Below are 144,179 nucleotides of genomic sequence, written 5' to 3'. Positions count from 1 at the left end.
TTCTGCTCTATCATGTGCCTGGAGCTTTTTGCAGGAAAAGGATGTCCGCTTGTTGCTCTGTAATATGGAAGGAATTTATCTTCTGCACTATCTATCATCTGCTGTCTTGGGAACTGACTTGCTGAGGAGGAATTTGGCTTCTCCTGGGGTCTCTAGACGGTACTCACAGTTAACTTCACAGGGTATGCTTCTTCCTGGAATACTGGAGGTGGCTGCTTGCTTCTTTTAGCTGAGGCTGTAGGGCTCAGGCTGGGGATGATGATCAATTGTCTCAGCCGAGACAAGATCCTGGCTTTGGATCCCTATATCTGGGAGCTCCTACAAGCACAGCCTTCCCCTAGCAGGGGTGGCTGGCACACTAACTATAACTTCCTTCTCTTCCCATGAGGCAGGATGTGGGCGCAGCCCATTTCTGCTCACAGAAGGGGGAGCTGAACTGGAATGTACTATTCCAGTTCAGAAACACTCAACTGGCTAAGTCCCTGCTAACACATTGCTGCCACCTGCTTGTGAACATAGAAATTACAGCAATATATATGAAACAAGGATTACAATACACATTTGTGAGAATATTATGTAAAATTACATTAGATGACACTTAAGATACTGTAGATACACTTAACAGGTTGTAGCAGGGTAAAAGAGTTTCGTAACACAACTCTGGGGTGTTACAAATGCTTCCAAGGATTTTCTGTCCGTGCCTCCGCACCTCACAAAAGTTGTGCATGCACTACTTTTTTTGTGGTGCGGACTGTCGGATGCGGATCGTGGACCCCATTCAAGTGATATGTAAAAAGGAGAAGATACGTGTAAGAGTATGGCCACACAGCCAGGTTTTCTGATGCAGTTTTGGAAGCCAAAATTAGGAGTGGATCATAAAAGTTGAGAAAGTATAAAGAACAGGTTGGACTAAAAGCTGACATGTTACCTTCATTCTCCGGGTCAGTACGATTACAGTGGTACCCCATTTTTATAGTTTTTCTTGTAATTTAATGCTTAAAAAAATAAAAACTTTTGAAACAATTATTTTTTCTTTGCCTCCCCATGTTCCGACCCCTTAACTTTGTTTTAAAACCCATCTTTTTTTTATTGTGACGTCTGCCTATATACAGAATGTTTCCATTGTACAACCATGTATACCAAGTATAGCGACATATGTCCATTAGTCACAATCAGAGATATTTTCCAACTTATATCCCACCCTACCCTCATCCTAACTCCCCCCTACCCTTTCCCAACCCCACCCCTTCTCATTCTCACTCAGTTGCAAGCGTCCATCCCTATCTTCTCTGTCCCACACCTAAGTAGCTCTCAGAGTACGAGTAGCCAGAGTGCTATTGGTTATCCATGGCAACCATAATTTGTCAAATTTAGACGCCACTCCCCTCTTCTGGAATACCGCCTTTTCTTGTATGAGTGTAGAGTTCACCTTCCTCACAAACTCAACTGTTATTGGTGGAGATGTTTGTATCTTGTGGTATGCAATGAGCTTCCTAGCAACATACAGTAATCTTCTCACAGCCACTTTCTTGTGTTCTGTCCAATGCAGATCCTCCACCAAACCTAGTATAAATATTTTAGGGTCTTTCCACAGGGTCACTTGATAACAGTCAGAGGTAACACTGAATCCCAGTAAGAGATAAGTATTCAACATTGCCAAAGCATGTGTATCATCCCTCACCACACCTAGGGCAGCAATAGTCCGACCAAACACCTATCTTACATTAAAATATTGGTGTCTTGTACACTCGGTGTATGATATAGAATTGTGACAGCTTGGCACCTTCGCACAGAGACATTTTGGGGACAGCTTCCAGAATATCCGACTATTCAGCCTCCATTATCCCTCCTACCTCCTGCTCCCATTTTGTCATTCTGGATAACGGGTGTTTCATGAGAAACCTATCTAAAAGTAGTCGATATACCAACAAAATCATTTCTGGGTTTACTGCACCTGGGCTCAACAAATTGAGGAAGGCATCCTCCGAGCATCTCACAGGGGTACTTCTGTGCATGGTGTCAAAAGTGTGCCTAAATTGCAAATACTGATAGAAGCATCTATGAGGCAGATGGAATTTTTCCTGCAACTTAGGCCTCATGCACACGACAGTATTTTTTCACTGTCCGCAAAACGGGGTTCCGTTGGTCCGTGATCCGTGACCGTTTTTTCATCCGTGGGTCTTCCTTGATTTTTGGAGGATCCACGGACATGAAAAAAAAGTAGTTTTGGTGTCCGCCTGGCCGTGCGGAGCCAAACGGATCCGTCCTGAATTACAATGCAAGTCAATGGGGACGGATCCGTTTGACGTTGACACAATATGGTGCAATTGCAAACGGATCCGTCCCCCATTGACTTTCAATGTAAAGTCAGGAGTCCCTTTTATACCATCGGATCGGAGTTTTCTCCAATCCGATGGTATATTTTAACTTGAAGCGTCCCCATCACCATGGGAACGCCTCTATGTTAGAATATACTGTCGGATATGAGTTACATCGTGAAAACTCATATTCGACAGTATATTGTAACACAGAGGCGTTCCCATGGTGATGGGGACGCTTATAGTTAGAATATACTACAAACTGTGTACATGACTGCCCCCTGCTGCCTGGCAGCACCCGATCTCTTACAGGGGGCCGTGATCCGCACAATTAACCCCTTAGGTGCCGCACCTGAAGGGGTTAATTGTGCTTATCATAGCCCCCTGTAAGAGATCATGGCTGCCAGGCAGCAGGGGGCAGACCCCCCCCCTCCCCAGTTTGAATATCATTGGTGGCCAGTGCGGCCCACCCTCCCTCCCTCTATTGTAATAGTAACATTGGTGGCCAGTGTGCGGCCTCCCCCGGCCCCCCCCCCCCCCCTCTATTGTAATAATAACATTGGTGGCGCGGTGTGCGGCCTCCCCCGGCCCCCCCTCCCTCTATTGTAATAATAACATTGGTGGCCAGTGTGCGGCCTCCCCCGGCCCCCCCTCCCTCCCTCTATTGTAATAAGAACATTGGTGGCAATGTGCGGCCTCCCCCGCCCTCCCGATCATTGGTGGCAGCGGAGTTCCGATCGGAGTCCCAGTTTAATCGCTGGGGCTCCGATCGGTAACCATGGCAACCAGGACGCTACTGCAGTCCTGGTTGCCATGGTTACTTAGCAATAGTAGAAGCATCATACTTACCTGCTGGCTGCTGCGATGTCTGTGTCCGGCCGGGAGCTCCTCCTACTGGTAAGTGACAGGTCTGTGCGGCGCATTGCTAAATTAACTGTCACTTACCAGTAGGAGGACCTCCCGGCCGGACACAGACATCGCAGCAGCCAGCAGGTAAGTATGATGCTTCTACTATTGCTAAGTAACCATGGCAACCAGGACTGCAGTAGCATCCTGGTTGCCATGGTTACCGATCGGAGCCCCAGCGATTAAACTGGGACTCCGATCGGAACTCCGCTGCCACCAATGATCGGGGGGGGGGGGGAGAGGGGAGGCCGCACACTGGCCACCAATGTTATTAATGCAATAGAGAGAGGGGGGGGGGGCGGGGGAGGCCGCACACTGCCACGAATGTTCTAATTACAATAGAGGGAGGGAGGGGGGGCCGGGGGAGGCCGCACACTGCCACGAATGTTCTTATTACAATAAAGGGAGGGAGGGGGGGCCGGGGGGGCGCACACTGTGCCACCAATGTTATTATTACAATAGAGGGAGGGAGGGGGGGGGCCGCACTGGCCACCAATGAAATTTAAACTGGTGAGGGAGGGGGGTCTGCCCCCTGCTCCCTGGCAGCCATGATCTCTTACAGGGGGCTATGATAGGCACAATTAACCCCTTCAGGTGCAGCACCTGAGGGGTTAATTGTATGGATCACAGCCCCCTGTAAGAGATCGGGTGCTGCCAGGCAGCAGGGGGCAGTCATGTACACAGTTCGTTGTATATTCTAACTAGAAGCGTCCCCATCACTATGGGAACGCCTCTGTGTTAGAATATACTGTCGGATCTGAGTTTTCACGAAGTGAAAACTCAGCTCTGAAAAAGCTTTTATGCAGACGGATCTTCGGATCCGTCTGTATGAAAGTAACCGACGGCCACGGATCACGAACACGGATGCCAATCTTGTGTGCATCCGTGTTCTTTCACGGACCCATTGATTTGAATGGGTCCTTGAACCGTTGTCCGTCAAAAAAATAGGACAGGTCATATTTTTTTGACGGACAGGATACACGGATCACGGAGGCGGATGACAAACGGTGCATTTTCTGAGTTTTCAACGGACCCATTGAAAGTCAATGGGTCCGCAGAAAATCACGGAAAACGGCACAACGGCCACGGGTGCACACAACGGTCGTGTGCATGAGGCCTTACTGAAAGCTTTAAGGACATTATTCTCCAATACGTAACCCAGTCTAGTTATTCCACTTTTCTCCCATGCCTCAAATCTCTCCAGTACCTTAAATTCTGGGAGCTTATCATTCTTCCATAAAGGAGAGAAAATAGTATACATTGATATATCTCGAAGCTGTCGTATTTTTCCCCATACCTTACCCAACAACTCAACAATTGCAGGACTTTCAACTACAGTAACTCCCCCCCCCCCCCTTCCAGCCACGCCACTAGATCCTTGCATCCCAAGATATGACATAGTATCTGAGTGGAAACATCCTGTCTACTGGGGTTGTTCCAATATTGCATATGTATATGTTGACTTTGTGCTGCCAAATAATAAATCCATAGGTTTGGCAGGGCTACACCCCCTCCGTCTTGTTATACTGCAAAGTTTCCAGTTTAATTCTGGCTTGTCGCTTTTTTCACAGTCTCTGAAGATATCTTGTAATCCCCCAATTTGCTCTCACTTGGGCCGAGGGTCTACAGGGAGTGCAGAATTATTAGGCAAGTTGTATTTTTGAGGAATAATTTTATTATTGAACAACAACCATGTTCTCAATGAACCCAAAAAACTCATTAATATCAAAGCTGAATATTTTTGGAAGTAGTTTTTAGTTTGTTTTTAGTTTTAGCTATTTTAGGGGGATATCTGTGTGTGCAGGTGACTATTACTGTGCATAATTATTAGGCAACTTAACAAAAAACAAATATATACCCATTTCAATTATTTATTTTTACCAGTAACACCAATATAACATCTCAACATTCACAAATATACATTTCTGACATTCAAAAACAAAACAAAAACAAATCAGTGACCAATATAGCCACCTTTCTTTGCAAGGACACTCAAAAGCCTGCCATCCATGGATTCTGTCAGTGTTTTGATCTGTTCACCATCAACATTGCGTGCAGCAGCAACCACAGCCTCCCAGACACTGTTCAGAGAGGTGGACTGTTTTCCCTCCTTGTAAATCTCACATTTGATGATGGACCACAGGTTCTCAATGGGGTTCAGATCAGGTGAACAAGGAGGCCATGTCATTAGATTTTCTTCTTTTATACCCTTTCTTGCCAGCCACGCTGTGGAGTACTTGGACGCGTGTGATGGAGCATTGTCCTGCATGAAAATCATGTTTTTCTTGAAGGATGCAGACTTCTTCCTGTACCACTGCTTGAAGAAGGTGTCTTCCAGAAACTGGCAGTAGGACTGGGAGTTGAGCTTGACTCAATCCTCAACCCGAAAAGGCCCCACAAGCTCATCTTTGATGATACCAGCCCAAACCAGTACTCCACCTCCACCTTGCTGGCGTCTGAGTCGGACTGGAGCTCTCTGCCCTTTACCAATCCAGCCACGGGCCCATCCATCTGGCCCATCAAGACTCTCTCTCATTTCATCAGTCCATAAAACCTTAGAAAAATCAGTCTTGAGATATTTCTTGGCCCAGTCTTGACGTTTCAGCTTGTGTGTCTTGTTCAGTGGTGGTCGTCTTTCAGCCTTTCTTACCTTGGCCATGTCTCTGAGTATTGCACACCTTGTGCTTTTGGGCACTCCAGTGATGTTGCAGCTCTGAAATATGGCCAAACTGGTGGCAAGTGGCATCTTGGCAGCTGCACGCTTGACTTTTCTCAGTTCATGGACAGTTATTTTGCGCCTTGGTTTTTCCACACGCTTCTTGCGACCCTGTTGACTATTTTGAATGAAACGCTTGATTGTTCGATGATCACGCTTCAGAAGCTTTGCAATTTTAAGAGTGCTGCATCCCTCTGCAAGATTTTTGACTTTTCTGAGCCTGTCAAGTCCTTCTTTTGACCCATTTTGCCAAAGGAAAGGAAGTTGCCTAATAATTATGCACACCTGATATAGGGTGTTGATGTCATTAGACCACACCCCTTCTCATTACAGAGATGCACATCACCTAATATGCTTAATTGGTAGTAGGCTTTCGAGCCTATACAGCTTGGAGTAAGACAACATGCATAAAGAGGATGATGTGGTCAAAATACTCATTTGCCTAATAATTCTGCACTCCCTGTAGAATAGAGAATCTTTATCCAGTATACAAAGCGGTCTCCAAAGCCAAAATACCCCATCACTTGCCACAAGTACCTCCACTACACACCAATAAACACCTTGGCGGCGTCTAGTGATAAGATTGTCCTGTCCCCCACATTATCCAACTGTACTTGCAAACTCATAAATACCCGTCTAATATTTATGGAGGTAGAGTTGTCGGGCATGAAGCCCGTTTGGTCTTCATGGATAATTGACAGGATCACTCTAGCGAATCTATTGGTGAGTATTTTGGCCAGGATCTTGATATAAGTGGTTAGGAGAGAAATATGGCTCTTTCATACTTGCGTTCTTTTCTTCCGGCATAGAGTTCCGTCGTCGGGGCTCTATGCCAGAAGAATCCTGATCAGTTTTATCCTAATGCTTTCTGAATGGAGTGAAATCCGTTCAGGATGCATCAGGATGTCTTCAGTTCCGGAACGGAACGTTTTTTGGCCGGAGAAAATACTGCAGCATGCTGCGCTTTTTGCTCCGGCCACAAATCCTGCAGACCTGCCGCAAGGCCGGATCCGGAATTAATGCCCATTGAAAGGCATTGATCCGGATCCGGCCTTAAGCTAAACGTCGTTTCGGCGCATTGCCGGATCCGACGTTTAGCTTTTTCTGAATAGTTACCATGGCTGCCGGGACGCTAAAGTCCTGGCAGCCATGGTAAAGTGTAGCGGGGAGCAGCATACTTACCATCCGTGCGGCTCCCGGGGCGCTCCAGAGTGACGTCAGGGCGCCCCAAGCGCATGCATCACGTGATCACATGGCACGTCATCCATGCGCATGGGGCGCTCTGACGTCATTCGGGAGCGCCCCGGGAGCCGCACGGGCTGTAAGTATACTGCTCCCCCGCTCCCCGCTCCCACTATGGCAACCAGGACTTTAATAGAGTCCTGGCTGCCATAGTAACACTGAAAGCATTATGAAGACGGATCCGTCTTCAAATGCTTTCAGTACACTTGCGTTTTTCCGGATCCGGCGTGTAATTCCGGCAAGTGGAGTACACGCCGGATCCGGACAACGCAAGTGTGAAAGAGGCCTTAGGCCTATAGGAATCTACTAACTGAGTGTTTTTCCCTGGCTTAGGGAGAACCACTATCAGTGCCTCCTGCATTGAGGATGGCAAAGAGCCGGTCCAGAGAATAGTTAAATACATCCAGGAGATGTGAGGATAAAGAATCCCTATATGATTTGTAGATCTCTATGGGCAACCCATCTAACCCTGGAGCCTTCTCATTAGCCATCCCTTATATTGCCAATTCTACCTCTTCAATAGTAATAGGAACATCCAGCAAATCTCTGCTTTCCATCGATTGAGTAGGAAGCAAAAAAAAAAACTGATATCACCGCCTCAGAGGGGTAAACTTTAGAGGTGTATAGTGTGGAGTAGAAATCTGCCAGTACTGTCAAGACTCTGTCCAGAGCGAGGTATAAAGTTCAATTCCTGCTGCGCCCTTACCACCATAGCAAGCATATGTCCCGCCCGTTCTCCCTCTTCAATGTGTGGTTGCCTATAGAACTGCTGCTTTCTGTTTGCCATTTCAAGTAAATGATCATTCCAGTCATCTTGAGCCACCTTCAATCTTCCTCCATTATCAGACAAGGGGAGTTGAACAAAGGCCTCTTCTGCCTCACACAATCACTGTTGTAGTGCCCTATCTTTCTCTCTGGACTTCAACTTTACTTTATGTATGGCGCTTCCATACACCCCTCTGAGATATGCCTTCATGGCATCCCACACCATATGGGGTGAGGCAGTTCCCTTGTTGGTTTGGAAAAACTCTACCAATCCCTCCCTAATTCTATCCTCTCCCTGCACCACCTTTATCCACAAAGAATGCAGCCGCCATATTGACAGACCACAAGGCCCCTGCTCTCCCACCGTCAATCTCAAGCTCATAGGAGTATGATCCGACAGGGACCTAGGTAAGTATTCCATAGTCCTCACCGTAGGTAGGAAGCGCTGATTGGACAAGGCAAGGTTGATATGGGACAAGGAAAAATATGTAGAGAAACAACAGGAGTACTAGCGTTTGTCACCATGTTTAGCTCTCCAGACATTAAACCCACTTCAGCTACCAAGCGTCCAAATGAGGTGAGCCCCGACGCCGACCCTACTGCTGCTACCCCTTGTCTGTCCAAGGAGGTACTAATTACTGGCCTTGCGGTTCGCCCAGGGGTCGTTTTGCGGCAAACTTTGTACGTTCGCGATTTGCCGAACATGAGAACATATGGCGATGTCCGCCGGTGCCATATTCTTTTGCATTGCACCGAACTTTGACCCATGGCACAACCATCAGGTGGCACAGGACAGCCAATTGAGATGTTTCAGCACATGGATACACACCCACCCTATATAAGAACCTGATCTGGCAGCCATTTTACATTCTGTGTTTTGCCAGTGTAGGGAGAGGTTGCTTTGTGGAGCAGGGACAGGCTGTTAGGGACATCAAACGCTAGCTAATAGGGCCACAAAAGTCCTTTTGAGGACTGGTATAAGTGTGCTATTGATAGACGTGATATACTGAGGGGTGTGATACCTTCTTCCACAAAATACTGATTGAGGGCTGCGATAAACCTGTTTCCCCAAAATAAACAGGGTGGTGTGATATAACTGTTGTGGCAATAAAAATTATTAAGGAGTGTGATATACCTGCTTCCACAAAATACTGATTAAAGGGAGTCTGTCAGCAGATTTACCCCTTTTTAACAGTTGCCATACCGCTGTAGCCGCAAAACAGATGATTAACACAGTACCTTTATATGCTTTGGTGGACTTTTAAATATGCCAAAAATGAACTTTGATGAGGGCTCGCAAGTGCCCAGGGCGGAGTCCACCGGGTTGGAGCCCAGGCAGCTCTGCCTCTTCGGCTCTTATCCCCGCCCAGCCTCCTCCTCTGCTCGCCTATCTGTTGTCTCTCCCCCTCAGCGAGATCCCGCGCCTATGCGATAACTTCCTTGGCCGGGGCATGCGCACTGCCATGCCCATTGCTGACACGGCATCGCAGTAGCTTATGCGCATGCCCCGGCCAAGGAAGTCATCGCGTCGGCGCGGGATCTCGCTGAGGGGGAGAGACAACAGATAGGCGAGCAGAGGAGGAGGCTGGGCGGGGATAAGAGCCGAAGAGGCAGAGCTGCCTGGGCTCCAACCCGGTGGACTCCGCCCTGGGCACTTTTGTAGCCCTCATCAAAGTTCGTTTTTGGCATATTTAAAAGTCCACCAAAGCATATAAAGGTACTGTGTTAATCATCTGTTTTGCGGCTACAGCGGTATGGCAACTGTTAAAAAGGGGTAAATCTGCTGACAGACTCCCTTTAAGGGGTTTGATATAACTGTTTCCACCAAATATTGGTTCAGGCCTGCGAGAAACCTGCTTCCACAAAATACTGATTAAGGGGTTCGATATACCTGTTTCCACCAAATATTAATTGAGGCCTGTGAGATACCTGCTTCTACAAAATACTGATTAAGCGGTTCAATATACATGTTTCCACATAATACTGATTGAGGGCTGCGATATACCTGCTTCCACAAAATAATGATTAAGGGGTTCGATATACCTGTTTCCACCAAATATTGATTGAGGGCTGCAATATACCTGCTTCCGCAAAATACTGATTAAGGGGTTCGATATACCTGTTTCCACCAAATATTGATTGAGGCCTGCGATATACCTGTTTCCACAAAATACTGATTAAGGCAGGCATGTCCAAACTGCGGCCCTCCAGCTGTTGAAAAACTACAACTCCCAGCATGCCTGGATAGCTTACAGCTATTAGGGCATGCTGGGAGTTGTAGTTTTGCAACAGCTGGAGGGCTGCAGTTTGGACATGCCTGGATTAAGGGGTTTGATATACCTGTTTCCACAAAATACTGATTGAGGGGTGTGATATACCTGCTTCTACAAAATACTGATTAAGGGGTTCTATATACCTGCTTCCACAAAATACTGATTGAGGGCTGCGATATACCTGCTTCCACAAAATACTGATTAAGGGGTTTGGTATACCTGTTTCCACGAAATATTGATTGAGGCCTGCAATATACCTGCTTCCACAAAATTCTAATTAAAGGGTTTAATATACCTGCTTCCACAAAATACTGATTGAGGGCTGCAATATACCTGCTTCTACAAAATACTGATCAACGGGTTCGATACACCCGTTTCCACCAAATATTGATTGAGGCCTACGATATACTTGCTTCCACAAAAAAACGGATTAAGGGGTTCGATAGACCTGTTTCCACCGATTATTGATTGAGGCCTGCGATATACCTGCTTCCACAAAATACTGAATAAGGGGTTTGATATACCTGTTTCCACCAAATATTTATTGAGGCCTGCAAGATACCTGCTTCCACAAAATACTGAATAAGGGGTTCGATATACCTGTTTCCACCAAATATTCATTGAGGCCTGCGAGATACCTGCTTCCACAAAATACTGATTAAGGGGTTCGATATACCTCTTTCCACCAAATATTGATTGAGGCCTGCGATATACCTGCTTCCACAAATACTGCTCTTCTCTAGGGTCTTAGCACAGAGTCATTTTGAAAATGACAGGCAGACCGTTCCACAGGGTTGGTAGGGGTCGGGCAGGTGCTCCAGGCTGGAGCCTAAGTGGGAAGTTGGAGAAGTCGTGTGCGATTACTTCAAAGGGCGCACCAGAGTTAGTTGAGTGTGTAACAGGTGTGGGGATCCGCTCTGGTAGGCAGTGGTAGCGAGTGCAGTATAGAGGCAACACAGAATGGTCTTGGTGTAAAACACGATGCTTTGTTTATTCACACGGTGCATACAAGTGAAAGACGGTGCAGTTCATAGGGAGGGTGGTCACACACAACAGCAAAATAATAATTCAAACACAGCAAGTCCCTGCTGCAGGCTACTTGAGGCCTGTTTCAGTCACATAAAGCAAAGTCTATTTAAAGCCAGGAGTAATGTCACCTTTTTCTCCTTGGTGAAGTAAGTCCATGGGTCTTGCTTCTAGCCACAGGACACGGATCCCTCCTGGGTTCAGCTGCAGGATCCTGCACAGTCCTCCACAGGCCTCAGCACACAGCCCAGCTCACCTCTACTTCTCACTCTCACAGCCAGAGAACACAGAAGCTTCACATTACACACCACACCCTTGTTGCTGGTCAGGTTTTAACCCTTCCCTGCAAAACCTGGCCTGGACCGTGGGGAGACAGGCACCCGCCCGCATATCTGCCTGCTCCCAATAAGAGCCGGCCCGGATCCGCTGTGTTAACAGCATAACCGCTGCAATATACACTTTTCTGGCTCTTACTCCACCGGTGCCAGGACCCCCGGTGGCACGTACCTGCCGTCTATTACCACCCCAGGTACTCTCCTACATATCCCCCCCCCTTTGTTCAACCCTGAAGGGTTGCACACCCTGTTCAATCCTGAGGGGTTGGACACATGTACAACAGTGTACCCGGGAAAGGGCATCGGCATTCCCCTGTAAGCGGCCTGCCCTGTGTTCGACACTGAACTTAAAATTCTGGAGGGACAAGAACCATCTGGTGACCCGGGCACTCCCCTCCTTGGCCCGGCTCATCCACTGGAGAGGGGAATGGTCGGTCACCAGACGGAACCTTCTCCCTAACAGATAGTACCTAAGGGACTCGAGGGCCCACTTAATGGCCAGGCATTCTCTCTCTACCACACTGTACCTGGTTTCCGCTGGGGTGAGTTTGCGACTCAGGAAGACAACAGGGTGTTCCTCCCCACTGATTTCCTGAGAGAGTACTGCCCCTAGGCCCACTCCAGAGGCGTCCGTCTGAACGACAAATTCCCGTGTGAAGTCGGGTGTCACCAAAACCGGGGACCCACACAGAGCCGACTTCAAACGGGAGAATGCCTCCTCCGCCTGCTCATCCCAGCGGACCATCACCGTCTTCCTCCCCTTTAAAAGTCTTGTCAATGGGGCCGCTACTGTGGCAAAGTTGGGGATAAAGCGCATGTAATATCCTATCATCCCTAGGAACGAACGTACTTGCTTGGTGGTAAGAGGTCTGGGCCAGCTCTTGATCGCCTCAACCTTGTCTACCTGGGGTTTGACAACTCCCCGCCCAATCACGTATCCCAGGTACCGGACCTCCTCGAACCCGAGCGAACACTTTTTTGGGTTGGCCGTCAGTCCAGCTTTTCTAAGTGAATCGATTACGGCCTGTACCTTGGGCAGGTGACTCTCCCAGTCCTGGCTAAACACGATGATGTCGTCCAGATATGCCGAAGCATATGGACGATGGGGCCGTAGGATGACGTCCATCAATCGCTGGAAGGTGGCTGGAGCACCATGTAGGCCAAAGGGCAAAACTTGGTACTGAAATAACCCCTCGGGGGTGACAAAGGCAGTCTTCTCCTTTGCCGCCTCCGTGAGAGGCACCTGCCAATATCCTTTTGTGAGGTCGAGGACCGAGAAATAGCGAGCTTTCCCTAGCCGTTCTATGAGCTCGTCTACCCGGGGCATGGGGTAGGCATCGAATTTCGACACTTCGTTGAGCTTTCTAAAGTCATTGCAGAAGCGCAGAGTACCGTCAGGTTTTGGGATGAGGACTATGGGGCTGGCCCACTCGCTCCTTGACTCCTCAATCACCCCTAACCTCAACATGGACCTTACTTCTTCTGAAATGGCCTGTCGCCGGGCCTCCGGTACACGATACGGCTTTAACCGTACCCTGACGTGGGGCTCGGTGACGATGTCATGTCGGACTACCGAAGTTCGACCAGGAAGCTCAGAGAATACGTCCCTATTTCGACTCACCAACTCTTTGGCTTCCTGAGCTTGTTTAGTCGACAGACCACCCGCTATCTTTACTGCGGAGGTGCCCTCCCGGACCTTGGGTGGAGCTGGGATCTTCCCCGCAGACAAGACAGTGCTTGGGCTGTCCCCAATGAGACACTCCCTATCTCTCCACGATTTCAGTAAATTTACATGATATACCTGTTCTGGCTTCCGCCGGCCTGGCTGGGATATCTTGTAATTCACTGACCCTACCTTCTCTTTCACCTCGTAGGGACCTTGCCACCGTGCCAAAAACTTACTGTCAATGGTGGGGACTAGCACCAGTACCCGGTCACCCGGGTTAAATGTCCGGACCTGGGCACTCCGGTTGTATACCCGGCTCTGTGCCAGTTGGGCGGCTTCCATGTGTTCCCGGACGATTGGTAGGACTGTCTCTATACGGTCCTGCATCTTTTCTATATGCTCTATAATACTCTTGTGGGGGGTGGGCTGTTGCTCCCACGCCTCTTTTGCGATGTCCAGCAACCCTCTTGGCCGTCGACCGTATAATAGCTCGAAGGGCGAGAATCCCGTAGATGCCTGGGGCACTTCTCGCACTGCGAACAATACGTACGGCAGCAACAGGTCCCAATCCTTTCCGTCTTTGGCTACGGTTCTTTTAAGCATAGGTTTTTAGGGTTTTGTTAAAGCGTTCCACTAGTCCGTCGGTCTGAGGATGGTATACGGACGTGTGCAACCTTTTAACCCCTAAAAGCTTGCAGAGCTCCCTCGTCACCTTAGACATGAAGGGCGTCCCCTGGTCGGTCAGGATCTCTTTTGGAATCCCCACCCTTGCGAACATACCCATGAGTTCTTTAGCTATGAGCTTAGCAGAAGTATGACGTAGTGGGATCGCTTCAGGATATCTGGTGGCATAGTCTAAGACCACCAAGATATGCTGGTGCCCTCTGGCCGACTTGTTTATGGGGCCTACCAGATCCATCCCTATTCTTTCGAAGGGGACCTCGATGATGGGCATGGGTACTAGGGGACTGCGATAGTGGGGCTGGGGGCTCGTCATCTGACACACTGGACAGGATTGGCAAAACCTTTTGACCTCCTCATAAACCCCGGGCCAATAGAACCTTTGCAGAATCCGCTCTTGGGTTTTTTTTTACGCCCAAATGTCCTCCCAGCACGTGGGAGTGGGCCAAGTCCAGTACCACACGGCGGTATGGCTGGGGTACCACCAGCTGCTCCACTACCTCGTGCTGCACTTTGTCCACCCTATACAGCAGGTCCTGGTTAAAAGCCAGATGGGGAAACACAGAGTCGGCCCCTGGGTGCTGAGCCACCCCATTTACCACTGTCACCCCTTCCCTCGCCCGTAATAATGTCGGATCCTGGAGCTGGGCGGTCCCGAACGTGTCACGGGATACCTCCAGGTCCGGGATGGTCGGGGTTTCCACGGATTCGCCTGCCAACACCTCTAGGGGAAACCTATCGGGATGACACTCTACGGGTGATGTGGTGACCCCTACAGCTGGTATCCCTGCATCGGGATCCTCGGGCACTGGGCCCGATTGTCGTCTGTCCCTAAGGGAAGGCATATTGCTCATCCACAGAGTCCAGAACAAAGGAAAATCCCTTCCCAGTATGGCGGCATAAGGGATTTGGCGTCCCACTCCGACGACATGCTGCACCTCTTTGCCCAACACGGACATGGTAACCCTGGCAGTGGGGTACTCCCGGCGGTCCCCATGGATACAGACAATGGACAGGGTTTGCTTCTCTGGGAGTGTCTCAGACACTAAGGACTCATGCACTAGGGTCACCAGGCTCCCAGAGTCCAGCAAAGCATTAATCAGATGCCCATCGACCAAGACTTGGCACAGAGGTGGCATATCGGTGGTCGGCCTGGCATCCGCGGTACATACAGGCCGGGCAAAGAAAGAGGACCGGCGAGCGAACCCGCAGTCCATGGGTTCAGGTGTTTGAGGACAGTTCGCTGCCCTATGTCCCAGGCCGTGGCAGTGCCAACATTGAATCCCCGTGGTCCCTCTCCGGTCTCTCTTCCCTGGAGTAGGACTAGCCTTCCCCCCCCTTTGTGGTTGGGTCCCTTTTTCCGGATCCCTAGCCTGAGAGGGAGCCCGACGGGATTCCTGCGCCTGCGTTGAGTCCCGCACCAAGTCCTGGGTTGCCACATACCTCTCGACAAGGCTTACTAACTGATCCAGGTTGCCGGGGTCTCCCTGACCAACCCAGCGCTGTATGGCCCTTGGCAGTGTGCGCACCAAACGATCAACCACCACCCGTTCCACCATCTGCGAGGGGCTCAATGTCTCAGGCTGCAGCCATTTTCTTACCAGGTGTAACAGGTCATAGGCCTGGGACCGAGCAGGCCGGGACTCGGAGAAGGCCCACCGGTAGACTCGATGTGCACGCACATAGGTATTAACCCCAAGACGAGCCAACACCTCCCCCTTCAGCCTCTTATAGCTTTTGGCTTCCTCCTGACTGAGGTCGAAGTAGGCCTTTTGTGCGTCTCCCACTAAAAATGGCGCCACTACTTCGGCCCACTGTTCTGCCGGTAACCTTTTCTGTTCCGCAGTGCGTTCGAAGACCATCAGGAACGCCTCGATATCCTCTTCGGGGCCCATCTTTCTTAACGCTGAGCGCACCTTATCCCGGGCAGCAGGTAGGATTGCGGTCCCCCCCGGGACGGCTTGTTGTTGTAACACCCGCATGGACTCCTGCATAGTCGCCAGTTGCTGGGCCAGTAGACTATTCAACTGCCGCTGGTCTCTCAGGGCTTCCTCATGTCTCCGAGTAGCCTCCTAATTACTTTGCACCAAGTGTCTAATAGCCTCCTCCATCTTGTCTGGAGCCACAAAACTTGCTGGCTTAATATATGACATACAGTCCAAACAGCACCATTTTCAGCCTCACTGCCGTTTGCCCGCTGAAGCCACCAATTGTGGGGATCCGCTCTGGTAGGCAGTGGTAGCGAGTGCAGTATAGAGGCAACACAGAATGGTCTTGGTGTAAAACACGATGCTTTGTTTATTCACACGGTGCATACAAGTGAAAGACGGTGCAGTTCATAGGGAGGGTGGTCACACACAACAGCAAAATAATAATTCAAACACAGCAAGTCCCTGCTGCAGGCTACTTGAGGCCTGTTTCAGTCACATAAAGCAAAGTCTATTTAAAGCCAGGAGTAATGTCACCTTTTTCTCCTTGGTGAAGTAAGTCCATGGGTCTTGCTTCTAGCCACAGGACACGGATCCCTCCTGGGTTCAGCTGCAGGATCCTGCACAGTCCTCCACAGGCCTCAGCACACAGCCCAGCTCACCTCTACTTCTCACTCTCACAGCCAGAGAACACAGAAGCTTCACATTACACACCACACCCTTGTTGCTGGTCAGGTTTTAACCCTTCCCTGCAAAACCTGGCCTGGACCGTGGGGAGACAGGCACCCGCCCGCATATCTGCCTGCTCCCAATAAGAGCCGGCCCGGATCCGCTGTGTTAACAGCATAACCGCTGCAATATGCACTTTTCTGGCTCTTACTCCACCGGTGCCAGGACCCCCGGTGGCACGTACCTGCCGTCTATTACCACCCCAGGTACTCTCCTACACAGGGTTCCGAAGGCGCACTCGGTCTCCCATCAGCCGCAGACCTGCTGCTTAGCTTCGGGAGCGAGGATCTGTGTTTGACCTCGTTCCCAGCACGGCTTTGCTAGCTGGGAGGCTCCCTGCTCCTAGGTCTGCCTTGAGTGCCGAGCTGATCACTCGGTGCTTGACTGGTCGGTCTGTCGGTCATGTGACGCTGGCCACGTCATATGACCCTCACTCCCTACTATAAATACAGGCAGCCTGCTGGCCACAGGTTGCCTGTTAATTTAGGTTCCTGGCAGTTGTTGGATACCTGTGTACTTACCTGATCCTGTTCCCTGACGATCCTTTGCCTGCTCCTCCTGTACTGCGCATCCTTCCTGGTATATTGACCTCGGCTTCCACCTGACTATTCTTTGTGGACTCCTTTGGTACTTCTCGACTCTCCTGGTATTTATGACCCCGGCTTCTCCTGACCTTTCTTTGCTTATCCCTCTGTACTGCGTTGCCCTCTTGGTTTTGACCCAGTCCGTTCACTATCCGTTATTTGTCTTGTCTGTCCTTCCCGCACATATTCTAAGTTAGGGACTGCCGTCCAGTTGTCCCCTGTCATCAGGACTCGTGAGGCAAGTAGGCAGGGCCAGGGGTGAGGGTGGAGCGCAGTGGTCCCTATCCTCCCCCCTGTGTGTGTGTACATGACTGTTACAGAGTGGCTCACTCACCTGTCACGACCATGTTTATGGCCGTGACTCCTTGGGAGCCGCATACAGTTGCCCGCGGTTTGGGTTGTAGTGTCAACCGCAGCTGGAGGCATATGTTGTTGGCCTCAAGTGCGGTTGCCGCGGACAACAGCTATGTGTGCGGTCCCCTTGGAGTTGTGTGCGTGTTTGTAAGCACTTTTGTATGTCTGTGTGCACTTTGTTTATGTTTGGTGTGCACTGACATCTTCCCTTCACTGTGGCTGTCCGTGGCAACGTTTGGTTGTATGGTGTACATGTGGTGGCAGTGTCCCGGCCTTCGGGCTGACTCCCAGGACACGGTTGCCACCCATGTCGTTGCCTGCGGTAACAACCACAGTGTGTTTGTTGTATTTGGACACGGTTCCTTTAAGTTGGTGTTTTCCCTTTTTCTGTGGTGCTGGAAGGGTTAACTCTCTTCCCAGTGTGTGTGATGTCACTGGGTGTGTCTGACCGGTGGGTGTGGCCACTTAGGCCTATATAGCTTCTGTCTTTGGCATGGCTCAGGAGGTTGCTTCAGCCATGCTTTGCTGTAGCAGCCTCCTGTGATTTCTATCTCCTTGTAAGGGCCACCCTTCCGGTCATATGTTGTTATTGCGTGATTTGTTGTTGATGTCCTGTGTCTTTGCTTTTTGTGCAGCTATGGATGTCCTGGTCCCTGTGTGTCTTCATGTGTGTGCTGTTTACCTTTGTTTGTGAGGACAGCGTTTGCACGGGTTCCAGTCAGCTAGGCTGAGACAGGTATGTGTGGAACTGTTAGGGTTCACCTGTCTTATCCGTAGTCCTGTTTATGTACCCCCATCTTCATGCTGCTTGGCCAGTGAGACTCCTGCTCCTCCGTTCCTAGGAGGAGTGGGTTGTCTTACCCTCCGTCCGGTCCCTGGGCTAAGGAGCAGGGTAAGTCAGGGCTCCGAGGTTCCTGCGCATGGGTCCTCCTACCATCAAGGTCGGCCCATGCAGGTAGGAGACAGGGTCAGCGTTAGGGAGGCAACAGGAGGTGACCTGCTCCCTAATTCTGTGTTCCTGGCGAGTAGCGACTGGACATCTTCCGTCAGCGCACGGCTGAGGATTTCCCCCATCCTCAGCCGTGACATCACCCTTCCGCTTCTGCACCCTCCTCATCCTCTGTATCTGCACCCTCCTCACTCTCTGCTGTGTGCACCCCCAAATACACCACCACCACCATAGCCCCTCCACTCGAATCAGAGGAATTATTTTCCCATCCATTCCCAGACCTTACCGATGCGCAGCCATTCTTGACATTGAATGAGGAAGAGGAGGTAGCAACGGCCACCACCCAGCAGTCTGACGACAGTACCCAGATCAGCCCAAGGAGGGAGGTCCCCGCTTTTGCTGTCTACTCAGAGATCTCAAATGTCAGTGGTGGTGAAGGTGACGATGATGACGTGTCGATGGATGTCACATGGGTGCCCACAAGAGAGGAAGAGGAGGGAGAGACGGAGCAGCAGAGAGGGAGGAGAAGGAGAAGCAGGCACAGGCTCGCAGGGCACAGGAGGCAAAAAGCAGACTGCGAATTTATCTGGAGCAAGCCATCCACCATGCACGGTCACTTCTGGTGCTTCCAGGACGCCGGCACATGGCTCCTCAGTGTGGGCTTTTTTTAATGTGTCAGCTGCTGACAATGTTGCCATCTGCAGCCTGTGCTGTCAACGCATAAGTCGCGGTAAGCCCAACACTCACCTAGGGACGACCACCTTTAAAAGGCACCTGGCCTCCTATTACAGAGCCCAGTGGGAGCAACGCCGTCAGGACCCATAAAGCCACACTCCCGGCGCTCCACGTCCTGCCTTTTCTCCTCTCTTCTCTTGTCCTCCACTCCACCTTCCACCGTGCCGTCATCGCGTTCATCTGCCAAAAGGCAGGCTTCCGTGGCCCAAATGTTCGAGCTTAAAAAGTTGATGACGCCGGATAATCCTCTTGCCCAACGGATGACCGCTGGCTTGTCGGAACTGCCAGCCGGCCAACTAATGCCATATAAACTGGTGGACTTGGAAGCCTTTGGAAAATGTGTGGCCATTGGCACACCACAGTGTAAGGTCCACGGAAGGAAATATTTCTCCCAGAAGGGCATTCAAGAGCTATATGGCCACGTTCAGCGGCAAGTGAATATATCTCTGGTACAGTGTCGGTGCCATGATACATCTGACCACAGACACGTGGTCTAGCATACACGGACAGGGAAGGTACATAACTTTTACCGCCCACTGGGTGAATCTTCTGCCGGCCGTCAAGCATGTAACCCATGGCTCCCGTGTGGATTTGGTGTTACCACCAAGAATTGCATGCAGACCTGCCTCTTCTTCTCCTCCTCCTGCTCCATCCTTCATCTCCTCCTCGGCTGACTCCTCCTTTTCCACTGCTACCGCCTCTTCCGCTGCGCCCCCCAAGCTCCCCAGAACCTATTCAACGTCCCAGGCTAGACGTTGCCATGCTGTGCTGTGGTTGTTGTGCCTGGAAGCCAAGAGCCACATAGGTCCTGCACTGCTTTCATCTCTGCGGTCACAGACTGATCAGTGGCTAACCCCGCTCAATTTGACAGTTGGTAAAGTGGTGTGCAACAATGATGCAAATCTGCTAAGCGCGCTGAAATAGGGAAAAATGACACACGTGCTGTGCATGGCACACGTCCTGAACTTAGTCGTTCAGTGATTCGTTGCCAAATACCCTGGGGTCCAGGATGTCTTGCGGCAGGCCAGAAAAATCTCTGGCCATTTTAGAAGATCTTACATGGCCATGGCTCGCCTTGCTAACGTTCAGTGGCGACACCACTTGCCCGTCAGACGTCTGATTTGTGACAGCCCAACGCGCTCAAACTCCACCTTGTATATGCTGCATAAGCTGCTCCAGCAGCAACGTGCTGTTAACGACTACCTGTACGAACTCTGCAGCAGGACAGGTTCTGGGCAGCTTGGTTTCTTTTCACCGCACCAGTGGCTGCTCATGCGCGACGCATGTAGACTTTTGCAGCCATTTGATGAGATCACCAAACTGATCAGTCGCAGCTAGGGCGCCATTAGTGACATCGTACCTTACGCCTTCTTTCTGGAGCGTGTATTTCGTCGTGTCATTGATTAAGCCGTCGAGGAGCAGGAGTTGGAAGATGAGGAAGTCGCAATGCTGAAAAAATTCATCCATAACCTGTCCCCTCCCTACATCTCTGAGCTACTATCCCGATACATCCCCACACGCACTCTCCGTTCCTAACAAGACCTCCTTCTCTCCTCTTATCACCTCTTCCCAAAGATTTCTCCCGTGCATCCCCCATACTCTGGAACTCGCTAACCCAACATTTTAGACTCTCACCTACAGTGGAATCAATACAAATATTCAAAAAAACAGTTATAGCAATATACTGAATATTATAGCAATATACTGAATATACACATATAGACTGCAAGTTAGCTAATATAGTGCTATAGTATTTTTTGTCTCTTCTGAAGTTCAGATTTTGAAAAAATTTACACTATAAAAAAAAAAATACCATAGCACAATATTAGCTAAATTACAGTCTATATGTGTATTTCACGAATATTCGCTATATTGCTATAACTTAGTTTTTTAGAATATTCGTCATATTCAAAAATTTAGAATATGACGAATATTTTAAAAAACAAAGTTATAGCAATAAAGCGAATATTCGTTATTTAGAATATTCGTCTTTTTTTGAAAATCTGTACGGTCGTTCGCATACTCCTCCCCATCACCATGGGAACGCCTGTGGGTTAGAATATACCATCGGATCTGAGTTTTCACTATCTCAGGGAAAACTCAGATCCGATTGTATTTTCTAACCCACAGGCGTTCCCATGGTGACGGGGACACTTGTCGGGGAGGAGTATGTAAACGACCATACTGATTGGAAAAAAATATGCGAATATTCTAAATAACGAATATATTCCCTATATTGGTATATATTAGTTTTTTTTAGAATATTTGTCATTTTATTTTCCATATGAAAACATGATTCCTTCCTGTTTAAGTTGCTTGTGGGCCAATGACTCATTGACCCACAAGAAAGAAGCAGGGAGGAATCATGTTTTCAGATATATAGATATATAGCTCATTTGACCATTTTGTAAGGTAAGCTGGGGTTCTTTTGTTCTGATTGGCCAGCATGGAGTTATAAATGATAGAAGTAATATAGTGAGTAATTTCTCATACCAGGAATAATTGCCCCTTAATATTTTGTTCTGTGTCAATTTCTTGCAAGCTAATAAGATCTCTATCCTTTCTAGGAAGTTATTTGTTATAGATGTTAAGGATTTAGGTTGTGGTTTCCCTTCAATATAGGTCATATCTTCTAAAATTGCGGACAGCGTCTGGCCTTTGAATTTATGCCAAATTGGGTTGTTTAATAGAGGGGCATGCGATGTATGGGATCAGCTGCGCCGGTAGTAGCAGAGAGGGAGTGTTAAAACATTTTGGTCTCTTATCACGTCTCTCATTACTTTCAGTGTCCCTTTTATCAGGGGGTTGTTGGGTGTCTCCGGAGATCCCAGACCGCACAGACCATCCAGTTGTTCAGGTGTAATAGATAGCAGCTCTAACTCAATGCCTAATGTCTGATTAAGCCTAGTATTTAGCTGAAGCCAGGGGCGTAGCTAGAAATGGCTGGGTCCCATAGCAAAACATTTTTATGGGCCCCCCCTCCCGAATCTCTGCCCCTAAATACCTCTTGGTCCTCCCACCCCTTCCAGAGCTCCCACCCAAACACCCCTCCAGGACCTCCCACCCCAACATCCCCACACCCCTCCTAGACCTAGCACCCCCACACCCATCTTAAATCTCCCGTGTATCAGCACTAGATATATACCCCTTACTCTCCCTAATACCCAAACTACACAAAATACATCCCTACCTTCTGACTAATACACATACACACCCCACGATATGTACTTTCACCTTCTTGTGTTACAGACCCCAGTGCAATTTAACAATCTTCTTTAATACACAGACATTTAGATTCATACATTTTACACTGGCACAAATGTACTAACCACCTGTTAGCTATCTTCAGAAGTAAACAGCTCAGGAACGGCTCCGGTAAATAAGGTTACAAGCTGCTGGGGACTACACCCCGGTCATGAGGAGCGAGTGGGAGACACCGCCGGCCGTGCTGAGGGGAAACAGGAGCAGACAGTGACAGTGACAGTGACAGTGACTGTCGAGATGTGGAACTGAGCGGAACGGCGACCACTGTGAAACAACAGGAAGGATGGAAGGAGACTGAGCAAGGTGAAGATAGGTGGCTGTGTCTTCGCCATCAACCACACTATTAAATAATGCAGCTGCCGGATAGTATCCTGGCTAAATATCATACATGGGCTTCGGACACACCGCTACAGTCCCCACTCCCCAGCCAGAGTCAGACAGAGCCAGCCCTCACCTCAGCCACTTGAACCGTACGTCTGCGCGCCAGCCGCCCACACTTCAGCAGCGCGCACCTTCGCTGTACGCACCGAGTCTGCCTCCTCCACTTCCGGCCAGTAGGACTAGTCAGAACTGCCGCCCAGACTGCAGGACCACTCCCTCCCTGCCTCCGGCTGCCCCCTATCGCACCTCCACTCGCCACATGAAAAAAAAAAAAATCCTCAGCCGGCGGCCCGGGCCCCCAGTGGCGTAGGGCCCCATAGCCATTGCTATGGCTGCTATGGCGATCCCTACGCCACTGGCTGAAGCAATCTTTTGAGATGCACTGCCCTGTAGTATGTTAGGAGATCAGGGAGACCAAATCCACCATGTTCCCTCATCATTATCAGTCTATGGATCTCGGAGGAATTCAACACGTAGGACAACCACGTGTAATTGAATTTCCTCATACCAGTCCACACATATCCGCCACCACCCAGAACAAAGAAAGTTCCTTGTCTTATGTATATACAGCAGCATAAAAGGCCTAATTTTTGGGGCCTCTACTCCAGTGGACTACAATAAAATTTGTATCCAGTGACCGCCTAATGTACCTCCAGCCACATAATCATAAGTTTTTTTCTGTCAGGTTAATGCCTACTTTTTGGGGCCTGTACTGGCCTACAGTAAAAATTTTAGTAGCCAGTGACTGCCTAATGTACCTCCACAAGTTCTTTTCTGTCAGGTGAATGCCAAATTTTTATGGCCTGTACTCCAGTGGCCTACAGTAAAATATTTATCCAGTGACTGCCTAATATACAGTACTTCCAGTCACATCATCACAAGTTATTTTCTGTCAGGTGAATGCCTAATTTTTGGGGTCTGTACTGGCCCACAGTAACATTTTTAGCCAGTGACCGCCTAATGTACCCCCAGCTACATAATCACAAGTCCTTCTCTGTCAGGTGAATGCCTAATTTATGGGGCCTGTACTTCAATGGCTTACAGAATTTTTTTTATCCATTTACCGCCTAATGTATCTCCAGCCACATAATCACAAGTTCTTTTCTGTCAGGTGAATGCCTCATTTTTGGGGCCTGTACTCCCGTGGCCTACATTTTTTTTTTTCTAGGCTCCAGCAGTGCACATTTTTGAGAGTTTCCCTTTAACCTCTTCAGGACACAGGGCGTACCTTTACGCAGGGCTGGGACAAGGTCCACCACCAACAGAGGCTGAGCTGCCCAAGTGCGCCCCCCCATCTACCCCACCAGACATTTAGATGTTATTTATTCCTGCAGCTCTAATGCTCTGATGATCACTGATCAGTAGATGACTCAAGTTAAGCCCCCCCCCTGCCATTTAGATATGTATGTTTGTTATTAATCATCGAGTGGATCTCCAGCCTGCCAGCGGCGATCGTTCGCTGGCAGGCTGGAGATGTGATTTTTTTTTAACCCCTAACAGGTATATTAGACGCTGTTTTGATAACAGCGTCTAATATACCTGCTACCTGGTCCTCTGATGGTCCCTTTTGCTTGGATCGACCACCAGAGGACACAGGTAGCTGTGTAAAGTACCACCAAACACCTCTACACTACACCCCCCCCTGTCACTTATTAACCCTTTATAAACCACTGATCACCCCATACAGACTCCCTGATCACTCCCCTGTAATTGATCACCCCCCTGTCATTGATCACCCCCCTGTAAGGCTCCATTCAGACGTCCGTATGATTTTTACGGATCCACGGATACATGGATCAGATCCGCAAAACGCATACGGACGTCTGAATGGAGCCTTACAGGGGGGTGATCAATGACAAGGGGGTGATCACCCATATAGACTTCCTGATCACCCCCTGTCATTGATCACCCCCCTGTCATTGATCACCCCCCTGTAAGGCTCCATTCAGACGTCCGTATGATTTTTTCGGATCCACGGATACATGGATCGGATCCGCAAAACACATACGGACGTCTGAATGGAGCCTTACAGGGGGGTGATCAATGACAAGGGGGTGATCACCCATATAGACTTCCTGATCACCCCCCTGTCATTGATCACCCCCTGTAAGGCTCCATTCAGACGTCCGTATGATTTTTACGGATCCACGAATCCACAGATACATGGATCGGATCCGCAAAACCCATACGGACGTCTGAATGGAGCCTTACAGGGGGGTGATCAATGACAAGGGGGTGATCACCCATATAGACTTCCTGATCACCCCCTGTAAGGCTCCATTCAGACATTTTTTTTTGGCACAAGTTAGCGGAAATAGTTTTTTTTTTTTTGTTTGGTTTTTCTTACAAAGTCTCATATTCCACTAACTTGTGTCAAAAAATAAAATCTCACATGAACTCACCATACCCCTCACGGAATCCAAATGCGTAACATTTTTTAGACATTTATATTCCAGACTTCTTCTCACGCTTTAGGGCCCCTAAAATGCCAGGGCAATATAAATACCCCACATGTGACCCCATTTCGGAAAGAAGACACCCCAAGGTATTCCGTGAGGGGCATATTGAGTCCATGAAAGATTGACATTTTTGTCCCAAGTTAGCGGAAAGTGAGACTTTGTGAGAAAAAAAATAAAAAAAATCAATTTCCGCTAACTTATGCCCAAAATTTTTTTTTAGATGAACTCGCCATGCCCCTCATTGAATACCTTGGGGTGTCTTCTTTCCAAAGTTGGGTCACATGTGGGGTATTTATACTGCCCTGGCTTTTTAGGGGCCCTAAAGCGTAAGAAGAAGTCTGGGATCCAAATGTCTAAAAATGCCCTCCTAATAGGAATTTGGGCCGCTTTGCACATCTAGTCTGCAAAAAAGTGTCACACATGTGGTATCGCCGTACTCAGGAGAAGTTGGGGAATGTGTTTTGGGGTGTCATTTTACATATACCCATGCTGGGTGAGATAAATATCTTGGTCAAATGCCAACTTTGTATAAAAAAATGGGAAAAGTTGTCTTTTGCCGAGATATTTCTCTCACCCAGCATGGGTATATGTAAAATGACACCCCAAAACACATTCCCCAACTTCTCCCGAGTACGGCGATACCAGATGTGTGACACTTTTTTGCAGCCTAGGTGGGCAAAGGGGCACACATTCCAAAGTGCACCTTTCGGATTTCGCAGGCCATTTTTTACAGATTTTGATTGCAAACTACTTCTCACACATATGGGCCCCTAAATTGCCAGCTCAGTATAACTACCCCACAAGTGACCCCATTTTGGAAAGAAGACACCCCAAGGTATTTTGTGATGGGCATAGTGAGTTCATGGAAGTTTTTATTTTGTCACAAGTTAGTGGAATATGAGACTTTGTAAGAAAAAAAATCATAATTTTCCGCTAACTTGTGACAAAAAAATAAAAAGTTCTATGAACTCACTATGCCCATCAGTGAATACCTTAGGGTGTCTACTTTCCGAAATGGGGTCATTTGTGGGGTGTTTGTACTGTCTGGGCATTGTAGAACCTCAGGAAACATGACAGGTGCTCAGAAAGTCAGAGCTGCTTCAAAAAGCGGAAATTCACATTTTTGTACCATAGTTTGTAAATGCTATAACTTTTACCCAAACCATTATTTTTTTTTACCCAAACATTTTTTTTTATCAAAGACATGTAGAACAATAAATTTAGCGAAAAATTTATATATGGATGTCGTTTTTTTTTTGCAAAATTTTACAACTGAAAGTTAAATTTCGATTAATAACAAAAAAAGTAAAAATGTCAGCAGCAATGAAATACCACCAAATGAAAGCTCTATTAGTGAGAAGAAAAGGAGGTAAAATTCATTTGGGTGGTAAGTTGCATGACCGAGCAATAAACGGTGAAAGTAGTGTAGTGCAGAAGTGTAAAAAGTGGCCTGGTCATTAAGGGGGTTTCAGCTAGCGGGGTTGAAGTGGATAAACATATATAACATATATAACTCTATATCACATGATCTAATCCCTCAGACCGTAAAAAAAAAAAAAAAAAACTGTGCTAAATAAACCATTTGTTACCTTACATCACAAAAAGTACAAAAGCAATCGATCAAAAAGGTGTTTGCCCACCAAAATAGTACCAATCTAACCGTCACCTCATCCCACAAAAAATGAGCCCCTACCTGAGACAATCGCCCAAAAAATAAAAAAACTATGGCTCAGAATATGGAGACACTAAAACATCATTTTTTTTGTTTTAAAAAGCTGTTATTGTGTAAAACTTACATAAATAGAAAAAAAGTATACATAGTCGATATCGCCGCGTCCGTATCGACCGGCTCTATAAAAATATCACATGACCTAACCCGTCAGATGAACGCCGTAAAAAATAAAAAATAAAAACTGTGCTAAATAAACCATTTTTTGTCACCTTACATCACAAAAAGTGTAATAGCAAGCGATCAAAAAGTCACACGCACCCCAAAATAGTGCCAATAAAACCGTCATCTCATCCCGCAAAAATCATACCCTACCCAAAGTAATCGCCCAAACACTGAAAAAATTATGGCTCTCAGACTATGGAAACACTAAAACATGATTTTTTTGCTTCAAAAATGAAATCATTGTATAAAACTTACATAAATAAATAAAAAGTATACATATTAGGTATCGCCGCGTCTGTGACAACCTGGTCTATAAAAATACCACATGAGCTAACCTGTCAGATGAATGTTGTAAATAGAAAAATAAAAACAGTGTCAAAACAGCTATTTCTTGTTATCTTGCCTTACAAAAAGTGTAATATAGAGCAACTAAAAATCATGTGTACCCTAAACTAGTACCAAAAAAACTTCCACCCTATTCCGTAGTTTCTAAAATGGGGTCACTTTTTTGGAGTTTCTACTCTAGGGGCGCATCAGGGGGGCTTCAAATGGGACATGGTGTGAAAAAAAACAGCCCAGCAAAATCTGCCTTCAAAAAACCATATAGAATTCCTTTTCTTCTGCGCCCTGCTGTGTGCCTGTACAGCAATTTACAACCACATATGCGGTGTTTCTGTAAACTACAGAATCAGGGCCATAAATATTGAGTTTTGTTTGGCTGTTAACCCTTGCTTTGTTACTAGAAAAAATGGATTAAAATGGAAAATTTGCCCAAAAATTTAAATTCTGAAATTTCATCTCCATTTGCCAATAACTCTTATGGAACACCTAAAGAATTAACGACGTTTGTAAAATCAGTTTTGAATACCTTGAGGGGTGTGGTTTCTTAGATGGGGTCACTTTTATGGAGTTTCTACTCTAGGGGTGCATCAGGGGGGCTTCAAATGGGACATGGTGTCAAAAAAAACTGTCCAGCAAAATCTGCCTTCCAAAAACCGTATGGCATTCCTTTCCTCCTGCGCCCTGCCGTGTGCCCGTACAGTAGTTTACGACCACATATGGGGTGTTTCTGTAAACTACAGAATCAGGGCCATAAATATTGAGTTTTCTTTGGCTGTTAACCCTTGCTTTGTAAAATTAAAAAAATAAAATAAAATGGAAAATCTGCCAAAAAAGTGAAATTTTGAAATTGTATCTCTATTTTCCATTAATTCTTGTGGAACACCTAAAGGGTTAACGGCATTTGTAAAATCAGTTTTGAATACCTTGAGGGGTGTAGTTTCTTAGATGGGGTCACTTTTATGGAGTTTCTACTCTAGGGGTGCATCAGGGGGGCTTCAAATGGGACATGGTGCCAAAAAAAGGCCATCCAAATCTGCCTTTCAGAAACCATACGGTGTTCCTTTCCTTCTGCGCCCTGCCGTTTGGTCATACAGCAGTTTATGACCACATATGGGGTGTTTCTGTAAACTGCAGAATCAGGGTAATAAATATAAAGTTTTGTTTGGCTGTTAACCCTTGCATTGTTACTGGAAAAAATAATTAAAATCTAAAATTTGCCCAAAAATAGCTAATTTGGTACCTTTCTTATTTTATTTTTTTGATCATCTTCATCTGAGGGGTTAGGTCATGGTGTATTTTTATAGAGCAGATTCTTACGGACGCGGTGATACCTAATATGTCTTTTTTTATTTTTTTTATTTACGTTTTACATTATATTATCCTTTTATAAACCCCCAAAAACATTTTAGTATCTCCATAGTCATTTTTTTGTTTTGTTTTTAACCGATTATCTTAGGTAGGGGCTCATTTTATGCTGGATGAGAGGATGGTTTTATTGGTACTATTTTGGGGGGGCATATGACTTTTTGATCGCTTGCTATTACACTTTTTGTGATGTAAGGTGATAAAAAAAAATACCTAATATGTCTACTTTTTTTATTTTAGTTTTACAAAATAATATTTTTGAAAAATATTTTTTTTGTTTTAGTGTCTCAAGTCTGAGAATCATAGTTTTTTTTTATTGTCAGAGGCTAAATGGAATTACAATTGAGGAAGGGAATTATAAATGTAGTACTCCATGGAAGTGTGGTACCTGAAGCAACCAATAATGCAGAGGCCCGGATGATCGGGGCACATGTCACACTGAGTGGTGGTATCCTTTCGTATACCCCTCCTGTGACACACTCTGCACCTTTTTTGGGTCCGTCCCTTCTTTCCAGTATGGGGGACCACACCTGGAAAGTGTTGGCCAGGGACGATCCAGGCGCCTCCAGTTCCTGAGGTACTCCGGCCTGCTCTTTCCTGGTCAGAAAAGATCAGGGCCTTGAGGACTGCCTCATAGAACTGGAGGAATTTCCCTGTGTTGCCAGCTCTCCGGGACAGCACAAAAGAGTTGTACAAGGCAACCTGTACCAAGTAGACCGCAACTTTTTTGTACCATGCCTGGGTTTTGCGCATGGCGTTATATGGATTGAGGACTTGATCAGAGAGATCAACTCCTCCCATATACCGATTGTAGTCGACGATACAGAACCGATCCGTTTGTATTATCTTGATATGTAGATTAGCTTTCTGAGCAGATCTCAGTGTGGTGAAGCTACAGGGAGTGCAGAATTATTAGGCAAATTAGTATTTTGACCACATCATCCTCTTTATGCATGTTGTCTTACTCCAAGCTGTATAGGCTCGAAAGCCTACTACCAATTAAGCATATTAGGTGATGTGCATCTCTGTAATGAGAAGGGGTGTGGTCTAATGACATCAACACCCTATATCAGGTGTGCATAATTATTAGGCAACTTCCTTTCCTTTGGCAAAATGGGTCAAAAGAAGGACTTGACAGGCTCAGAAAAGTCAAAAATCTTGCAGAGGGATGCAGCACTCTTAAAATTGCAAAGCTTCTGAAGCGTGATCATCGAACAATCAAGCGTTTCATTCAAAATAGTCAACAGGGTCGCAAGAAGCGTGTGGAAAAACCAAGGCGCAAAATAACTGTCCATGAACTGAGAAAAGTCAACATCACTGGAGTGCCCAAAAGCACAAGGTGTGCAATACTCAGAGACATGGCCAAGGTAAGAAAGGCTGAAAGACGACCACCACTGAACAAGACACACAAGCTGAAACGTCAAGACTGGGCCAAGAAATATCTCAAGACTGATTTTTCTAAGGTTTTATGGACTGATGAAATGAGAGTGAGTCTTGATCGGCCAGATGGATGGGCCCGTGGCTGGATTGGTAAAGGGCAGAGAGCTCCAGTCCGACTCAGACGCCAGCAAGGTGGAGGTGGAGTACTGGTTTGGGCTGGTATCATCAAAGATGAGCTTGTGGGGACTTTTCGGGTTGAGGATGGAGTCAAGCTCAACTTCCAGTCCTTCTGCCAGTTTCTGGAAGACACCTTCTTCAAGCAGTGGTACAGGAAGAAGTCTGCATCCTTCAAGAAAAACATGATTTTCATGCAGGACAATGCTCCATCACACGCGTCCAAGTACTCCACAGCGTGGCTGGCAAGAAAGGGTATAAAAGAAGAAAATCTAATGACATGGCCTCCTTGTTCACCTGATCTGAACCCCATTGAGAACCTGTGGTCCATCATCAAATGTGAGATTTACAAGGAGGGAAAACAGTCCACCTCTCTGAACAGTGTCTGGGAGGCTGTGGTTGCTGCTGCACGCAATGTTGATGGTGAACAGATCAAAACACTGACAGAATCCATGGATGGCAGGCTTTTGAGTGTCCTTGCAAAGAAAGGTGGCTATATTGGTCACTGATTTGTTTTTGTTTTGTTTTTGAATGTCAGAAATGTATATTTGTGAATGTTGAGATGTTATATTGGTTTCACTGGTAAAAATAAATAATTGAAATGGGTATATATTTGTTTTTTGTTAAGTTGCCTAATAATTATGCACAGTAATAGTCACCTGCACACACAGATATCCCCCTAAAATAGCTAAAACTAAAAACAAACTAAAAACTACTTCCAAAAATATTCAGCTTTGATATTAATGAGTTTTTTGGGTTCATTGAGAACATGGTTGTTGTTCAATAATAAAATGAATCCTCAAAAATACAACTTGCCTAATAATTCTGCACTCCCTGTATAGTACATGGTGTATATGATATTTAAATGCTAGCACACAGCTCTGCCCACAGCCTGCTGTTTAGCTGTTAAAGGGGATATTAATTATTGATATTTAGGGTAATCTCAATAATTAATATTCATAAATAGGTGAAAGTCGTCTAATAATGCCTATTTATACCTTAAAATAAAAGTTAGGCTACATTCACACTCGCGTTTTGTGCGGATCGGTCATAGACGGATCCGTTCAGATAATGCAACTGTCTGCATCCGTTCAGAACGGATCCGTTTGTATTATCTTTAACATAGTCAAGACAGATCCGTTTTGAACACCATTGAAAGTCAATGGAGGACGGATCCGTTTTCTATTGTGACAGATTGTGTTAGTGAAAACGGATCCGTCCCCATTGACTTACATTGTGTGCCAGGACGGATCCGTTTGGCTCAGTTTCATCAGACGGACACCAAAATGCTGCAAGCAGCGTTTTGGTGTCCGTCTCCAAGGCGGAATGGAGACTGATCTGATTCAAACTGACGCATTCTGAGCGGATTGTTTTCCATTCAGAATGCATTAGAATGCAAACTGATCCGCTTTTGGACCGCTTGTGAGAGCCCTGAACGGATCTCACAAATAGAGATGTCCCGAACTATTCGCCGGCGAACATTTCCTGGCGAACATCGCTTGTTCGCCGCGGCGGGCGAACATATGCGATGTTCGGTCCGCCCCCTATACGTCATCATTGAGCAAACTTTGACCCTGTACCTCACAGTCAGCAGACACATTCCAGCCAATCAGCAGCATACCCTCCCTCCCAGACCCTCCCACCTCCTATCAAAAAGCAAGGACAACATCTGTCTTAGATTCATTCGGAAACTGCAGTGTTAGTGAGAGCAGGGAGAGTGCAGCTGCTGCTGATTTATTAGAGAAATCATTAGCTCGGCCAGTGTATTCAGTGTCCACTCCAGTCCTGAAAGACTCATCTGCTCTGCTGTAAGGACAGCGTCCTGACAGCACCCCAAAATGCCCTTTTTAGGGCTAGTACATCAGTCTATTCTTTTTTTTTTTTCTCTGTAATATAATTGCAGTTGCCTGCCAGCGTGTGTGTCAGGCCCACAGCGTGTACTGTGCCCACTACTGCCAGTGCCCACCACTGATATCTGGTGTCACAGTAGCTTGCATTTAAAACAGTAAAACAATTTTTTCACTGTAATATAATTGCAGTTGCCTGCCAGCGTGTGTGTCAGGCCCACAGCGTGTACTGTGCCCACTACTGCTAGTGCCCACCACTCATAGCTGGTGTCACAGTAGCTTGCACGCATAGTACCACTAATCGGAAAAAAAATGACAGGCAGAGGCAGGCCACCCCGCAGGTGCCGTCGTGGTCGTAGTGCTGTGATTTCCTTTGGCCCTAGAATAATGCCCAGTGTTCAGAGGCCACGTACCCTGAACTTGAAAAGTTCTGAGACCATAGTTGACTGGCTAACACAGGACACCCAATCTTCTACAGCTTCCGCTCGGAACCTTGACGCACCATCCTCCTCCAGCTCAGCTTCGGGCACCTCTCAAGTTACCACTCGCTCGCCTGCCGCTACCACCAACACTAGCACCACAGCTGCTTCACTTGATCTGTCAGAGGAGTTATTTACACATCATTTGGAAGAAATGAGTGATGCGCAACCATTATTGCCAGAGGATGTAGATAACAGGGATATGTCTCAGTCAGGCAGTATTACACACATGGACGTACGGTGTGATGATGATGTACCCGCTGCTGCTTCCTTTGCTGAGTTGTCAGATACAAGTGAAGAGGTTGATGATGACGATGTGTCCGTGGATGTCACGTGGGTGCCCACTCGAAGAGAAGAAGAACAGGGGGAAAGTTCAGATGGGGAGACAGAGAGGAGGAGGAGACGAGTTGGAAGCAGGGGGAGGTCGTCGCAAGTAGCTAGTGGCACAGTCACATAGCATGTAACGGCACCCGGGGTCAGCCAGACAGCACGCCAATCAACGCATGCGGTTGCCACCACCAGAATTTTTTTTCACAAAAGGCAATCCCCAACCTGTACTCTATTGTGTAAAAGGAAGTCATGGCATGTCTGGCACACAGTGTTGGGGCAAGGGTCCATCTGACCACTGATACCTGGTCTGCAAAGCACGGTCAGGGCAGGTATATCACGTACACTGCGCTTTGGGTAAACCTGCTGACGGCTGCCAAGCATGGAATGCGTGGCTCTGCAGAGCAGTTGGTGACACCACCACGACTTGCAGGCAGGCCTGCTGCCTCCTCCTCTACTTCTCCTACTCCATCCTGTTCGCTAACCTCCTCGGCTGAGTCCTCTTCTGCTGCTGCGTCTTGCTCCACCCTCATCAACTGCAACCCCCCAGCTCCCCAGGGGCTATTCAGCATCCCGGATACGACAGTGTCACGCCGTCTTGGGGTTGCCTGAAAGCACAGAGTCACACTGGACCAGCACTCCTGTCCGCCCTGAACGCACAGGTGGATCAGTGGCTGACTCCACACCAACTGGAGATTGGCAAAGTGGTGTGTGACAACGGAAGCAATTTGTTGGCGGCATTGAATTTGGGCAAGTTGACACATGTGGCGTGCATGGCACATGTGTTGAATCTGATCGTACAACGCTTTGTGCATAAGTACCCAGGCTTACAGGACGTCCTCAAGCAGGCCAGGAAGGCGTGTGGCCATTTCAGGCGTTCCTACACGGCCATGGCGCACTTTTACGATATTCAGAGGCGAAACAACATGCCAGTGAGGCGCTTGATTTGCGACAGCCCGACACGTTGGAATTCAACACTCCTAATGTTCGACCGCCTGCTCCAACAAGAAAAGCCGTCAACGAGTATTTGCATGACCAGGGTGCTAGGACCGCCTCTGCAGAGTTGGGTATTTTTTTGCCACATTACTGGACACTCATGCGCAATGCCTGTAGGCTCATGCGTCCTTTTGAGGAGGTGAAAAACCTAGTCAGTCGCACCGAAGGCACCATTAGCGACATCATCCCATTTGTTTTCTTCCTGGAGCGTGCCCTGCGAAGAGTGCTGGATCAGGCCGTAGATGAGAGTGAAGAGGAAGAGTTGTGGTCACCATCACCACCAGAAACAGCCTTATCAGCATCGCTTGTTGGACCTGCGGCAACGCTGGAAGAGGAGTCTGAGGAAGAGGAGTCAGAGGAGGAATGTGGCTTTGAGGAGGAGGAAGACCAACCACAGCAGGCATCCCAGGGTGCTCGTTGTCACCTATCTGGTACCCGTGGTGTTGTACATGGCTGGGGGGGAAGAACAGACCTTCAATGAGATCAGTGAGGACGAGGAACGGGACATGATAAGCTCGGCATCCAACCTTGTGCAAATGGGGTCTTTCATGCTGTCATGCCTGTTAGGGACCCTCGTATAAAAAGGCTGAAGGAGAACGACCTGTACTGGGTGGCCACGCTACTAGACGCCCAGTATAAGCAGAAAGTGCCTGAAATGTTACCGAATTACCGGAAGTCGTAAAGGATGCAGCAGTTCCAAAACAAGTTAAAAAGTATGCTTTACCCAGCGTATAAGGGGGATGTCACAGCACAACGGGAATCTAACAGGGGAAGAGGTGAAATTAATCCTCCTCCTACCACAACCACGCCGGCAAGGACAGGACGCTTTACAGACGTATTGTTGATGGAGGACATGCGGGGCTTTTTAAGTCCTACGCATCGCAAAAGCCCTTCGGGGTCCACCCTCAGAGAACGACTCGACCGACAGGTAGCAGACTACCTCGCCTTAACTGCAGATATTGACACTCTGAGGAGCGATGAACCCCTTGACTACTGAGTGTGCAGGCTTGACCTGTGGCCTGAGCTATCTCAATTTGCGATAGAACTTCTGGCCTGCCCCGCTTCAAGTGTCCTGTCAGAAAGGACCTTCAGTGCAGCAGGAGGTATTGTCACTGAGAAGAGAAGTCGCCTAGGTCAAAAAAAGTCTAGATTACCTCACCTTTATAAAGATGAATGAGGCATTAACCCGAAGGGACTCACAGTGGGGGATGCATTTGACTAAAACATGACTTGCATGACTTCTCCGCCACCAACTAGGGTTCAAGCCGCAATGTTTTAGTGCACTTTCTGCCTGGAAAACATCAGCGGCTGCAACAATACCACATTTTTCAGGCATGTGTACATGCCTAATTTTTCTGACCTTTGTTTCTGCACTGTGGCGGCAAAAACAAAACAAAAAGGCACATACATGTGTCAATTCCCCTTTGTGATCGTTACCTTGTTGTGGTGAAGGGGCTTGCGTATCACAATAAAGTGATCACCTCTATGAGTGTGTTGTCAATGGCAATGTTGGCACACCCCAGATGATAAGGTCGTTGCTTCATTGTGAACAGACCAAAAGCGATCGGCAGGATAATTTTGCATAGAAAAAACATTAATTTTCTTTGTGATAATCTAAGGTGATCATTAAAGCCTACTAGGCCAACAATGGGACCACATTGCAGAATCATTGTTTTCTGGGTCACTTAACTGTCACTGAACTACTTCAGCACAACCATAGGCTTTAAAAAACCGCCATCGCCTGCAATCTCCCAAACGTGCGCACGAGCACAGTCATCACTACACCAAGATTGACGCATAGAGGAATAAAATGTATGTCTCTTTGCGGTTGTCTAAACTCTATTCGATACACGTCCCCTGATAGGGGACGTAACAGGGATTAAACTGATAGTAATAGTACTACTTAACATACCACTCATATAGGGTGGCACAGTACATTGCACGGCGCACTTGCAGTGCCCCAAATTGGAAGTAAGAGGACCAACCAAGCATCTTTTTCCATCTCCCGGTTCCTAAAATCTATTCCATACACTGGCCCCTGATAGGGGACGTAACAGGGATTAAACTAATAGGAATAGTACTACTTAACATACCACTCATATAGGGTAGCACAGTACATTGCACGGCGCACACGCAGTGCCCCAAATTGGAAGTAAGAGGACCGACCAAGCATCTTTTTCCATCTACCGATTCCTAAAATCTATTCCATACACCACACCAGCCCCTGATAGGGGACAAAACAGAGATTAAACTGGTAAGAACAGATTTTTTGAATTTAACAAAAAGAGGACAGCCTCTGTGGAGCAGGGTATTTTTTTGCCGCGTTACTGAACGCTCATGCACAATGGCTGTAGGCTCATGCGTCCTTTTCCGGAGGTGACATACCTGGTCAGTCAAACCCAAGGCAACATCATCGACCTCATCCCATATGCGTTTTTTCTGAAGCGTGCCCTGCGAAGAGTGCTGGATCAGGCCGTAGATGAGCATGAAGAGGAAGAGTTGTGGTCACCATCACCACCAAAAGCAGCCTTATCGTCGTACGTGATGTTTTAAAGCACGTTATTCTAAACAATTTAGGAATGTTAGGTGATTTATGCCCTTTATGGATTAAAACCCGACTCTGCGTCAACTACGTAATTTTCCATGGGAGTTTTGCCATGGATCCCCCTCCGGCATGCCACAGTCTAGGTGTTAGTCCCCTTGAAACAACTTTTCCATCACTATTGTGGCCAGAAAGAGTCCCTGTGGGTTTTAAAATTCGCCTGCCTATTGAAGTCTATGGCGGTTCGCCCGATTCGCGAACATTTGCGAAAATTCGCGTTTGCCGTTCGCGAACGGAAAATTTTATGTTCGCGACATCTCTACTCACAAACAGAAAGTCAAAATGCGAGTGTGAAAGTAGCTTAACTCTGTTGCCCTTACACTTTGCTATTATGGTGGATACTATAAAATACTATACACTGTGTTATGAACAATAAAAGTAATTTATTACACACAAAAATACATCTACAGTCTACTCTTACGCTATATCTATATATATATATATATATTTATATATATCAATGGTTATAAATATATATACATATAGATGCACACACCGCAATATAATAATAACACTATAATATACCTAAACTGCGCTATGCACAGTACAATCCACAATACACAATTCCTCCCCAAATCTACCTAAATAATACACTTACATGGACACGTATATTTAGCAGCACCCACCCACCCACCTGGCTCTATACTGTCCCTACGGATGGTGGCACTGCAAGGGTTAAGCACAATAGCGGCCGTGCAGCAGTAAAGGGATTACTGCTGTAGGGGTGCAGGGAGCAGTGAAGGAGTTAATTCCTGGGGTAAATAAGCAGGGGTAATTAAGGCAGAGTACTAAGGTTCAGGGACTCTGCAGGACAGGGCTCTCCTGGGCAGGATCAGGATCAGCCCAGAAAGGGGTTAACAGGGTTCAAGGGTTAATCCAAGAAAGGGTTAACACCTGGTATGGCAGGGGTGCAGGGGGTATTTCAGGAAAGCAGGTGGGGTGTTTCAGAGTTTAATGTTGGTGGTTCAGGGGTTAGATACTCAGCCAAACCAGGATTCTACCTTTAGCGCTGCCTGCGCTCTTCCTCCTGGGGCTGCTCTGGGTTCTGCCTCCACCTGCTGAGCGCTGCATGTGCTCTTCCTTCTGGTTGATCTTCTGAATCAGGCTGTGGGGGTTAACTCCCGTCTGAACGCATCGCTGCCTGCGCTCTCTTCTTATGGGGAGGGTGTCCGAGATTCTGCCTCCTGGAGCGCATTGCCGCCGGGGTATTTAATCCCCACGGCACTTGCTCCTGTCCTCCCGCGCTGCAGCCAAGTCCACGTGGGCTGGCGCGGTGATATGACGTCACCGCACCAGCCCGCGCGTCCTGGCACGCACTTCCAGGTGGGGGAGGATTTGAATCTGTCCTATACCATGAGATCATCATGACTTTGGAGATTGTGAATTTGTTTCCTTCTGACAACAATTAGGGAGTTTTGTGCATATATTTTTATGTTCATTTCCCAGACCCAAATTTCATAATATTGTATCTATGCTATTTCTTTATAAAATTCCTCTTTAACGTACATCTTCTTTCTGGCAGTGCCCTTACCTTGCGCTTTCATTTTGTGGCAATTTGCCTGCAGTTACCTCTTGCGATTTCAGCTGATCCTGAAACCAGGACTTGAGGGAGGGGTATCTTTGTAGCATGACCCCTATAACAATATACACACACAGAATGTATACAACATACAATATAAGGCTACATTCAGACGACCATGGTCTGCAAAAAACGGGCACCAGCCCTGTGAACTCCATGCTGCGGTGCGGACCCACTGACTTGAATGAGTCTGTGATCTGCAAGATACGGCAAAAGATAGGACATGTAGGAAAGATGCACAGTGGGGGGAGAATAGGGGCACTTTGGAGGCCATGCCAGGGCCAGAACTCCAGCCCCGCCAAAATTGGAGGTGGAAAAGTAGATGAAAACTATGCCAACCAGGGGCTGGTGGAGTTTCACAGACAGGCGCACAGACTGCTATATACTGTATGCGCCTAATTTATGAAGAGGCACATACAGCGCAGGGGAGACAACTAGGACAAGCGTAAAAAGTTGTCTTAGTAAATGCCCCCCAATGTGCCACAAGATGTCTAGTTGCAACACAATGTGCCACAGTACTTCATACTATTAGGCCCCTTGCAAACAAGCGTGTCCGGATTAGGTTCAGATGCATTGCGAGTAGGTACGCAATTGCAGTCAGTTTAGACTGCGATTGCATTCCAATGTTCAGTTTTGCACGCGCGTGATAAAAAACTGACTGTTATACCCAAACCCAAACCCGGACTTCTTCACTGAAGTTCGGGTTTGGGATCGGTGTTCTGTATATTTTATTATTTTCTATTATAACATGGTTATAATGGAAAAAATATAGCATTCTTTAATTCAGAATGCTAACTAAAAGGTCCATTGTGGGGTTAAAAATAAAAAATAACTCACCTCATCCACTTGATCGCGCAGCCGGGCTCGTCTTCTTTCTTCTTCTTGCAGGACCTGGCTGGAAAAGGACCTTCGATGACATCATTCCGCTCACCACGTGGTGAGCGCGGTGACGTCAGCGTAGGTCCTACTGAATGAAGATAGAAGGTTTTTATATTCATTCAGCAGGACCTGCGCTGACGTCACCAAAGGTCCTTTTCCAGCCAGGTCCTGCAAGAAGAAGAAGAAAGAAGACGAGCCCGGCTGCGTGTTTAAGTGGATGAGGGGAGTTACATATATTTTTTTTTCACCCCACAATGGACCTTTTACTTAGCATTCTGAATTAAAGAATGCTATTTTCCATCATAACCATGTTTTAATAGAAAATAATAAAGGTGCCGGGTAACTCATCCCTCGTCTCATTAGCAACCATGCGTGAAAATCATGCATCCCCATTAAATTCTATGGGGCCTGCGTTGCATGAAAAATGCAGAACATAGAGCATGCTGCGATTTTCACACAACGCACAAGCGATGCGTGAAAATCAGCGCTCATCTGAACAGCCTCATTGAAGTGAATGGGTCCGGATGCAGGCGCAATGCGTTCACCTAACGAATTGCAACTGCTTGGAATTCTCTCCCATGTAAAAGAGGCCTTAGGCCCTGATCATGCCTTTACTCCAAAATTCTTACAACACTCACTTCAGTTTTAAAGTATGGGTGGAAAAGAGGAAGTGGTTAGCTATGTTAATGAGTTTCACTTTATCACTGAGATTTTTTTTTAAAGTCGCAAAAAAGGCAGTAATCTCACTCCAGTTTTGAGGGTGGAGTAGGAAAACTGAAGTAGCTTTTCTAGTCAAAAGTATTAGGTTTAAAGAGGACCTTTCACCTAAAAAAAAAAATTAAACTAAGACCATAGCTTAACTTACATGCCCCCATGAAGTCTTGATCGTTTTTTCTTTTTTCAAACTGTGCCCCCGTTTGTCCGCTATGCCCTCCGGAATAATTCCCGCCGTCTATGCTAATGAGCCAGCCTCAAATGGGCTGGCTTTAAAAGTTCTCTCGGTCGTGCCTTCCATCTTCTCCCTGGCACGGAGCGCATCCAATCAGCGCGCTCCGCTCTTAGCCGGATAGACGAAATCGCTCCAGTTCTCTGAAGTCTCGCGAAAACTGGAGCGTCTTCTCCCTGGCTAAGAGCGGAGCGCGCTGATTGGATGCGCTCCGTGCCAGGGAGAAGATAGAAGGCACGCCGAGGAGAACTTTTAAAGCCAGCCCATTTGAGGCTGGCTCATTAGCATAGACGGCGGGAATTATTCCGGAGGGCATAGCGGACAAACGGGGGCACAGTTTGAAAAAAGAAAAAACGATCAAGACTTCATGGGGGCATGTAAGTTAAGCTATGGTCTTAGTTTAATTTTTTTTTTTAGGTGAAAGGTCCTCTTTAAGGCTATAACAAATGTATTAAACAATATGTGATATTTGATAAATGTGGCTTAAAGTACTCCAACGCAGACTCAATCAAAACTGACTTAAAATATTCCCCTTAGGAAAAATTCCCCCCAAGATGTGCCAAAATCTGTCTAAGGCTACATGCACATGACTGTGCCGTGTTTTGCCAACCGCAAATTGCAGATCCGCAAAACACAGATGCCGCCTGTGTGCATTACGCAATTTGTGGACGCCCATAATAGAAATGCCTATTCTGCTCCGCAATACAGACAAGAATAGGACATGTTCTATTTTTTTGTGGGGCCACGGAATGGAGCAGCGGATGCAGACAACACAGCCTGTAGTACTTACTACAATCTTCCGTAGCAGGCAGGAGGCCGGGCGGGCGGCAGCATAACCCACTATGTCACACGCCTGCTCCTCCCACTTTAGAAAATGAAGCAGGCGCGTGACCTAGTGAGTTTCCCTGCCGCCCACCCAAGGCCTCCTGCCTGCTACGGAAGATTGTAGTAAGTATTACAGGCTGTATTGCACATGATTTCTATAGTTTAATATTGCCTACAGGTTAGATATAGATTACTACAGTGAGCGGGGCCCGGTATAATAGAATACAGTGACTGCACCAGCCCCCGCTGCCATTACAAAACCAGATGCCGACCCCCTCCCCCTGTATTCGGGGTCATTTACTACAAAGGGACACTGTTATGGGGGGAATCTGTGGATGAAACATAGCATAAGATGCTATATATGTGTCATCCACAGATCCCCCCATAGCAGTGTCATGCGTGCCATCCACAGATGCCCCCATAACAGTGCCATCCACAGATGCCCCCATAACAGTGCCATCCACAGATGCCCCCATAACAGTACCATCTACAGATCCCTGCCATAACAGTGTCATCCACAGAGGCCCCCATAACAGTGCCATCCACAGATCCCCATAACAGTGCCATCCACAGATCCCCATAACAGTGTCATCCACAGACCCCCATAACAGTGTCATCCACAGACCCCCATAACAGTGTCATCCACAGACCCCCATAACAGTGCCATCCACAGATGCCCCCATAACAGTGCCATCCACAGATCCCCCAGAACAGTGTCAGCCACAGACCCCCAGAACAGTGTCAGCCACAGACCCCCAGAACAGTGTCAGCCACAGACCCCCATAACAGTGTGTCATCCACAGATCCCCCATAATAGTGTCATCCACAGACCACCATTAGTTCAAAACCCACAAAAAGCACACCTTTTGGTTCAAAATAAATTTTTTCTTATTTTCCTCCTTAAAAACCTGGGTGTGTCTTATGGGGTGAAAAATACGGTACATTAATATAGCAGCCCTACGGTATAGTGATTGTATACTATGCACACATATAGATAGAATCCATCATAATATACTGTACACACAAAAACACTGTATACAACACAAATAATATACTGTGCATACAAAAAGATTGTATGCACACTCATATAAAGAATCTGCACAGCAAACTATACAACACTACACACAACAGCTCTGTAAACATACTGTAACTGTAATATACCATGCACACTCTAATATAAATTGTATACAAAATAACGTTCTGCATATACTGACACCCATATAATATACTAGTGACAACATAATATACTATGTACACATATAGAAATTATACAGCATTATACATTATACAGTCATAGAGATCATTTACAATGTAATATTTGCATACAAGTTCAGTAATATATGATTTGTAGACACATGTATTATCCTAATATACTACAAAGTACACAAGCTTTTATATATATATATATATATATATATATATATATATATATATATTGCCCACATGTACAGACATTTATCTTGCATTTCCATCCCCTTTATAGGTATCAGTATGTACTACTCTATATTCTTTCCTTGTGCTATTTTGGGTTCTACATCCTGCACTGAAGTTGTAAAGTTGACATAATATACTGCAGACAAGTGCAATAATACTATATAACATACTTTGTAGACACATATATACATTCTAATATACTACAACGTACACTAGCATCTATTGCACACATTTACAGGCATTTAGCATATTTATTCTCCCTCTTTGTAGGTATCAATATGCACCACTGTGTATTCTTTCCTTGTTCTAGTTTGTGCTGTATTCAAAGTGCTAAATTGTGCAAGGAAGTATAATATAGTTTACTGCACACCTGGAATTGACCTTCAAGTAATGTTAGGATGAACTGATATACAGTAGGAAAATCTGAATAATGCAGCAGATAACTGTATGGCAGATATGCTCAGATCTCACACAAGTGCTGTGTGATCCTAGCAGCAGCTGATCACTGTAGTCCCCTCCCTCAGCAAAGGAATGGCAGCAGCACCCAGCTGACACTGCCAGGAAGGCAGTCCCTCCTAGTAATGAGCTGCTATGGCACAAGGGTTATTTTATTAACAGGTCTGGACAGCTGGGGAAAGACCAGTCCTTGCACGATCCCAGCTATATGAAGGTAAGGCGTTTGCATGCATGGTTCCTATAGCCTGGTCTTCCAGACATGCACTGGTTTATCCCAGGGCTGTGTCATTGCTGAAAGCCAATGATCTGCAATGGGAGAGACTATGTCACACAGGAAGTCTGCAGTGGGAGCAGGTGTCTGCTGTCTTCTGACCTGATCTTGTATTTAGCTACGGTCACCATAAGCTAATAATAATGAGGTTAATGACATACTGTATGCTGATTAGAGCTGGATACACATACCCCCCTAATGCTGTGGAGCCCTTAGAGAAAGTTGGTTATGTACTAAACCAGTGAGATCAAAGTGGACAGAGAAGCAAGTGGCCATTAGTGACAGCATTGCGTCATACTACCTCTGTGTATAACTTTATGACAATGTATCCAGCATTGTTCATTGTTTATCATTCTACAGATACAATGTATCCAATTTGTAAATAAATAACCCTGGAGTGCCCTTCTTAGTATAAGGGTACTTTCACACTAGCGTTTTTGTTTTCCGGTATTGAGTTCCTTCACAGGGGCTCAATACCGGAAAAAAAACTGATCAGTTTTATCCTAATGCATTCTGAATGGAGAGCGTTCCGTTCAGGATGCATCAGTTCAGTCCCTCTTACGTTGTTTGGACGGAGTAAATACTGCAGCATGCTGCATTTTTCTCTTCGGCCAAAAATACTGAACACTTGCCGGAATGCCGGATCCTGCATTAATTTACATTGAAGTGTATTAGTGCCGGATCTGGCATTAAGTGTTGCGGCAAAACGGATCTGGCTTTCCAGTCTGCTGCGCATGCGCAGAACTTTATAAATGCAAAAAAAAATTAAACCTGATCCGTTTTTTTGGATGACACCAAAGAGACAGATCCGGTATTTCAATGTATTTGTCACATGGATCAGCATCTAGATCCGTCTGACAAATGCCATCAGTTTGCGTTTGGATTGCCGGAATCCTTTGCCGCAAGTGTGAAAGTACCCTGTTCCTCCATCATTCCTCTCAGAAATATGAGAACACATTGACAGCTTTGTGTATGGAGCATGTCTCTATGCACACTGATATATTTCAGTTAAGGACTCATGCACATGGCCACAGCCGTTTTTGCGGTGCCCTCTATAGAACAGTCCTATCCTTGCCTGTAATGCGGACAAGAATAGGACATGTTCAATATTTTAGCAGGTGCCACAGAATGGAGAAACGGATTCAGATGGTGAATGAGTGCACATCCGACCCGCAAAAAATGAGTATGTGATGCAGGCAAAAGATATGCTTGTGTGCATAAGCCCTAATATTTAGGTTTATACCCTATTTACAAGGGGAGTGGTAGTGCCAAATTGTCAATTTATTCCTAATGAAAATTAAAAAATAAATTGACAAAGGTTTTCCAGGGTTATTAAGTTTATTTACAATTTGGCCTCATGCACACGACCGTTGTGTGCATCCGTGGCCGTTGTGCCGTTTTCATTTTTTTTTCGCGGACCCATTGACTTTCAATGGGTCCGTGGAAAAATCGAAAAATGCACCGTTTTGCAGCCGAGACCGTGATCCGTGTATCCTGTCCGTCAAAAAAATATGACCTGTCCTATTTTATTGACGGACAACGGTTCACGGACCCATTCAAGTCAATGGGTCCGTGAAAGAACACGGATGCACACAAGATTGGCATCCGTGTCCGTGATCCGTGGCCGTAGTTTACTTTCATACAGACGGATCCGAAGATCCGTCTGCATAAAAGCTTTTTCAGAGCTAACTCGTTGGTGGCCAGTGGGCCCTCTCCCCTCCCTCCCCCTTCTAATTAAAATCTCCCCCCCTATCATTGGTGGCAGTGGAGAGTACCGATCGGAGTCCCAGTTTAATCGCTGGGGCTCCGATCGGTAACCATGGCAACCGGGACACTACTGCAGTCCCGGTTGCCATGGTTACTTAGCAATTTGTAGAAGCTTCATACTTACCTGCGAGCAGCGATGTCTGTGACCGGCCGGGAGCTCCTCCTACTGGAAAGTGACAGATCATTAGGCAATGCGCCGCACAGACCTTTCACTTACCAGTAGGAGGAGCTCCCGGCTGGACACAGACATCGCAGCTCGCAGGTAAGTATGAAGCTTCTACAAATTGCTAAGCAACCATGGCAACCGGGACTGCAGTAGCGTCCCGGTTGCCATGGTTACCGATCGGAGCCCCAGCGATAACACTGGGACTCCGATCGGTACTCTCCACTGCCACCAATGATAGGGGGGGGGGGAATTTAATTAGAAGGGGGAGGGAGGGGAGAGGGCCCACTGGCCACCAACGAGTTATCTACAGCGGAGGGAGGGGGGGCCCACTGGACACCAATGAGTTAACTACAGGGGAGGGAGGGGGGCCCACTGGACACCAATGAGTTAACTACAGGGGAGGGAGGGGGGCCCACTGGACACCAATGAGTTAACTACAGGGGAGGGAGGGGGGGCCCACTGGCCACCAATGAGTTAACTACAGGGGAGGGAGGGGGGGGGCGGCCGCACTGGCCACCAATGAGTTAAAAACAGGGGGGGGGGGGGTCTGCCCCCTGCTGCCTGGCAGCACCTGCCAGGCAGCAGGGGGCAGTCATGTACACAGTTTTTCAGTATATTCTAACCTGAAGCATCCCCATCACCATGGGAACGCCTCTGTGTTAGAATATACTGTCTGATCTGAGTTTCACGATGTAGCTCATATCCGACAGTATATTCTAACATAGAGGCGTTCCCATGGTGATGGGGACGCTTCAAGTTAAAATATACCATCGGATTGGGGAAAACTCCAATCTGATGGTATAAAAGAACTCCAGACTTTACATTGAAAGTCAATGGGGACAAATCCGTTTGAAATGGCACCATATTGTGTCAACGTCAAACGGATCCGTCCTCATTGACTTGCATTGTAGTTCAGGACGGATCCGTTTGGCTCCGCACGGCCAGGCGGACACCAAAACGACTTTTTTTTCATGTCCGTGGATCCTCCAGAAATCAAGGAAGACCCACGGACGAAAAAACGGTCACGGATCACGGACCCACGGACCCCGTTTTTGCGGATCGTGAAAAAATACTGTCGTGTGCATGAGGCCTTAGGATACAAGAGGGGTAATTTATTATCACGTTTTGTGACTTTTCAAATGCCCGTGCACCTAAATTTAGCTGCACACTGCGTTTTTCCACTTCCCTTAACCACTTCAGCCCCGCTAGCTGAAACCCCCTTCATGACCAGGCCACTTTTTACACTTCTGCACTACACTACTTTCACCGTTTATTGCTCGGTCATGCAACTTACCACCCAAATGAATTTTACCTCCTTTTCTTCTCACTAATAGAGCTTTCATTTGGTGGTATTTTATTGCTGCTGACATTTTTACTTTTTTTGTTATTAATCAAAATGTAACGATTTTTTTGCAAAAAATGACATTTTTCACTTTCAGCTGTAAAATTTTGCAAAAAAAACAACATCCATATATAAATTTTTCACCAAATTTATTGTTCTACATGTCTTTGATAAAAAAAAAATGTTTGGGCAAAAAAAAAAAATGGTTTGGGTAAAAGTTATAGCGTTTACACACTATGGTACAAAAATGTGAATTTCCGCTTTTTAAAACAGCTCTGACTTTCTGAGCACCTGTCATGTTTCCTGAAGTTCTACAATGCCCAAACAGTAGAAAAACCCCACAAATGACCCCATTTCGGAAAGTAGACACCCTAAGGTATTCGCTGATGGGCATAGTGAGTTCATAGAACTTTTTATTTTTTGTCACAAGTTAGCGGAAAATGATGATTTTTTATTTTTTTTTTCCTTACAAAGTCTTATATTCCACTAACTTGCGACAAAAAATTAAAAATTCTGGTATCGCCCAACTTCTCCTGAGTACGGCGATACCAGATGTATGACACTTTTTTGCAGCCAAGGTGGGCAAAGAGGCACATATTCCAAAGTGCACCTTTCGGATTTCGCAGGCCATTTTTTACACATTTTGATTGCAAAGTACTTCTCACACATTTGGGCCCCTAAATTGCCAGGGCAGTATAACTACCCCACAAGTGACCCCATTTTGGAAAGAAGACACCCCAAGGTATTCCGTGAGGGGCATGGCGAGTTCCTAGAATTTTTAATTTTTTGTCACAAGTTAGTGGAAAATTATGATTCTTTTTTCTTTTTTTTTTTTTTTCCTTACAAAGTCTCATATTCCACTAACTTGCGTCAAAAAATAAAAAATTCTAGGAACTCGCCATGCCCCTCACGGAATACCTTGGGGTGTCTTCTTTCCAAAATGGGGTCACTTGTGGGGTAGTTATACTGCCCTGGCAATTTAGGGGCCCAAATGTGTGAGAAGTACTTTGCAATAAAAATGTGTAAAAAATGGCCTGCGAAATCCGAAAGGTGCACTTTGGAATATGTGCCCCTTTGCCCACCTTGGCTTCAAAAAAGTGTCACACATCTGGTATCGCTGTACTTAGAAGAAGTTGGGGAATGTGTTTTGGGGTGTCATTTTACATATACCCATGCTGGGTGAGATAAATATCTTGGTCAAATGCCAACTTTGTATAAAAAAATGGGAAAAGTTGTCTTTTGCCAAGATATTTCTCTCACCCAGCATGGGTATATGTAAAATGACACCCCAAAACACATTCCCCAGCTTCTCCTGAGTACGGCGATACCAGATGTGTGACACTTTTGCGCATCTAGGCTGCAAAAGTGCCCAAATTCCTTTTAGGAGGGCATTTTTAGACATTTGGATCCCAGACTTCTTCTTACGCTTTAGGGCCCCTAAAAAGCCAGGGCAGTATAAATACCCCACATGTGACCCCACTTTGGAAAGAAGACACCCCAAGGTATTCAATGAGGGGCATGGCGAGTTCATAGAAATGTATTTTTTTGGCATAAGTTAGCAGAAATTGATTTTTTTTTGTCTCACTTTCTGCTAACTTAGGACAAAAATTTAAATCTTTCATGGACTCAATATGCCCCTCAGCGAATACCTTGGGGTGTCTTCTTTCCAAAATGGGGTTAGTTGTGGGGTGTTTGTACTGCCCTGGCATTTGAGGGTCTCCGCAATCATTACATGTATGGCCAGCATTAGGAGTTTCTGCTATTCTCCTTATACTGAGCATACAGGTAATGAGATTTTTTTTTTCCGTTCAGCCTCTGGGCTGAAAGAAAAAAATGAACGGCACAGATTTCTTCATTCGCATCGATCAATGTGGATGAAAAAATCTCTGCCCAAAAAAAAAAAAAGGAGGGGAAAGGCGTCTGCCAGGACATAGGAGCTCCGCCCAACATCCATACCCACTTAGCTCATATGCCCTGGCAAACCAGATTTCTCCATTCACATCAATCGATGTGGATGAATAAATCTTTGCGGGGATTTTTTATTTATTTTTTCTACATACAAAGTGTTTGCCAAAGCATAGGAACGCCGCCTCCTCCTTTAGCTCGTATGCCTCGGCAAACTTATCTGTTACTTCAGAGTAGAAATCTCGTCTTGCAGCGCCGCATACACCGACTTGCGTGTAATCTGACAGCAGCGCAATGCTTCTGTCAGAATGCACATCAGTGCTGCAGCTAGTCGATCGGTTGGTCCACCTGGAAGGTACAAAAAGAAAAAAAAAAAAAAGAAAAAACCAGGCCGCAACGCAATAATTTTATTAACTTTGGAACAGAACATATAAACTTTAACTTTTTGAACTAAACATTAACCTGTTTGCTTACTGGTGTTTTTTTTTGTTTTTGTTTTTTTACCTTTATAGAACAAACCTCTCCTTCCCCATGGGTCAATGTGCAAAGCGCAAATCGCCCAAAGATGTGGCGAAGTGCGTTATGCACTTTGTCCCAGGTGAAAGGAGATGTTTGCAGCAGCTGTGTGAGTGAATGGGCCCTAATAGCCCTGTGTGCCTGTCCTGGTGAGATGATCCCTATGCTAGGTGTACCTGTGTGTGGTACTTCCAGAAACTCTCCCCTAAGCATAGGGCAGGGTGGTCAGGACAGTCAGGACAGAAATAGCGGGTGTCACGCCTTATTCCACTCCTGCTACAGACACAACATCTTTTTCGGGGTGACGGTTGGGTTGAGGTACCAGCAACGACATTGGGGAAATGTCGCTCGTGTAGACGGCTAACTACACTGGTGGATGGGGCCACGGAACCTCCTGGGTACAGGAGGTTCTCAATGATCTCTTCCTGAAATTTGAGGAAGGATCCAGTTCTCCCAGCCTTACTGTAGAGAACAAAACTATTATACAGAGCCAATTGAATTAAATATACAGACACCTTCTTATACCAGCGTCTGGTTCTGCGGGAAACTAAATACGGAGACAACATCTGGTCATTGAAGTCTACCCCTCCCATGTGAAGGTTATAGTCGTGGACTGAGAGGGGCTTTTCAATGACACGGGTTGCTCGCTCAATTTGTATTGTCGTGTCTGCGTGAATGGAGGAGAGCATGTAAACATCACGCTTGTCTCTCCATTTCACCGCGAGCAGTTCTTCGTTACACAGTGCGGCCCTCTGCCCCCTTGCAAGACGGGTGCTAACGAGCCGTTGGGGGAAGCCCGCGCGTACCACAGGCGCCAATCCGTTCTAGAAACAAATGCCTAAAGAGGGCCACACTTGTGTAGAAATTGTCCACATAAAGATGGTACCCCTTGCCGAATAAGGGTGACACCAAGTCCCAGACTATCTTCCCACTGCTCCCCAGGTAGTCAGGGCAACCGACTGGCTCCAGGGTCTGATCTTTTCCCTCATAGACACGAGATTTGTGGGTATAGCCTGTGGCCCTTTCACAGAGCTTATACAATTTGACCCCATACCGGGCGTGCTTGCTTGGGATGTATTGTTTGAAGCCAAGGCGCCCGGTAAAATGTATCAGGGACTCGTCTACGCAGATGTTTTGCTCTGGGGTATACATATCTGCAAATTTCAGGTTGAAATGGTCTATGAGGGGCCGAATTTTGTGGAGGCGGTCAAAAGCAGGGTGGCCTATGGGACGGGAGGTGCTGTTATCACTAAAGTGCAGGAAACGCAGGATGGTCTCAAATCGTGTCCTGGACATAGCAGCAGAGAACATGGGCATGTGATGAATTGGGTTCGTGGACCAATATGACCGCAATTCATGCTTTTTAGTTAGACCCATGTTGAAGAGAAGGCCCAAAAAAGTTTTAATTTCGGAAACTTGGACTGGTTTCCACCGGAAAGGCTGGGCATAAAAGCTTCCCGGGTTAGCGGTTATAAATTGTGTGGCATACCGGTTTGTCTCTGCCACAACTAAGTCTAAGAGCTCCGCAGTCAAGAACAGCTCAAAAAAATCCCAGGGCCGAACCGATCTGAGCTGTCTCAACCCGAACTCCAGACTGGGCGGTGAAAGGGGGAACTACAGGTGCGGCTGAAGTTGGGGACTGCCAATCAGGGTTTGCCAGCACCTCAGGGATTCTAGGGGCTCTACGTACACATCTTTGCGGTGGCTGCGACGGGGTCACTACTGCACGTGCCACCGTACCAGCTTCAACTGCCCTTCTGGTGCTCGCTACTTCACCATGTTCTACGGCAGTGCTGGTACTAGGTCCAGGAAGGGCTGGGCTGCTGGTGTATGCCTCACCACGTAATCCGACAGCACCAGCCCCACTCTGCTGCTCTTGAAACGGATCCTGCGCAACCTGCGGTCTAGCGACACGGGGCCGGGTACACCTGGTGCTATCAGGGACCTCAGCCTCCTCGTCCGAACTTTGGGTCAGAGAGCCACTGCTTTCTACAGGTTCGTATTCTGACCCGCTAGATTCATCAGATGAGGGTTCCCATTCCTCATCCGACTGGGTCAGAAGCCTGTAGGCCTCTTTAGAAGAATACCCCCTGTTTGACATGTGGGCAACTAAATTTAGGGGTATTCTCTGAGACTACCCAAGAAAAAAAAAGCAAGCCTGTCTTACAAATGGGAGGCTAGCGAAGTACCGGAGGCCGCTGCGGTTGATAAAAAATATCAAAACTGATTTTTTTTATCGCCGCAGCGCGTGTAAAGTGAATGTGCAGTGATCAAAAAAATATATTTTTTGTCACTGCGGTGGGGCGGGCGTGGGTGAACGCCCGTGTGGGCGACCGATCAGGCCTGATCGGGCAAACACTGCGTTTTGGGTGGAGGGCGAACCTAAAGTGACACTAATACAATTATAGATCTGACCGTGATCAGTTTTGATCACTTCCAGATACTATAAAAGTACAAATGCTGATTAGCGATACGCTAATCAGCGAATCAGTGACTGCGGTGCGGTGGGCTGGGCGCTAACTGATCCCTAAACTACCTAACCCAGGGGCCTAAACTATACCTAAAACCTAACGGTCATACCAGTGAAAAAAAAAAGTGACAGTTTGCACTGATCACTTTTTTCCTTTCACTAGTGATTGACAGGGGCGATCAAAGGGTTAATAGGGGTTCAGGGGGGTGATCTGGGGCTAGTATGAGGCTCTGCTGGATCCAACCGACGAAAAGAACCAGCAGAGGAGCAGGCCAGCCATATAACAGATCATATTTACAAATATGATCTGATATATGGCCTCTGATTGTTTTTTTTTTAAATCAGCAACCTGCCAGCCGCGATCATTGGCCGGCAGGTTGCTGACGAAATACTTCTCGACGAAATGCCGGCCCGCTATGCGTATGCGCGGGCCGGCTGTGACGAAATCTCGCGTCTCGCGAGATGACGCGCCAATGCGTCCAGGAGGAGTAAATCAACCACCTCCCGGACGCATCGGTGCGTTAGGCGGTCGGGAGGTGGTTAAAGGGATTGTCACACGAAAAATATTCTACAGTTTTCAACCCAGCACCTGGATCTGAATACTTTTGTAATTGCATGTTATTAAAAATTTGGCATAACAACAGTGCCACCTGCTGTTTTTTTTTTTTTCTTATTTCTTTGACCTGTTCGCTGAGATGGCCGCACATGCTCAGTTTCATCCCTCAACTGCCTCCTGAGCTGTGATAGGGAGATCATGGACACGCCCCCCAGGCTGCATCAGAAAAGACACTCCCCCTGAGCTGTCAGCTTGATATAAATCTAGCAGAGCAGTGAATGGGGAGATCTCTGGATCCGTGTGAGGCACAGGGCTGGTCCTGGCTTTGTTAGAAAGAGGATGGCATGTACTATATGATGTCAGATTTAAATTTTTCACATTACTCATGGGATAACCCCTTAAACACTGGTGAGTGGCTGGGATGGTGTTGGGGAGTGTTAGGGGCAAATTCTTGCATAAATGATGATTGAAGTCCATTCCATCCAGGGGCTGGAGTAGATTTCAATCTAGGCACATGGACTGGTCGAGGATAAGGAGGCCTGTGCCTCGTCATAAATTAAGCACATTCTCTGACATCACAAGGGATATTAAAGATCGGTGTAAATTGCTGATCTTTGATAAATGACTACCATTGTGTCTGTAGAATCAAAAGCACTGACCAATCCTAGAGATACATTATCATATGGTTACAGGTAATTATCAGGAACAAAGTAATGTTCCAAATGAGTCCCTGACCATCAGCAGAGATTAAACTACATTTACAGGGGCAATTATTTCCTTTGCATGGGGACGAATGATTGCAGTAGACAGGTACATGAATGACGTAAGGTGGTGTTACTGTGTCACTAGGCCATTGATAAAGATTTTCAATACTTATGTATACAGTGTTCCCTCCAGATACAATGGCCTCAGTATAGTATATTTTTAACATACAATGGTCTTTCAATGGCCTATGGTCATAGGTTGAACTCAACATACAATGCTTCAGACTCAGATCCAACCTATCAGCATGGCCATTTTTCTTGTAAAACACCTGTACTGGATGTCTCCTTTTTACAGTACTGTGACCTATACTGCCCCCTTTCTGTGCCAGGATAAGCTGCTCCTTTGGATGTCAGGTGATGATGACTCCATGTTATTTTTCTGGTAGACTGTGCTATACAAGACCCAGGAGAAGCTCCTGTCCTCACCACAGAACGTGATTTACAGCTTCCAGCATCTATTACTGACTTACATATGAGGAATTGCTTTATCTGCTTATTTTTCTCAACTCTTCATCTTCTCTTATTTAGGGATGATCTTTTGGGGCTTTGGAGCCAATTTCTAGTTTTCCATCAAGTTATGGACTCAAGTTACTAAGGTTTCAACATACGATGGTGGTCCCAGAACCAATTAATGTTGTAAATTGAGGGACCACTATATATAATTTGCAGTGTGTGGGCTGCAGACAGGTTCACAGGGCATCTACAAAGGGGGTTCACATGTGGCATAAAATGCTGTGGGTTTTCCGCAGCAGATTTGTGTGCGATAGATCTGCAGCAAAGTGGATGAGAGTTTAGAAATTTCATCCACACGCCGCAGAGAAAACTCGCACGATAAACTGTCAATTTATGATAAGAGTTTTACCCACGGCTTTCAACCTTTGCATTGCAAACCAGAGGGCAGCAGTGCCAATGCAATAGCGCAGATTTTGGGTGGTTTTTGCAGCAGTGGTTTTCTTCCTGGTTGCTACATGGGAACATACCGTGTACTTTTTGAGATAATATATGAGCCAATTATTGTGTATACTGTATGGTATAGATTTGTCTTGTGTAGTGATCTCTTTAGGCATAACCGTGACTTACTATACTGATATACTGAACAGGAGAGTTGATTCCAATTTTTTTAGGATACCACAAAAAAAGAATATTCAAGAACATTCAAATCATCCACCAAATGGACATGTACAGTCCGGGAAGTACGTTCCATGTGACGGCCACATTTCCCATTCCAATAGTTATCTATCACACTGTGAGTTTCGCCAGACTGTAGGTCTATTGTTCTATACTCGCTATGCAGTGAGTATGAGACAGTAGATCCATTGTCGGGCTGGAGCTCGACAGCATCACAGCTCAACACTGGTTTAACATAAAAATTATTTAAAAAAAAACTTTGTTTATCATAATAAAAATAAAACAGAATAAAAATAGACATAATTGATATCACTTTGTAAGAAAATTTCTAAACTTGTAAAACATAAGACAGTGAATGTAATTTAAAGAAAACATTCCCATCGCCACAATTACTGTTTTTTGGTCACCTTACCGCCACAAAAAAATGGATGATCAAGAATGATCAAAAAGTTGCCTGTTCCATGGATGTAATGCAAGTAGTATGGGCTTGTCACTGTACCATTCACAAAATGTTAGGCAGTTCTGTATTGACTAGACACACCTGCCCACACTGTAACCCCATCACCACCAAAGGCTCGTCTGATGACATAGCGCCCTCCTTAACTTCTCCTACATCGTTGGCGGCCATCATTTCTGCCCAGCTTGAATCAACTTTCATCAGTGACCATCACTGAGGCCCACTGGTCCCTCATCCAGCATAGATGCTCCCTGGCTCATGCAAGACGATGACGCCTGTGATCAGGTATCCTTGCAGGTCGTCTAGCACGCAGACCACACTAATGTAAACGGTTTTGAATGGTCTGACGTGACACTTGGGTGCCTCTCACCTCCCTTAAATGTGCCTGGTGTTGTGTGGCATTCATCATCTGGTTCCGCAGGACATTGATCACAATGAAGCAGTCATCAGTGTGGGATGTGGCAAAAGGAAGTCCACTTCTATGCCTTTCTGTGACTCTTCCAGTCTGTCTGTATCTCTGTTGCAACCTGCTGATGACACTGTGCCATTCTAAGCTCAGTGGCCACTTCCATCGGAAAACATCAATCTTGAAGCATCGCAATGGCGAGGTACTGTTGATCAAATGTTAGGTGTCATCTTGGTCTCAAGATGACAAAATGCTAAGAACATGGAGGACTGTTTAAATACTAATTCTAATTGAACCAGGAAATGTATTGGGCAATTTATGGATCAAACACCTGTTGTGAATTTTGCCGTTAAGCTCCTTGTTAGAGAACAGCAAATTGTGCAAAAAGTACTGAAACATTGAACAGTTAGACATGTGCATTGAGAAGTTTAGAGAAGGTCACATTACATTCACCTGTAAAGGTTAGAGTGCAGTTTTGGTTCATCCTGAAATTTTACCTACAAGCCAAATATCCCTAACTTTTTGTGAGTAGTGTATGTATGTATGTATGTATATATATATATATATATATATATATATACACACACACACACAGTCAGGTCCATAAATATTGGGACATCAACACAATGCTAACATTTTTGGCTCTATACACCACCACAATGGATTTGAAATGAAACGAACAACATGCTTTAACTACAGACTGTCAGCTTTAATTTGAGGGTATTTGCATCCAAATCAGGTGAACGGTGTAGGAATTACAACAGTTTGCATATGTGCCTCCCATTTGTTAGGGGACCAAAAGTAATGGGATGGAATAATAATCATAAATCAAACTTTCACTTTTTAATACTTGGTTACAAATCCTTTGCAGTCAATTACAGCCTGAAGTCTGGAATGCATAGACATCACCAGACGCTGGGTTTCATCCCTGGTGATGCTCTGCCATGCCTCTACTGCAACTGTTTTCAGTTCCTGCTTATTCTAGGGGCATTTTTCCTTCAGTTTTGTCTTTAGCAAGTGAAATGCATGCTCAATCGGATTCAGGTCAGGTGATTGACTTGGCCATTGCATAACATTCCACTTCTTTCCCTTAAAAAACTCTTTGGTTGCTTTTGCAGTATGCTTTGGGTCATTGTCCATCTGCACTGTGAAGCGCCGTCCAATGAGTTCTGAAGCATTTGGCTGAATATGAGCAGATAATATTGCCTGAAACACTTCAGAATTCATTCTGCTGCTTTTGTCAGGAGTCACATCATCAATAAATACAAGAAAACCAGTTCCATTGGCAGCCATACATGCCCACGCCATGACACTACCACCACCATGCTTCTCTGATAAGGTGGTATGCTTAGGATCATGAGCAGTTCCTTTCCTTCGCCATACCCTTCTCTTTCCATCACTCTGGTACAAGTTGATCTTGGTCTCATCTGTCCATAGGATGTTGTTCCAGAACTGTGAAGGCTTTTTTATATGTCAAACTGTAATCTGGCCTTCCTGTTTTTGAGGCTCACCAATGGTTTACATCTTGTAGTGAACCCTCTGTATTCACTATGGTGAAGTCTTCTCTTGATTGTTGACTTTGACACACATACACCTACCTCCTGAAGAGTGTTCTTTATCTGGCCAACTGTTGTGAAGGGTGTTTTCTTCACCAGGAAAAGAATTCTTCAGTCATCCACCACAATTTTTTTCCGTGGTCTTCTGTGTCTTTTGGTGTTGCTGAGCTCACGATGCGTTCCTTCTTTTTAAGAATGTTCTAAACAGTTGTTTTGGCCACACCTAATGCATTTTTTTTTGCTATCTCTCTAATGGGTTTGTTTTGTTTTTTCAGCCTAATTATGGCTTGCTTCACTGATAGTGACAGCTCTTTGGATCTCATCTTGAGAGTTGACAGCAACAGATTCCAAATGCAAAAAGCACACTTGAAATGAACTCTGGACCTTTTATCTGCTCATTGTAATTGGGATAATAAGGGAATAACACACACCTGGCCATGGAACAGCTGAGAAGCCATGTATCCTATTACTTTTGGTCCCTTAACTAGATGGATTTTTCTGCGACTGTTGCATCGCAGTCGCAGCATGTCACATGTCGCAGTGCAACACCATAGACTATCATTATAAAAATTGTTGCTCGACATTGGTGCGACATCAATGTCACATGACACATGTAGCAGTGTATTTGTGCCTTATGTGTCGTGCGACACATGTCATCGTGTAGCCTAGAGCTGACCTACAGGAGTGAAGAAAAATGGCTGGGTTATTATGGAAACCTGGAGTAAAACTGTGTGCATGTGGAGACTAAGGGCCTGCGAGCTTCTATTGGCTGATAAGGGACATATGGCCGTGTGTATGTCAGTTGGGATATGAAGAGAAAGACTTGCAGGCCTGTATTGGCTAATGCAGGTCATTTTTGGGGAATATCTCAGGAACAGTACGTCCTAGAGAGCTGTGACCCCCGCAAGATTTCTTTCCAGGTAGCAAGGTATATGTACAGGGCCGTTTCTAGAGCCGGGCGAGGGGTGCCACCGCACGGGGCGTATCACAGCAACAAGCAAAAGTCACTGGTGTTTACAGCTGATCAGCAGCAGGGTCAGGACGCAACCAATGAGCGTTTCCATTGTGAAAGCGCTCCCAGCACTAGCTGTACTCACTGCTGGCCCTCTTCTCTATGGCTGCAGTATTTTCGGGGATAGAGCAGCCTGTGCAGTGTGTGTGAGGGAGGAGGAAGGGCCTGTGGAAGCGTGTCAGGCAAGGAGGCGGGGCCAGTGTGAGAAGAGGACAAGGCAATGAGGGCTGTGTGGAGCTGCATGAGGGAGGAGGAGGAGCTTATCTGGGGAGGAGTCAGGTAGCTGACCCGTGAGGAACTTTCTTTACAGTGAGCAGGGCCGCCATCAGGGGGGTAAAGCCGATACCCCAGTAAGGGGTCCGGACCCAGGGGGGGCCCGGCCGGTCCCGAGCCTTTTTTTTTTCTTGTGTCAGTGTGTTAACTTTAAATCAGTGCTCATATCTTTACTATCTTACACTGACTCAGCTCCGGTAACAGGCAGTGCAGGCGGCGCTCACTCACTGACGTCACGTGCCTGCTCCTCCCACTAGGCAGTGCAGGCGCGTGACGTCAGTGAGTGAGCGTTGCCGCTCGCACTGCCTGTTACTGGAGGGAGCTGAATGTAAGGTACTGTAGTAAAGAGATGAGCGCTGATTTAAAGTTACTGTCTGCAGGATACGGATTACAGTTTATAAATGTATACTACTGTGAGTGGTGGGGAGGGGGATCTATGGGTGGCGGAACTGTTATAGGGAGGGGGATACGTGGATGACACTGTTATGGGGGATCTAGACTGTGGATGGCACTGTTATAGGGGGGTCTGTGGATGACACTTATTGGTGGGATCTGTGGATGACACGGTTATGGAGGGGGATCTGTGGATGACATGGTTACGGAGGGGGATCTGTGGATGACACACAGCATAAGATGCTATATACGGTATGTGTCATCCACAGATCCCCCTCCATAACAGTGTCATCCACAGAGCCCCCTCCATAACAGTGTCATCCACAGATCCCCCTCCATAACAGTGCCATCCACAGATCCCCTACCATAACAGTGTCATCCACAGATCCCCCTCCATAACAGTGTCATCCACAGATCCCCCTCCATAACAGTGCCATCCACAGATCCCCCTCCATAACAGTGCCATCCACAGATCCCCCTCCATAACAGTGCCATCCACAGATCCCCCTCCATAACAGTGCCATCCACAGATCCCCCTCCATAACAGTGCCATCCACAGATCCCCCTCCATAACAGTGTCATCCACAGATCCCCCATAACAGTGTTATCCACAGATCCCCCTCCATAACAGTGCCATCCACAGTTCCCCCTCCATAACGGTGCCATTCACAGACCCCCCTCCATAACAGTGCCATCCACAGATCCCCCATAACAGTGTCATCCACAGATCACCCATAACAGTGTCATCCACAGATCCCCCATAACAGTGTGTCATCCACAGATCCCCCATAACAGTGTGTCATCCACAGATCCCCCATAACAGTGTGTCATCCACAGATCCACCATAACAGTGCGTCAACCACAGATCCACCATAACAGTGCCATCCACAGATCCCCCATAACAGTGCCATCCACAGATCCCCCATAACAGTGTCATCCACAGATCCACCATAACAGTGTCATCCACAGATCCCCTATAACAGTGCCATCCACAGATCCCCCATAACAATGCCATCCATAGATCCCCCCATAACAGTGACTGGAGCAGACCTGCAGATAAACACACCTAGGCCACCACTAGTCAAGGTAAAAACTTACAGTTATCAATAATGTAATGAAGTGTAGGGAGCCATCTAATGTTTTGAGGCCAAAATGGCACAGATGACCACCAAGAATATCTAGAATATCTAAAATTAGCTGGTCAAGTAAAATGTTGCATGAAACAATCATTAAATAGATGGCTGACAAAAAGGGGCTGGTTAAAGGGTGTGGTCAATTGGCTGAGTCAAGGGGGGCGGCAAAATTAGCTTTAGTCTCGGGGCAGGGGGGGGGGGGAAGGAGCCCAGGACTTGAGCTGTGTTAGGGGCCCCAAAATTTCTGATGGCAGCTCTGACAGTGAGTATGTAAGAGGCAGCCCTGATCATCCAGCAACATTTCCAACACATATATATATATAGCAGACTGTCATGTTTCCCTCCAGCCACCAGAGGCCACTGTGGCTGAGTAGGACAGTGAGAGGAGTTGTTTCCAGAGGACAAGGAGTTAAGTGTTTTTCCCGGGCTGAGCAGAGAGCCTGGGCTGATGGTGTCTGAGTACACAGGAAGAAGGACGCTGTGCACTGAGAGGGAGATCCACAGGGAAGATCAGAGCGATTTCTCCCTGCCTGCTGTGACACAGTATCTGTGTGCTGTCTGCTGTAGTGTGAGGCACTTACCAGAGGAACTGTGAGTGAATTCCAGGCCCTGCCTGATTACACGTCCAGAGCTGCTGATTATCTCTAACCAGAGTTACAGAGACTACAAAGAGAGGCCAGAGCTGAGCCACGCTGAAGCAAGCAAGCAAGCAACCAGATTGGGACCCAGACTGTACCTGCCTGCATGTGCCGGACACCGAACTGTGAGTGCACTGATGCTAACCTGAGCCAGGGCATAGTGGAATAGGATTTAGTTTAGTGCACCGTAGAGGTGCACCCCGGGTAGCGGGGACAGATAGGACTACCTAGAAGAGAGTAGCCTGCTATTGTCTGTACTTGTGTTTGTGATTCCTTTGTGTTCTTTATGCAAATTTCCATTATCTTTATTGTGAATTCTCAAGCTGTTCATATTGTAAATCTGCTTCTCCGGCAGTTAGAGTTCTCTTTTAATAAAGCCGGTTTCTTCTTCAGCCTCCTTGTCTGCTGCACTGTACTTGAGCCCTGCTCTACGGTCTCTTCCTCTGCTGACCGTTACAAGTACAAACTGTAATGTAAATGTGCTGGAACCTGTGCATGAGGGAGGTTAAGTGTATGGGGGGGGGGGGGCTCAGTACATGAGGGAAGATATGGGGGGGTGCTCAGTACACGATAGGAGATGCTGGCGGGTGTGCTCAGTACATGAGGGGAGATGCTGCGGGGTGCTCAGTACATGAGGGAAGATGCCGGGGGTTGCTCAGTACATGAGGGGAGATGCTGGGGGGTGCTCAGTACATGAGGGGAGATGCTGGGGTAGTGCTCAGTACAGAAGGGGAGATGCTGTGGAGGATGGGGGTGTTCAGTGTATGAGGGGGGGGGATACTGTGGAGGATGGGGGTGTTCAGTGTATAAGGGGAGATATTGTGGAGGATGGGATTCCTCAGTGTATGAGGGGAGATACTGTGGAGGATGGGGGTGTTCAGTGTATAAGGGGAGATGCTGTGGAGGATGGGGGTGTTCAGTGTATGATGGGAGATGCTGTGGAGGATGGGGTGCTCAGTGTATGAGGGGAAATACTGTGGAGGAAGTGGGTGTTCAGTGTATAAGGGGAGATGCTGCGGAGGATGGGGGTGTTCAGTGTATGAGGGGAGATGCTGTGGAGGATGGGGGTGTTCAGTGTATTAGGGGAGATGATGTGGAAGATGTGGGTGTTCAGTGTATGAGGGGAGATACTGTGGAGGATGGAAGTGCTCAGTGTATGAGGGCAGATACTGTGTGGAGGATGGGGGTGCTCAGTGTATGAGGGGAGATACTGTGTGGAGAATAGGGGTGCTCAATGTATGAGGAGATGCTGTGGAAGATGTGGGTGTTCAGTGTATGAGGGGAGATACTGTGGAGGATGGAAGTGCTCAGTGTATGAGGGCAGATACTGTGTGGAGGATAGGGGTGCTCAGTGTATGAGGGGAGATGCTGTGGATGATGGGGGTGCTCAGTGTATGAGGGGAGATACTGTGGCGGCACTAGTGCTGCACTATGTCTTGGCAGCGCACAGCTCCAGGACGTATTGCACTCAGGAGCACACTATGACCTGGCGCTGTGTGATATCAGGACATAGTGCAGCACTGACGCCAGGACACAGCGCTAAACCAAGAGTGATGGCGTCTGGAGGAGAAGCAGAGAGGGGAGTATACACCATATATATATTTTTTTTTTTTTCTAGTCTGATGGCTAATGTACTAGAGTGAGATGGAGGTTATAGGGGGCGACAGGGGTCTGAATAAATTTTAGGCCTGTATAAATTTGCGGGCTGATCTGTAAGAATTTGGGGGTTGTTCTGGGGTCTGAATGGATTTTGGGCTGACATGGGGTCTAATCTGGGGTCTGTATGAATTTGTGGGCTGGAATCTGAATAAATTTTGAGATCTTGTCTGGAGGTCTGCATCATAATTTTTGGTTTATCCAGCCATGTCAAATTCATTTTCTAAAACGGATTTGAATGTGATAATAAAAGTAGTTATACATCTCTGATCCCTTCCGCACTCCTCCCACTACTTCCCGTGTCCTCGCTGGTCTATGTACTTCTTTGTCCCCCTCCACTGAGACATGAGACCACTGCAACCAGTGATTGAGAAGTGAGCGGTGGGATCAAAAAAGTATTACTACTTTTATTATGTTATCATGTTCTCAGCAGTTTTAAAGTAAACTAATGTAGGCACATGGGGCAACACTGGGCATAGTATTGGTGGACACTACAGTGTAGCAGTGTTAAAAGGGGTAACTATATAGGGAGGTTATTTGCTATAGAGGGTCGGGGTGGACTGCAGAAACAACAAGCCAAAGTCAAAGGTATCAGCTGAATTTCCTGGTCCCTAATGCAAAATCGGTAACAGACCTCCTCTACCCTGTGCCATTTATTAATACTGGTGTCGATGGTTGCGTTTTTGAGTGATCGCGGAACATACATACACACACGCACACATATATATAGATTTCTTTTGTGTCTTAAATAGATTGTGTGCATATTTTCTACATCATTCTGGAACACATTTAGAACTGTATCTATTTGTCGTACCGTCATGTAAGCTTTCTTTTTTTTTCTTTCTTTTTCCTCAGCAACAATATCCTGCTATTGTGGTGACTCAGACACATAGGACTTCATTGTCGGCTTGCACTGAGTAGTACAAGGCATCTGTTATATCCTCAGCCCTGCCCACAATCTAAATTCCAGCTCCAGGATTATAATTTATTACAGTTAACAAGAGCATTTTATAATTAACCACATCATATCTGTAGACATTGTAAACCATTTGACATCATGATAACTGCATTCCTATGCTGTGATTTTCCTAGACATCTTTTAATAGGACAGTTAAAGACTGGCGTCTCTTGTTATTCATGATTATGGAAATGCATTCTGCTACCTATTGTTGTGAAATCATTACTTTTAAATGAGTATTTCCAATCACTGAGCACTACACTTTTTTCTACCCACAATGATATACACTGCCTGTCCCCAAAAAAAAGTTGCCAACTGGATTTAACTAAGCAAATACAGGGAGTGCAGAATTATTAGGCAAGTTGTATTTTGATTAATTTTATTATTGAACAACAACCATGTTCTCAATGAACCCAAAAAACTCATTAATATCAAAGCTGAATATTTTTGGAAGTAGTTTTTAGTTTGTTTTTAGTTTTAGCTATTTTAGGGGGATATCTGTGTGTGCAGGTGACTATTACTGTACATAATTATTAGGCAACTTAACAAAAAACAAATATATACCCATTTCAATTATTTATTTTTACCAGTGAAACCAATATAACATCTCAACATTCACAAATATACATTCCTGACATTCAAAAACAACAAAAACAAATCAGTGACCAATATAGCCACCTTTCTTTGCAAGGACACTCAAAAGCCTGCCATCCATGGATTCTGTCAGTGTTTTGATCTGTTCACCATCAACATTGCATGCAGCAGCAACCACAGCCTCCCAGACACTGTTCAGAGAGGTGTACTGTTTTCCCTCCTTGTAAATCTCACATTTGATGATGGACCACAGGTTCTCAATGGGGTTCAGATCAGGTGAACAAGGAGGCCATGTCATTAGATTTTCTTCCTTTATACCCTTTCTTGCCAGCCACGCTGTGGAGTACTTGGACGCGTGTGATGGAGCATTGTCCTGCATGAAAATCATGTTTTTCTTATCTTGCAGACTTCTTCCTGTACCACTGCTTGAAGAAGGTGTCTTCCAGAAACTGGCAGTAGGACTGGGAGTTGAGCTTGACTCCATCCTCAACCCAAAAAGGCCCCACAAGCTCATCTTTGATGATACCAGCCCAAACCAGTACTCCACCTCCACCTTGCTGGCGTCTGAGTCGGACTGGAGCTCTCTGCCCTTTACCAATCCAGCCATCTGGCCCATCAAGACTCACTCTCATTTCATCAGTCCATAAAACCTTAGAAAAATCAGTCTTGAGATATTTCTTGGCCCAGTCTTGACGTTTCAGCTTGTGTGTCTTGTTCAGTGGTGGTCGTCTTTCAGCCTTTCTTACCTTGGCCATGTCTCTGAGTATTGCACACCTTGTGCTTTTGGGCACTCCAGTGATGTTGCAGCTCTGAAATATGGCCAAACTGGTGGCAAGTGGCATCTTGGCAGCTGCACGCTTGACTTTTCTCAGTTCATGGGCAGTTATTTTGCGCCTTGGTTTTTTCACACGCTTCTTGCGACCCTGTTGACTATTTTGAATGAAACGCTTGATTGTTCGATGATCACGCTTCAGAAGCTTTGCAATTTTAAGAGTGCTGCATCCCTCTGCAAGATATCTCACTATTTTTGACTTTTCTGAGCCTGTCAAGTCCTTCTTTTGACCCATTTTGCGAAAGGAAAGGAAGTTGCCTAATAATTATGCACACCTGATTTAGGGTGTTGATGTCATTAGACCACACCCCTTCTCATTACAGAGATGCACATCACCTAATATGCTTAATTGGTAGTAGGCTTTTGAGCCTATACAGCTTGGAGTAAGACAACATGCATAAAGAGGATGATGTGGTCAAAATACTCATTTGCCTAATAATTCTGCACATAGTGTAGTTATGAGCCTCCTATTGGCTAATTACTGCATGGGCGATTATCTTTCAGTTGGCAACAAGTTATTTAACCCCAACTGGTGCAATGAGTTGCTTCTCATTTCTTAAACAGCCATGTCGAAAGACACATCTCGTGGTCATGGAAAAGATTTTAGTCTGTTTGAGAAGGGTCAAATGTAGTGTCCCACTAGGTAGGGGTGGGCACTACACAAGGGTCAATTGGTGTGCGCGTTACTCCTACTCACAAGGAACAGAAATGTCATATTTAATTCTGCATTTAATGTATGTTCTGATGTGTTTTACATGCAATGTTCCCCTGTATGATGCAACAGCAGGCCTAGTTGGGTGTAGTTAGACATCCCAGACACTAGAGGGAGATAGGGAGCCCCTAGTATAAATGTCCAGGCCTAGACAGGGAGAGGGAGTGCAGAGTCAGGAGTCTGAGAAGACAGAGGTTAAAAAGCCTGCTCCTGACATGCAGCTGGATAGCCCTGGCTGCTAGTGGTGTCCAGGAGGCTAGTGAGAAGCTCCAGCCTGCCTGAGAACAAGAGAGCCTTAGTTAGCTCTGAAGATACCCCAGTTGCAGGATCCAACCTCCTGGGAGAAAACCCACAGTAATCCACCTTACAAGGGAAGGCGATCCAGGGTAAGCTAAGTGACCCTGATGGGCAGATCACACTAGAAGGTGCAGCAAGAATCTAATACCTGAGGAAGAAAGTAACCAAGGATTTAAGCCACCCTTTTAGGCATCCGGGCCTTGGGAGATAAAGCCAGAGCAGGAGTTCTAGAAAGGACAGTGTACATTGATTCTGAGGAAAGGTACAACCTGCTGCTGAGTGCTGTTGAAGTTTACCCTCTGCGTATCTTGCATGAATATTGCCTGCCATTTTGTGAATGAGCCCCCTTGTGGAACTGTAATACAAAGACTGTACTCCTACCTGCTGTACAAAGTTGGATTGTTCAGTAAAGTTACGTTTGGTTCACTGTATACTTGTGTACCTCCATCATTCCAACCACCAACCGGCGTGCCACCGTCCAAAGGCACTGGCGTCACGAATACCACAGGGACCTTGCCCCAGGCACACAAAATACCCGTAACATCCAGGGCACCTCATCCACCATCAGGCCTGGTCCCTATCTGCAGAGCGTGCCCCAGAGGAACCGTGTCTCCCTCTCCTTCACTGCCACGCGCCTGCCCAGGGTTCTTCAAATATAGTGAGTACCCTCATTTGCCCATAACCGTGACCTCAGTTCGTCTATACCCTGCAGGTCTGGCGTGTTGCATAAATTGGCGTCACAAACAGGATACGAATATTCCTGCGCCATAGCGGATTTAAAAACTGTGTGCTGAAAATTGTCTTAAAGTGACATGCCCCAATTGTTTTATTGAAAATTGCTGGGCCAAAGTGAACTGTAATAATTGCGGTGTGAAAATAGCATTGTGTGGACTGTTTTCTACTTATTTAAGCCACCGCTTGCTGTCAATGAATAGACAGCTATTTTGCTCAAAGATGGCCGCTTAGCTTGATTGAAATTGTTTGCTGCGTCATCTTCATCCTAAATTGGCGGTAAAAATTGGCGCCTTCTGCTAAAAGTGCGGGAAGGCTGTATGCTGGCGCCACCGCCCTGTCTGGACATTTGCATGTCTGCTGTGATGGACTCCGCCTCCCCATACTGGAGTACCTGGGGGGCGGCCTCCCAGTGCAATGGGAGGATCTGTCTGAACTTGTTGGCGCCACCCTGTCGCTCTCCAGAGAAGGATCGAGCATGTTGAGGAGTGAGGACTTTCCTGCTGATATGTCCGCGCCTGATTTGTTAACCATGAATGTGACTGGTGTAGAGCAAGAGGATGCTCCACCGGCCTACTCTCCGGGACCGGAGAGACCCGCCTGCCCGCCACCGAGGACGCAACCGGAGACCTACTATGGCTCCTGGAGAGACTTCTTCCAGCCCTCGTTCAAGTGGTCAGCTCTAATGGCAGAGATCCGGGAGGCCGCCATAAAGAAGACAACTAAAACCAAGATATACTATGAAGAACTGGCAAAGACCGTTCACGAGGGCCACACCGACACCCAACCCCGCCTGGAAAGGAGAAGGGGGTTGGTTGTGGCCTTTGACAAGGACCGAGGCTTCGGTTTTATCAAGGACTATCTTACTGGAAGAGACTTCTATGTAAATCGGAGGTCCGTCAAGCGGAGCTACCTCCCAGAACGTTTACATAACCTCCGCGAGGGAGAGGAGGTTGAATTCACCCCTGCTGAGGGCCTGCGAGGCCCCTACGCCACTGCCGTGTCCCGTCCGAAAAAGAAATCGGAGGACTGGGACCTTGATGAGGACTACTCCGGCTGCGAGCACGAACCTGTGTGCTCTCCGGAGGACAACCCTGGCTGCGAGCGCGAACCTGTGTGCTCTCCAGGACCGGCCCATTATGCCTTCCAGGAACGGGGCTCTTTCATTGGCCCAAATGTATTCTGGCAGCCAACAGTGGTGGAAAAGAGGGTTAGCCCATGGCCCTCACCTGAGTTGCCTCGCAGGGAGAAAACTGTCCGTGAGCTTCAGGATGCCGAGAGATTCCGAGCTACCCTGGAAAATATCCGCAGAGGGAGGAAAGCGGACGCCTCACCTGAGCCTGGTCCCTATCTGCAGAGCGTGCCCCAGAGGAACCGTGTCTCCCTCTCCTTCACTGCCACGCGCCTGCCCAGGGTTCTTCAAATATAGTGAGTACCCTCGTTTGCCCATAACCGTGACCTCACTTCGTCTATACCCTGCAGGTCTGGCGTGTTGCACAAATCATTGGCATGAATCAAGCAGAAGATTGCAGAAACTACTAAAATTTGGTTACGAACTGTCCAACGCATTATTAAAAACAGGAAGGATAGTGGGGACCCATCGTATTCGAGGAAGAAATGTGGCGGGAAAAAAATCCTGATGATCGTGAAAATTATCCCAGATGATGTGCACCCACCCTGCCAAAAAACAAGCAAGGAAGGAGATGCCCACCATAGTCTGCATACATATTATGCCAACAAAAGCATTACAGTGGCCTGACAGAGTATAAAGACCCTAAATGATTAAAGATAAATGAATTGGTAAGGAGTGTGAGCAAAGTGAATCGAAGTAGACTGGTCTCACAAAGAAGAAAAACAACTGGGCATCATCCCTGTATTCTGCGAGTCCGCATATGACTACCTATCCAAAATGCTGTGCAACTTAGCCTCCTTATTTCTATGTTTCTAGATCCATTATATAAAGGCAGGGTCCGTAGTGGTTTGGCATAGGAAAATACATTGCTGGGACAAGAAATTTTGATGAACATTAAACAGGTTTGCGGATCTTCTGATGCTCTAACACCTAGAGCACCATGAAGGAACGTATGAACCTGCTCCCAGTAGCCCCTCAGTACTGTGCATAGAATAGGTACCATAAAATGACAGGGTACCATAAAAATGGGCAGCTTTTTTTCTATATCCATAAAAAAAATAGATGTGCTTATTTTTTTTTATTTTTTTTGAGGCTGGTGGATTTGGACTAGATTATATATATTGTCCAATATGTCCGTAAAAAACTTTGACTGTTTGTGATTGTGGGATAAGTTGTCCAGAAAAAAGAAAAATTCTGGTTGACAACCCTGGGGCTTGGGAAGCAGTTGTCCTAGGTTGGAAGGCATGCCAAAGCTGCAAATATGACATTTGGAAATCATTAGTGAGGGAAAGTTTTTTTTAAAGTTGTTTGAAGGAGTGGAACAGACCACCAACACATACTGTATGTTATCCCTGTGGAAGACCCCATAGTTTTCCAACCAGAGGTGCTTGGGAGGTTCCACAGTTCTAAGAGGAGACAACTATGCCAAAGAGGCACAAATAAGTCAAAACCTCCAGTATATCAATACAGTATTTAATTAGAGATTAGGAATGCTCTGTTTAAAAGGTTATTTTGCAAAGGGTTACTGTAAAGTTACTGTAGCTCCATGGAAGGGAAAAGGGTATTATTGATTGCTTAGGCCCTAGTCAGATCACATTTATCACCTCTGTTTAATGTATGCATTAAAGGTAATCAGTCACCATGATTTTGGGCTGTGATCTACAGTAATACATGAGTAATACTACAGAAAAGGAGCCCAGATCTCAGTTTTTTAATTTTCCTATTGCCCCTCGTTCCCCCGCTGTTTGCACTCAAAACTGCACTGAAATACACAGTGAGGACTGCTGTGCTAACATAATGGACAGGACTCCTGTGTGTGTACACGGCAGTCCTGACAATGTACTTCAGTGCAGATCTAGGTGCTGACAGCAGGGGAATGGGGACATTACGGAAATAAAAAATAGCTATCTGGACTCTTTATAAATAGTATTATTCATATATTACTGCATATAAAAGTCCAAGATTTTGCTGACAAATTCCCTTTAAATGGATGCATCTGACGGGTGCCTTATAGATGCATCCAAAATCCATATGCTCCTGTTGTAAATGAATGTACAATGCATGGTATATGTTTTTTTACTGGATGCCGTTGTATGAAATAATGCTGTATAAGTGATATGTAGACAGAGGACAGGAGTGTGTGAAAGAGTACAGGAGAGCTATTGGGGGAGGGCAGGAGAGCAACTGGGTGAGAACCGAGGGCAGGAGAGCAACTAACAGGTTTGGGGGCAGTAGAGGGGTAGAGCAGGAGACAGGACAGTTTCTGGAGAGAGAACAGCCAAGAGACTCTACTATCCTCCTGTATTGCTCTGCTGTGACACTGCCCCCCCCCCCCTCCATGTCAGTGCAGACTACAGATCTCTGTCTGTATTCAAAAGCAGCCAGGTCTGTGCTGGTGGACAGGGTTTGCTCCTATTAAACCAGGAGCGCTGTGGATAATGCACATATAGTATATACAGCAGTGTACTGATATGTGAGGTATGAGTTATAATAGATGCAGTGTGTACAGATATATAGTATATACAGCAGTGGACTGATATGTGAGGTACTAGGTATGATAGATGCAGTATGTACAGAAATTTGAATGGCCCCCCCTCCATAAACTTCTTTGCAACCCCCTCCTCCCGTGCAACCCCCACTCCCGTGGCTAGTCAAGACTGAGCTCTCAGATGAGGCCCAGCAGCTGCCCCGTCCGTTTCCTACAGTGTCTCTGTATATGATGTCATTGTATAATACTGTTGGGGGGCCCTGACAATAAGAATCTTTTTATCCTCATCATGGGTGGGCCACTTCTGAGTTCGGGCCCCAAAGCAGACCAAGGGGAGGGGCTATAAATGGGGCATGGGAGCTCCAATTTAGATTCTTGCTATGGGGCCCAGTGATTTCTATGTATACCCCTGACTGCAGCCACCTGGTTTACAACTGAGGATAGTTATTGGCTGTCGAATCCAGCCACTGTACTGGTGATATGCACAGTGATGTTCCTGGATTCAGCAGGTGAGTGTTGCAGCCAAACAGTGGTGGGATTGCCGGACTGGAGCAACAGAGAACAGCACTGGGTATATCATTTTTTTTATTTTAAGCAATTGTAGAACCCCTTTAAAGGTGATATCCAAAGTTGTACCCTGCCCTCCCCCCACAATGCCCAGGCCCCTCATAGAGACTATACTTTACTTACCTGGTCCCCGATGCCTGTGTCCTCCTGGATCCCTTTACGGCCGTTGCTGCATCTCCCAATCAAGCAGATCACAACATCTGGTGACAGGGGATGCAGCCAATAGCAGGTTGCGAACAGTGACCTACCCCCTTGCTTTGGATAATCCCTTTAACGTTTGTGTTCCCTGGTCTACAAGCAAATATGCTGTCATGAACCATGTCATGAACCAGTTTGTTAAGAGTTTAAATTTTTCTGTTTTTTTCTGATTTCTCTTATAGATCTAAAGACAGACATTCTTCAAACAGTAACCAATCCTATTGCATAAATGGCAACTTAAATTACAAGAGCAGAAACCCTCCCATTTCACCTTCCTATGTATCATCAAGCAACAATGTCTTTACTGGAAACCATGCTTACAATGACAGATCGAACCTTTCTAATGTAAGGAATCATGGAAAGTCAGAACCCTTTAAAAGCGAGTTAGAGGGTAACTCATCTAATCGGTAATGTACCACCTTTATTCTTGACTGTTCTGGGCATATTGACGATTGACAAATGTTTCTTTAAAGGCTATTGACATGTTGTGTTAATTTGCTTCACAAACAAGCTTAAACTGGCCTACTAGTGGGACCCTGAGCAAGGGTGGACCTCCGTAGACAGAGCCTTACATACCTCTTCCAATGCCGGAGTGCACAGAGATCCGGCAGACTGTTCCGGCAGGGAATCTCTGCCGGATCTCTGCCACTAATGTGAAACGAGCCTAAGAGACTAGCTAGTTTATTAATATAGATGCATCGGGTGGTGAGGATTACTGGTAGGCACAACAGCCAACATCCTCTGCCCCCTGGGATCTGCCTTTTGGAAGTCACTGCAGGGACCCCATAATCAATTATCTTGAGCAACTTGCTGCTGCCTACCTGTCTGTGTGAGCAGGTAGTATTTGTTTGTAGCTGTACAATGGTCCCCAGAATGAATTTTACTGGTGGGTCCAAGGTACCCCAGTCTGAAACTCGTTCCAAATGCAAAAATAAGTAGCTTTTATTTTATTATTTCCTACCATTTTGTTGCTGTAGAGTCTGTGCAACTCTTTTACATAGCTGTATGTCAAACATTGGGATTCAAAAATGATCACATCAGAATAAAAAAAAAATAGGAAAGCCATGTGAACAATAAACTTAAAATCACAGGCTGGGGAAGAGGTTGTAGTGCTTTATTGTGTGTTTTAGACTTTTTTTTTTACTCATCTGACCAAGGGGCATGACTTTGCAGGAAAGGGACGTGGCCTGCCTAAAAAAAACATGGCTTAAAATTCAACATTGCGCACCCAAAACATTCAGGCATAAAGTAAGCCAACAAATAGGTGGTATACATTCAGGATATTTAACACCCCTTTTATGCCACAAACGTGGTGTTACAAAGTTACCAATTATGGCACATATTATATTTGCATCAAAATTTCAGACTTTTAGTGGCAAGAAAAGAGGTAGGACTTAGCAGAAGGAACCAGGGCCTTATCTGCCCTTCAGATATGCAGTACTATAATTTACTACAGAAACTGGTGTAAATTCTAATTTAAGTCTAAACCAGCCACTAGCTGGCATAGATTTGAGTTTCTGGTACATGGAGCACCAGAGATGCGCCTAATTTTGTAAGAGGCATTTCATCTTAATAAATTGGGTGCACCTCAAGCCAGCACACAAGAATAAATCTCTTCCTTATACCAGACAGTGTAAACGTGTACCAAATTTATCAGCCACTTTATCAAATCTGGTGCAAAGTGAGCCTTCCTCCTTTCCTTGTGCTTAAATAGCCAGAATATCAGGTTTCTCTAATCCTAGTGATTGGTGGCGGGTGACTGCTGTCAATCACAATGTGCTGGGAGGCGACGGGAGTTAAAGGATAACTGTCATATTTTCACTCAAAATTCAATTTTCATATACAGGTCCTTCTAAAAAAATTAGCATATTGTGATAAAGTTCATTATTTTCTGTAATGTACTGATAAACATTAGACTTTCATATATTTTAGATTCATTACACACCAACTGAAGTAGTTCAAGCCTTTTATTGTTTTAATATTGATGATTTTGGCATACAGCTCATGAAAACCCAAAATTCCTATCTCAAAAAATTAGCATATCATGAAAAGGTTCTCTAAACGAGCTATTAACCTAATCATCTGAATCAACTAATTAACTCTAAACACCTGCAAAAGATTCCTGAGACTTTTAAAAACTCCCAGCCTGGTTCATTACTCAAAACCGCAATCATGGGTCAGACTGCCGACCTGACTGCTGTCCAGAAGGCCATCATTGAACCCCTAAAGCAAGAGGGTAAGACACAGAAAGAAATTTCTGAACTAATAGGCTGTTCCCAGAGTGCTGTATCAAGGCACCTCAGTGGGAAGTCTGTAGGAAGGAAAAAGTGTGGCAGAAAACGCTGCACAACGAGAAGAGGTGACCGGACCCTGAGGAAGATTGTGGAGAAGGACCGATTCCAGACCTTGGGTCAAGCCACTTTTGAACCAGAAACAGCGGCAGAAGCACCTGACCTGGGCTACAGAGAAGCAGCACTGGACTGTTGCTCAGTGGTCCAAAGTACTTTTTTCGGATGAAAGCAAATTTTGCATGTCATTCGGAAATCAAGGTGCCAGAGTCTGGAGGAAGACTGGGAAGAGGGAAATGCCAAAATGCCTGAAGTCCAGTGTCAAGTACCCACAGTCAGTGATGGTCTGGGGTGCCATGTCCGCTGCTGGTGTTGGTCCACTGTGCTTTATCAAGGGCAGGGTCAATGCAGCTAGCTATCAGGAGATTGTGGAGCACTTCATGCTTCCATCTGCTGAAAAGCTTTATGGAGATGAAGATTTCATTTTTCAGCACGACCTGGCACCTGCTCACAGTGCCAAAACCACTGGTAAATGGTTTACTGACCATGGTATTACTGTGCTCAATTGGCCTGCCAACTCTCCTGACCTGAACCCCATAGAGAATCTGTGGGATTTTGGGAAGAGAAAGTTGAGAGACGCAAGACCCAACACTCTGGATGAGCTTAAGGCCGCTATCGAAGCATCCTGGGCCTCCCTAACACCTCAGCAGTGCCACAGGCTGATTGCCTCCATGCCACGCCTCATTGAAGCAGTCATTTCTGCAAAAGGATTCCCGACCAAGTATTGAGTGCATAACTGAACATAATTATTTGAAGGTTGACTTTTTTTGTATTTAAAACACTTTTCTTTTATTGGTTGGATGAAATATGCTAATTTTTAGAGATAGGAAATTTGGGTTTTCATGAGCTGTATGCCAAAATCATCAATATTAAAACAATAAAAGGCTTGAACTACTTCAGTTGGTGTGTAATGAATCTAAAATATATGAAAATCTAATGTTTATCAGTACATTACAGAAAATAATGAACTTTATCACAATATGCTAATTTTTTTAGAAGGACCTGTATGTTGTTGCTGCTGTGGTGATAATCCATAATCACTAATTATTATGTTCACATACCACTTGTTTAATAAGATTCTGTCTATAGCAGCCGCTCCTCACATGACTTCTGACTATCTTCTCAAGATGGCTGCCGATGCCCTTACCCTAAGGCCTCATGCACACAACAGTTTATTTTCACGGTCCGCAAAAACGGGGTCCGTGGGTCCGTGATCCGTGACTGTTTTTTCGTCCGTGGGTCTTCCTTGATTTTTGGAGGATCCACGGACATGAAAAAAAAGTCGTTTTGGTGTCCGCCTGGCCGTGCGGAGCCAAACGGATCCGTCCTGAATTACAATGCAAGTCAATGGGGACGGATCCGTTTGACGTTGACACAATATGGTGCCATTTCAAACGGATCCGTCTCCATTGACTTTCAATGTAAAGTCTGGAGTTCTAAAGTCTGGAGTTTTCTCCAATCCGATGGTATATTTTAACTTGAAGCCATCACCATGGAAACGCCTCTATGTTAGAATATACTGTCGGATATGAGCTACAGCGTGAAACTCAGATCCGACCGTATATTCTAACACAGAGGCGTTCCCATGGTGATGGGGACGCTTCTAGTTAGAATACACTACAAACTTTGTACAAGACTGCCCCCTGCTGCCTGGCAGCACCCGATCTCTTACAGAGGGATATGATAGCACAATTAACCCCTTCAGGTGCGGCACCTGAAGGGGTTAATTGTACTATCATATCCCCCTGTAAGAGATAAGGGCTGCCAGGCAGCAGGGGGCAGACCCCCCCTCCCCAGTTTGAATATCGTTGGTGGCACAGTGTGTGCCCCCCATCGGGCCCCCCGTCCTCCCTCTAGTGTAATAAATCGTTGGTGGGACAGTGTGCGCCCCCCATCGGGCCCCCCTTCCTCCCTCTATTGTTATAAATCATTAGTGGCACAGTGTGCGCCCCCCATCGGGCCCCCCGTCCTCCCTCTAGTGTAATAAATCATTGGTGGGACAGTGTGCGCCCCCCATCGGGCCCCCCCTTCCTCCCTCTATTGTTATAAATCGTTGGTGGGACAGTGTGCGCCCCCCATCGGGCCCCCCCTTCCTCCTTCCTCCCTCTATTGTTATAAATCGTTGGTGGCACAGTGTGCGCCCCCCATCGGCCCCCCTCCCTCTATAGCAGTAACAACATTGGTGGCCAGTGTGCGGCCTCCCATCTCCCCCCCCCCCCAATCATTGGTGGCAGCGGAGTTCCGATCGGAGTCCCAGTTTAATCGCTGGGGCTCCGATCGGTAACCATGGCAACCAGGACGCTACTGCAGTCCTGGTTGCCATGGTTACTTAGCAATAGTACAATAGTAGAAGATTCATAGTTACCTGCTTGCTGCTGCGATGTCTGTGTCCGGCCGGGAGCTCCTCCTACTGGTAAGTGACAGGTCTGTGCGGCGCATTGCTAAAGAACTGTCACTTACCAGTAGGAGGAGCTCCCGGCCGGTCACAGACATCGCAGCAGCAAGCAGGTAAGTATGAATCTTCTACTATTGTACTATTGCTAAGTAACCATGGCAACCAGGGCTGCAGTAGCTTCCTGGTTGCCATGGTTACCGATCGGAGCCCCAGCGATTAAACTAGGACTCCGATCGGAACTCCGCTGCCACCAATGATGGGGGGGGGGGATGGGAGGCCGCACACTGCCACCAATGTTGTTACTGCTATAGAGGGAGGGGGGCCGATGGGGGGCGCACACTGTGCCACCAATGATTTATAACAATAGAGGGAGGAAGGGGGGGGCAATGGGGGCGCACACTGGCCACCAACGATTTATAACAATAGAGGGAGGAAGGGGGGGGGGCGATGGGGGGCGCACACTGGCCACCAACGATTTATAACAATAGAGGGAGGAAGGGGGGGCCCGATGGGGGGTTCACACTGTGCCACCAACGATTTATTACACTAGAGGGAGGAAGGGGGTCCGATGTGGGGCGCACACTGTGCCACCAACGATATTCAAACTGGGGAGGGGGGGTCTGCCCCCTGCTGCCTGGCAGCCCTGATCTCTTACAGGGGGATATGATAGTACAATTAACCCCTTCAGATGCCGCACCTGAAGGGGTTAATTGTGCTGATCACGGCCCCCTGTAAGAGATCGGGTGCTGCCAGGCAGCAGGGGGCAGTCTTGTACAAAGTTTGTAGTGTATTCTAACTAGAAGCGTCCCCATCACCATGGGAACGCCTCTGTGTTAGAATATACTGTCGGATATAAGTTTTCACGAAGTGAAAACTTAGATCAGAAAAAGCTTTTATGCAGACGGATCTTCGGATCCGTCTGTATGAAAGCAACCTACGGCCACGGATCACGGACACGGATGCCAATCTTGTGTGCATCCGTGTTCTTTCACGGACCCATTGACTTGAATGGGTCCGTGAACCGTTGTCCGTCAAAAAAATAGGACAGGTCATATTTTTTTGACGGACAGGATACACGGATCACGGCCTCGGCTGCAAAACGGATGCATTTTCCGATTTTTTTCACGGACCCATTGAAAGTCAATTGGTCCGCGAAAAAAAATGGAAAACGGCACAACGGCCACGGATGCACACAACGGTCGTGTGCATGAGGCCTAAGGCTAAGACCTCCCTAACTACCCAGAATTCATTTGGCTCATCTTGGGAATGCGCAGCCTCACTCCAACCAATCGGCTTCCTTCAGACTTAAGCACGCCCTCTTCCTCCTGAGTAGCTGATTGCGAATTTTTATAGCAAATTTTTATTGCTAATTTTATCGCTAATATCGGCACTATCCCGGTCCAACGGGAGCGCGCACGCAGCGTTTGGGACTGCCCACTACTAGGTCCTCCGTCTTCTGTATATAGAAGATAGGAGACAGAGGACACCTAGCAACACTGTTTTAGCCGCAACACTGAAATGCCTGGGGGAGGAAAGAACATGCTGCAATTACTAGGCAATTCAATACCTATAATAAAAAGTATTAACTAGGGAACTAAAGTAAACTTAGTCAGACCAATCCAATTACATTTAAAAAAATGTGAGAGTTATCCTTAAAATTTCATCTCCTAGCACCATATATTTCCAGCACTAGTTTATTATTTAGGCACCTCTGTGCTCATTAGAAACATAGGCCCATCTATCCTAAACTGTCATGCAATGTTGTATGTGCTGTTTAGTACAGGGCTCATAATCTCATACAGTATCTCTGTGACTGTCTAAAAATGACTCTTTGCATTCACAGGCGTCAATCCGTTAGCTCGCAGTCAAATGTTACAAGGAATATTGATGATACTTATATGCAGACGTCACCAGAATACGAAATTGCAGACAATGAAGACAATGTATATAATACTTCTCTGATTGATGAGCAGCAATATGATGATTGTATGAGTGATACGAGTTATCTGTATACTGGGTAAGTCACAAATATAAAGATTTGATTAAAGATAATATTATCTTGGTATTCAATGAATGGTGTACACAATAACCACATTTTCCTATCAGTTGTAAACCTGCTATGACAAAATATGATGTTTGAACACTTATACTGTACAATGCACTTGCCTGTAATAGAAATGTTGTAGCCATGTCTATAAAATCAGTGAATGACTTCCCAATTGGTAATGCAGGACAATAGTGACCTAGCAATTAAGCAAGGAAGGCAAGACAGAAATTGCAACCTTCCTGTATCTGTGGACAGGCGCCCCTTAAGATGAATCTAAGACAATTGAAAGGGGATGGCCATACGGTCAGGTTTCCTGATGCAAAAACAAGTCAAAAAATGCAGTTTTTGGTTCAGGGTGTTTAATAAAGAATCAGTTCCATGATACCGGTATATGTTATTGTATTTTTTACAGTGCATCATTTTGTGGGGTGTTTATGGCATATTAAAGTCAATGGAAAAAGAATCAGCTTCAGCTATAGCATGCCTAGGGCATACTGCAATATAAAAGTGCTATAATCACTGACCCACATTTATTATTCGCTTTATACCAGTTTTTACCATACTTTGCACAGCTGTACGCATTGAATACAGTTAGGGCATGCTTCCGTGATGTCAGTCAATGAATGCGTGAGCGTGAGTCTGTGGAGACTACGGTCAGCACACATCCGAGATTCATTGACGTGTGAAAGGGGCCTTAGGTTGAACCACAGATATCAGATAGAAAAAAGGGCAAATTTCAAATAAGCAGGTGTTCATAGTGTGTGCAAAAAGGAGTTCACATGGACAGACATTTCCTAATGGACCATATTTTTTAAAAGGCATGTACTTTTAAATAAAATAGACACATTTCTTGTCCTCATACCTCTCAAAATGCACTTGTGCAAATGTGTCAGTGTGCCAAATGGGCCATCGTACATAAATAAAAAATAATATCTTCCCCGGCTGCTACAGTTTTCTAGCTATGGTCACTGTATACAGTGAGTCCCTGAGGAGCCGGTGCAGAGGATGGGAGTGGTGGTGTCCCTGATGAGATGATGTGTCATGGTGTACTCTTTCAGGCTATTGCTCCCTGGGGATCAGTGCACTGCAAAGGCGGTTTGAGGAATCAGGCCAGAAGTAAAAGAATAAGTTTCTTTTTACTTAGTGCAAAAGATAACTTGTAGTACATCTAACGGTAGTTTGGACAAAGTGCAATTTCTATCCTCAGAGGATGAGTTACAGTGGCTGGCAAAGTAGCAGTTAATGGCACCTCTGAAGTGTTGTCTTGCTGATGAATCCCTTTTGAACCTATGGGTAACAGCTATGTCCTGGAACATGTGGATGTAAGTGTCCACTGTGTAATGCAGACTTTGAGTTGGTCTGGTTAATCTAGGTGATAGGTATCTGAGCCATAGTCGCTCACCTGTAGCAGGGTCTGTAAATCTGTGACTTGCTGTGAAATGCTTTAACTTTTCTGATATCTGGAGTTTTAGTATTCTTTCAGTCTCTCTAGAGTAGTGGTTTCTCATGAGAGTTAGATCAAAAACTGGTCCCTAAGACCTGTGGAGTAGGAGCTCAAACAGATGCTTCCCCACTCCACAATAGTCTCTCTAGAACTTCCCCTCTCAGCAGGAAGCAGGACCGCCCACTCCTACCAAGAGGGGAGGAAGAAGATGGTTAGTCCAATTCCTAATGCCAACCACTGCCAACCATATCCCATCTGCTGGTGTACATGGTAAACAGGAAAATAGCAAAATATTAAATATAACAAACATTTCAGATACCCAAGGTGTGGGGTATTGCACACTGCCTTGCTGAAAGGCAAGGTGTCCTTGGGCTGTACATGTGATCCTCCCTGGTAGCCTGGCAGCAAATGTCCAAAGACACAGATGCCAGCCTGCTCCCTTCCCTCCCAATGCATACACACTTTTTAATGCAGAAACCATTTCTTAAAGGGGTTCTTTGGGAATTAAGAAAATGAAAATACTTAAATATTACTTTATTATAAATATATTCTCAAATGCCTTTCATTATTTATAATGTCTCGTTTTGTCTGGGGAGCATTCAGTAGCGGGAAACAAAATGGCCGCTGTCCCATTGGTTTACACAAAACCTGTCCTGATCACACATGAGGACAAGTTACTTTACAACACTGAGGTAAAGAGCTGCCTCCTCCTCTCTGCTTGTCAGGGATTATGATCCTGAATACAGATGATACGAACTTTAGCTGGATCTCTGGGGAATTTAGTTCATGAAGAGACATGAAATACAGAGAGGATGGACAAGACAGACTGTGGTAATGTGGGGCTGTGGTAATGGAGACTGCATACAAGCTTCTGCTCATTAGCCACACCTCCACCATCCTCTCATGTCTTCTCATCATCTTTATTCCCACAGAGATTCATCTGTATTCAGGATCATGATTCCTGACAAGCAGAGCAGAGAGGAGGATGAGGCAGCACTATGGCTCATTATGGTGAAGTTACTTGTTCTTGTGTGTGATTCGGACAAGTTTTGTGTGTACTAATAGGACGGCGGCCTATTTTATTTCTCCTAATTATTGCTCCACAGACAAAATGAGCCATTATAACTAATGAAAGGTATTTGGAAATATATTTATAATAAAGCAATATTTAAGTATTTTAATTTTCTTAATTCCAGGAGAAACCCTTTAACATACCACATCCCTAAACTGCTCTCATTCTCCATGTTTAACTGTATATCTTGTGCCATGGGCCAGAGCAAAAGATTTCTGCCCTATGAAATCATTCAAACTGTTTTTTTTAGAAAGCCATGTGGTCAAGATAAGAGTTAATAAGGACTGGGACAGGTTTAGGTCTGGCTGGCCCACTGATCTACATTGCAACTATACCTATTGATATGCAGTGCAATCTGCAGGCAGTAAGTTATAGAGCAGAAGGAGCTGAACCGATTGATGTATAGCTTTGTGGGAAAAGATTCAGAATGACTTGTATTTTAGTAATGTTTATTTCTTGTAAAACAATAAAACAATTAATAACATATGTTATATAAATATAATATATAATTAAAATTATTATTAGAGTATTTGCAGCAGTTTAAAAAAAAAAACGTATAAAAGTTTAGGCACACGTTACATGAATGGATTGTAAGTATTACAGAATCTTATCCCACAAAACTATATATCAATCTACTCAGCTTCTCCTACTCTATAACATGCTGTTAATAGATCAGACGTTACAAGTTCCTCCGGGTACCGAGTGGCATAGTCCAGGACTACCGAGATGTGTTGATGCCCTCTAGCGGACTTCAGCACTGGGCCTATGAGATCCATAGCGATCCACTCGAATGGAACCTCAATAATCGGGAGAGAGACCAGGGGACTACGAAAATGTGGCTGGGGGCTGGTTATCTGGCAGGTTGGGCAAGACTTGCACTACTCTTGCACCTCTCTGAACACACTGGACAAGTAAAACCGCTGTAGAATCCGGTCCTGCATTTTCTGCTGGCCCAGGTGTCCCCCAAGAACATGTTGGTGGGCTAACTCCAACACGAGCTTGCGATATGCCTTGGGCACCACCAACTGTTCAATATGCTCACCCCGTAGTTGATTTACCCGGTACAGCATCTCCTGTTGAACCACATAGACTCGGCCCCCGGTTGTTGTGGCTCACCCTCAACTACTACCACATTTTCCCAGGCCCGAGATAGAGTCGGTCCTGGTGCTGTGCTGTACCAAAATTGTCTCCAGAGATGTTGAGGTCTGCCAACTCCGGACCCCGGCGGCAAATCCTCCACATTTCCCACCATTACATTCAGTGGGGTTGGCTTCTCCTCTTCCACCACAGTAGCGGCCACCGCTACTGCTGGCCCTTCGGCCTCAGGTTCCCAGGGTTCCGGTTTCCCCCCTGAGCAAGGCCATTCTATTGGGGCTACTCCTGCCCCATGGGTATTGTTGACCCTTTTCTCAAGCCACAGTGACGGGAAACCGGGGAAGTCTCTCCCAATTATTAGTACATAATGTAACTTTGTGGCAATGGCCACCTCATGAGTCCATCTGCCGGCCACCGTGGATGGAGACACCAGGGCGGTGGGATAGTCCTTTAAGTCTCCATGGATGAACACAACATCGACTTTTCGGCCAGTATACTCAACAGGCCGCACCAGGACAGCTCTTACGAAGGACACCAGGCTCCCTGAATCCAGCAGCGTCACCGCCAGGGTATCTCCCACTTGCACCTGGCACAGGTGACTGTTGTATATTGTCTCGGGGGTACTGGTTGCACACAGCCTACTGGCATACATTACGGGCGGTAGACATACTTAGTGTCCATGGGTTCCCCCCGATACGGACAGTCGGCCCTTATGTGACCAGGGTCTTGACACTGCCAACGGAGATGGGTCTGTAGGGAGTATATCCTGAGCGGGTTTTGCTGGCACTGGCCGCCTGGTCGAAGGTGGAGATTTCCGGGGTTTGTGCTGTTTCTTTCAAATTTAATTAATGCACTGTATTATTATATCTCCTTTTACTATGTTGTTTCTACGTATTGTTTCTCTGCTGCCATCTGCTGGCCGGAATTTGTATGCTGCACGCCTTGTTCCTTATCCATAAAGTTTTTCTCTGCTGGGCGTGTTTTTGCAGCCTTGGTCCTGGTCACTTCCTGTAGCCATTTTTAGTGCTGCACTCCTTGTGACTGGAGACACACATCTTGGCTTGGTAAGGCATCAGTTTTTGACCAGCAGTTGCCTCAGCAGTTAGCCTCAGGAAAGACATCCACATGACAGCATCTACACTGCTACTGCATTCCTGTATTGCATAACCGTATGTTGCTGCTCCGGATCAAATAAACCCACGTTTGATTGCATCCTCATGTCTACGTCTGGATCCATCTAACCTGAGCATCTGCCGGTCCGGTCTGCTCCACTGCTTGGATACGAAGGTAGGACAGTCACAAGGTCATTATCAGTTACACCTTCATTCGCCTTCATGTGGGGACAGAACAGTCAAAAACTGCCTTAAAGCCTTATACCCCAGTAAATACTCGTCTCAACGTCCAATGCCCGGCTACAGGTTCCCTCAGAGCCCAGTGCCACACTCAGGAACCTCCCTTGCAACAGGCCCACTCGCAGCGAATCTGCCCGGCAACAGTGCATGTCCCACAAGCCCAAGGGGAAGCGCGGCGTGTCCGCAGTATATATACTCTTGCCTGGAAGTCCTCCACTACTCACCAAGACACTTTCTACATCCTATATTAACCCTTGCTCGCATGATATAGGAACTGTTCACGCACACGGGGCCTCCCTCAAATCCAAAACCCCGCAATTCACTCAAAACACTTTAGCAACCTTATCGGGGTGCCTCATCTGAGCCGCACTGCAATTTTCAGCCCCCAATTCGAAAGTTCATTTTCTTAAAGAGACAGCGCACTGATCATTATGAAGAGCTGGAGGTAGAATCCACACTTCCAGCAGACCAAGTCACGCGACCAAGGCGCTCTCTCAAACCAACTATAAAGATCACGGAAAATTATCACACCAGGAAAGATGAGTTATGTGACAACCTGGAAGAGCTATGGGAGCGAGTTTCCTCCCTCATATCAGGAATTAAGTCCTCCTCAGGCGATGCCACCAGTTTAAAAGTTGCCGTCGGGTGGCTGAACTCAGCCCATGAAAGATACAAGAGACTGTCCACAAGGTATATAACCTTTCTAAAAGACTCTAATATTGAAGAAGCCCCATCAGAATTGTGCAAGGCGGAATCAATAGACAGACAAAGAGACGCCATGGTGATGGATGCCAAAGATAAAGTGGAACTCCGCGTATCTCATTTGCAAGAAACTAGATCACACAGATCACATTCATCCAAACATTCCTCGCGGTCCTACAGATCATCATGCTCTAGAAGCTCCGCCCTGAGCGACAGATTACTAGAGGCCCGTATAAATGCAGAGCAATCCAAAGTGAGACGTTCCTTCACCGAAAAAGAAGTCCTTGCGAGGGCAGAAGCACAGACAGCGGCCAAGAGGGCTGAAGCAGAGGCGGCGGCCAAGAGGGCTGAAGCGGAGGCGGCGGCCAAGAGGGCTGAAGCGGAGGCAGAAGCCAAGAGGGCTGAAGCGGAGGCAGAAGCCAAGAGGGCAGAAGCGGAGGTAGAAGCCAAGAGGGCAGAAGCAGAGGCTCGAATAAAGATCCTTGAATCAGAGAGGGAAGAGGAAATTGCATTAGCAAAAGTAAGACTACTTGAGCAAGCATTGAGCCAAGGCCTTGATTCAGTCTGTTTACCACCAGAGGAGATAGACGATCCAGTTGATCGGACCAGCGACTATGTACTGAAACAGTTATCTGCACCACCCCCAGTGTGCAGTACTGTCCAAGCCAACTACACTGAAACCTCCAAGTCAGCTCTACCTGCAGTGCCAGCGATACCCACAGCACCCGAGCAACCCAATAACAGTTGCCCAGGCGCGCCCTCTCAAGGGCATTTATTACAGCAAGATGGCTACCAGGTGTTTCCTGGCCTACCTCCACAGCTCAAGCGGCAGTCATCAGAATCTACAGAGGCTAGACCACAGCTCAACCCTGCAGCAACATCATTCTACCCGGAAGCATCTCACCCTTTCACGCCACACAGCCTATACGCCCCAGGGGCATCACAAGTTGTCATGGCAACAAGCAGTGAGAGATCAGATATGTCTGAGTTTGCCAGGTTTATGGTGAGCAGAGAGCTAATTAACACCAGTCTCTCAAAATTTGATGACCGTGCGGAGAGCTACAGAGCCTGGAAGGCAACCTTCAAAGCTGCCATCGCCAACCTCAACCTAACTGCAGAGCAGGAGCTCGACCTCTTGATCAACTGGCTGGGCCCAGGCTCCACAAATCGCATCAAGAGCCTTAGAACTGTCTATGTGGGACAAGCAGAAGCAGGTCTCGCTGCAGCCTGGCAAAGACTCGAACGCACCTTTGGCAGTGCAGAAGCAATAGAGAAGGCACTATTCAGGAGACTGCAGAACGTTCCCAAGATCAGTCTCAAGGATGTCCACAAGCTTCAGGATTTAAGTGATTTGCTCATGGAACTGGAGCTCGCCAAAAGAGATCCTCGTCTGTCCGGGCTGTGCTACCTGGATACTGCCCATGGGGTGAACCCAATTGTCGTGAAGCTACCATACAGCCTGCAAGAGAAGTGGGCGGCATCCGTCTCAAGGTACAAAAGAGTGCATGACGTCACTTTTCCCCCATTTATTCATTTCTGTAGGTTCATCGACGAACAGTCCCAGATGAGGAATGACCCCAGCCTCGACTTCCTGGAGTTCAATACTACAGCTTCAGTGACACCATCATCAAGGTATGAAAGTATTGTGCATAAACACAGAGACTTTAAGAGCAGCGTGAATGTTAGGAAGACTAACCTACCATCATCTGCAGTACCCACTGGTAAACAGTACACTACCTCATCAGGAGACAAGGCCTTCAATCGTGAATGCCCCATTCATAAAAAAACCACACTCACTAAACAAATGCAGAGGATTTAGATCCAAAACCATACAGGAGCGCAAGAAAGTCCTCACCGAGCTTGGGGTATGTTTCAGGTGCTGCGCTTCATTGGAGAACATGGCTAAGGACTGTAAATCCATTATCAAGTGTGAGGAGTGTCATAGTGAAAGACACGCCTCAGCTATGCACCCAACTCCACTCACAAGGGATTCACCGGCTGCTGTCACCACCAGTCCCGCTCCAAGTCACGGCGGGGAGCCCCAAAATAACGCCAACACAGCCACTGCTGTTTCCTGCTCATGCTTGGACGTATGTGGGGAGGGCCAGAGTGAGAAATGTTGTGCCCGCATATGCCTAATCAAGGTCTACCCGGAGGGGCTACCAGAAAAGGCAGTAAAAATGTATGCCATCATTGATGACCAAAGTAACCGCTCCCTAGCAGGACCTAAATTCTTCGAAGCCTTTGGAATAAAGGGACCGTCAGAACCCTACATCTTAAACACCTGCTCGGGTCGCATAGAGACTAGCGGCAGGAGGGCACAAGGATTCATCGCTTGTTCCGTCAGTTGGAATACAGAAATACCTCTACCGACGCTGATCGAATGCGATCAAATACCCAACCATAGGGATGAAATTCCTACCCCGGAAGCTGCATTTCACCAACCACACCTAAGGCACCTAGCCAACGTTATCCCACCTATGGACAACAACGCCGAGATTCTACTCCTGCTTGGCAGAGACAATCTAAGGGTACACAAGGTGCGTCAACAGTGTAATGGTCCCGACTATGCACCATACGCCCAGAGACTGGACTTGGGATGGGTAGTCATAGGAAATGTATGTTTGGATCAACAAAGAGTCCACTCTTTCAAAACGTACGTGCGTGGAGATGGACGCACAACTTGCATTAAGCCTTGCCCTCATCACTACGAGGTGAAAGAGAAGCCTCCAGACCTCATACAACCACCTGACGACATTCCTCCCTTCTTTGCCGACAACTTGGGAAGATTAATCTTTCACACAAGCAAGGACGATGATAAAGTAGCTTTGTCAGTAGAAGACAGAGAATTTATCAAGATAATGGACAATGAGTTCCTTAAAGACGAAACCAATCACTGGGTTTCTCCATTACCCTTCCGAGCTACCAGGATGAGACTCCCGAACAATAGAGAACAAGCTCTGTCTAGATTTAACTCTCTTCAGCGTACCATGAACAGTAAGCCTGAGATGAGAGAACACATTGTTGCCTTTATCGACAAAATATTCCGCAACAACCATGCAGAACCAGCTCCATCCTTAGGGAAGAACGACGAGTGCTGGTACTTGCCTTCATTTGGAGTGTATCACCCACGGAAACCTAATCAAATTAGGGTTGTTTTCGACTCAAGGGCCGAACACCAAGGCAGGCAAATTACTGAGGGCAAATTACGGTCTGCAGGCCTTTGGATTATAGGTATGAAAAAACGTGTGGCCCAAGTACTGCATCAGTGTGTGCACTGTCGTAAAGCAAGAGGAAAACAACTACACCAACAAATGGCCGACTTGCCTGCAGATAGACTATGTACAGAGCCGCCTTTCACCTATGTTGGGCTAGATGTCTTTGGGCCATGGATGGTATCCGCACGCAGGACCCGTGGCGGTCACGCAAACAGTAAGCGTTGGGCCGTACTATTTACTTGCATGAGTGTGCGAGCAGTTCACATAGAGGTGATAGAATCTATGGACACATCCAGCCTTATTAATGCCTTAAGACGGTTCTTCGCAATCAGAGGACCAGTAAAACAATTGAGGTCTGACCAGGGAAGCAACTTCATCGGAGCCTGTAGAGAACTTAACATCGACACCAAGTCCATCCAAGATCAGTTGGCGGAAAAAGGTTGCACCTGGATTTTCAACCCTCCTCACAGTTCCCACATGGGGGGCTCTTGGGAGAGAATGATCGGCATCTCACGCAACATCTTAAATTCTATGTTGATGGATGTAAACTCGTCTAGACTCACACATGAGACTTTAGTTACTCTTCTCGCTGAAGTTTCAGCCATTATCAATTCAAGACCCCTCGTGCCAGTGTCTATGGATCCTGAGACACCAGCCATACTGACTCCGGCTATTCTACTTACCCAAAAAACTGAGAGTACGCTTATTCCTAGTGGAGAATTCACTCATGCGAACATCTATCAAAAACACTGGAAACGTGTACAATATCTAGCAGATTACTTCTGGAACAGGTGGCGAAAGGAGTACCTCAGTGTTCTTCAAGGAAGAAGAAAATGGCAACACCACAAACCAAACTTGAAGGAAGGAGACCTTGTATTGATGAAAGAGCAACAAACCGAAAGGATTGACTGGCCTATTGGGCTAATTTCAAAGGTTTTCCCTAGCAAGGATGGTAAGGTCCGGAAGGTGGAGTTGAAGATCTTCAGGAAAGGCGAGCTTAAAACGTTCTCAAGACCAATCAATGAACTCATCTTAATACTACCCATCGAGAACGTCCCTGACGGGTGAACAGGACTGTATTTAGCTTCGCAGATCTTCTCCATTCCAAGTTGAAAACAGGACTATCTATGTTTTGCATTCTAACATGTTTTTTTTACAGGTTGTTTATATTTTATGGACATTCGTCATAGTGAAATCCCCAAAGTGAATTTCAGACGGGGAGTGTGCTGTTTCTTTCAAATTTAATTAATGCACTGTATTATTATATCTCCTTTTACTATGTTGTTTCTACGTATTGTTTCTCTGCTGCCATCTGCTGGCCGGAATTTGTATGCTGCACGCCTTGTTCCTTATCCATAAAGTTTTTCTCTGCTGGGCGTGTTTTTGCAGCCTTGGTCCTGGTCACTTCCTGTAGCCATTTTTAGTGCTGCACTCCTTGTGACTGGAGACACACATCTTGGCTTGGTAAGGCATCAGTTTTTGACCAGCAGTTAGCCTCAGGAAAGACATCCACATGACAGCATCTACACTGCTACTGCATTCCTGTATTGCATAACCGTATGTTGCTGCTCCGGATCAAATAAACCCACGTTTGATTGCATCCTCATGTCTACGTCTGGATCCATCTAACCTGAGCATCTGCCGGTCCGGTCTGCTCCACTGCTTGGATACGAAGGTAGGACAGTCACAAGGTCATTATCAGTTACACCTTCATTCGCCTTCATGTGGGGACAGAACAGGGTTTAACTGGCCCCCTCCCAAAATAACCCCCCTGTAGATTTCTGGTGGCCTCATAGCGCTCTACCAGGTCAACCATCTCTAGGGCATTACCAGGGGACACACGGCCGATCCAGTTCTGGAGAGGGTACGGCAAAGCCCTCCAGAACACATCAGCCAACAGACAGTCCAGCATAGCAGTGGGACTCAGTACGTCAGGCTGCAGCCATTTTTGCAACCGGTTTAGCAGATCATAATACTGCTGTCTGGCGGGTTCAGCCGGGTTAAATTCCCACTGATGCACCCGCTGGGCCCGGACCAATACATTCACCCCCCAGTCTTGCCAGAATCTTACCCTTTAACGTCGGGTAGTAAGCCGCTTGATCATCTGGTAAGTCGAAAAACACCTGCTGGGGTCCAGACGTCAGGAACGGAGCGACGACCTCAGCCCATAGGTCTCGGGGTAACTTCTCCCTGACGGCCACCTTTTCAAATACCGCCAGATAGGTCTCGGCGGCGTCTGAGGGGGTTATCTTAGAGATCGCCGCACGGACAGCTCTCCGGGCATCGTGGACGTTCTGGGACTCTCCTGCCGCTTGTAACGTCATCACATACTGTAATAGCAGCTGGTTGGTTTCCTGCTGCTGCTTGTTAGCCTCCCGCTGCTGCAAGTTAGCCTCCATGAGGGCTTTCATGACCACCTCGATTTTGTCAGGGGACACGGGTCATAACCTTGCTGGCTTGATATAGGACATACATCTGTGCTCGGGAAAAAAAATAATAATAATGTGGGAAATCGCTCTGGTAGACAAGTTAGTGGACGCAGTATAGAGGCAAGGAACCAGGTTGTAAATCAAACTTCAGAGTTTTATTCGCACTAAGCAAAACATAACAGTGTTCACCTGGAATCCTAGGTGTCAGTTCACACCCGGCTGAATGCACGCCCGTTTGCAGTCTTCAGTTTTCAGGCCAGAGGACTCCACAGCTCCACTGTCAGATGGAGGTAAAATCCACCCCACCTGATAGTGCTGACTGCTTTTAAGCCTGCCAAGACCCAGCCTGGAATGTTAGCCACCCACCCAGCACTTTGGCTACTCCCAGTAAAAGCTGTCCCGAATCGGCTCTACAGCCATCCTAAACCGCTGAAGTGTCAGACTGCAATGTGCAATAAGGACACTTGATAAAAAACGGCTCTTACCTCACCAAGGCCAGGAACCTTGGTGACACATACCGACCATCAATGATGGCCCCTTATTCCTTCCTACAATACACAAAATACCCATTACTCTCAAATATTGTTCACAAATCTGTCTAAATCTGTGTTAGTGAGCACTTCTCCTTTGCCGAGATAATCCATCCCACCTCACAGGTGTGGCATATCAAGGTGCTGATTAGACAGCATGAATATTGCACAGGTGTGACTTAGACTGCCCACAATAAAAGAACATTCTGAAATGTGCAGTTTGATCACACAGCACAATGCAACAGATGTTGCAATGTTTGAGGGAGCTTGCAATTGGCATGCCGACTGCAGGAATGGCTACCAGAGCTGTTGCCCATGCAATGAATGTTCATTTCTCTACCATAAGCCGTCTCCAAAGGCATTTCAGAGAATTTGGCAGTCCATCAAACCTGCCTCACAACCGCAGACCACGTGTAACCACACAATCCCAGGACCTCCACATCCAGCATGTTCACCACCATGATCGTCTTAAACCAGCCAACCGGACAGCTGCAGCAACAATCGGTTTGCATAACCAAAGAATTTCTGCACAAACTGTCAGAACCGTCTCAGGGAAGCTCATCTGCATGCTCGTCCCATGGTGACGGTGGGGTTATGGTATGGGCAGTCATATGTTATGGACAACGAATACAAGTGAATTTTATTGATGGCATTTTGAATGCACAGAGATACCATGATGAGATCCTGAGGCCCATTGTTGTGCCATTCATCCACGACCATCACCTCATGTTGCAGCATGATAATGCACAGCCCTATATTGCAAGGATCTGTACACAATTCCTGGAAGCTGAAAACATCCCAGTTCTTGCATGGCTAGCATACTCACCGCACATGTCACCCACTGAGCATGTTTGGGATGCTCTGGATCGGCGTATACGACAGAGTGTTCCTGCCAATATTCTGCAACTTCACACAGCTATTGAAGATTACACAATCAACAACATTCCACAGACCACAATCAACAACCTGATCAACTCTATGAGACGGAGATGTGTTGCACTGCGTGAGGCAAATGGTGGCCACACCAGATACTGACTGTTTTTTCTGACCCCCCCTTCCCCAGTAAGGCAAAACTGAGAGCACTGGGTCTTTTGTGTATGTAGAAAATGTTTCAGATCTTTGAGTTCAGCTCATGCAAAATGGTAGCAAAACCGAAAGTGTTGCGTTTATATTTTTGCTCAATGTATATCGTCTTTGGATATTGTAGTAATTATGAACCTGTTTCCTGTGCAGGTCCTTTGAGAACATGCAGAGAGACGTCTCCGCCAGTTCCTGCAGTGAGGACACACATCCGATAGAAAGCAGTAGACAATATGAAAATATCCCCCTTATTCAAGAACCTCTGTACGATGAAGTGGAGAATTTAAGAAGAATTGTTCAACCCGCTGTTGAAGAGCTGCTTTCCACAGAATTATCTTATGTTAAATCTCTGCGTTTTCTCACTTTCTCGGTGCGGTCTAAACTGGAGGAGGTATGTGATTTAAAGAGTTTCTGTCATCAGAATCATTATGTATCTAGCACATCGCTAATGTCAACCAATGTCAGCAGAACATAACTGTATGATTTTTAACTCCCTGCCTGCTGCCGTTCCCTCAAAATAAAGACTTGTAAAATATGCTAATGAGCCTCTAGGTGCTACTGGGGCATTGCTGCAGCACCTAGAGCTGTGATGGCTAACCTTGGCACTCCAGCTGTGGTAAAACTACAACTTCCAAGATGCCCCCCTTGCTTGGCTGCTCTCAGAACTCTATAGAAATAAATATAGCATGCTGGGAGTCGTAGTTTCACCACAGCTGGAGTGCCAAGGTTAGCCATCACTGACCTAGAGCCTCCGTCTTCTCACCCTTTGGCACGCCCATGTCCAGTTGATTGACGTCCTAGTTCTCCTCAGTGCCCCCGAAATCCCGCGCGTGTGCCGTCCTGTTTAGTAGTCGGCTCTCCTGCTGCCGGCTTCACTCACTGCACCTGCGCCGAATATTGCACCTGCGCCGAATATTAAATGGGACGGCGCAGGCGCAGGATTTTACAGGCACAGAGGAGAACTAGGACATCAATCAACTGGACATGGGCAAGCCAAAGGGTGAGAAGACGGACCCTCTAGGTGCTGCAGTAGCACCTAGAGGCTCATTAGCATATTATAAAAGTCTTTATTTTAACCACCTTCGCCCGCACGTTGACTATAAACGTTCGGGAGGTGGTTCTCTATTTTTGAATGGACGTTTCAGAACGTCCGTTCAGAAACTGCAGCTGCACGCTAATCGTGCAGCTGCTGATCGGGTTTCCCGCTGTTAGTGACAGCAGGGCAACCCTTAGAGAAGGTAGTGACAGTGCCCAGGTGTGGCAGGGACAGTGCCCGAGCGCTGTGTATGCAGAACAGGAAGCACTATGCGCTTCCTGTTCTGGCCCGGCGGTCATGTGATCGCCGGGACCGGAGAGTGCAGGAGCTGTGTGAGGTTTTTTCAGAGACCTCGATCAGCCCTGCACTGAGGCTGTACAGTGCTGTATTGCGCTGTACAGCCTCTCTGTGGAAGGGGGGGGGGTGTATTTCTCCTGTAACTGGGGCTACTATGTCAGCCCCAGTTAAAGGAGAAATCCACAGTGAAAAAGTTAAGTAAATGTCCCCCAGAGGTCTTGTATGACCTTATGGGAGGACGAAAAGTGTAAAATAAAAAATAAAATAAAAAAAGGTTTCACATGTAAAAAAAAAAAAATTCCCCAAGTAAGGAATAAAAAAAAATGTTAAAAATAGAAAGAATTAAATAAAATAGACATATTTGGTATTGCTGCGTCCGTGACGGTCGGCTCTATAAATATATCACGTAATTGACCCAGTCCGATAAACACCATACAAATAAATAAATAATTGTCAAAAAAAGCCATTTTTGTCACCTTACATCACAAAAAGTGCAACACCAAGTAATCAAAAAGGCGTATGTCCCACAAAATGCTACCAATAAAACCGTCACCTCATCCCGCAAAAAATGAGCCGCTACATAAGAAATTCTGTAAAAAAAAAACTATAGCTGGAGACACTAAAACATCATTTTTTGGGTTTAAAAAATGCTATTATTGTGTTAAAGTTAAATAAATAAAAAAAAGTATACATATTAGGTATTGCCGCGTCCGTAAAAAACAGCTCTATAAAAATATCACATTACCTCACCCCTTGGGAGAACACCGTAAAAAAAAAAAAAAACGGTGTCAAAGCAAGCAATTTTTGTCACCTTACATCACAAAAAGTGCAACACTAAGGCCTCTTTCACACGGGCGTCATTTTTTTTGCCCGGATAAGAGCCGGGTGCGTTGCGGGAAAATGCGCGATTTTCCCGTGCGAGTGCAAAACATTGTCATGCGTTGCACTCGCGTGAGAAAAATCGCGCATGTTTGGTACCCAAACCCGAACTTCTTCATAGAAGTTCGGGCTTGGGATTGATGTTCTGAAGATTGTATTATTTTCCCTTATAACATGGTTATAAGGGAAAATAATAGCATTCTTAATACAGAATGCATAGTAAACCAGCGCTAGAGGGGTTAAAAAAAAAATAAAAAAAATTTAACTCACCTTAGTCCACTTGATCGCGAAGCCCGGCATCTCCTTGTTTCTCCTCTGCGCTGAGCGGCTGAACAGGACCTGGGGTGAGCTGCTCCATTAAATACAGGTTAAGGACCTTCGATGACATCACTCCGGTCATCACATGGTACGTCACATGATCTTTTACCATGGTGATTCACCATGGTAAAAGACCATGTGATGACCGGAGTGACGTCATCGAAGGTCCTTAACCGATATTTAATGGAGCAGCTCACCCCAGGTCCTGTTCAGCCGCTCAGCGCAGAGGAGACACAAGGAGATGCCGGGCTTCGCGATCAAGTGGACTAAGGTGAGTTAAATTATTATTATTATTTTTTTAACCCCTCTAGCGCTGGTTTACTATGCATTCTGTATTCAGAATGCTATTATTTTCCCTTATAACCATGTTATAAGGGAAAATAATAATGATCGGGTCTCCATCCCGATCGTCTCCTAGCAACCGTGCGTGCAAATCGCACGGCATCCGTACTTGCTTGCGGATGCCATTCGATTTTCACACACCCCATTCATTTCTATGGGGCCTGCATCACGTCGAAATCGGACAATATAGAACATGCTGCGATTTCAACTGAACGCACAAGTGATGCGTTAAAAACAACGCTCATGTGCACAGCCCCATAGAAATGAATGGGTCAGGATTTAGTGCGGGTGCCATACGTTCGCCGCACGGATCGCACCCGCACGGAAAACTCGCCCGTGTGAAAGGGGCCTAAGGCCTTGTTCACACTTCAGGGTTTAGTCAGTGATTTCTATCAGTGATTTGTGAGCCAAAACCAGGTGCGGCTCTAAACACAGAACAGGAGCAGATCTTTCCCTTCTACCTCATATCTGTGGAGGCTTTACTTCTGGTTTTGGCTCACAAATCACTGATGGAAATCACTGACCAAACACTGAAGTGTGAACGAGGCCTAAGTGATCAAAAAAGGGCGTATGTCCTACAAAATTGTACCAATAAAACCGTCACCTCATCCCGCAAAAAATGAGCCCCTACATAAGAAAATGTCTCAAAAAATTAACTATAGCTCTCAGAACATGGACACATTAAAACATAATTTTTTTGTTTTAAAAATGCTATTATTGTGTAAAACTTAAATAAGAAAAAGTATACATATTAGGTATCGCCATGTCCGTAACAATCTGCTCTATAAAAATGTCACTTGACCGAACCCCTCAGGTGAACGCTGTAAAAATAAATAAATAAAAACTGTGCTAAAATAACCAATTTTTTGGTCACCTTGCCCCATAAAGTGTTATAATGAATGATCAAAAAATCATATGTACCCAAAAATAGTACCAATAAAACTGGCACCTTATCCCCTAGTTTCCAAAATGGGATCACTTCTTGGGAGTTTCTACTGTAAGGGTGCATCAGGGGGGCTTCAAATGGGACATGGCATCTAAAAACCATGTGCAGTTCCTTTTCTTCTGCGCCCTGCCGTGTGTCCATACAGCATTTTATGACCACATGTGGGGTGTTTCTGTAAACGGCAGAATCTGGGTAATAAATATTGAGTTTTGTTTGGCTGTTAACCATCCACGTGTTAAAGAAAAAATTGGATTAAAATGAAAAATATGCCAAAAAAGTGAAATTTAAAAATTTGATCTCCATTTTCCTTTAATTCTTGTGGAACGCCTAAAGGGTTAACAACGTTTGTAAAATCGTTTTTAAGTAACTTAAGGAGTGTAGTTTCTACAATGGGGTCATTTATGGGGGTATCCACTATATAGGCCCCACAAAGTGACTTCAGACCTGAACTGGTCCTTAGAAAGTGGGTTTTGGCAATTTTCATTCCCAAAATGATGCCAACATAAAGTAGACATATGCGGAATGTTAAGTAATACATATTTTATGAGGTATCACTTTCTGTTTTAAAAGCAGAGAAATAGAAATTTAGAAAATTGCGAATTTTTCATTTTTTTTGTAAATTTGGGATTTTTTTATAAAAAAAGTTGAAATATATTGACGCAAATTTATGACTATCATGAAGTACAATGTGTCACGAGAAAACAATCTCTGAATGACTTGGATAAGTAAAGGCGTTCCAAAGTTATTACCACATAAAGTGAGATATGTCAGATTTGCTAAATTAGGCCTGGTCAGGAAGGGGGCAAATGGCTCAGATGGGAAGTGGTTAAGAGAACAGCGGCAGGCAGTGAGTTAAAAATCATACAGTTATGTACTGCTGACATTAGCACATCACTAATGTCAGCCAGATACATAACGATTTTTCTGATGACAGAAACCCTTTAAGTTGGCTATAACATTTTCACTTGTATAGTAGGGTTGTAAACACAGACATTTTAGCACAGGCTAAATTTAGGTGCGGAGTCTAAGGGATGTGCAGTCTACACTCTTGCCCCCTGCAAAGAAGGATGGACTTGGCTGCAGGAGTTTCCCCAGGCCACAGTTCCTGGAGTAGTTGCCAACTGGAAATTGACCATTCAAGAGGAAGAATGATCCAGTGTCTGAGGGACAACCGTGGCATAGGCTACATGCACACGAACGTTTGTTTCCGTGTCCGTTCCGTTTTTTTTGCTGGTAGGATGAGGACCCATTCATTTCAATGGGTCCACAAAAAATGCAAACAGCACACCGTGTGCTGTCCGCATCAGTATGTCCGTTCCGTAGCCCCGCAAAATAAATAAATAGAGCATGTCCTATTCTTGTCCGTTTTAGGCATTGTTACAATGGATCCGCCAAAAAAAAAAAACAGATGGCATACGGATGTAATCCTTTTTTTTGCGGATCCGCAATTTGTGGACCGCAAAACACATACGGTCGTGTGCATGTAGCCATACTCAGATACAAGCAGGGGTCAAAGCCAGGAGAGGTTCTACAAATTTCAGGTGTGATGTCTGAAGGTCGAGTAGTAGCGTGGTCAGATAAAAGCCAGGAGTCAGAGTCAGTAGAAATACTACAGGTTCCTAGAGAGTGATATCTGAAGGTCAGACAGGAGTGTATTCAAGTACAGAGGATCAGGAGTATACAGGTCCTTCTAAAAAAAATTAGCATATTGTGATAAAGTTCATTATTTTCTGTAATGTACTGATAAACATTAGACTTTCATATATTTTAGATTCATTACACACCAACTGAAGTAGTTCAAGCCTTTTATTGTTTTAATATTGATGATTTTGGCATACAGCTCATGAAAACCCAAAATTCCTATCTAAAAAAATTAGCATATCATGAAAAGGTTCTCTAAACGAGCTATTAACCTAATCATCTGAATCAACTAATTAACTCTAAACACCTGCAAAAGATTCCTGAGGCTTTTAAAAACTCCCAGCCTGGTTCATTACTCAAAACCGCAATCATGGGTCAGACTGCCGACCTGACTGCTGTCCAGAAGACCATCATTGACACCCTCAAGCAAGAGGGTAAGACACAGAAAGAAATTTCTGAACGAATAGGCTGTTCCCTGAGTGCTGTATCAAGGCACCTCAGTGGGAAGTCTGTGGGAAGGAAAAAGTGTGTCAGAAAACGCTGCACAACGAGAAGAGGTGACCGGACCCTGAGGAAGATTGTGGAGAAGGACCGATTTCAGACTTTGGGGGACCTGCGGAAGCAGTGGACTGAGTCTGGAGTAGAAACATCCAGAGCCACCGTGTACAGGCGTGTGCAGGAAATGGGCTACAGGTGCCACATTCCCCAGGTCAAGCCACTTTTGAACCAGAAACAGCGGCAGAAGCCCCTGACCTGGGCTACAGAGAAGCAGCACTGGACTGTTGCTCAGTGGTCCAAAGTACTTTTTTCGGATGAAAGCAAATTTTGCATGTCATTCGGAAATCAAGGTGCCAGAGTCTGGAGGAAGACTGGGAAGAGGGAAATGCCAAAATGCCTGAAGTCCAGTGTCAAGTACCCACAGTCAGTGATGGTCTGGGGTGCCATGTCAGCTGCTGGTGTTGGTCCACTGTGTTTTATCAAGGGCAGGGTCAATGCAGCTAGCTATCAGGAGATTTTGGAGCACCTCATGCTTCCATCTGCTGAAAAGCTTTATGGAGATCAAGATTTCATTTTTCAGCACGACCTGGCACCTGCTCACAGTGCCAAAACCACTGGTAAATGGTTTACTGACCATGGTATTACTGTGCTCAATTGGCCTGCCAACTCTCCTGACCTGAACCCCATAGAGAATCTGTGGGATATTGGGAAGAGAAAGTTGAGAGACGCAAGACCCAACACTCTGGATGAGCTTTAAGGCCGCTATCGAAGCATCCTGGGCCTCCATAACACCTCAGCAGTGCCACAGGCTGATTGCCTCCATGCCACGCCGCATTGAAGCAGTCATTTCTGCAAAAGGATTCCCGACCAAGTATTGAGTGCATAACTGAACATAATTATTTGAAGGTTGACTTTTTTGTATTAAAAACACTTTTCTTTTATTGGTCGGATGAAATATGCTAATTTTTTTAGATAGGAAATTTGGGTTTTTATGAGCTGTATGCCAAAATCATCAATATTAAAACAATAAAAGGCTTGAACTACTTCAGTTGGTGTGCAATGAATCTAAAATATATGAAAGTCTAATGTTTATCAGTACATTACAGAAAATAATGAACTTTATCACAATATGCTAATTTTTTCCGAAGGACCTGTAAAAAAGCAGCAAGCCCCTGTGGGAGCCAGTGTAGAGGATGTGAGTGGTAGTGGCCCTGATGTGATGTTGTAGTGTCATGGTGTTCTGTTGTTCTACCTCTGACTGTCGCTTCCTTGGGTCCAATGCAGTTAAAGTAAAGTACTGAAGAGTGAGGCCAAATTTAAACATAACAAAGTCTCTTTTATGTGAAACTTGGAATACATACAGCAGTAGGCTTTTATTGCAATACTTCTCTGGCACCAGCTGAGGAGTTATGATGGCAGGTTGGATGGCTGTGGTCTGCACTCAGATGATGCTGGCCTAATGATTGTTTAGTGATTAGTGGCTTGGCTGTAGTCCCTCACCTTGCAGCATTGTGTTTAGAGCTGTATCTCACCGATCACTCTGCTGTCTGGGATCTCAGGGCTTTACCTGAGGCTGTCCTTAGCTGCCCTTAGCTGTTATTCTGGCAGGAGAAGTATATCTGGTTCCTGAACTTCCCTCACAGGGAAAAAGTTTTGGTTCATGAGAGTGGGTGCTCCACAAGCTACTTCCTAAACTCCCTCGCTATCAGAACAGGACCTCTCTCGTCCCCTCTCCTCCTAGCACTCACTACACTAGAATTCCCTCTCCTGGCAGGAAGTTACCTCCCTTGTTGGATAAAATGACATGGTACATGTGAAGTACATAACATTACATATCATTGCATATAAAACATATAAAATGCATTTAACAGAGAGTAAAGGAGCACTCTACTGGTTATCTTCTGACATGGCATCAAAACATGTCCTGAGATAACACAACGTTTTTGTAAATTGGGACCTCCTTAGAACTAGGAGTCCAAACCACTTGGAAAAGCCTCCAAGCTCTGTCAAGTCTATATCACTTCCATGGACTTCCATAGTCTTCTTTGCTGCAGCGCTAGAAACAAAGACTGCCTGGATCACGGGAACGGTGGTGCTGGAACAATATGGGTCTGAACAAGTGAGTATTTCTTTCTTTTTTATTTTATATCATTCATTTTTGGGAGTCTCAGAAAACCCCTTTAATTTAGTTAGTAAAATTGCAAGAAATGTAACAGGAAAGCCATTTCAGCCTACGAATAGAACATAATTACATTATGTCTGTGGTCTTCTAGATCCCGGATATTGATGTAAGAAGTCTATTCTCCAATCTGGATGAGATCCTTTTGGTCCACGAATCATTTCTACAGGAACTAAAACAGGCAGAACATGACCCAGAGCATCAGCTTATTCTTATTGGTATGTTGAATGAAATCCTTGTCATGGTAAGATTATTATTGCATGTTAGTAATGAAGTAATGGACATTCTCTGGGTACATCTTTTTCAGGAAATGTCTTTCAGGAATTCAGCAAAGATATGGAAAGTGTGTATACTGTATATTGTTCTACATATACTAGATCCACATCACTGCTAAAACACTACCAAGACGTACATCTAGCTGAACTAATCAAGGATGCAATTCAATCACTCCCGTAAGTAGCATTATGGTTGTTTGTATGTTTCTTATCATGTAGGCAAATGTGTTGTGTAGGGTGGCATTTTGCTATGTCATTGCTTCATCAATGGTGGGTTTCTTCTGCTGGGACTATTGATCCTCAGAATGAAGACGCAGCAGTACTAGATAAAGGTTTCTTTCTGAGATAATTAAAAATATCAGACAACCCTTTCAAAATCATATACTCACCCCTTACTACAGTGCCATTCTCTGCGGCACTCCTCGTACTCCTGATCACTGCAGCCAATCACTGTCCTCAGCTGTAGATTGCTGAGGACAGTCAGATTGCGAGAATGGGGCTCCCTGAGTCTTCTATCTGATTAGAGCAGTAGTGTGTAAGGCAGACCACCGCTCCATTTACTTGTATGGGACTGACACAGTTTATGCAGTTTCTCCACAATTGGTCATGCATCATCCTCGAATTTTATCTTTTAAAGGGAGTCTGTTACCTCCAAAAGTGTAAGCATACCACCATGTAGGGTAGAAGCCCCGAAACATAACCATGCCTTTATTGTGAAAATCTGCTAATCTAATCCTGAGAAATTATTTTATTTAATTTTTTATGCAAATAAGTTTTTTTTTGGTGCACTGTGGATGGGGCTGCTCATTGTAATGCACCAAGCTTTTCCTGCATCATTGCCACTGGCCCTGAAATCTCATGTAACTGTCAATCAAACAATAGGGGATGACATTACTGGGAGAATAATGGTGCATAAGATTGAGCAGACCCCCTTATAGTGTATCAAAAACATTGCATAGAAAAACTTGCATAAAAAGAAAAAGAAAAATTTCTCAGGATTAGAGGATTGGATTTTTACAAGAAAGGAATGTTTATGTTTCACGGCACCTACCCTACATGGTGGTATACTTACTTTGAAACTGATTTTGCAGGTGACAAACTGCCTTTAAATTATCTTTCTTTCTTTGACATCTTCAGAATCTGGGTTTATTGTATAGTGCCTTAAAGATGTATTCCAGGATTTTAATATTGATGGCCTGTCCTCAGGATAGGAGCTTGTAGCTGCAGTGCTGGTCCTATTCAAGGGAATTCGAACAGCAGTGACCAGATCCATCCATTGCACAATGGAGGGAGCTTTGTAGTTTTGTAGCTGACTTCAGGTTCCGGAGCTACTCTGTTGGACCCCTGCCAATATGATATTGATGGCCTATTCTGAGGTTAGGTCATAAATAGTAAAATACTGGAATACCCCCAAAGGGATTTGGCCATTCATTTTCAGGCCTTGTCTCCTTCCTGGTCCTACACACAGGACCAGGACCAGTGGTTGGCATAAGAGGGCATTAGAGATGCCTTCTTTAGTTTTTTTGAAGCCACTCTGAGCCTTCAAAATGAAATAAAAATAACAGATGGACAACCTCTATAGTCCACTGAAGCATATTTTTTTTTTTAAATAAAATTTTGCTTAAACTTGTTTGTTATATAGCACTTCTAGAAGTCACGGCCTTATGCATTGTGATATAATCTACCATTTCCACTTGTATACACAAAGGAGTGAGTCATCATCACAATACACAGATCTCAGCTTCTACCTGGTCATACCTGTGCAACGTATCACCAAGTATCCATTGCTACTTAAGAATATCTTGAGCATAGACACAAATACCAAAGACACACAAGAGGCACTGCAGGGAGCCCTCAACACCATGAAGGAGGTGAATGTCAACATCAACGAAAACAAGAGGCGCAAAGAAGTTGGTGAGAAATGTTTTAGTGGAATGATGTTTGGCTGTTTAGTTTTGCTTTTATGTTTGAAGTACATTTCTGTATCTTTTAACATGTTAAAATCATTTTAGTGATCTACATTAACCTCAAAGTATTTACAAATGGAATACAGACATGAAGGAAGCACTCCTGAACCTACCGTTTAGTCGGTATGGCTAAACATACATTTGGGTTGGAATTTATGTACCAAATTTATTTAAAAGTAGCACGTCTTTTAATAAATTTGATGTATTTTGCACGGTCAGAATATGAAATCTATTCCAGCTATAAGCAGGCATAGATTTGTAGCAGAATTTGTATCATTTGCTGGCCTGAGTCTTAATGATTGGGCAGTCTAATGGGGAATACCACTTTAAAGTATAAAATACAGCACCTCAGCTTGTTTGAGGTGTCAAGTCTCTTCCTTCCTTGCATTTCCTATAGTCTATGGTTCTCTTTAAAAGAACATTGTCTAACTAAATATGACAGCAAATTCCATGTGCAAACCATTATCCTTTTATTTTGAACAGCAAGCAAGTACCTGCAATTAGACCAGCGGACTCTAAAAGAAAAGATGTCAACTCTGAGCACACACACCCTGACTAAGAAGTCTAGACGTTTAAGTCTGTTCCTAAAACAACAGACTGGCATGGTGCCAAAGGTAAGACTGTTCGCCATGTTTCAACAAACTCAAAGGGCTCATGTACACAAACGGTTTTTGCGTTCGGTATACGGGCCGTATTTTGATTCTGTATACGAAACAATTCATTTCAATGGGTCCGCAAAAGATACGGACATCACTCTGTGTGCTGTCCGCATCCGTTGCTCCATTTCGTGGCCTCGCAAAAATTATTATGCATGTCCTATTCTTGTCTGTTTTGCGGACAAGAATAGGCATTTCTATAATGGGCCTCCTGTTCCGTTCCGCAAAGTGTGGAAGGCACACGGGCGGCATCAGTTTTTTGCGCATCCGTAATTCGCGAACCGCAAAAAAATGCACGGTCGTGTGCATGAGCCCAAAGTATAAGGTTGTTTTCACATCTGCAGCAGTATTTTTTTTTTTGCGGGGCCACGGAGTGCTGTCTGCATTTTTTACGGCCCCATTGAAGTAAATGGGTCCACACCCGAGCTGCAAAAACTGTGCATGAGGCCTAACCCTTAGAGGACCCGGCAATTTTTGGAGAAGGGTCATTGATCCCAGGGAGTTATTCTGATTGCCAGATTGGGAAGGAATTATGTCTCCTAAAATAAGGAAAAGTGGCTTCCACCTCATGTCTTTTATTTTTTCCTTCATCTGCATCAACTTGCAGGATAACAGGCTGAACTGGATGGGCGGTTGTCTTTTTTCAGCCTTACAAACTATTGGGGTCATTTATCAAACTGGTGTAAATTAGAACTGGCTTAGTTGCCCACAGCAACCTATCAGATTCCACCTTTCATTTTTGACAGTGCCTTTGGAGAAAAAAAAGGTGGAATCTGATTGGTTGCTATGGGCAACTAAGCCAGTTCTACTTTACACCAGTTTGATAACTAACCCCATATGTTACTATGTTGCATTATTTATCTCACATGGTAAGCAAATAATGACAGAAATGCAAACTTGTTCTGCAAAATACATGCCCTCATATGGCTACTTCCATAGAAGTGAGGAAATGGAACGTATGGCTCTTTGAACACAGTAATGAAAAGCCAAAACATTTCTGTGTCATTAAGGCCTAAAATAGCTGCATCATTAAGTTGGTTTTCCAGGAGTACACTATTGATGATCTATCCTTAGTGGGTGGGAGTCCAATCCCCCTCTTCGAACTGTTTGAAGAGGTTGTGGTGCTCTGGCCTCCTCACAGCGCCATACATTGTATAGCGGCTGTACTTAATATTCCAGCCAGGCCCATTCACTTGAATTGGACTGAGTTGCAACGTCCAGTGAACATGACGTCCCTGGTCGTGTAAGAGGTAAGCTAAAACTCAAATTTTTCCTTGTGAGCGTGCCATTTGATCCTCATGTGGATTAGCCCCTTTGCAATTCAGTGGGTTCTCATATATATGGGTGCTCATATATTTTTTTTTTTCTTGGCAGAGAGAAGACAAGGAGTTTGACAATCTGTCTGATAAGTTTCATAGACTGGCAGCTGTGGTTAGCCAAATGGAAGAAAATGTTGTGTCATATGTGAAGAATGTGGAGGTAATGATTACCTGTAGAGAAGTGCCCCCTGTCAATCCATTTTTCTCTTTATTTCTCATGTGCGGTTGTCCTCTCCTGCAAGCTGTTCCGGCACAGAATGACTGGAATCTTCCGGACAAAAACTCTTGCGTGCAGCATCTTTGCTGGGTAGCGGCCGGATCTCTGCTGGACTCTACTGTAATCAATGGTGCCCGGCAGGCAGATGCCGGAACAGCCTGCCAGAGAACTCTGCCGCAGATGTGAAACTAGTCTCAGATGGGTTGGTGGCACAGACAAAAAATCAGCATAATAAACCCACAATTATGCTTTTATGCTTTAGATGTTTTTTTCAAGGCCAAAAACTAAAAGGGGGTGCAGTACACAGTATTAATACATGCATCCATAAAGGTGCGTAAGCCTGCCACTGGATTTAGAGGGCTCTTACCATCAATAATTTGATTTTCTACTGGTCACTACTGATTCCCACCGATAAATTATAGTTATTTCAATAAACCTCTTTAGAACAAAACATGGGGAGAGATTTATCAACAGTGGTGCAAAGGAAAACTGGCTTATTTGCTCCTAGCAACCAATCAGATTCCACCTTTGATTTTTAAGAGCTCCTTGGGAAACTGAAAGGTAGAATCTGATTGGTCGCTATGAGTAACTAAGCCAGCTTTCCTTTACACCAGTTTTTATACATCTCCATCATGGACTCAAAGTAGTAATAAAATGTAATGCAGATTTACTACATGAAAATTAATAAAACACATTTGTAATGTGTTTTGCACGAATGCTAATGACACGATAAAAAGTACTCTCTTTACGAGGGACACCTTGTCTACAGTTCAAATTCTGAAGTCTTTAGCCTCATGTCAACAGGCGAATTGCAGATCTGCTTTGCATGGTTTCATATTGGACCTTTGTGTACCTCCATTTTTTATGAAAGCACACAAGAGGCTTTTTTCTCAGGTTTAGGCCTCATGCACACGACCGTTGTGTGCATCCGTGGCCGTTGTGCCGTTTTCAGTTTTTTTTTCGCGGACCCATTGACTTTCAATGGGTCCGTGGAAAAATCGGAAAATGCACCGTTTTGCAGCCGCATCCGTGATCCGTGTTTCCTGGCCGTGAAAAAAATAGGATCTGTCCTTCCAGTCATTTGAGAGACAATTTGCTGACACACGGTTATTTTAGTGCTGCAATTTGTAAAAAAAAAACTCGAAGGAGGGTCACAGGCAAGTTGCAGACACACATGACTTGCATTGTGGTCTGTGATGAAAAAGTGATGTGCAACCTGCAACCAAACATCCAACAGTGTTGGATTTTTTGCAATGGTCACATCACAGTTGTGTCAGGTTGCATGTTGCGGCATGACTCCATAGACATTACATAAAATGCAACATGTCACTGTGTAGCCCCAGCCATAAGTTTGATTTCAGTCACGGCATGTAGCATGTCACAGTGCGACACCATTGACTATCATTACAAAAAATGCTGCGTGTCACACGTCGTCGTCGCCGTGTAGCCCTAGCCTTATGCACCATTTCCTTTCTGTATCACAGGAATATTTTCTTATCCAGCCTGAGACATATCCACTTGAGTACCTGCAAGGATCAGTCCATCCATTGAATGGCTACACAATAGAACTCTGCAACAGCATCTACTCAGCATTTGTAAGTAACCTACCGTGGAGTGTGGACATTCAGTCAATGGGGAGTAATCTGCTTCTCAAAGCAATAGCACATTTTAATATGTAATAACTGTGAAAAACGGTATCCTACCAGCATTAGGGCTCACACTTGAGAAAGGTTGAACTTGATGGACCCCTTTTTTCAACCTATTAACTATATAGCTTTGTATTATTTTTAGACAGTGGCCCACCATCTGTCTGGTCACTGTTCTACCCTCCTACTTTAACTCTACCAATACTGTTTTATTGTATTTTATTGAGTCCACAGGACATGAAAACTCCTTCTTCCCCAAACAAAATATGAACATATAAAGTTATGTGCAAAATAATAGCAGTCTTTTCTGCCCAAAACAGTAATAAAACACATTAGTGATGTGTTTTATTACTGTTTTGGGCAGAATAGATAATACAACATGGGAAAAAATTCATGACTAGGTGTAGCCAAGTAATGGGCAACCAACAGAATCAACAGTCATGACATGCTGCTAATTGGGTGTAATTAACTCAATAAATTAAAGGGGGGTGTTCAAATTTATAGTAGTGTCAAGCTCAATTAATGTGGTCATTCATTCTGTGAAGAATGGGTATCAATTATGGCTCTTATTTAAAGAAGGAGAGCAGCAAATGTTGTACCTGCTGGTTTTAGCCCTTGCTCAGTGAGCAAAATGGGCCGTTCTAGACATTGTACAGAAGAAGTAAGAACTTTGATCAAGAAGTTGATTGGAGAGGGGAAAACATATAAAGAAGTGCAGGAAATAATTGGCTGCTCAGCTGAAGTGATCTCCAATGCTTTAAAATGGCAAACAAAACCCGAAAAACGTGGTAGGAAAATAAATACTACCATCCGTGTAGATCATAGAATACCAAGAATGGCAAAGAAGCATCCAAGGATCAGCTCCAGGGAAATCAAAGAAGATCCTCAGATACCTGTGAGTACTGCAACAATCAGAAGATGCCTACATGAAGATAAACTGTTTGCAAGAAACCAGCGCAAAGTACCATTGCTGAGAACACGCTGACTGGCCTAAAGAGAAGTGGCGCAATATTCTATGGACAGATGAGAGCAAGATTGTTCTTATTGGGTCTAAAGGCCGCAGACAGTTTGTGAGATGACCTATAAACACTGAATTCAAGCCACAGTACACTTTGAAGACTGTAAAACATGGAGGTGCAAGGATAATGGTTTGAGGATGTTTCTCATACTCTCGAGTCGGGCCCATTTATCGCATACCTATTGGAAGAGGTCATGTTGCCTCATGCTAAAGAAGAAATACCCTTGAAATAGGTGTTTCAGCAGGACAACGACCCCAAACACACCAGCAAGCAGGCAACATCCTGGTTCCAGACCGACAGGATTGATGTTATGAAGTGGCCAGCCAAATCTCCAGACCTCAATCTGATTGAGAATTTGTGGAGTGACATCAAAAATGCTGTTTTTGATGCCAAACCCAAGAATGCAGAAGAACTGTGGAATGTCGTCCAGTCAGCTTGGGCTGGAATATCCGTTCGCAGGTGTCAGATGTTAGTTGACTCCACGCCACACAGATGTAAAGCAGTTATCAGAAATAAGGGTTTTACAACTAAATATTAGTTCAAGTGATTAACAGAAAAGCTAAATCGGTAAACAATTTTAAGTTTATAGTGGAAATATTCCAGTTGGTAACTGAAAATGCAAACACTGCTATTTTTCTGAAAAGCCTTCTGTTCCTTTTTTTATTTTCAGCTTAAAAATGTATATTTTGTTTATTTTTATTATTAGGGATTAAATGTATTTGGGATTTATTATTTGGGATTCAAAAAATGCTATTAAGAGGATTGATCTTTTTCTCAGTTGTTTTAAACACTGCTATTATTTGCACATAACTGTACCAGTGTACATTTTTCTTACCACTTCTCTGTTCTGTTTTTGTAGCCGTTTTTGCAAAAGTGCTTTGGTTGTCCCTTATGACTTAGCTTCTCTGTAAAAGATTATCATGTTTTTTAGCCTGTTTGATCAATAGAAAAGTGCCAATTTTTTAAGAACAACCATTATGACTGCACTTCCTGTCCTTACTTGTACAAAAATGGCCACCTCAACAAAATAGAAAATACCAATATCTTGCTAATTGCGATTGTTCTAACTTCTGATTTTATAGTATATGGTGAAAGTGTGAGCTATTGCATTCGCTTTGCTAATTGTAATGTTTAGCAGCTGTACTTAATTTTTTGTGTATGTAAATGGTTGCAATTGAGATGACTTTCCTATGCGCCTTGTTCTCGAAGCTCTGACATCACCTACTTCTTGCAGAAAAGAAAACTGCAAATGATGGTCCTGCAGCCTCTTACTAACCTTTCCGAGTGTTTAAGGGGACCCAAGAACTTGATCCGGAAGAGATTGGACAAACTTTTAGACTATGAGAACCTGGAGGAGAGGTACAGTGAAACTGGAAGGATGACGTGGGAAGAAGAGGACATTGTAAACAACTACAAGGCCATCCATTCAATGCTACTATCAGAGCTACCTAACTGCATTTTGCTGTCCTATCAGTTGCTTCACAATATTTTCCTCAGTTTCATTGCTGTGCAGAAAGATCTGGCTGCTCAAGCATGTTTTGCAGCAGAAGAACATGCTTCGCAGGTAAAAAAAAATATTATATATACATGCTCAGATATTGGCGAGGCAGAGTTGGACACAGGACAGCATGACTCTTCTGTACAGCATGCGCGCCCATTTGACTCTTCACAGGTCATTAGTTTACAGCATGTTAAATAGATTTTTAATAAGGGTAAGTTTGGAAAGATTGTAAGGTCATCTACTTTGGCGTAGAGGTGAATTATGGTGGTAAAATTGTGGTAACAAAGACTATAATAGGCAACAAAGCGAATTCTAAGATTTATGACTATATTCCTATTCATATCACCTGGAATATTTTCTATTTTCAGAAGTGCATATACTTTACAGTTCACCGATCCAAGATAAAAAAACACATTATGACCCCTTGCAGTAGTTATGTCCACATTGTGCCCTGTCACATTAGTTAAGACTACATTGTGCCCCCTGACATTAGTAATGCCCACATTATGCCCACTCACAGTAGTAATGCCCAGATTGTGTCCACATTGTGGACATAATTAATGTGAGGGATCACAATGTGGATATAATTACTGTGAGGGGGCACAATGTGTGCATTCCCACTTTTACTTCGTTTCTAAAAGGGGGCTTGCGACTATTTTACACCTAAAACAACCATAAAAATAATCATATGGTTATTATTAGTAGTTATGTTTTAAGTTATTCACCCATAACCCTAAGGGCACTGGGTAGGATTGGGTAAGTCCACATTATGCCTTACACTGAAATTATGCCCACATTGTGTTCCCTCGCTATAGTTAGCTCACATTGTGCCATAACTCACAGTATTAATGCCCACATGTGCCTCCTCACTGTAGTGAGCCCACATTGTGCCCTGTCTCAGTAGAAATGCCCACATTGTGCTTCCTCCACAGTAGTACTGCCCACATTGTGCCCCCTCACAGTAGTAATGCCCTCATTGTGGCCCCTGACAGTAGTAATGGCCACATTGTGCCCCCTAACTATAGTTAGCCCACATTGTGCCCCCTCACATTAGTAATGCCCAAATTTAGTCCCTTTCAGTAATGCTCCTACAGCTTCATTAATAAAGTAAAAACCAAAAGAAACACAAATTCTCACAAATACATTTCCCCGATGATCGTTTCCCAGCAGCAGATGCGGTCACATGCATCGCACTTCTGGGCTGTGTAGGAGGAGGGCTGATTCCTGGACCTGCATGTTCCTCCTACACAGCTCAGCCTAATCAACTGTTTAAAACCTCTATGCCCAGGGCACATGCCCCACTTGCCCCCACCTCGTTACTCCCTATGGTTTTAAATCGAAGAAATAGACCCCAATGGCAACTCCAAATTGGTCTTTTCTCCTGGACCTTTGGGGGCTCACTATGGCATTAAAGACTGCACCCACAAAAGGATCTTTTGGTGGGCCAGTCTGACCCTGGAATGATGGGAGAGATGATCCGTGTGAAAGAAGAAGAAGGATGGAAAAGGGAGAAGAGTAGGCAGACAGCAAATATTTGTACTCTTCTTGTATGGACATTACATATTGATTACTAGTGGTGTTGGATTTGATGTATTAGGGATTGTTGTAGAGATGATCTAAAGAACCATATGTAAGTATGCATTTTTTTTCATAAATTTGTATGTTATCTTTACTCACTATCACTAATCCATGAAATATTTAAAGCCCTTGTAATGCACTATAATATTGTTTTATAGATGCAGTGCCGTACAGTTCCAGAGGCCAATTTTAGGAGATGGGTTGAAAACTACATTTCCAATTCAACATCACTGCTCAATGAATTCACAAAGAAATTTGATGAAGAATTACCAGTCCCAGTACCACAGGTAAGCTCCAGCCTGGAAATTTTCTGCTTGCAAGGACTGTTTTTCTGTCAATGTAATTAGGAGTATTAAACCGTTTCTGTCATGAGAAAAATCGTTTTGTAGCTGACTGATATAGCGATGTGCTAATGTCAGCAGTACATAACAGTATGTTTTATAACTCCCTGCCTGCCGCCGTTCTCTTAAAATAAAGACTTAAAATATGGGGCATTGCTGCAGCACCTAGAGGCTCGGTCTACGCACCCTTTGGCATGCCTATGTACAGTTGATTGACGTCCGAGTTCTCCTCAGTATCACGTAAATCCTGCGCCTGCACCGTCCCGTTTAGTATTCGGCGCAGGAGCAGTGAGTGAAGGACGCGCTCCTGCTCCCTGTTTCCTCAATGCGCCTGCGCCGAAGGAAGGAAGCCGGCAGCAGGAGAGCGTCCTTCACTCACTGCGCCTGCGCCGAATACTAAACGGGACGGCTCAGAAGCGGGATTTACGGGACACTGAGGAGAACTCAATCAACTGTACACGGGTGTCCCAATGGGTGAGAAGACGGAGCCTCTAGGTGCTGCAGCAACGCCCCACTAGCCCCTAGAGGCTCATTAGCATATTATAAAAGTCTTTATTTTAAGAGAACGGCAGCAGGCAGGGAGTTATAAAGCACACTGTTATGTACTGCTGACATTAGCACATCGCTAATGTCAGTCAGCTACATAACGTTATTTCTCATGACAGAAACCCTTTAAATAATGATAGTATTAGTGACCTCACATGCAACTTTTTTTCTTGCATGTGTTTTCTATCATATACTCTGGGGAAGTTGTATAGCATTACTAGATGACACCAGTGGCAGTGTTTTACAGAGGGAAAGAGAGTTAAATTTGTGCCATGGGAACGCTGTGTAATGCCCTGAGAAGCTAGGCATGTAATATTATACCCTTAAATGCTTGGCCCCATTGTAAGTATTGGTATATGACAGCCACAATTCCCTTAGGACAGCTATAATGCCTTAGCCCCAATGGGTTAACATGGCAGTCAGGGGCCTAACAAAATCTGTCATGTCTACCTTAAAGGGGTTGTGTCACTTCAGCAAAAAGCATTTATTATGTAGAGGACGTTAATAGAAGGCACTTACTAATGTATTGTTAGTATCCATATTGCTTCCTTTCCTTTGTATTAATTTTTCTATCACATTATACACTGTTCGTTTCCAATCCAGCATCAGTGGTTGTGCTTGCACACTATAGGAAAAAGCGCTGGCCTCTCTGGTGGCTGGAACCGTGGGACCAAATAGGCTGGGGCTTTTTACTATAGTGTGCAAGCACGGCCACCGCTGCTGGATTGCAGGGTGGTCGTAACCATGGAAACGAGCAGAGTATAATGTGATGGGAAAATTAATCCAGCCAGCAAAAGAAGCAATATGGATAATAACAATACATTAATAGGTGGCTTGTATTAACTTCCTCTACATAAGAAATGCTATTTGCTTAAGTGACACAACCCCTTTAAGGCAGACGTGAGGAACTTTGTTAGACCCCTGAGTGCTAACCCACTGGGGCCAAGGCATTGCAGCTGTCCTAAGGGATCTGTGGCTGTCATATAACGAAACTTGTGATGGGGCAAAGCATTTAAGGGTATAATATTACATGCCTAGATTTACCTTTAAAGGGGTTGTCCAGGTTCTGCGCTGAACCGGACATATCCCCATTTTCACCCAGGCAGGCACCCTTCTCTTGCGCTGTATAGCGTAGGTCGAGGTTTTTTTTTGTTCACATTTTTCATTGCTAGGTGGAGGCTTCTGACTAGCAGTGTTTCCGGTGACGTCAGCAGCACTGATGGGTGGGCTTTTACAGGCTAGGGCAAAGCATACCTCCCAACTTTTGAAAAGAAGGAAGAGGGACATTATGTGCACCGCGCAAAGCGCGCCACAGCAAAGATTTTTAGCACTCTAACTCCGCCCAAAACATAACTAACCACCTAATCCCACCCAGTCCCCTAAATGTCCCCACATAGTAATTATTCCGCATGCCACCACACAGTAGTTATGCCAGCATTGTACCCCTTTCACAGTAGTTATGACCAGATATGTGCCAGTAGTTATCCTCCGATATGTGCCCCCTCACACTAGTTATGCTCCGATATGTGCCCCATCACAGTAGTTATGCTCACATTGTGCCCCCTCACAGTAGTTATGCTCACATTGTGCCCCCTCACAGTAGTTATGGCCAGATTTGTGGCTCTAACAGTAGCAATGCCCAGATATGTGCCCCCTCACAGTAGTTATGGCCAGATATGTGCCCCTCACAGTAGCGATGCTCAGATATGTGCCCCCTCACAGTATTTTTGCTCAGATAGGTGCCCCCTCACAGTAGTTATCCCAAGATACTGTATGTGCCCCCTCACAGTAGTTATACTCCGATATGTGCCCCCTCACAGTAGTTATGCCCACATTGTGCCCCCTCACAGTAGTTATGGCCAGATATGAGCACCCTCACAGTAGTTATGCCCAGAAAGGTGCCCCCTCATGGTACCTATGCCCAGATATGTTCCCCCTCATGGTACCTATGCCCAGATATGTTCCCCCTCATGGTACCTATGCCCAGATATGTTCCCCCTCATGGTACCTATGCCCAGATATGTGTCCTCTGACAATATGCCCAGTACCCGCTGACAGTAATATGCCCAGTAAAGTGCCCCCTTCACAGTCAGTAAAAAAAAAAAAAACCCCACATACTTACCTCGTTCCCCAGCAACACCAACAGCAGGAAACACAGAGCTTCAGGCTGGCCCTGCCCCCTGCTATGGAAGCATGGACAGGTGCCAGAAAGCGGGACAGCCACTGAAATCCGGGGCTGTCCCGCCGGCAGCTGGGACGGTTGGGAGGTATGCATTAGTGCCGGAAATGCTCTGATGCTCATGTCATGAGGGGCTGAGTGGGGGAAGAAGGGGATGTGCCCGGGTTAAGCTCTAAACCCGCACAACCCCTTTAAGTATTTGCAAGAGGTAATAGATTGGCTATCAATACTACACTGAGGGACAATAATGCTTTGGAATATTAAGTATTCCAAAGCTTTATACCAGTGATCAAATGAGGTTTCAAGTTCCACACGTGACCATTGAGGCCATGATTGGCTGCAGCGGTTCACATAAATGATGAGTGGAACGTGGGCCATTGGGGACAAGAGAAGCTAAAACCAGAGGAGTTGCGGAGTTGCATGGGACTGGCAGGACATTTAAAAAGTGAGTAAGGTTTTTTAATGACTTTATTGCTTTACTTTATCCCCTGCTCTCTGCCAAATAAGAAAAAAAAAATTGGAAAACCCATTTAAGACCCAAAATAGACCTCAAGGGACTAAACCTTCAAGCAAATGTGGTTGGAAAGTCAGCTCTAAAAGAAAACTCACCAGCGACCTCCCTGTCCAACTGCTTGCATAGATACATAGCTATAGTTCACCTGATTTAAGTGCTGTTTTTCTTTTGTTGATCCAAGATTCTATTCCCGAGTGATGTTACTTTCTTAATATGCAGATTAGGCCTTTGAGGGCATCACCATTGCTCTTGTTGCTCCCAAGCTCCTCTCATTTCTGTGACCTGCCCCTCCCTTGCTACTTTGCCACTGATGGCCTTGTCAAGCAAAGCAGTGAGGGAGGGTCTGGTCACAGAAATGAGTGTAGCTTGGGTGAATCAAGAGCAATGGTGACACCCTCATTGCACTAAAGGCCTACTTTGCATATTAAGAAAAAGTATTATATCCCAGGAACGGGATCATCATAAGAAAAACACAATTTTAATCAACTGAGCCACAGCTATGTGCCTACGCAAACAGATAGGGAGGTCGCTGGTGATGGATTAACTTTAAACATGTCTGAGAGAAACATACTGTATATCTATAAGACAAAAATAAAAGGGACATAATATAAAGTCAGACTAGAAAGGACCATGCGGTCTTTTTCTGCCATCGGTCTTCTATGTATCTATGACAAGTGTTGTAAATACTTAAATATTGCCCCATTTCTGCTTTCACCTATATTAGGAGCATATTCCAGCCATTGAACGGCAAATCCAGCAGCTATTGAAACGATACAGTCCAGAAAAGCTCTACCAGTTGATGAGCGCTGTGAAGGGCACCCGCGAAATGGAACTCACACTCCGTCATGGTGAGGTGGTGGCTGTCATCCAGCGTGGAGACACCAAGGGAAATAAAAACAGATGGCTTGTTGACACCGGAGGTACAGTTCAGAGACAGATTCTACAGTGATTTTGAAGCTGTTAAAGCTGTTTTATACTGTTTAAAGGGAACCTGTCATCAACTTTATGCTGACCTCACTGAGGGCAGCATAAATTAGTGACAGAAATGCGGATTTCAGCGGTGTGTCACCCATAAGCTAAAAGTAAGTGGTTGCCGAGATCCAGCATCATAATATTGCAGCACAGGCCTGGAAAAAGAGTCAAAACTACCCGAGAAGAGTCCTGGTTATTCCTAATCTCCTGCACTCTCACCTATCTGCTAATGATTGGCAGTTCTCTCCTAGACAGAAAGAGAGAAAACTAGGTAGAAGACTGTCAGTCATCAGCAGGTGGGCAGGGAGAGCAGGAATTTATGAATAACCAGGACTCTTCTCAGGTGGCTGTGACTCTTTTCCAGGCCCAGTCTGCAATGATTGTGATGTTGGTTCTCGGCAACCACTTACTTTTAACTTATAAATGACAGACCGCTGAAATCAACTCACCTCCCTACTTTATTCTGCCGTTAGTATGGGCAGTATAAAGCTGATGACAGGTTCCCAACTGTACATTATAAAAGTATTAGTGTTCACCAAGTAGAAGAGGTCCAATATAGAAATCTTCATGATGTTACTATGTTACAGTACAACAGTAGTATGCCTTCAATGTAGGCAGACCCCTAACTACTTTGGGGCGTGGGGAAGGGGGGGGGGGGGGGGGGGGGGCAGCACTGAACTCCTTCTTTCCGACCTGCAGCCACCACTAGGGGGACCTCAATGCAAGCTTCCATGGTAGTTGTATAAACTCCTATCAACTGTGCTCCCCCTAGTGGTGGCTTCAGGCAGGCTGCTTTGTACTAGAATGGAAGCAGGAGATTTATCAATGTATTCATGGCAGTTTGATTTAAATACATTGAGCTGTTCCAAATGTGTGCCATCAAATGATGATGAGGCCAGGGGGAACCTTTTTTTATTACACTTTGAGGGAGATTTATCAAACTGGTGTAAAGTAGAACTGGCTTAGTTGCCCATAGCAACCAATCATATTCCACATTTAATTTTTTACAGTTTCTTTGGAAAATAAAAAGTGGAATCGACTTTAGACCAGTTCTACTTTACACCAGTTTGATAAGTCTCCCCCTTTGTTTTTAATTAAAATGTCATGCGCTAAATACAAAAAATTAAAAAACAAAACAAAACAAAAACACATACATTCATCAGAAATCCGAGGCATTGCCTGGGAGTGCCTGACACACGCATACTGGGAAACTGGGTGGGGAGGAGGGGGACCATTGTATGTTTTGCTGTGGGGCCCTAAAAAAATATGCAGTACAGTACCCACTATTTTTACATACTTTTTAGGATATTTTTAGGATATGTTTTTACACTTTTTAAAATCCACTTTTGATTTTTTTTTTCTGTTGCATGAGAAACAACTTGGAAAAAAAAACAGAAAACCATTCAGAAGCCCCAAACATTTGAACATTATTGTAATTATGTAAATTAACAGTTCTAAATGTACAGTTAACTAACTCCTATATCTAAAACAGGGATGCACAACATTTTTTTGTCTGAGGGCTACATAAAATGTAACCACCGCCATGGGCTGGAATAAAAAGTATAGGGGTATAGTATGTATATTCCATAAATATCTAATGGGTGTGGGTTCCTCTGATTCTCACCTGTCAGGAGAGTCGTGGTTCCCATTCGGCTCTCCAGAGAGGAAGAGACCATACTTGTATGCCACTTTCTCTAATGTAGACTATGTAGAAACAGCCTAGCATTTCAGTTCACAAAGGTCAAAGGATCCTGTTCTCTTATTCTGACCACCCAGTGGACCACTAGTACTCAAACATGCCTGCTCCTGAGCTGTGTTATTTCTCTTATCTCTGAGTTGGAAGCTACATGTGAGCAGCCACCAGACTCAACCAGACATGTCTGTGTCCAGATTGTGGCGACGCAGAATGGCTCCTGGGCCTAAGGTTATGCACCCCTGTTCTCAAAGAAGACACTTTTGTGAGAAGGAATTGTTCATGGCTAGAGAAGAATACTCCCAGGTTCTCAACTCTCTAGCCATGTGTATAATAAGACAGAAGTAAGGCATGAAATTCTGTTTGATAAAATTACATTGGGCTATTTGGACCTTCTTGTTGCACATATGGCACTTGTGTGGTTCACTGTGATGCTGTGTTGCCATGTGGGTTGGCTGCATGTGTTTGCGTACTGGCTGCAGTTGACTTTTCCTGTGTATGCTGGTTGCTTGTGTGGGGCATGCTGGCTGCAGTGTTCAGTGGCTATGTGTGAACTGGTATGCTCTGTGTTCATGTAGGGTTATTGTTTCTCTGGTCTGTTTGTGTTTGATTACCAGGTGGTCAGGTGCTATCATTACCCAGCTATTTAGTTCTGTGAGCTGTGTGCCTGGGATGAGTCTGTCTCCAGGATTACTGTCTGTAGGGTGCACGCTCCTGACCTGGGTGGTTGCCTGTTATTTCATTGATGTCACTATGGCTTTGTCTAACTGTGAACGCCATGCTCCCCATTCCGCGGGGGTTCCAGCATATGTACTTTATTACTATGTGTCTGTCAATTTCACCATATCAAAGCTTGTCTGGGAATTGCTCCTATGTCTCTATGTGCAGCTTCCAGGCGTCTGTCTTTGTCTGCATGTACTGGTCTTCCTGGGTTTGCCATGTGTCCTGTATCTAGTTCTGCTTGGGTTCCTGACCCATGCAGGGGGTTGCTTGCATTCTGGTACTTGGTTTGTGTCTGAACAGTTTCCTGTGTTGCAGGTTGTTTGGTTACTGTTTGTTTGCCTATGTTCCTGTTTTGTTACATGCCTAGACTACTGGTGTCATGCACCAGTGTCTGTTGCCTTTCAGGTTTTTGGCCAAGTGTACCAGGACTATCCCAGGAGGTTGCAGTCTGGTTACTCCCCTGCGGCAAAGACCAAATCCCTGTTCAGGGGTTAAAGGGTAAAAAGCAGAGGAGCACTGGAATAACGCCCATAGGATTTGGCCCTAAGTTAAGCTGGTCACTTGGCCCAACGGTTCTACGTCTGCCGCTGTACCCTACCTGTTTGTCCAGGATTATGCCAGTTGTGATTGGTCATTACTTGTTAATAATGTACTCGTTTTGGCTCTGTGGTTTGTCCGTTTTCTGTATGCTCGTAGTGTGTTCTGGGGTTCTCTCGACCCCCTAGAACAGGATTAGGCAACCTACGGCACTCAAGCTTTTGTGAAACTACCCAGCATGCAGCATAATTCCTCTTCTCTTCTCAAAACTCTCATAGAAATGAATGGAGCATGCTGGGAATTGTAGTTTCACAACAGCTGGAGTGCCAAAGGTTCTGACCCCTGCCCTAGAACATGATATCCTTCACAGAATCTCAATAGCGGATGAAAATGCTTCAGTTTTGTCCCCATTCATTGTCAATGGGGACAAAACTGAACAAAACGGAGTGCACCAGAATGTATTCCGTTCTGTTTGATTGCGTCCCCATCGCGGACAGAATAACGCTGCAAGCAGCGTTTTTCTGTCTGCGATGTGGTGCAGAGAAAGACGAATCCGTCCTGACACACAATGTTAGTCAATGGGGACAGAATCGTTTTCTCTGACACAATAGAAAACGGATCCGTCCCCCATTGACTTTCAATGGAGTTCATGACGAATCCGTCATGGCTATTAAAGACCTAATACAACCGGATCAGTTCATGACGGATGCACGCGGTTGTATTATTGTAACGGAAGCATTTTTGCAGATCCACCAAAAACGCTAGTGTGAAAGTAGACTAACATGTTAGAAATGACGTCCAGCCAAGATCTACATTTTCTGTTTTCTCCTAGAGATTCACTTTATCTATAAAAAATTATAAAAACACGGTACAAAGAAAGAAGATTTATAGGTGAGATAGCTATTGGGCTAATGTACTTACCTTTCAACATTGAAGTATTTTCTTATATAGATTTTCTAGATTTTTGTTTATTTATCTCTTTAAAAATAAGAGTGCTTTCCCATTACATTTTGTTAAAAAAAAAAAAAAAAAACACATACCAGGGGCTCAGGTCTGTACATGGACCTCACTTCACAGTCTGCACAGTGTATGGGACACTTGTACCGCAGCTCTTTTAAAGGTGTCACATCAGTACAGATCCTTATGTAGCCTGAGAAGGATAATATTCACCTTTAGAATATGTCATTCCAAAGAGTGAAATATTGTTGTTATCACAAACGTCCAGCCTTGAAATGGTTAAAGTCCTTTATGAACCTTCTCAGTATAGAGGAAATGACCAGTTGTCGGTTCTGTTCGTCCCATCATTAATTATCATCTGACAGTTCTTTTCAAGTATATTTTTATGCTGCTGGTAACAGACACCTAACCCCAATAGATACCTGTCAGATGACACAAAGAGTTCACACTGGAGAAGGTCAGGCAGGTCTGGCACTGGTCTTTGATTTATAAGCCAATGATTTCAATAAAGGTCAGCGCATGTACGATGTGTGACAAGTGTCATATCGGCCCGCTGCCTTTGTTACTGTCATTTTTCATGGTCTATGGCAACAGTTCCTGTTTTTTTATCTTGGATCGGTGAACTGTAAAGTATATGCACTTCTGAAAATAGAAAATATTCCAGGTGATATGAATAGGAATATAGTCATAAATCTTAGAATTTCCTTTGTTGACCATCATAGTCTTTGTTACCACCATTTTACCACCATAATTCACCTCCACACCAAAGTAGATGACCTTACAATCTTTCCAAACATACCCTTATTAAAAATCCATTTCACATGCTGTAATCTAATGACCTGTGAAGAGTCAAGTGGGCGTGCATGCTGTACAAAAGAGTCATGCTGTCCTGTGTCCAACTCTGCCTCGCCAATCTTGATTGATATCCCCGCCCCAGCTGCTGTAGTTACCATTTGGCTTCCCCAAATGCTGTGCATGTGCAGTTCTGAAAGATGTACTGTGCCTAGCTTCATTAGAATGCACATTGCTGCACCGTGCATGCGCAGAAAGTACAAGGCAATGGCGCAGGCGTAAGTTTTACAGGAGCCTGGTGGTGCCTAGTGGCTGTCAGGATGTCATTCAAGAATGGAGAGGTGTGGTTGGACACAGGACTGTATGATTCTTCCTTACATAATTTTCACAGGCCATTAGCATACGATGCACATTGTGTTAAAAATAGATTTATATAGCTTTTGCTATATCTGGAAAAAAACAGGGTCATGTTTGCAAAGACTGCCGAGCCATCTATTATGGCATGGTTTGGGGTGGTAAGATGACCTAACAGGTTTCCTTTAAACGGATTGTCTTAAAAGGCCCAGTTCACACATCAGTGTTTTGGTCAGTAATTTCCATCTGTGATTGTGAACCAAAACCTTATTTCTGTGTAGGCTCCACTCCTAGTTTTCGCCCACTATCACTGATAGGAATCACTGACTAAACACTGACTTATTACCTAGGCCTAAGACACAGCGTCTTTCATATTGTTGTATTTGTGGCAATCAGCTGATTGCTGAGGGTTTGGGTCCTGGCGCCCGGGCAACAGATGATTACGCCAGGTGATAGGCCATCAATGTGTAGTCTAACCTCATGGACCCCAACCTAGTTGTGACAGGCTCTACAATAAAGGGGCCACAGATTTCCTGCAAACATCTCTGCCCTATGTTCTGCTGATCGGTTCAGGTCCTGGGGCTGAAATGCCCAAGGACCATACGCTGATAGCCTATCCTAAGGAAACCCTCTTTAAGAGTCATAATGATTCTATTCTATCAAATGTAGGTTGGTCATAACAGGCAAATTGGAAGAGTCTGCCAAAAGTTTCAAGTTTGCAGCGACTGCCCAACATTTTTAGACACAGTCCCGACAAATTTGGTCTGTGTCGAGCTGAAAATGGGTGGCTTTTATGTAAGGTGTAGGCCAGGGAACAGCAAACGCCAGCTGTTCAGCTCCCAGAATGATTAATTCACTTCTATGGGACTTAGCAGCCAAGCATGTTTGCATGCTAGGAGTTGTAGTTGGAGTGGCGAAGGTTGCTGATCCCTGTTGTAGGCTTTCCCAGGTGGGTGTGGGCATTCTAAGGGCAGAGACAGGGCTAATATGCCTCATATTTACTACCTGCAGTGTTGGTTAGTTTGCTGCTGCTCTAGTCCACCTGGTTAAGATGTAAACCTGACAGACCCATTATAAGTCAACTGATCCCAAAAATAAACCGTCATATATTTCCTTGATCGTGTAATGCTATCAGATGCCACCAGTGTAAACAGAGCTTTACCATTTAACATCCTTGCAAACTGTCATGGAGTCTACACTGGCTTCTAGGCTCAACGCATAAGGCTACTTTCACACTCGTGTTTGGTGCTGATCCCTCATGGATCTGCACAGACGGATCCATTAAGATAATACAACCGTCTGCATCTGTTCAGAACAGATCAGTTTGTAATATCTTTAACATAGCCAAGACGGATCTAGAACACCATTAAAGGTCAATGGAGGACGGATCCGTTTTCTATTGTGCCAGATTGTGTCATAGAAAATGGATACATCCCCATTGACTTGCATTGTGTGCCAGGACGGATCCGTTTGGCTCAGTTTTGTCAGACGGACACCAAAAAGCTGCAAGCCTCCAAAGCGGAACGGAGGCGGAACGGAGCCAAACTGATGCATTCTGAGCGGATCCTTTTCCATTCAGAATGCATTAGGGCAAAACTGATCCGTTTTGGACCGCTTGTGAGAGCCCTAAACGGATCTCCAAAACGGAAGAGAAAACGCCAGTGTGAAAGTAGCCTTATTCATTGTATAGTGAACATGTATGCTATTTTGTTATTATAATTTGTGTACAATTCCTCCTCTTTTTGATATCTCTGCTTTCAGCCATTGATTAGAATTCAGAGAAAAGAATCTGTCCTGGTCATGTGCTGATCAACAGGTGCTCAGCTAATTACATTTATTGTATACAGTATCAGAGCTGTATCTTATAACGAGCTGTGCACCTGTGTGCTCATCACATGACCAGGACAGATTTTCTTTCTCTGGATGGAAAATATGGACTCCTATCCACTGAACTCAAGCAAAGATCTTGATGACCATGAGTAATTCATAAACAAAGTATATTAGAAAGTTCCATAACTTTTTATTGTATAATCAAAAAACTCGAATTGCTAAAACAGAAAAACCCCTTTAAATGTACTACAGAGTGGAAAGAAATCATTCATAGATACTGGAAAAAACAACTTTGGCTGGGTTCACATCATGTTTTTGCCATCCGTTTAACGTATATGTGGCGAAACCAACCTCGCCACTGGGTTTTGGAGAGGACTGTTTAAAAGCCTCTTGCCTCAGGATTATGGCCCATAGTAACTGTAAAGGAGAAGACAGACCGGCCGCACAGCTTAAATCTGTCTGTAGAATTGTATTTTATGTTATTATGCGTTCGGTTAAATTGTATGTTCTGTGAGGGCACCCAGATAGCTAATATTATTGTATTCGTGTATTCTGAGTGCCATTCACCTAATGATATGCACTCAGACTTGAGCTATCTGGGGATATGTTAAATGTCTGTGTTTGCTGTGGGGGTGTGCCATTGTGTGTTTGGGTGGTGATTCCTGTCCTGTTGTCTCCACATGTGTATTGGTGATCTCCCCTTTGTCCTGAGAGATAATTGGATTGTCTTCGGTTGTCTCCGGGACAGAGGGGAGGAAACCATGATGCATTGTGGGGATATGTTGTATCTGCAACAAACTGTAATAAAAACCAGGCTGGGTGTGCCAGCACTTCAGAGCACTGCTTGACCCTCAACACGGAGCCTTGTCTCGTTATTGGGGGGATTCCATGTATGCTGTTGGAGACTGATTGCCAGGAGTGTAAGCCGACTGAATGCTTTTCCTGTTCGCCTGCTGACAGCTACTTGCGAGGTTCCAGTTTGGAGTGCTATTTTGTATCCAGTTCGGGAGTTTGGTGTTCTGCCGTAGCTGTGCCTGTCTCTCGGAAAGGGGCATATTGTCGGAACGGATTTTAACCCCTTGTCTGCTGAAACGGTGCCGTTACATTGGTGGCAAGCAGCGGGATCGTTCCTACAGCCAGAAGGACAGCTACAGGAGACACCATTTCTTTGGATTTTACAACTTAAGGGCAACGCATGTCTCAGTACAGTGACCCTAAAAGCACCAGGATGGAACCAGCAGTGGAGTACAGATACTCTGTGGAGGAATTTGACCGTATGATGTGGTTGCGGCTGAACTTCTTCGGACCCAATCCAGCTGAGAAATACGTGAAGTTCGTGAGGAATCTAGTGTCTAAGACCCTACTATACCGGGCAGAAGGTGACGGTCAGCTGCCACGTTGGGTGGACCTCCATCGGAGGTTACGGTTGCGGGACAGTGGGAGCCTAGTCTCCATTCCCCAGCGGCAGTGTGAAGTGCAGGGAGAGGAGAGCAGCGGCCTCCCTCCCCAGCGGCAGGCTGAGTTACAGGGGGCAGAGGTAGTTGTTCCTGCCCCCCAGCAGCAAAGTGATGTGCCGGGAAGGCAGTGTGAAGTGCAGGGAGGGGAGAGCAGCGGCCTCCCTCCCCAGCGGCAGGCTGAGTTACAGGGAGCAGAGGTAGTTGTTCCTGCCCCCCAGCAGCAGCATGATGTTTTGGGAATTGGGAGCCTAGTCTCCATTCCCCAGCGGCAGTGTGAAGTGCAGGGAGGGGAGAGCAGCGGCCTCCCTCCCCAGCGGCAGGCTGAGTTACAGGGGGCAGAGGTAGTTGTTCCTGCCCCCCAGCAGCAGCATGATTTTTGGGGAATTGGGAGCCTAGTCTCCATTCCCCAGCGGCAGTGTGAAGTGCAGGGAGGGGAGAGCAGCGGCCTCCCTCCCCAGCGGCAGGCTGAGTTACAGGGGGCAGAGGTAGTTGTTCCTGCCCCCCAGCAGCAGCAGGATTTTTTGGGAATTGGGAGCCGAGTCTCCATTCCCCAGCGGCAGACGGAGTTACAGGGGGCAGAGACAGTCGGTCCTGTCCCCCAGCGGCAGAGTGTCCTACAGGGAATAGAGAGCCCAGTCTCCTTTCCCCAGCAGCAGGACACTGTATTGGGAGCGGAGGCGGTCGGTCGCCCTCCCCAGCGGCTGGAAGTATGTATGGGAGAGGAGCTCGTTACCCCCTCTCCCCAGCGGCAGCTTAACGCACCAGGGGAAGACAGTAAGCCCCACAACTGTGCAGATGGGACCGTGGTCTCTGCACTTACAGCACAGGGGGTAGGGACAGTCGGTCCTGTCCCCCAGACAGTCGGTTTCCCCCTCCAACAACCAGACTCGATCCAGGCTTCTTCCGTGGTAACGCTGGCACCAGGGCAGAGTACCGCTGATCCCTGCCCACAAAGCAACCTCCACTCCAAGCCAGGGAGCAACTCAGAGACCGGGAGTACCAGCTACAGATATAATCTTGGTGGATTCACTGGACAGAGACAGGCTACGGAATTCAGCAGGTCCAGTATTGGGTTGTGGGTGGGCTGCCAGACTAACTCAGGTACCGACCGGCGTGAGGTCAGGTATCTGGTTAGTCTTCCCTGGGGGGGGGAGATGTGTGGCGAAACCAACCTCGCCACTGGGTTTTGGAGAGGACTGTTTAAAAGCCTCTTGCCTCAGGATTATGGCCCATAGTAACTGTAAAGGAGAAGACAGACCGGCCGCACAGCTTAAATCTGTCTGTAGAATTGTATTTTATGTTATTATGCGTTCGGTTAAATTGTATGTTCTGTGAGGGCACCCAGATAGCTAATATTATTGTATTCGTGTATTCTGAGTGCCATTCACCTAATGATATGCACTCAGACTTGAGCTATCTGGGGATATGTTAAATGTCTGTGTTTGCTGTGGGGGTGTGCCATTGTGTGTTTGGGTGGTGATTCCTGTCCTGTTGTCTCCACATGTGTATTGGTGATCTCCCCTTTGTCCTGAGAGATAATTGGATTGTCTTCGGTTGTCTCCGGGACAGAGGGGAGGAAACCATGATGCATTGTGGGGATATGTTGTATCTGCAACAAACTGTAATAAAAACCAGGCTGGGTGTGCCAGCACTTCAGAGCACTGCTTGACCCTCAACACGGAGCCTTGTCTCGTTATTGGGGGGATTCCATGTATGCTGTTGGAGACTGATTGCCAGGAGTGTAAGCCGACTGAATGCTTTTCCTGTTCGCCTGCTGACAGCTACTTGCGAGGTTCCAGTTTGGAGTGCTATTTTGTATCCAGTTCGGGAGTTTGGTGTTCTGCAGTAGCTGTGCCTGTCTCTCGGAAAGGGGCATATCGCCTAAACGGATTTTAACCCCTTGTCTGCTGAAACGGTGCCGTTACAGTATACTTTGTAAAAAAATACAAACCGGATTCCCAAAAAGTTGGAACACTAAACAAATTGTGAATAAAAACTGAATGCCATGATGTGGAGGTGCCAACTTCTAATATTTTATTTGTAATAGAACGTAGATGACAGATCAAACGTTTAATCCGAGTTTATCATTTTAAAGGAAAAATACGTTGATTCAAATTTTCACGGTGTCAACAAATCCCAAAAAATTCTGGACAAGTAGCAATAAGAGGCTGGAAAAAGTCAATTTGAGCATAACGAAGAGCTGGAAGACCAATTAACACTAATTAGGTCAATTGGCAACATGATTGGGTATAAAAAGAGCTTCTCAGAGTGGCAGTGTCTCTCAGAAGCCAAGATGGGTAGAGGATCACCAATTCCCACAATGTTGCGCAGAAAGATAGTGGAGCAGTATCAGAAAGGTGTTACCCAGTGAAAAATTGCAAAGACTTTGCATCTATCATCATCAACTGTGCATAACATCATCCGAAGATTCAGAGAATCTGGAACAATCTCTGCGTAAGGGTCAAGGACGTAAAACCATACTGGATGCCCGTGATCTCCGGGCCCTTAAACGACACTGCACCACAAACAAGAATGCTACTGTAAAGGAAATCACAGAGTGGGCTCAGGAATACTTCCAGAAACCATTGTCAGTGACAATCCACCGTGCCATCCGCCGTTGCCAGCTGAAACTCTACAGTGCAAAGAAGAAGCCATTTCTAAGCAAGAGCCACAAGCTTAGGCGTTTTCACTGGGCCAGGGATCATTTAAAATGGAAGACTGTTCTGTGCTCAGACGAGTCACGATTCAAAGTTCTTTTTGGAAATCTGGGACGCCATGTCATCCGGACCAAAGAGCACAAAGACAACCCAAGTTGTTATGAACGCTCAGTTCAGAAGCCTGCATCTCTGATGGTATGGGGTTGCATGAGTGCGTGTGGCATGGGCAGCTTGCATGTCTGGAAAGGCACCATCAATGCAGAAAAATATATTCAGGTTCTAGAACAACATATGCTCCCATCCAGACGACATCTCTTTCAGAGAAGACCCTGCATTTTTCAACAAGATAATGCCAGACCACATTCTGCATCAATCACAACATCATGGCTGTGTAGGAGAAGGATCCGGGTACTGAAATGGCCAGTCTGCAGTCCAGATCTTTCACCTCTAGAGAACATTTGGCGCATCATAAAGAGGAAGGTGCAACAAAGAAGGACCAAGACAATTGAACAGTTAGAGGCCTGTATTAGACAAGAATGGGAGAGCATTCCTATTTCTAAACTTGAGAAACTGGTCTCCTCGGTCCCCAGACGTCTGTTGAGTGTTGTAAGAAGAAGGGGAGATGCCACACAGTGGTGAAAATGGCCTTGTCCCAACTTTTTGGGGATTTGTTGACACCATGAAATTCTGATTCAACATATTTTTCCCTTAAAATGGTACATTTTCTCAATTTAAACTTTTTTGTTCCGTGATTTATGTTCTATTCTGAATAAAATATTAGAAGTTGGCACCTCCACATCATTGCATTCAGTTTTTATTCACGATTTGTATAGTGTCCCAACTTTTTGGGAATCTGGTTTGTACAAAAAGGTGGTGTGCTACAGAGTCCGGTTACAAAAAAACTATATATCTTAATGTATGCATTTTTTTTTTTTTTTACAACGGAACTCTATGGTGAACGGATACCACAGTATGGCATCAGTCTGAGGCATCAATTAACGTACTGTATACTTTTTTAGTATATGTTTAACAGATGGCACCCTTAGCAATGACCAATTATATCAAATTTTCTATGTTTGTACACATGTAAAAACCTGTACTGACACTAAAACTCCGTATAGATAGAGGAGTGATATACGGGAGTATTGTAAATATCAGCATGGCTTCAGGCCTTGACTATGCAAGCAGTACTGTAGGTTGCTCCGTTCATTGATAAGGCATAGTCAGCTGGATTATAAAGATATATGAAATATATGCAGACTTACGACAAAATGATCACATGTGCATAAACTATTTCTGTTAGACTAGTTTCACACTAGCGGCAAGGAACTCCGGCAGGCTGTTCCGGCGTGTGAACAGCCTGTCAAATCTGTGCTGCCGCTAGTGCAGACTACTTCTCCGGCCCCATTGACATGTCATAGTTTTATTCCGGCTGCCTCTCGGCATATTTGCAGTGCTGCCGCCGAAACTCCGGCCCGCGCCCACTATAGTCAATGGGGCCGGAGCGGTAGTCCAGGGGAACGCATGCACTAGCGGCAGCACGGATCACCTGCCGGAACAGCCTGCCGGAGTTCCTTGCCGCTAGTGTTGATACTGATGTCGACACCTCACATCTGTTTTGACTTTTATGTTTGTTTCTTTTTTAACATTTTCCTTTTTTAATAAAAATAAAAAAAAACAGGACTGAGGGGATATGTTCCCTGCAGCAAACTGCAGCCATACCAAGAAACACACAGTCCAACACTTTCACAAAGTCCAACACATACTCAAAGTTCCCCAGAGGCTATGAAGACTTCAGAAACAAGGAGACGTTCTGTAACTGCCCCGGTGTGCCCATATCCAACTATATCACAGCCCCAGGAAATCAATGCAGCCTTCCAGGTAAGCTGAATATATAGAAGAGTCTCTAGGACAGGATCAGCAACCTCCAGCACTCCAGCTGTTCTGGAACTACAACTCCCAGAATCCTCCTTTCACTTCTATGGGAGTTGCAAAGACGGATAAGTAAGTGTGCATGCTGGGAACTGTAGTTTCAGAGCAGCTGGAGTGCCGATGGTTGCTGATCTCTGGTCCAGGGTCTAATATTTCCTACACAACAGTTTGTATGTGAATGCTCATTTCCTTTGAAGCTTTCCAGAGTAAATCTAAGCAGTTCTGTAATTTTCCCTGCTTAAAGTGTAACTGCCATTTCTTTTTTGTTTTGTCAAATGTGTAGGGCAAGTGATAATGAACATTTTCCAATATACATCTGGGCAACCCCACATATCATCCATAACAGTGCCATCCACAGATCCCCTCCCCGCCGCTCACAGGAGTATACATTTATAAACTGTAATCCGTATCCTGCAGTAACTTTAACTTTAAATCAGCGCTCATCTCTTTACTACCTTACACTCAGCTCCAGTAACAGGCAGTGCGGGCGGCAGTGCTCACTCACTGACGTCACGTGCCTGCACCGCCTAGTGGGAGGAGGAGGCGCGTGACGTCAGTGAGTGAGCGCCACCGGCACTGCCTGTTACCAGAGCTGAGTGTAAGATAGTAAAGAGATGAGCGCTGATTTAACGTTACTGCAGGATACGGATTACAGTTTATAAATGTATACTCCTATGAGCGGTGGGGAGGGGGATCTGTGGATGGCACTGTTATGGATTATCTGTGGGGTTGCCCAGACGGCGCAGGAGAGTCAGAGCGAAGAGCGCTGTGACTTCATTTGCGCCCCCCGCCAGCCCTGCATTCGGCGCACTGGACAAAACATCCGGGGCTCCAGCCCCGAATGTTTTGACCTAACGACGCCCCTGCCTCATATATGGCTGGCTAAAGCTGGATCGTCGGCTCCAACTCATCTCTAGATAAGTCCTTTTCTCTTTTTCCTTCTGTGTCTGTTTTGACTAGGCCTCTAGGGAGACACTAGCTCCTTCAGTTGTGGAAGGAGCTGGGTGCCTCTTTCCCTCTTCCCTACAGCTGAGGGTTTCGTTCAGTGTGGGCATGTGCATACATCTACTATCCAGATATGCACACGGGCATAGCAACTTAGGGAAAGTGTTTTAGGGATTGCTAGGAGGTGACCCCTTTATTCCCTAGCATTTGGGGCCTAGTCAGTTGTTTTGTTTGCTTTGCCGTGTTCTGTTTCCTTCTCTTATCTAGCTACCGTAACACACACATAGCAAGAAAGTGTGGTATGCACCAGGGTTACAAACCGTCAACAGGGGAAAAGTCTTACAATTAGCTCTTTAGTTTCCAGACAAATAGTCGGCAAAACCGTTAACTGTTAATCTTTCCACAAGTAGCAAAGTCTCTATATCGGCTATAAGAAGTGAATACCACGCATCTTTGTGATCCTGGACAGTATGAAGGTCTTATCCAGCTTTTCCTCAGGGATTGTTCTCGCAACAGGAATGATTTTTCTTCTGGAGATAAACTAGGTTGACTATAATTTGGTTTTCAAAAAAGAGCACACAGCTTCCCCGGAATTGATTTAGAGTGACTCTATTTTCTAATGAAGTGACTTACAAGTGATGGCTGTACGGATTTGAGCTGTTCATTTTCCTTTTCTTCTCCATTTGGTCTTGATCCATATGTGTAGACATCTTTGGTCAGGGGTGTGCAGCCTCCTCTGCTATATAAGAAGACACCAGTATTAAAGGGGTTCTCCGGGCTTTTAATACTGATGACGCATCCTCAAGATAGGTCATCAATATTAGATTGGCAGGTGTAAAGGTGTGCACAGTGTGTACATGCCATCTCACGCTTGCTTCTGCTTTGCCATAGACAGCAGTGGTGCGCAGAAAGAGAGACTGCAGATGGCAGGCACACACAGTACGCACAGTCTCCTCATACAGCTGATCGTCGAGGTGCCGGGTGTCGGATCCCCGCCGATCTGATATTGATGACATATCCTGAGGATAGGTCTGTAAGCCGTGTACTGGGGTGGGCTCCCCAGGATACAGCAAAGTCACGAACGAGGAAAGCAACTCCAACACCAGCTTTCGCCAAAACAGAATTTTAGTAAAACGTGTTAATGAACACAACCACAAATGCTGGGAACATAACATAAATGTACATATACCCAGCCCAAAGGCTGAGACTCTTGTGCTGCACAATATGGCGCCCTCCAATGGATGCAGAAGGAAAATGCTGTAATTTACCTACTGGCGGGCACAACCATTCTGCCACACCTTACCTGTTATTACCAAAAAAGAACAAGAATCACTGTATGTAACAGCTTACAATCTTACACAGATCTACAGTATTCACCCTCCCATAACTGGTCCTGTAGCACGTACCTGAGTATTCCTTATAAGCAAAACACCAGCCTGGCTTGAGTTTGTGGGTATTTATCAGCTCTCCAAGGTGAAATGTCCCCTTAAATTATGGAGTCTTTACAATGAACAGTATAATACTTGTGGTCTGACACAAACAGAAACCCTAAATAACTAACTACAGGCCTGGTCTCAGTCTCTAGGCACCAACAATGTAATCTTACCGACCCGGGTCTGCATTGCAACCGCTGGTGACTCTGAACAGAACAAATATCTCTCCAACAAGCATGCGGTACCGCAGTGTATGTAGCTTTGTTCCTCTGCTCTCATCAGTGTTCCTGGCAGCAATCTTCATTCCTCTGGACAGGATCAGGGTCTGGACACGATCAGCTTCACTTAGCTGCAGCTCTGGTCACTCTCACACCTGGCTGCCGTTGGATTCACTGCTCACACAGTCTCTCAGTGTCTCTCACAACCTCCTTCTAAGATGGCTGCTGGCTTCCTCTCCAGACTTGTAACTCCACCCCTCTTGTGAATATGGAGATATATGTACAGTCTGTAGCTGTGTTAGGAAACAGCGGCATCTTGTGACCAAACAGCAGAATGTCAGTCCAGAACATTTAATTTAATCACACAAACAGTGTTCAGACAAGAAGAGCAGCTTCCCCATCTCACAGGTCGTCAATATTAAAAGCCCGGACAACCCCTTTAAATGAGACCTCAAATCAGACCCCAAATTCATAGCTCCTGTAACCCCCATCCTTCCATCCCTTAAATCAGACCCCAAAGTCATGGCCCCTATAACCCCCCATGCTTTAAATCAGACCTCAGATAACACCCGAAAGTCATGGCCCCTATTAACATCCCCCCACATCAATCAGACCCCAGATCAGACCCCAAAGTCATGGTCCCTATACCCCCGCAATCTTTTAAATTGGACCTCAGATCGGACCCCAAAGTCATGATCCCTATAACCCCCCCCCCCCCCACATCCCATAAATCAGAACTCAGATCAGACAAAAATAAAGAAATAAAACTTGCCTCTCCCCTTCTGGAAGGCACTGGCGCTCTGGAGATCCGGTGTGCTCCTCCTGGAGCTGTATACTGACCTGAAATTGCTCACTATGTACTCATGCTGAACACTGTCAGGATACAGCACAGAACACATAGCAGAAGACCACTGAGTGGTGAGTAATAACCGCGCTAGCAGCATTACACTTACCACTCCCCGACCCACCTGTATAAAAATCACTGACAGTAAAAAACACATATTGCATCGTCCTTGAGAATCCTGGACTTTCCTGGTCATTTATAAAATCCCTGCTGGACATTTTGTTTAACTCCCAAAAAGAGGACATGTCTGGAGAAAAGAGAACATATGATCACCCCAGCTAAACTGAACTAACGTCTGCCTTAAAGGGGTTGTGTCCCTTCAGCAAATGACATTTATCATGTACAGAAAGTTAATACAAGGCACTTACTAATGTATTGTCCATACTCCATATTGCCTCCTTTGCTGGCTTGATTCATTTTTTATCGAATTATACACTGCTCACATCCAGGGGGTACGACTACTCTGCAATCCAGCAGTGGTGGTAGTGCTTGCACACTATAGGAAAAAGCATCAGCCTTATCTGTTGGCCGGGACTGTGGCAGCGCTCATCCAGGCCACCTCATATCTGTGCTGCTGCTGTGGCCATAACCCCAGGATACTAGCAGTGTATAATCTAATGGAAAAATTAATCAAGCCAGCAACGGAGGCGATATAGACAATCACAATACATTAGTAAGTGTCTTGTATTAACTTTGTCTACATGATGAATGCCAGCAGGCAAAGCTAAAAATTAAAGTGTCTGATGCCATACTCACTAAAAAAAAAAACAGGGAAGGCAGGGTTAGCTTCCTTGTTCTGAGTTATGTCATAATTATCTAAACAGTGCCATCTACAGACAGCTTTTGGGAATACATACAAAGCATGAACAGATTAAATAACATCATATCAAGAACAATTTTCTAGTACCCTCTTCCGGGGTACTGCAATACCGTGACTAATAGGGAATGTACAATACCACACCATGTGCCAAGAGAGCCAGGGCAAAGCTGTAAGATCACCATCTTCATTGCTTTCTCGCTGTGGAGACCAACCTCAGAGTGTCAATGCTCAGCCAGCTGGGTGCAATGCAATACATGGGAAGAGCTGTAACATTTTATTTTTTTGTAACTTTTTATTTTATAAAATTTTTGTATCGATATTTATACCTGTATAAGGGCTTGTTTTTTGCTGGACAACTTGTAGTTATTATTGGTATAATTTTGGGGTACATAATATTTTTATTCTTATTCTGTATTTTTAGTAGCAAGTAAGCAAAAACCAACAATACTTGCTTTGTGTTTTTTGTTACAGCCGCAGTGATACCAAATATGTGGAGTGATACCAAATATGTGATATTGAAATTATATCATTATTTATTTTTGATATTGATAAATAGTAAAAAAAAGTTTATTAGTACAAGGCATGTATACCTGAGTTAGGCTACTTTCACACTGGCGTTTCTGGGTACGCTTGTGAGACCCGTTTCAGGGCTCTCACAAGCGGCTCAAAACGGATCAGTTCAGTCCCAATGCATTCTGAATGGATAAGGATCCGTTAAGAATGCATTAATTTGGCTGCGTTTTGTCTCCATTGCGTTTTTTAGGCGTTTGTGTGTCCGCCTGACTACGCAGAGCCAAAGGGATCCGTCCTGACTTACAATGTAAGTCAATGGGGACAGATCCGTTTTTCACTGACAGAATAAGGTGCAATTTAAAACGGATCCGTCCCCCATTGACTTTCAATGTAAGTAAAGACGGATCCGTTTTAACTTATACTTTTTTTTAATGAATAATGCAAATGGTTCCGTTATGAACGGATACAACGTTTGCATTATCTGTGTGGATCCATCTGTGCAGATACAAGATGGATCTGCACCAAATGGGAAAGTAGCCTTAGGCCGATTGCACACGGCCGTTGTTCACGGCCGTGGAACTGCGCCCTGGATTCCTGCCGAGTGCAGGAGCGCACGTCGTCATGGGTTGCTATGACGCCGTGCGCTCCCTGCTGCCGCCGCAGTACAGTAATACACTGGTATGATCAGGAAAACGGAAGGGCTGTCCTTCACACTGCATGCCTAGGCTTCAGAGTGAGGAGGCGTGTCTCTCAGTAATCCAATCTAATTGGCTGGCAGGGAGCTGTTGGCTACAGCAAGTGTGTATGGGAAGTGAGGGAAAGCAGTTTTGGCCTCAGAGAACTGGCATAGGAGCCATTTTGAGAAGGTTCTCATATTGTAAATGTTTAAACAGCCGTAACTAATGGAAAAACTCAAGGAAAACAGTGGTATGTGAAGAAACTAAATATTGCTTTATGCATAATGCCGCTGCAGCAGTAACATATGCTAAAATTGATTTTTGGATGAAAACATGACCCTTTAAAAAAAGTTTTATTACATTTTAAAAGATTGTACAAGTAAAAAAAAATGTTTAACTTGTACAATTTTTTAAAATGTAATAAAACTTTACCTTTTTTTGAAACTATTTACTAGTGCCACAGGGGGACTTTAACAGGTGATCGTTTGATCGCTTCTATAATACACTGTACTGATTATGCAGTACTGTGTATTATACTGCCATATTATGGATAATATTCTTTTTTAGAGAATTTGTTCGTAACCGATGTAAATGTGCAGATGACAATACTTTTTAAAACGAAACTAAGTCATATGACCGTTATGAATAAAGTTAAAAATATTAAACAAAGAGACGTATTAGCGTTATAATAATATACTAATCATTTTTATTTATATACCACCATATTCTGCAGTGCTTTACAATTCAGAGGGTGAATGTACAAAACAAAAGATATCACTAATGTGACTAGCTAATATACAACTGAAACACTAGGAGTGAGGCCCTGCTCGCAAGAGCTTACAAATCTATAAGGCAGTGGGGATGACGCAAAAGGTAGTTGATTGTTATATGAAGTGGTCCAGCCATTTTTGTACTGAAAGGAGTGGTGTAGGCCAATGTGTGTGTGCTAGTGCTTTGGGTGTGTCAGAAGATCAGTTCAGGTCTGAATAGTTGGGGGTGGGGTGGGAGGCGGAAGAGTAAGTTTAGAAAGCTTGATACATCTGGATGAAAAGATGAGTTTTTAAGGCACGTTTGAAGGTAGGGAAGTTAAGAATTGACCTGATATTCTGATATTCTGGGGCAGAGCATTCCAGAGAGTAGGTGCAGCTCAAGAAAAGTCTTGAAGATGGGAGTGAGAGGTACAAATAATGAAGGATGTTAATCTTAGTTCACTAACAGAACGGAGAGCACGAGTAGGGTGATAGATGGAAATGAGGCAGGAGATGGAGGTGCAGCACTGTGAAGAGCTTTGTGGGTAAAGGTGAGAAGTTTGAACTGTATTCTGTGGTGGATGGGCAACCAGTGAAGTGACTGGCACAGGCTAGTAGCACCAGTATGGCGAGTGCACAGATAGATGAGCCTGGCTGCAGCATTTAGGGCAGTCTGAAAGGAGGAGAGTTTAGTGAGAGGGAGACCAATTAGTAATGAATTACAGTAGTCAAGACGTAAATGAATCAAGGCAACAAGAGTTTTGGCCGTTTCCACTATGAGAAAAGGGCGGATTCTGGAGCTATTCTGTAGTCGCAGACGACAAGAGCGTGCAGATGATTGGATATGGGGAACAAAAGAAAGATCCGAGTCAAACATGACCCCAAGACAGCGGGCGTGCTGCCCAGGAGTTATGATAGTACTGCAGTGTTCTAAAAAGAACGTGACTTCTGAAGGTAGTTTTATAAGTTGTGTACTTGGCTACTTGCAAATTATGTCATCTTCAATATGTGGGACAAACATCAGACCCACTTAAAGTTCGCAACAGACGTCATATTTCTGATGCAGCTACTGGTAAGCCAAATGTGTCCATAATATTTAGGCATTTTAGAGATGTACATGCTGGAGATTTCTCTGGGCTAATGTTTCAACGTATTGAGAGGGTCTTTCATCCACAACTAAGATTATACACGGAAATTATCGAATCACAAATATATTTGATTTTTGTGCTGCATAGCCGATATCCTCAGGGCTTAACCAGTAGACATTACTTAATATACAATTATACATTTTTTCTATAACAATGATATGATTATACTGATATTTTTATGTGTTGTGCAGTAGTTTTTGTGGCCAGTATCAAGATCTACTCCTTTTTGTGATGCTTTGTTAGGTTGCTTTCCAACAGTTCAAGCACAGTTTGGAGACAGGTGGTAAGCTGATCACTGATTGTATTTCTCTACACCAAGCGTATTTCCCCCACGTGAGCCAAGTAAAGTTGCCCCTCATTAAAGGGGTTGTGTGAGATAATTAAAAGTCTTGGACAACCCATATAATGTCATAAAATTTAAAAAACCTAATATATACTCACCAGTTTTTCAGCGCCATTCTCTACTGGGCTGTTCCAGTACTCCCACTGCCATCTGAATATAGCGCATGACCGCTACAACAAATTACTTTCCTTAGCAATTTACAGCTGCAACGGTGAGGTGCTGAATTCAGGCACATTAAAGTACCGTATAACTGACGTTTCAGTTTATTTTTAATATTGTGTAGGGACTGAGATGTTAAGACAGTGTTTTCTAGTAAAATGAAACACCTTTCCCTAACAAAGTGCCATATTTTTCACCCTATAAGATGCACTCCCCCCACCCCCCCCCAAAAAAAAAGTGGAGGAAAAATGCCAGTGCATCCTATGGGGCAACACTAATGAGCACTTTCATTATGGAAATGCTTATTAGTACAGTAGGACCAGGGAGCGGTGAATACAGCACTCCCTGTAGAGTCTCTGTACTCACCTCTCTCTGGTCTTTTTTTTAGTCTGATCTGAGTTCTAATTAACACTGGGAGTATGATCATCAGTGGGAGTCTAATCTGAGGTCTGATTGGGGCTTTGAGCTGAGGTCTCATTAACATTGGGGGTCTGATCGGAGGTCTCATTAACATTGGGTGTCTAATCTGAGGTTTGATGACAATTATTTTTTTTACTTATGTTCCTCCTCTTTGTCTTATGGGTAGGGTGGTAGATTGCTAAAATGTTTAATACCAATGTACAGTATGTATATTAAAAATAAACTGAAAGACAGTTCCACTTTAAATGTTTGTGTGAAATTTGACAACCTGGTATTATACAACCAGAGTGGCACTTTTCTGTGTTGAGGGTATATCTGAAAAATTGTCAGTGTTGATGCCCCATTTGTCCAGAGGTTTAGTGCACTACAAAACTTTAGAACCATTTAGGAAAATAAGAAAATCTCAACTCATCTCTTTTTTCCAACATCAGACCACAGGTGCAGGGGTGGACTGGGAACTTAAAGTGGCCCTGTTTTGTAGTCTGTTCCAAATTGATGGAAGGCAGGGCCAGTGATACTATATTATGGCACATTATACCACCCCAGCAGAATACCACAATCCATCATAAAATAATTCCAGCAGAAACAAAATACATCCCCAAAAACTTAGACTGGCCAGCCATGAGGAGATTTCAGGTGGCCCCCCTTGGCATCGGCCCACCGGGAAATTTCCCTGTAAGGTCTATGGCCAATCCGGTGTTGCACAGGTGACATATGGAGTTCTACCACAGGCATAGTTTGGTAATTATCAAACGTCTGTATCAGAGTATCCTTCACTGTGGTGAACAGACAGGTTTATGCAGGAAAAGGTGTAAGAACTATGGCCCTAATGTACAAAGCTTTTTAATTGAGATAGAATCTACTCTTGTGAAAGCCTATGTATCAAGTTCCCCCCTCTGTCCATATTCTTCAAAAACATGTTTGTGTTTTACAATCTAAAATGGTATTATATTCTTCTCTGAGGAAATGTAAACCTATTTCGCCTATAGTCTTTGTAGCAAAATTCATGGCCAATTTTTGAATTCTGAATATTGATTCTTATTTATTACTTTCCAGATTGTTGCAGGGTATTCATTTACAGCACGCAGCCAGTATGAGGTCAGTATTAAAGAAGGGGAGCCAGTGATTGTTCTGGAACCACATGACAAGAACGGCAGTCCGGAGTGGAGCTTGGTGAAAGTGAGAGGACAAAGGGGCTACGTGCCTTCCAGCTACCTAGTGAAAATACCTGTGAAATGACACTCCTGGGTTACATAATTTGGATAGTCCACACAGTACCTATAGAAATCCTTGGAAATGTGATTAGAGTACCTTTATATATATATATATGCATGCAGTTGGTTGCATTCAATGTGAAATAACAGCATTTACAACATATAATGCCATAACCAATCAATATAATTCTGTCCATGCTCTGCTTTATAATTATCTTCTTCATGAAATATACAAGAGACTCCATGTAATGTCAACACTTGCAAGCACTTTTAGCATGAGTTGTAAATAGTTGGACTTTTTGAAATGCATTCTGTACGCATTGTCTTATCTTAAGAACCCAAATGAATTTTCAATTAAAATTTTAATAAAATGTTATTAACAAAAAAAAAAGAGTAAGGGTACCGCTCTACCAGAGAGGATGATCACTGTATGACCAATTGCAGAATAAGCAATGCACTAAACAAATCAATTCTTTAACAAATCCATTCTCTATATAGATTTTTACAGCTGTTTTATTTGTATGTTAGTCTTGTTCAGATTGGACCATGACTCAGTTATGCTATGACAGTAGCACATGTAGCAATCAATATTACCATTACCCATGCAAATGCAACTTCTTGGACAGCAGCCCACTGGATAGTTTTCCTATAGGGTCTATGGCCAGTGACAGCCCCCTAGTCTTCAGCTTTTAACTCCTCTGCATGGATCTGGACTTCTCTGCTGGGAAGCTACTGGGCCACTACCTCTTGGAATAGTATTTTTTCAAAAGGCTGCTGACCCATGGGAGTCAAGAGATACTGGTGCGAAGTGCCAAGGGGCCAGGCAAAACCATAGCGAGGTCAGGGCAGGTAGAGTTGTGCAATCCCAAATTCAGTCCAAGGGTCAGGGCAGGCAGTTCACGGTCAGTGGCAGGAACAGGTCAGGCAGCAAAGGTTTGACTCTAGAGACAGGCAGAGGTACATGGACATGTAAGACAATGGAGCAACTTCAGAACACTAGACAACTACAACCTGTTTCTCAGATACCTTCCACAGGTGAAGGTGCTTTAAATACTGTAAGGTGGCCAGCCATTGCCTGAAAAAGACTGAGGTGGATGGATATTGGCCCTTTAAGATCCAAAGGAGACATGTGTGCTTGAGCCCTATGGGTGTAGAGGAGTAGAGAAGATAAGCAGGCCTATGCCTACATGAAGTGGACAGTGCTTTGCTGCAGGCAACAGGACGACACTGGTGGGGACAGACCCCTGAGGAGACGTCAGATAAGTGAAGATGAGCATTTTGGTGGGCAGGGAGAGGCAGTGCTAGGCAGGAACACTGGCATAATAATTTTTTTTACCTTGATTGGGGAAGATGCACATGACTGCACTGCCAAGGGAAGCTCTATCAACAATTGTGCAGCACCATAAGGGACCCCAACAAACCCCACTATAGGTGATTTCCTTTATGAATGGAAGCCATAAATCTGATTGAAATAGTCTAATTGAATGTTTTATGTATGGGTGTTAAAGTATGTTGTTTAGAAAGATGAACTGCCAGTAACAGGTGCAGTGACTACTTCTCAGGCGCTTTCATACAAGTGAGCGCCTGTGACAATAGGTGGAACATATTTCAGGTATTGTGAATGCAAGAATAGAGTATTTTTTGAATGTCTAATAAAAATGTTAAGGCAGTATTAGACCAGCCGATTCTGTGGACGATTTTCGGGAAAGAAGCGCTCCTTCCTGTCAATCGCCCGCCAGCAGAGGAGACCGTTCCTTTTACATGCAGCGATCTCTTCCACAGCATGGGTAGGAGCGATCGTTATACCATTGTTCGTCTCAATGCTGACTAGTGGTTTGCCGGCAACAGATCATGATTAGACAATACTATCTTCCGCAGGCAAATGAGGATTTTTAAGCATGCTGAAAGATTCTGAGCGTTTGCTTGTTCATTGCTGCTCGCTCATTGCAGTATTACACTGCCAGATTATCACTAATGAGTGTAACTACGAACGCTCGTTAATGATAAACTGGCCAACAATTGGCCAGTCTAATACAGGCTTTAGGTTGCAAATGTAAAGAAGAATAAATAAATTGTAATGCTAGTGTTTGCATAGTGAATGTTATTTCTAATGGCTACTGCATGGCACGTCCATAGACATACACCAACGATCCTGGAAGTTAGTGTTGATTCAATCAATGTACTGTTATTTTACTATTAATAAAACCGTCATATAATCATCTAGTAAAACAGTGGCATCTGAAGTCTGCAAACTGCCTACTGTTTATTAATATCAATTAGGTGAGAAGAAAACAACATTACTTCCAAGAAAGGAAGGACCAGACTACCACCCCACCACAGTAATTAGCGGTAAACCACGTGCAGCTACCACGGCTTGAGCACACCACAATCGGGCACCCTTAAAGAAACACTACAACACAGTCCTTAAAAATAACAGATGGAAATTTATTGGGGAGGTGGGGGTAATATCTGAAATCGGGTTTCCTTGAGTCTTTGTTGGCGTATTTTGTGACAAATATATCAAAATTCACATGTGTGTTAAGTTTGACACATCTTTGAACCTATCACTTTTGTCTAGAAATGCTAGACAAGTTTTTTTTTATGCTACCCTCTGACTGGAGTGAGTTTGCAACTTTTTGTGTCTTCCAGAAGCAATGCCACATTAGTCTATGGGTTGTCTTTAGTATTGCAGCTTAAACCCATGAGGCAGGGACATGGGGACAAGTGTCTCACTGCTTTTCAAAGAAAGCAGCCATGTTTTTCTAATCCTGTACAGTCCTTTTAACCAGTTTTCTACCAACGTAGTACATGTACGGTGCTGGAGCGATGGGCAAACATGGCGGCCGCTTGCACATGCAGCAGGCGTCATAGCCGGTGGGTCTCCGCTGTTTCAAACAGCAGAGACCTGCAGCTAATGACCGCAACTGATAATAATGACGGATCCGTCTCACAAATGCATTGCAATACCGGATCCGTCTTTCCGGTTGTAATCTGGAAAAACTGATCCGGCATTTATTTTTATCTCATTTTTAAAAGTCTGCCCAGGCGCAGACCGCAAGACCGGATCCGACGCTTGGGGCTGGTTCCGGCATTAATGCATTTCAATGCATTAACCGGCAAGTGTTCAGGATTTTCGGCCAGAGAGAAAACTGCAGCATGCTGCGGTATTTTCTCCGGCCAAAAAACGTATGCTCTCCATTCAGAATGCATTAGGATAAAACTGATTTTTTTTCCGGTATTAAGCCCCTGTGACGGAACTCAATACCGGAAAACAAAAACACTAGTGTGAAAGTACCCTAAGAAATGAACAATTCTGTACAAAAAATGGGTCTAAAAGACCCATGATTGTTCAGAGTAAAAAAAAAAAGGATTTTAAAAAAGTAAAAAAATAAAATATATATAAAAACCCCCCTTCCCGTAGAATAAAAAAATAAATACATAAATAACAAAAAATATACGGTAAACATCATGTGCATCACCATGTCCGAAAATGTCTGTACTAGTAAAATATAAAATATTTTTCCAATACGGCTAATGGCGTAACCGACAAAAGGGTCAAAATGGCCAATTTGGCATATTTTTATTGCTTCTCTTACCCAAATATGTGTAATAAAATGTGGTTAAAAAGTCACAAACACTCCAAAATGGTATCAATAAAAACTACAGATTGTCCCGCAAAAAATTAGCCCCCACATAGCTCAGTAGATATAACTATAAAAAAAAAAGTTATGGAGGTCAGAATATGGTTATGTAAATTTTTTTTTTTAATTTTACATTTATTTTTACACTATTTAGACATAACAAACCTATACATATGTGGTATCATTGTAATCGTACAAAGGGAATGCCATGGGAACAAAACCCGTAAAATGGTGGAGGAATTGTGTTTTTTTCCAATTCCACCCCATTTGGAATTTTTTTCCCCACTACATTGTATGCCATATTAAATGGCATTAGAAAATACAACTTTTCCCGCAAAAAAATATGCCCCCATACAGCTATGTGAACATAAAAAAAAAAAAATTATGGCTTTTTTACAAATCGGCACTCCACAACTTTAGCGGTTTATTGCTCGGTCATGCAACTTACCACCCAAATGAATTTTACCTCCTTTTCTTCTCACTAATGGAGCTTTCATTTGGTGGTATTTCATTGCCGCTGACATTTTTACTTTTTTTGTTATTAATCGAAATTTAACGATTTTTTTGCAAAAAAATGACATTTTTCACTTTCAGCTGTAAAATTTTGCAAAAAAAACGACATCCATATATACATTTTTCACCAAATTTATTGTTCTACATGTCTTTGATAAAAAAAAAATGTTTGGGCAAAAAAAAAATGGTTTGGGTAAAAGTTATAGCATTTACAAACTATGGTACAAAAATGTGAATTTCCGCTTTTTGAAACAGCTCTGACTTTCTGAGCACCTGTCATGTTTCCTGAGGTTCTACAATGCCCAAACAGTAGAAAACCCCCACAAATGACCCCATTTCGGAAAGTAGACACCCTAAGGTATTCGCTGATGGGCATAGTGAGTTCATAGAACTTTTTATTTTTTGTCACAAGTTAGTGGAAAATGATGATGATTTTATTTTTTTTATTTTTTCTTACAAAGTCTCATATTCCACTAACTTGCGACAAAAAATAAAAAATTCTAAAAACTTGCCATGCCCCTCACGGAATACCTTGGGGTGTCTTCTTTCCAAAATGGGGTCACTTGTGGGGTAGTTATACTGCCCTGGCAATTTAGGGGCCCAAATGTGTGAGAAGAACTTTGCAATCAAAATGTGTAAAAAATGACCGGTGAAATCCAAAAGGTGCTCTTTGGAATATGTGCCCCTTTGCCCACCTTGGCAGCAAAAAAGTGTGACACATCTGGTATCGCCGTACTCAGGAGAAGTTGGGGAATGTGTTTTGGGGTGTCATTTTACATATACCCATGCTGGGTGAGAAAAATATCTTGGTCAAATGCCAACTTTGTATAAAAAAATGGCATTTGACCAAGGGGGGGGGGGGGGGGGGTGATCAATGACAGGGGGGTGATCAATGACAGGGGGGTGATCACCCATATAGACTCCCTGATCACCCCCCTGTCATTGATCACCCCCCCTGTAAGGCTCCATTCAGACATCCGCATGATTTTTTACGGATCCATGGATACATGTATCGGATCCAAAGAACGCATGCGGACGTCTGAATGGAGCCTTACAGGGGGGTTATCAATGACAGGGGGTGATCAGGGTAATCAGGGTGATCACCCCCCTGTCACTGATCACCCCCCCTGTAAGGCTCCATTCAGACATCCGCATGATTTTTTACGGATCCATGGATACATGTATCGGATCCACAAAACGCATGCGGACGTCTGAATGGAGCCTTACAGGGGGGTTATCAATGACAGGGGGTGATCAGGGTAATCAGGGTGATCACCCCCCCCCTGTAAGGCTCCATTCAGACATCCGCATGATTTTTTACGGATCCATGGATACATGGATCGGATCCACAAAACGCATGCGGACGTCTGAATGGAGCCTTACAGGGGGGTTATCAATGACAGGGGGTGATCAGGGTGATCACCCCCCTGTCACTGATCACCCCCCCTGTAAGGCTCCATTCAGACATCCGCATGATTTTTTACGGATCCATGGATACATGTATCGGATCCACAAAACGCATGCGGACGTCTGAATGGAGCCTTACAGGGGGGTTATCAATGACAGGGGTGATCAGGGTAATCAGGGTGATCACCCCCCTGTCACTGATCACCCCCCCTGTAAGGCTCCATTCAGACATCCGCATGATTTTTTACGGATCCATGGATCGGATCCACAAAACGCATGCGGACGTCTGAATGGAGCCTTACAGGGGGGTTATCAATGACAGGGGGTGATCAGGGTAATCACCCCCCCTGTAAGGCTCCATTCAGACATCCGCATGATTTTTTACGGATCCATGGATACATGGATCGGATCCACAAAACGCATGCTGACGTCTGAATGGAGCCTTACAGGGGGGTTATCAATGACAGGGGGTGATCAGGGTGATCACCCCCCTGTCACTGATCACCCCCCCTGTAAGGCTCCATTCAGACATCCGCATGATTTTTTACGGATCCATGGATGCATGGATCGGATCCGTAAAAATCATGCGGACGTCTGAATGGAGCCTTACAGGGGAGTGATCAATGACAGGGGGGTGATCAATGACAGGGGGTGATCAGGGAGTGTATATGGGTGATCACCCGCCTGTCATTGATCACCCCCCTGTAAGGCTCCATTCAGACGTCCGTATGCTTTTTGCGGATCCGATCCATGTATCCGTAAAAATCATACGGACGTCTGAACGGAGCCTGACAGGGGGGTGATCAATGATAGGGGGGTGATCAGGGAGTTTATATGGGGTGATCAGGGGTTTATAAGGGGTTAATAAGTGACGGGGGGGGGGGGGGTGTAGTGTAGTGTAGTGTGGTGTTTGGTGCGACTGTACTGACCTACCTGAGTCCTCTGGTGGTCGATCCTAACAAAAGGGACCACCAGAGGACCAGGTAGGAGGTATATTAGACGCTGTTATGAAAACAGCGTCTAATATATCTGTTAGGGGTTAAAAAATTCGGATCTCCAGCCTGCCAGCGAACGATCGCCGCTGGCATGCTGGAGATCCACTCGCTTACCTTCCGTTCCTGTGAGCGCGCGCGCCTGTGTGCGCGCGTTCACAGGAAATCTCGCGTCTCGCGAGATAACGCCTATTGGCGTTAGTGTGACCTGGGAGAGCCGCTGCGATGACGCCTTTCGGCGTTAGCGTGGCGGCAAGCGGTTAAGGAAGATCGGGAAGAAAAATGAAAACGCAAAAACAAAAAAAAACTGTGGTATCCCAAGGGTTAATAGCTGCCAACTAATAAATACTAATAAAACGGATGCTGCCCGTGTGCCTTCCGCAATTAGCGGAACGGAACAGGAGGCCCATTATAGAGATGCCTATTCTTGTCCGCAAAACGGACAAGAATAGGACATGTCTCCGGGGTCACGGAGCAACGGATGTGGACAGCACACAGGGTGCTGTCCACATCTTTTGTAGACCCATTGAAATGAATGGTTCCGTATAAGGACTGTATACGGAATCAAAATACGGTCCATATACGGAACGCAAGATACTGTCGTGTGCATGAGCCCTTTCAATGAGCCTTATGTTATACTGTCCCGTGACCAGACACTGTGCTCATGAAGGTTACTGACGTAGGCAGCACTGAGGCACTCCTAATCAGCCGCATGCTTTCAGTGTTCCTGCTTACCTTCTGTTTATGTGGTTGTGAGTATAATTTGTGCTATGTCATTCACATACCAGGCAGGATTGTGCACTGTACTGTCTGCCATTATCTGAGCAGCAGCAGTCACGTACTCTTTATTAACCCACAGAGTGAGCAAACTATGGAAATAACAAAGCCATTCATTAAATATCTCTGTATAAATACAATTACTTCAGTGGTATCTTGTTACCAGGCAGTTCACTCTGTGCACCTTGGTCCTCTTGCCATCCTCTGAAATTAATGGGTCTGCATCCTATCCGCAAAAAATGAGGATTGGATGCAGACCAAAAATACGGTTGTGTAAAAATTTTTAAATTGCCTTCTTATACACATCTAGTACAATAGCCCCTTTGAACTTCGGAAGGACTAACATTTTGAGGCTGAAAAAGATTTTTCCGAGAACTAAAATGAACACGAAACTGAATGTGCATATTAAAGAGTTGGAAAGATTAGAAAAAGGGGCTGCTTTCTTTTTGCAACCATCAGTGAAAAACCCATTGCATTCGGATCATTTGGATGCAATCATTTTTTTTTTCACAGAAGCCCCATTCACTTCTATGGAACCAGAGCAACTTGAAAAATGCAGAATATAGAACATATTGCGATTTTTCCTGTTGTAAAGATTAGAAAAAGGGGCTGCTTTCTTTTTTCTTATTCAAGGTTTTATTAAGTTTTCCAAGGTTAATAGGACAAGAGCAATAAAGCGTATCTGAACATACAGCATATGGTAATCAATCCAGAACAGCCAATATCAGAATTCAAAAGGAGAGAACAGCATGGGGACCACCCCTATATCAAGAACACATTCAGTAAAGAAAGGCCTTAGGGAAAGGAGCAAACAAAGGAGACCACAGGGGAAACACACAAGGAAAAAAAAAGGGAAAGGGGAGGGTGGGGAACAGACACGAGCGCTGATTACAAGTGTGCAGCCCGGTACTCACTGGAGGTGCGAAATGTCTCCCAAGGGCTCCACGTCTTAACAAAACAGGCGACGGCCAATGGGGAAACACAGATGAGGTCCTCCATCCTTAATTTCCTCAAACCACTCCATTAGTGTGGGGGGGGGGAGGTGACTTCCAGTGGCGGAGAATGACCGTTTTGGCAGCTTGGAGCATATATTTCAAGAGGGAGACCTTATAGGCTGGGATGGTGAGGTCAAAGGCAAAAAGCAAAAGGGATTCGGGGGTATTGGGAATAGGAATCCCTGTCACTTTGCGCACGATAGAATACACCGAGTCCCAGAAAGGGCGCAGGGAGGAGCATTGCTACCATATGTGAATCATGGTGCCCTCTTCCGACAAACATCTCCAGCATCTGTCCGGCACAGACGGAAACCACTTGTGGAGAAGACCGAGCACTCTGTACCACCTGGAGAGGACCTTATAATTTGTTTCCTGCGCCTTCGTGGAGATCAGCGCCTTATGAGTCAGAAGGAAGGTTCTCTGCCATTGGGAGGGGGTGAGCTGGACACCTAAATCATGTTCCCACGCCGAGCAAAGGGAGGGGGGACTGGAGGAGTGTTGGTGAATGAGCAAATTATATATAGTGGAGATGTCCCTGGATACTGCTAATGGAGCCAGGCACATTTGCTCAAACTTAGTGGGGGCTCTGAAAAGGTCATGAGTCGAATAAAAGTGTTGAAGTTGGAGGTGTTCAAAGGTATGCCTGGGGCGAATTGCGGAGCGTTCTAGCATCTGATCGAGGGGTTTCAGCGAGGACCTGCGTAAAACATGACAAAATCGGAGAGTGCGCAAGCTAGTACCTGACAGGAAGGCACGCAAGGAGCGCCCCGGTGGGAAGTCCGGATGGTCCGTGATTGGGGTCAGGGGACCTTTAGTATCGATGAGCAAGTGGTGATTACGTGTGGAGCCGAGTATTGCGAGGGTATGATTAACCGTAAAAGAGGGGGTTGGGGTGGGGACGCTAGACGATCCTAACAACCAAGGGAGCGTCGAAGGTGGTAGAGCAATTTCGGCAACAGGTTCATCTTAAGGATACTGACCCTGCCAAACCAGGGCGATGCCAAGACTCAAGATCCGTCTGAAACCGCCGGAGAAAGCGGGGAGAAATTCAGTTGGAACAGCTGAGAGAGGTCCGCCAAAACTTTAATGCCTAGATATTTTATGCC

General features: G+C 45.2%; 1 protein-coding gene across 1 annotated transcript; it reads left to right on the top strand.

Annotated features, from left to right (window-relative positions):
- Nucleotides 1-42,907: 42,907 nt before the first annotated feature.
- Nucleotides 42,908-136,897, top strand: ARHGEF37 (Rho guanine nucleotide exchange factor 37). The gene is made up of 15 exons (XM_044280710.1): nucleotides 42,908-43,050; nucleotides 69,938-70,162; nucleotides 76,342-76,515; nucleotides 89,621-89,858; nucleotides 97,698-97,821; nucleotides 97,911-98,055; nucleotides 99,587-99,792; nucleotides 100,329-100,459; nucleotides 101,876-101,980; nucleotides 103,522-103,632; nucleotides 105,937-106,266; nucleotides 107,940-108,068; nucleotides 112,086-112,281; nucleotides 125,015-125,214; nucleotides 134,591-136,897. Exons 3-15 carry the CDS (start codon nucleotides 76,397-76,399, stop codon nucleotides 134,771-134,773), a joined length of 2,217 nt encoding a protein of 738 aa, XP_044136645.1. The 5' UTR covers nucleotides 42,908-43,050; nucleotides 69,938-70,162; nucleotides 76,342-76,396; the 3' UTR covers nucleotides 134,774-136,897.
- The last annotated feature ends 7,282 nt before the right edge of the window (nucleotides 136,898-144,179 follow it).

The sequence above is a fragment of the Bufo gargarizans genome, chromosome 2 (assembly GCF_014858855.1).
Source record: "Bufo gargarizans isolate SCDJY-AF-19 chromosome 2, ASM1485885v1, whole genome shotgun sequence".
NCBI lineage: Eukaryota > Metazoa > Chordata > Amphibia > Anura > Bufonidae > Bufo > Bufo gargarizans.
Note: the sequence above shows the minus strand (reverse complement) of the source record. Positions and strands in the feature narration are given on the sequence as shown.

Coding starts and splice junctions, on each gene's coding strand:
- ARHGEF37 (XM_044280710.1), top strand. CDS start 76,397: ATGCAGACGTCACCAGAATACGAAATTGCAGACAATGAAGACAATGTA. Junction 97,822..97,910: donor GCATCAGCTTATTCTTATTG/GTATGTTGAATG, acceptor CATCTTTTTCAG/GAAATGTCTTTCAGGAATTC. Junction 100,460..101,875: donor AGACTGGCATGGTGCCAAAG/GTAAGACTGTTC, acceptor TTTTCTTGGCAG/AGAGAAGACAAGGAGTTTGA.